This window comes from Gymnogyps californianus, chromosome 4 (assembly GCF_018139145.2).
Source record: "Gymnogyps californianus isolate 813 chromosome 4, ASM1813914v2, whole genome shotgun sequence".
Classification (NCBI taxonomy): Eukaryota; Metazoa; Chordata; class Aves; order Accipitriformes; family Cathartidae; genus Gymnogyps; species Gymnogyps californianus.
Genome location: NC_059474.1, coordinates 17,022,413 through 17,132,602, shown reverse-complemented (window position 1 = coordinate 17,132,602; position 110,190 = coordinate 17,022,413). Strand labels below are relative to the sequence as shown.

The 110,190-nt window shown below is 41.3% G+C and overlaps 4 protein-coding genes across 6 annotated transcripts; 2 read left to right on the top strand and 2 right to left on the bottom strand.

The window, feature by feature from the left end:
- The first annotated feature begins 2,520 nt into the window (after positions 1-2,520).
- FGFBP2 (fibroblast growth factor binding protein 2) lies at positions 2,521-3,144 on the top strand. The gene has a single exon (XM_050896566.1). It carries the CDS (start codon positions 2,521-2,523, stop codon positions 3,142-3,144), a length of 624 nt encoding a protein of 207 aa, XP_050752523.1.
- A 19,538-nt stretch (positions 3,145-22,682) lies between these two features.
- FGFBP1 (fibroblast growth factor binding protein 1) lies at positions 22,683-25,288 on the top strand. Its single transcript, XM_050896445.1, has 2 exons — positions 22,683-22,846; positions 24,166-25,288. Exons 1-2 carry the CDS (start codon positions 22,683-22,685, stop codon positions 24,905-24,907), a joined length of 906 nt encoding a protein of 301 aa, XP_050752402.1. The 3' UTR covers positions 24,908-25,288.
- A 23,502-nt stretch (positions 25,289-48,790) lies between these two features.
- LOC127016135 (ADP-ribosyl cyclase/cyclic ADP-ribose hydrolase 1-like) lies at positions 48,791-74,150 on the bottom strand. Its single transcript, XM_050896468.1, has 8 exons — positions 73,912-74,150; positions 57,571-57,700; positions 56,761-56,896; positions 55,875-55,957; positions 54,032-54,108; positions 53,222-53,314; positions 50,829-50,915; positions 48,791-48,872 (listed from the first exon to the last, which is right to left on the bottom strand). Exons 1-8 carry the CDS (start codon positions 74,148-74,150, stop codon positions 48,791-48,793), a joined length of 927 nt encoding a protein of 308 aa, XP_050752425.1.
- Positions 74,151-91,439: 17,289 nt separating this feature from the next.
- On the bottom strand, positions 91,440-109,783 carry BST1 (bone marrow stromal cell antigen 1). Of its 3 annotated transcripts, XM_050896248.1 has the most exons (10): positions 109,546-109,783; positions 107,930-108,059; positions 105,554-105,689; positions 104,988-105,070; positions 104,299-104,375; positions 101,199-101,291; positions 99,129-99,215; positions 98,555-98,614; positions 95,709-95,774; positions 94,714-94,766 (listed from the first exon to the last, which is right to left on the bottom strand). In XM_050896248.1, coding segments are annotated over exons 1-10 (903 nt in total). In that variant the 5' UTR covers positions 109,716-109,783; the 3' UTR covers positions 94,714-94,765. The 3 variants fall into 3 exon arrangements, with proteins under 3 accessions (XP_050752204.1, XP_050752205.1, XP_050752206.1); XM_050896247.1 differs by lacking the exon at positions 95,709-95,774 and having other exon boundaries at positions 91,440-94,766; XM_050896249.1 differs by lacking the exons at positions 94,714-94,766; positions 95,709-95,774 and adding an exon at positions 96,343-96,379.
- Between the last annotated feature and the right edge of the window lie 407 nt (positions 109,784-110,190).

Below are 110,190 nucleotides of genomic sequence, written 5' to 3'. Positions count from 1 at the left end.
GTAAAAATTTCTGCTATATTTGACTTTTATTGATGACTTAAGCTTAAGCAAGATAAGAGACCAAGAATTGGAGCAGGAAGGACTGAAAGAACATTGACTCTGGGTGAGGGAGCTTTTGACTTCCACAAAGGATGTGATTCATGCAAAGATGGTAGGATTCGAGCTAATGAGTTGTGGAGGATATCCACATACCCTGCGAGTGCTCAAGGTGTTACCGCTTGCCTCTGTTGTTGTTTCTGTAGCACTGACAGCAGAATTAAACATTTACCAGTTCTTCAGCTCCCATAGTTCACTGCTGGTATCCTAGCTTAACTTGTAAAAGGACAGTTGTTTTCCACTGATATAACAGTCCATGGGCTGTTTTGTCTGAAGCACAGGCAGACAGAGGCACACAAACGTCAGATGGGAGTGAGACAAACACTTGGCAGTAACATATTAACTGTAATACATAAATATACCAGAGCTCTGGAGTTGAAGCTTTGGTATTTCTCCTTATCCTTGCAGTCTGATTTGTTTTCATGATTACACTTTAAAAACTTTCAGAACAAGAGATCTGAAACTGGTATAAAGTAACTTTTAAGTAGTTCGAACTCTCTAACAATTACTAGAACAAGAGAGACGAATGCCTTTAGTTTCTAATCTAGGAACTGTCAGTGCTGTTGTGCATAACAGTGTAAAGAATACATTTGTTTGTCAAATATTAGGAGGTCTTTGAGTGCTTGCAGTAGGGATTTGAAATCCTTGAAGTGTGAGGTGGGCAACAAGATTCTTCTGTCTAGCTGGATAATGGGTGAGAAGACTCCCCAGAAAACAGCAGAAGGGTGAATTGTAAGTCTTAAGTAGGCTTGTACCATTGCTGTTTCTCCTAAGACTTGACTGGAGAGCCACACCACTGTGCTTTGAAAGAGGCAATCAGGAGGAACAAATAGCAAGAAGCTAGAAATGAGCCCTCTACTAAAAATATTATTAAAATAGCCTTAGAGAGGGGATGAAAAGAAAACAATGTTGTTCTCTCTGTCAAATGGTATTTAGTCATGGGGAACTTCATGACACGTTCAGTGGAAGAACAAGGTTCAGGCTACCCAGAATGGTTGTTCCAAGTGGCTCCATCTTCAAGCAGGCAGCTCTCAGACTAGCTGGGGTGCCACAGCAGCTAGGAACTCTATTGTCAAGAATTAGAGAAGCATTTTTTGCCATTTTATTTTTTTGTTCTGCTTCACTGTCTGTGTTAAATTAACTTTTTTGCCTTGGTTTTTTTCTTTAGCAATACCTATTGAGTGGCTAGATACACAAAATGGTGTTATCTTCCATTATGTATGGCCGTTCTTAAACACAGGGTTTCTAGCACCCCACAGTTTCTCAATCATACCTAAATAATACGATACCCCTTCCAGAAGCTGTTCAGGTCAGGCTGGGTGTAGCATACATGCCTTTGAAAGAAGGGCCTAGTGGGGTCTTACTAACCAGAAAAGTACTGTGCCTTGTAGTAGCATGGGAGGGATTTTTCCTCATGACCTCCTGAATGCCAAGGGAGTTACCGTGATTTTCCTCAGCTCTACTTTTAGTTACTGCAGCAGAAACTGCTAGTACAGGATTCTGCACTAAAATATTTCTATTCTCTTGCCTTTGTTTTATGGCATTTTTACATTCATTTATTATGAACAGGAAAATACCTATTAAAAAAGTGAAAGGTGATAAAGCACAAATATCTGACATGCTCTGGGGTCTATTCCCTGCTGCTGAGACCCATGACAAGCTAGTTCTGTTGTCCTGCTCTGTTGGCTGAAAATAACCCATGGTGTGACAATGATGATAAAACTTCCAAATGTTTGGTTTATGTTTAGGCCTGTAATACCTTATTTTGCTAAAGCTTTATTCGTTATCTTGCTTAAATATTGCAAGTCTAAAAATCTTTTATAGCTCAAAGAATGTGCAGTTGATTCTTCCATGTGTCCCCACTGCATGTCATGTGCTGACAAAATGTACTAAAGTTGCATCCTTACTGTGCAAATCCACAGAAAACCTGTTCCACAAATCGGCCTTTATTAGTAGGACAGATTTATAACCAACCAGATGTAGCTGCATAGATTGCTTTGGCACTTTTATCTTTTTTTACTTCAATATGGTCTTACAAGCTCTGGCATGAAGATAGCTATAAAGCAGCTGGAGAATGGAAAATATCTGTTAAAAATCAAATATGACACGTTCATCCTGGATAGGAATGTGCTTCTCGGTTATACAACTATCGTCCTGTATTTAACTGCATTTACAAGATTTGTCTTGTTACCTTCTTGGGAGTTCACAGGTTATTCGACACTCCCTTGGGCTATAAATTATGGGCACATGCCTACTGAAGTGTGTTTTATTATTTTTATAAAAAACCCCAAACCTTGCATCCCACATTTCACTGGAAAGAGGCTTCTTTGTGCACCAAGCCTTTAAATTGTGAGCAGCCACTTACTTATTGCTTTCACTTTTTCGGATCGTGTTGCTCAAGGATCTCAGTCAACTCCTCTCATCATGAAGAGTTTTGCTCTTTTCCTAGTAGTGATCTGTGGCATGGGAGGATTAGGACAGAAGCTGAAGCCAAAGAAAAGAAGCAATGGTGAAGAAATCAATTTTCGGACTAAAACCAAAGATGTTTGCACAATGAGCATGAATGGGGATGAGGAGATGAAACTTAGAATTGAATGCAAAAGCCAAGGCATGTCCTACTGGTGTGAATTCACTGGCAAGCCATCGGTCTGTCGTGCTTTCAGAAACAATCCAAAGATTTACTGGAATCAGATCGCCATGGAACTTAGAAAGCTCCCGCACGCTTGCAAATCCACACAAGTGTTGAAGACCACCATGTGCCAAAAGGCTCCCACAGAGGCTCTCATGAAGCAAATAGCTGCTGGTATGGAGCCAGAAGACCTAGCAAACCAGGACAAATCAGTCCAGAAAACTTCCACTTCTATGAGGGGAGCAGGGAAAAGCTCTGTTAAGAAAATAGGGAAACCTCCAATGCTACCTCTTATAAAACCAACCCAACGTGGTCAAGGGTCTGAAAATGAAACGGAAGCCATGAAACTGGCACGGGAACATTGCTGGGAATCCCTGCATGGTTTCTGCTCCTACATTATTGGCATCTTTAGAGGTTAAGGATTTGCTTCAGGTAAAACTCCCATCTTGAAGCATAGCGGAATATACCTAAGAGTAATCCTATTACAGTTTTGTTTTATTTTGATCTTCAGGGTCTCTCGGGGGTGTGGACAGGGAGGTTCTAGGCTTGCTCACTAAAATCTAACGTGGCAAAGCCTGTACTGGGGCTTCTGAGGAGCTGCACAGCTTAAACGCCCAGTGATGGCTACTAGTTCAGGACTCCCTGACAGCCTTCTGTGAGGTCTTTAGTATGTACTGAGGTGTGTGTCCTATCTGTTCTTAATCCTATGGTATTTCAGTTCTGTTTGAATTGGGCTTGTTTTCCGCCTTCTGTCACTCCTTCCCTCTTGTGCTGACTTTTGGATTTAAGCCAGTGAAGTAAGATAAATAACAAATGCATCAGATCCAATAACAAATGCATCAGCTGGAACAATTTAAAACTACACTCAGAAATTGAGAGGATAAAGCTTGTTCATCAAAACTGCTAGTTAATAATTCACCATTTTAATTTTAAAAATTAGTTCATAAACAACTTGCAGAAATGAGTGAAACCAAACAGACTGTCTTGGTTTGCCGGTCTGTTTCTGTAGCGGCGATAGGGGATCGCATGCAGGCACTTGTCTGGTAAGTCTCAGGTTTTCAGCCAGGATTTAAAAAGACAAAGCCTTTGCAGAAGTGATTGGTTTTGTACCCACTTCCATTTCGTCTCAGAAAGAAAGCCAGGAGCTGGTGTAAACTTTTGACAGAAATGGGAATATATGCAGCATGAGCCAGCAAGTGTTTAGGCTGCTAATGATCTTACTTGTGCTTAATACAGCAAAGTGACTAATTTTTTTTCTTTTTTTGTTTTGCAGAGCAAAATTTTTACAGCTGAAGAAGGGTCCTTGCTGTAGTTTAATAACTTAGACATAAGAATTTTGGTTTAAAAATGAGTCATCTCTATAAATCTTGTAGCTGTTCTCTCTTTGCACCCCTAAAATGAAAATTTAACAGCCCTGAAAAATGCATGAAACTGGAGTGACTGTGCTTAAAGCGTTAGGATGAACTAACTGTTCCTAGGTCTGTTACACACCAAGGTGTACTGCATTTATGTAACCAAGGCTCCACTTTAAGAGTGCTGACTTTAGACAGGTTTTTGTGTGTGCTGATTTGCTTCAATTTGTTAGAGGTGAAAGCTGTAAATGATGCTACAGTTAGTGCAAACAATAAAAATAAGATTTTTGAAAACATACTCTGTGTGCTTTCTTAAAATTTTAAATGGTGCTACTTGTATAAAGTCACGGTATTTGATGCTTGTTTCTTAAGAGATTGTTGGTAGAATGTGTACGAGAAGTTACAGGTCTGAGTCATTACTTTCCCACTGTGAACATGTTTTCATTAATACTAGTATTTTCAATGTTATTACGTTTATATTACAGTGATAAGTTTCAGCTAGCAGGGAAAAAAAGATTGGAGAAATAAGAGAGTAACGTAAGAATACATTTCTAAACATAGCAGATTAGAAGTGTTTATCTGTGATGCATCTGCAGAGTTCAGTGTTATTAGGATCTGTTAGTGGTAATATTAATGTTTGGGTTCAGTAAATATTCTGAAAGGTAACTCATATCTGTGCACTCGGGCACTTGCATAAATCTCATCAAAACACAAAGCAAGACCTAATAGCCTGTTGTCAGAGATTACAACACACATTTATATTCAGATTATTTTTTAACAGTGATCCCTTTTGTTCCCAAGTGAGCTTCGCAGCAGGGATATAACTGGAAAAACTTTGTACCACAGAAATAAGTAGTGCTCTGTATTTGCCATTAAACAGTTTCTGCGAGGCATTGTTACACTTAAGTACTTCTCCAGCTTTACTCACAGATTTGTAATTCTCACTTCATAATTCCAGATCGCAACTGTCCAATCACTAAACTTTGTGCCTTGTACCAAAAACACTTGAAATAATTTTCTGTCCACAGACCTCTTGAAATACATGGAAAGGAACAGCAAGTAATGAACATGGGATCAGTGCAGAAGGTTGTATGTACAAGGCAGAAATACAGCTTGAATGCTGATAAAATGCAAGCTCAAGCAAGTCTGCATTTTTGTCAGCCATAAATCTGATGTGGTTAATCTTCATTTGTAACTTCGATTACCCTTGCCAGGCTTTTGTGCTGTGAGTAAAAAATGTAGTAGTACACCTATTCACTTATTTCTGTCATAGAAATGAGTATAATTGTTTGATTTGCAAACATGCAAAATGCATCAAAATGATATTTGGGAACTATTTGGAAATGTTAAGGGGAGGTCGAGGGTTTTCTTGAGGTGTGTCTTTTAAAAATTTTAAAACTCCTCTTTTGTATGATGCAAAATCCACGCTGCAGAGTGAATATTTTGCAGTAGTATCCATTACAACAGTGATGACCTCAAAAATGAGACAATGCCTTGCATTGAGAGAAGTCTGGGAGAATCAGTCACCCACCATACTGACAGCAGGAGAAAAGAGGAGGTTTCATCAGTTCACCAGAAGAAAATTTTCCCCTTTATACCCTCATCTATGTATACGCACTGAGCACAGAAGGCAGCAAAGTTGTCTGACGCTTTGTAGAACTCTTGATGATACACTCAAAAATACATGGTCGTCATTGATTCTGCTTAGAGGACAAATGTCGCATATACTTGCTAGTGCACTGTTTCCTAGGGAACTCATATCTCGTTGCAGTAGAGCAGAGCTCTGCTGCACAGCGTTCCGTGCTTGGCACTGTGTTGTCTGGAATGACCACCTGAAGCTTCACTGTTGAAGTGGAAACTAGAAATCAAACAGTCTTGCACCAAAGGCCCCTCTTTCATGAAATGCTTTTTGTAAAATATCCAGGATCCAAAATACATAGTTAAGCACTAAATTTTACAAAAAGGTGAAGATTCTGGTACTAAGGTGACGCGTGGCTTGGATTGCATTTCTTTAGGCAACACTATGTACCCTCAGCAAGTCAGTTAACTATAATGATCTTGGTTTCAAAATGTTTAAAAATTGGATGTTAACTGAAATACCCCACCTTAGCATAACAGCGCTGCGATTGTATCAGCTACATTGCAATTTAATTGTGTTTAGCACTAGAAACATGCAGTCGTGACATTTCAGTTACCTTCTTGGTATGAAAGTGCTATTCATTAATGAAAGGATGAATTGAGAAATGTTTGTGGTGAGTTTAATGCAATCTTCAAGTACCTCATGAATGAATGAAACCTGCTGTTTCATTCATTTTAGGTTAACCTGTTAGTCCCCATATACTTAAGTATCTCAGGAAATCTGCTCGAGTAGAGATGGAATTTGTCTTTATTTTCTTGACAGAGGAACAGCAAGCAAAAATGTTTGTCTGGATTCCTGCAACCAGGGAGACCCCTGATATCCAGGCCCGCTGTTTCTGCTGCTAATTCAGTGCAATGTGAGGTAGTCCACCTGCCTCAAGATCCTCACATTTAGGTTCCCACGGAAGCATTATGAGTATTCGCTGCTTTGACAAGGTAAGCCTCCAAGAAAAGCAAAATGATGCGTTTGGAGAACATGTGTATAAAAGAATGTGTATTTAACACCCATAGTTAAGATCCAAGAAAGACTGGAGCGAGTCTAATGGAGAGCCACCAAGATGGTCAGGACTGGAGCACACTGCTGTGAGGAAAGGCCAAGGGAATGGGTCTTGTTCAGCCTGGAAAAGGCTTTAGGGGGGACCTAATAGCCACTCCCCAATACGTTTGAGGAGGCTATAGAGAATACGGAGCTAGGCTCTTCACTGACTTGTATGATAGGAGGAAAAGAGATCATGGTCACTAATTGATACAGGTGAGGTTCTGACTTGGTGTAAGGAAAAACATTCACTGTAAGGAGGATAAACAGAGGAGCAGGTTCCCCAGAGCGGCTCTGGAATCTCCATCTTTGGAGCTTTTCAAGACCAACTGGACAAAGTTTAAGTAACATAGTCGGAATTTACTGTGACCCTGCTTTGAGCAGGAGGGTGGACTACAAACCTCCCAAGGTGCCTTCTGGCCCGAATGATTCTATGATTTACAATGGAAACACGGAAGAAAGCTTAAAAGTTCTGGTTATTTCATAATGAACACCTCTGTTAGCATCCGTGTCTCAAAGTGCAAAAAATGCTCTTGGGTCAGCCGTTCTAACTATATCAAATTGAATGAGAGAGACGATTTTCTTAAGTATGTTCTGATCGCAGATCCTTTTATTAAGTCAAATGCATCATCTTGGGTAACTTCATGTTCAGTGCCTCTGTCTTTTAGTACATATTTTTATTTAGCCTGGTTTTGACAGCAGAGAAAATCAACAGGAAATTCAGGTGTTAAGGAACACAAAACATCAGGTCTGTTTGCCTTAAAATCAAGTGTCCGAAACTAAGAAAATCGCTGTTTGCAATATGTAGGTTATTTGTGTTAAAGTAGACCAAATCCACACCTCAATAATAATGTTGCTTAGTCTGCCTGTAAATCATGTCAACTATGCAGTAGTGCACTCTGGTGTTTTCTGAGAGAATTGTTAGGTATGTTGTCTGGTCATTCTTGCGTGGTTTGCAGTCTTACGTCTTGCATTCTTGATTTTTCAATAGATGTTGTAGTTGATATGGCATGGATTTTAGGGATGGCGATCTTCCACAAAAAGAAGATGACAAAGGAAAAACTAAAATTTCCCGAAGTTGCCCGTTGCAATTCCTGCTTCTTTAGGAGCTTTATGATTGTCGATTTCTCTTTTCTGTTTTTCTTGCTGTTACTTTTCCCAATCTCTGCTTTCTTCTCTGAGGAGGAGTCAGATGCAGCACAGGAGATTTCTTTTGGCTCTCTCTGCTTTTCCCCTTACAAACAAGAGAATTGCTCTCATCAGACTTCACAGATTATTTTACAATGACAAGGAGTGTGTGATACATATACAAAAACAGGAATAAGAAAACAAAGTGGAAGAGATGCAGTCAGTACGATGACAAGACATTGGTGTTATCTCATGGACACATCATATCAGACATACTGAGAATCTATTTGTTTCACATCTTGTATGCAAAGTTAACTGCATAAACATTAGGCAGGAGGCCAGGTGCTGAATTTCCAGAGTAGCTACATTACAGTATGTACAGAGCAAGAAAAAAATGAAGCCGATGTCTGATTTGGAGCGGAAGAAAGATCATGTTCCCCTCCCCGCCTCCCTCTCCTCAACAGGTTATAAAACTGTTTGCATAACCAGCTGCTTGCCATAGACATCCGTCCCGTGGTATGCTCCTGCTGCCTCCGGGCTTACAATGATTGTAGTCAGGAAAGGAAACAGAGGTGTCCTTTTAGGTCTGCTGGCTGCAGACATAAAAAACTGCATTATTCTGTTGCTACTGCTGCCGCCCATAAAAATTAATGTGCAAATGGTGAAACTGGTTGCCCCTTTATTTGTCCTACTGGTGTAACATGGTGTGTGAGGGGGCCCTCCCCACAAACGCGGCTGTAATAAAATTTAGAATTTTCCTAGGAACGGAAGAGGGCTAGAAACTTCCTGCCAAAGGAAATGGTGAGCAAAATTCAGGCTCTGACTTCTGACAGAGGGGCCTCGCCGTTTCCTCTGCCAAAACAGCCCGGCAGGCAGGCAAGCAGGAGTGCTGCCCACTGTTCTCCCCTCTCACCCCCCCTTCAAGGCAGGCGCAGGCCACATGGGTGCTGTCACCAAGGTACTGAGATGAACCCCCGTCTTCTACACACCAGAAATTTAACGTGGGAATCCATAAATTCGTGTTTGCAGCTGGGGAAGGTTATCTGATGCCCTCGTGATAATGCGGGAGGCCTGGTCAGTGTGGGAAGGTGACAGGAGGGAAGCATGGAGTAGGGTATCCACATCTGTGTGCAGAAAACATTAGCTGAGACTGTCATGCCTTGGATGGCACAAATGAAGTTGAAGGTCAAGTGTTTGAGCAGCACCTGTTTTTGTGTGGGGAAAAAGTTGCATGGCCTCCATGAGGGTCATCTCCTGAGTGAGCTGCCCATGGCCCAGGTGCGAGCAGGCTGTGCAGGCCCTGGGGGACTGCGTGCTGTTGTGTTGTGGGGCCATGTTGCAGTGTTGGGGTTGGGTTGTGGCTGTGGGGCCCTGAGCGGTGCTGAGGAGGGTGGTTTGCTGGCAGATGTAGGCATTTTGCCTGTTCTGCAGGGTCCATCTGGGAGCAGCGGTGCTCAGGGGAGGTGTGGCTGGCAGGACCCTGCCGGGGGCTGGAGGCCAGAGTGGGAGAGACACCAATGTCTTCTGAGTCGTGGTGGTGAACTTGGGCCATGCGGTGGTGGGTTTACCCCAAGGGTGGATGCCAGAGCAGGCTGTGGAGACGTGGTTCGTCAGGACAAGAACTCCGTCTTTACCCAAGACCTGCCTCAAATACTGCTGCTCCCATGACCCATCCCGCACCACTTTCTCTCATCAGAAAGATGTTCCAAGACCTGTTGTTAAAACCTGTCCGTAGAAATCCACATTGCGTCTGCCATGAAGGTAAGCTACGCCAGGATGACAGGAGATATTTTTCACAATATACCAGACAAGAAGAGGTAAGAGCCGTTGAGTAGCACCAACAAGGAACGTCATCTGTAGCCATCTGCTTCCCCTGACTTCTTGGGCCTGAAATCTTTTACATAGTTGGAATCAATTCAATAGCCTTTGGTTTTGCTTCATACTGATCGCATGGCGTCTGGACATCTTCTTGGCTCAGGGTGAGTCAACAACTGAAAGAAATCAGAAACACTGTTTTCTTTCAGCTTAGGGAACTATAAAACTTTTTATAGAACACTACATATTTCACCTCAGCAGCAACAGTGTCCTTTGGCAGGAACATACTTCATTTGAAGTACAATAGATCAATCACAGCGATTTGATGGAACAGGCAAACTTTTTTTTTCTTCCTCACTATTAATCTTTTTTTTGTGGAGGATTGTGTCATAAGTGTTTCTGACTTGGAAAGAACCCAGGATTCAAAATTAAAGATTACCTTAAATCCTTACCACCAGACAAATTATTCTTCTGGGTATGTCATGGCCCCTTTTAAACATCTGCGTATTAGTTGAACTCGAATAGCAAAGAGCAGTATATGACTACTTTGCAGCTTCAGCATAATTTACACGAGCAAAGAAAATATACTGTCAAGGACTTGAAAGCAGTGTAGAAAACTGACTGCCTTCAGCATCTGTGAGAAGAAAGGCACGTCAATATCCGAGAGAGAGGAAGAAATCCATTTGAAAAGGAAATCCTCAGGTAATTAATTTTCCATGTCATCATCATGTCTATGTTTTCTCCTGCATTATCTAAAAGTTATTCAAAAGAAAAATAATTGTTGCTATTTAAAGAGACATATAACAATTTAATTGCTAGCCTGCTTTCTACAACAGCTTTGTGTAAGTGCATCACTTGTTAGCCTGTAGAACTGGAAAGGAAAACTGAATAAAACAGAATACTGAACTCAGCCAGAAGTTAGTTTCTCAGTTGTAGAAATTGTTTAAAATTGTAATGCATTTTATTTCCACATTGCCTTCTATTTGTACATTTCAGGATGTTTACAAAAAAAAGAAATATAAAGGTAACTTTCTTGCATCTCTCTGACATAGACAAGTATCATTATCCACCTTTAAAAGGTTAGGAAACATGTAAGGGGGCCTCTGACAGCAGATGTTTTGGCAGAAGCTAGTATGTTAAACAGTACTATGTGTGTACAAACAAAAATTTAACACAGATTTTTGTAATTCTACTAGATGAGTACACACATGGGAACAAAGTCTATCCCTCACATGCCCCAGCTTTGGACCTTGAACATGCAACGAGGGCTCAAACAGAGCCAGCCTGTTGCACAGCTTTACTGTGGCTGTAATCAGTAGGTTATGCATATAGATACAATAATGAAATTCTGCACTGCAAACTCCATCTCTTTCTCAGATTTTGCTGCTTACAATTTTATCTGCTGGCATATCTCTTTGTCCGCATCTCATTAATTCTTCCAACCATAAATCTGTCATGCTGTAAAGTGCAGATTAATATATATAGTGTGCCCGGTGAATACAGACCTGCCTATGTGTGCCAGCACATAGTTTAATGTAAATCTCCCATCTGAATGCAACAGTGTTTCTCTGGTCTAGTTATGTTTATACTTAATTAAAACCATTACTCTTTGGTTCTTTCTGTCCATTACCTTAAATATAATGATTCAGAGAATGGGGAAAGAGCTGATAAGGAGAGGAACAAAAATAATATTTAAAACCTAGTCTGTGTTTTTATATAAGAAAAAGCTTTGTACAAACAGTAAGCAACTGGTCTGGGGTAGCTGGAGGAACAGAGTAGATATTGATGGGTTAACAGGAAAGGTCCCTTGAGAATGCCAAGATTTCATTGATTATTCCAAAACTAAAATTTACAAGTGTCTACACGGCAAGAAGACAGCAATGAAAAATGTTGCTTTTGCCCTTTGTAGTCATTCTATTTTACGCCATCCTTCAAATAAATTACGGTATTTTTTTCACCTTCAAAAATCTCTTTTTGTGCTTTCAGAGCAGAAACTGTCCAAATGTTATTATTTTTCTTCTTGATTTCAACCTAATGCTGGTGTGAAAGAAGCCTGTTTGGTGTACCCCATCTCACTCCCTACCATAGTGGTGGGGCACCCATCGAGCCCTTTTGTGCTGTAGACCGTAGTTATGCAGAACACTTCAGTCAGCAGCTTATCCTAGGTCAGAGCAGCTGTGGGCTTTTAGTGGTGCTGAAACGAGGGAGGACTAAGGTTTCTTTGCTGAGCTCAACTATACTTCAAAAAGCTATAAAATACTGCTCTCAAAAGGAATTGGCTAGCTCCATTTATTTTAAGATCTGAGGTCAAAACCTGACCAGAGCTAACAGAAAGAATTCCACAACCATCCCTACCTATTCTGAGGCCTGGCTTAAGGAAACACTTTATAAAAGCATCAGGAAAGGCTGCTTTACCATGTGTGAGATGCATTCTTGTACCAATCAGTAGTGCATGTGAATTCTACCATTGGACATTTATTAAAAGGGTGGTTTGCAGGCCAAATCTAGCAGCACCTAAAGTCTCTCTTCTTTCCATATTTTCTTCCATTTCCTATTCAACCTCAAACCTTCAATCAAAAGTGTTAAAAGATAACTTTTTGTAAGTTACAGGCATACATCGGATATCCTTGTGACAACTGAAAGCTATCTGAACAACCTTTGAGAACACTGGCCATTTCCAGTTCAGCTGTGAGAATGGGCAGGGGAGATACAGTCTCTCTTCATACCACCTTTGTTCCTCCTGGAGGGGTGCAAGGGGATGGTGAGTGCCAGCACCTACTCTCCAAAATTTCTGCGGAGTATATCAGGTGGTTCTCTTTTCTTATCTTTTCAGTTTGCCCCAAGCCTAATGCTTATTAGTGTTTAATGAAGTCATTTGGACTGTCATCATCAACATGCAGATAATATTCACTATCTATTAAATAATTGTTTTAAATATTGCATTAAATAATATAGGACTCAGTTTCTGAAGGCTGTGGACAGGCAGTGTGGGAAGTGGTTATGGGAAGGCTGTTCTTTACGAGATACAGCCTTCAGCCCTGCTCCCAACCAGCAGGTTAGTTAACCAGGATTTAGGTCCTCTTTTCCAACATACAGGAGAAAATCCCCAAATTTCCTGATAGCATGAAGTAGGACATAGATGTAAGATTCCTATACAGGCACACAGGAACAAATAGAATTAAACACGAGTAAAAAGTTAGTTTGTGTAATTCATGTGATAACAGAGAAAAAAGGGTAATTTAAACTAGAATTGGAATTGTAACACTGCAGCATTAGCAGTCGCATTCTGACGTATGGAATTACTGCACTGCTTTTCACTCGTTTTTAGAAAATGGGTTTCTGGCTGAAAAGGGTTGAATACCTCTAAAAAATGTCCTAAATATTTAGAATACTGCTAGTCCTCTGCAAATCCATTAAAAAAAGTACTAATACCTAGTGTTTAGGATTATTAATTTCTTGTTTGTTAATGATCTCCACATGGAGGAGCTGTAGAGTTAGAAATGGTCCAAGAAAAAACACTAAGTTTTGAAAGAACAATATAGTCAGAGACGACATATCTTCTCTTGGTTAACTGAGCAAATCCCAAATCTGTCATAAGTGTTGAGGGATACGTGTCCTTTCAGCTTTTGCTAACCATAACAAGTTGCACTAGAACTTGGAAAAATGGGTCAAGAAACCTTTTTCTTTGTTAGTGGCTTTTATTCACTATATGCCCAAACAGGCTGATCTCAGTAAAATGAAAATGGCAAATAAGATTTGGCCATTCCCTTTGTTCTTTCTCTGTGCCTTCAGAGTCTTATGTCAGATGTTGAAAATGCTGAGAGCTACCGGCCCACACAGTAGCTGTGAAACGCAGACCTTTATAGTCATTCTTCTGACTTGCTGAGCTTTCAGCAGGACTTTTCAGAGCCCCTTCCAGATGTGACCTCTTGAGCCTTACAGCCCAAGTGCATTTAAAGGATGTTTATACTATGTTTCAAGGGTAACCCAAAGATTATGGAGAAGAAACTTTATGGCTAATCCTGTCAGTGCATAGATCAGGCTACGGTGGCTGATATGACTTGTGGAGGCATAGCTTGTGTTAGCCCAAGATCACTTTTTCCATGTAGCTGAAATAGTTTCTTCAAATGCAGTAATCTAAATCAGCAAAGGAGTTGTCACAACTGTGATTGTACCTTCTTGTTGTCTTTGCTGTGATAACTGTCGCCATTTAGAGATATGGAGCCAAGGCGGTATCAGTGTAGCTTGGCCATCAGTATTTTTAGCACAGGGGAAGTTCTGCACATGGACTGAACTCTCTGTTGGTTTCTTTCCAACTGGAATCCACTGAAATAAAAGTTTCTGTTAGTTATTTGCAGGATTGAAGTCTCTGTGGTGGGTTGACCCCAGATAGCAATGAAGCACACACCAGCCACTCACTCCCCCTCCTCAGTGGGATGGAGGAGAGAATCGGAGAAGCAAAAGAGAGAAAAAAATGTGGCTTAAGATAAAGACAGCTTAATAAGTGAAGGGAAGAGGGCAAAAAAACCCACCAAGTGATGCGAAGACATTCACTCTACACCTCTCACAAGCAGGCTGATGCCCAGTCAGTCTCCAAGCAACAGCTACTCTAGAAAGACTACCCCTGGTTTTATTGCTGCGCGCAACGTCATATGGTATGGAATATCCCTTAGGTCCCTTTGGTCAGTTGGGGTCAGCTGTCCTGGCTGTGTCCCCTCCCAATCTCTTGCCCACCTCCAGCCTACTTGCTGGAAAGAGAGCAGAGTGAGAAACAGAGGCGGCCTTGATGCTGTTTAGCAATAGCTAAAACTTCAGTGTGTTATTAGCACTGTTCTAGTCACAAATTTAAAACACAGCACCATATGGGCTGCTATAAAAAACTAATTCCATCCCAGCCAGACCCAGCACAGCCTCCTACACCATAAAGTCCCTGGTTTTCCGTTCCTGGTTTCCTTTTCCTGGAAAAATGTCTTGGTTCCTGTTTCCATTTTCCCGCTATATTTTAAAAGTGTACTTGAAATGAATGTTTATTCCATAGCAAGTGCTAGAAACATCTTGCTGTGCTTGGAACCAGTGCTAAAACCCACAAAATTACCAGGCACTGATAAACTCATCAGAGTTTACACAATATACTTTCTTTGTCAGTGTAGATCCATCTATTCTTTCTCCACACACATATATGCACACCTTATTTCAACAAATATACAAAAAACCCCACTAATATTAATGAACTGTAATGGAAGGGAGAAAACTATTCAATATTTATTATATTATATATACATTTGTGTATATATGCACATGTATATTTATTGGTACAGCTTAATTTATTTACACAACAGCTTTAAGCTTTATGGAAAGGATCCTGAGAACAGACAAAGACCAAAGCTATCGCTGGTATCAAAAACAGACTTTTGAAAGTCCAGCTATTCTGACCAGGACTGCATTAGAGAAAAACTAGAAAGGAAATCTAAGTTGCTTTGATTTCTTAAAGTAAAAGGTAGAAAAGATAATTGCTGCATCTTCCTTGAAAAAAATACTGTTGATTATATCAGTTCAGATCAGATGTGGTTTACAGAGGCCCAGACACAACCTAAAAAAAGTGGTCAGCAGCTAGGAAGGAATGTCTTTCTAATATACCACATCTTGGCCTGTACATACTCTGTCTTCAACTCGAATCATGTTCTTCCTGTATCACTCTGCAACCACACCAAGGAAGAATTTCACCACTGATCTAGTCAATATTTGAAATGTTCCAAACCACACTATAACCCTCAGCTGATCTTGGTTCCCTTCACCTATGCAGGATCAATTAGTATTTTTGCTGCCTGTAAAGGAAGTAATTCAGTGGAAACCACTGTGTATACATCAGAAAAAAACTAAAACAAGTGCCTAAGTCATTTAAAATTCCCACTAAGAAAAAAAATCTTACCTTTATGAGAAGGTGGATTAGAACTAGAAGAGGGCTGAGTCTCATTTCTTACCCACATCTGCCTGTGGTAACTCTACCAGTATTGCCTTAATGCAAAGACTTTTTTCAGCTGTTCATCTGAATAAACGTATAGGGAAATTTTTACTGCAATGCTTTAATGAGAGATCAGGCATTCATGACAGGTGAAAGAACTTTTTGGTTGGAGCGTTAAGCTCAGTGCTTATGGTAAACAGCACTGCCCATAAGACAGTCCCTTGTGTTCTACCGATACGTGTCTGATGATTTCATGTAAGGTGTCAAATTCTTCCTTCTCATAGATATGCATGACTTGCCACTACCCTGAGTAGACTCCAGTCTAATGGCAGGCAGTAATTTACAATGGCATCTTTTTATTATTTTACTCATTTTGTCTTTCTGTAAGAGAGCAATCCTTTGTCTGATTGTATTTCTGAAGCTTTTCTGGTCAGACAGAGAGGCCTAAGCTATGAAAGTCTTAGCAGACTAAGATGGCAATTAGTCAATAGTTGTTTCCCCTGGCTGCCAAAACAACTTGAGCACGCCCTGAATATAGTGAATCCATGCTAATAAATCAAGCAGCCAGCCTGCTCAAATAAAACCACAGGACAATGAAATGATTGTGCTTGGAGAATCTTTAGCCGTGATTGAGACAGAGAAGTGATAACTTCCATTAGAGCTAAAATTAAATGAAAATATGTAAAATTCAGATTTTGAGGTTAAGTTCTTCCTGATATTGGAAAAATCAGTATGAAACACACATTTTGGTACAGTATCCCTCTATTTTACATGATTTTTCTTCCAAGATTTTTTTTTGTAATAAAATATAGCCTTTGTATTCTGTGAAAGCTAAATCCTAAAGACAAAGAAAAAACAGATTTTTTTTTTTTTTTTTTATCTATCAAATCTCATCTCTTCTTTGGTGACCCTGTAGCATTATCAGATGCAAATATGCAGGGACCAAACTCTTAGGATCTACTTAGACTGGGATATGTTTTCCACCAACTCTTGTATAGTAACAATCATCTTTATCATGGTATCAGCATTTAACATCCTGTATGGAAGAGAGTAATCATGTTTAGTTAGCAATTGCAATTATTTATACTTCTTTGTCTTTGAATTGTTTCAAAATCAAGGCAAACTTTCTTTAAGGTTGGTTCAACATACTTTCACAATAAAATTAAGGGAGAGGAGGCATCTCAAATTTTCCTAGCCTTGTTTGAATTCAGAAGGCCTCCTCCTGCCAAGGCGAAACACTCTGTAAACTCCATTTGGCATCAAAGTTTTTTGTTTCCTGTATACATGTGGTCCACAGAATTTTCCTCTGTATTATCTAATGAAACAAGAGGGATATCCTCGTCATTTCAGAAACACATTCCTAGTGGTCATGCTCCATCACTGGCTTGGATCTCCTTGGGTTAATTAAAACCATTATATTTTTCTGAAAACACCGCTGTCCTTGCCTACCGAGATAAAGCAGTACTCTGCAGGTCTGAAAGCAAACTCTCCCTTTTCTGACTGCATGTGAGAGTGTGTTCAATAAGCAGCTAGGTAATAGATTAACAGCTGCTGACTGCCAGGTGTGAGCTGGGAGACACGAGGGTTAGACCTCTGCTGAAGAGAATCTACACCTTGGCAGTAATGAATTTCAGGATATTTTAATCAAAATGTTGCCAACATAATGCAGCAAATAAATGAAGAATAGCACTGCAAGTAAAAACTACTGCATTCATAGATGAGGAAGGTAATCAGTAATACTAGGTCTACAAATGATGGATAAAATGATTAAGCTGTTAGTTTCACTCACAGATAACCACTGTATGAAGAAGCAGTGTTCACTTAATTTACCAGTGTTTCAGGAATTTAGTTCTTAATGGAAATGTCTGAGCATCTGCAAATGGGAACCTCAGCATGAGCTGGAGGTTGCTATAAAGTAACCTTACCATTTAGTCTTGTAAGGTGCTCTTCTTATTAGCTTATAATTAATATACAGCAGTCATAAGGTTTCCGTTGTTCTGTGATTAACTTAAAGTTAACACTTGTTTGAATTAGCTAGTTTTTGTTTCTTTCTTATTTGGGTTTCATGATACTGGTTTTCACTTGGATGCTGTTCTGCCAAATTCAGTTGTCAGTTTTGGCCAGTTTGTGAAATAATTGGACACTGTTAAAAACTCAATGAAGAGAGAGTCTGGTGCCTTTTTTCATATTTATTTAACTAATATGAATTTAACTCCAGGTCAGAAGTAACTGAAAATTATTGTTAACTGATGAGTTTTCTTCAACTTCCTTTCAAATAATTATGCCTCCATGTAAAATAATTAGTAAACAGATCTCCGTGCACTGAAACCATCACCACATTTTAAGTTAACTAGCCTCTTCCAGAGAAATGCCAGTAGGCTCTGGAATATTATTCTGAAGTATTGGGCACAGGCGGTGAGATACAGAAAAGCTAGCATGCCCATGTGACAACTTTTTTGTTGCTATTTAAAAGGGCTTCAGTGTTTAGGGCTGTCAGCTTACTGTCTTTTGTAGATACTAGATTTACAGAATTTAAAAGGAAATAAAGTTACAAGTTCCTTGCTTGAAGCTTGTTTACCCAGGGATGGAAGTGAGATGCCAGAGAACAACCCACCGCCACAGTAAAAAGGGTATTGCACTTGGAGGTAGGGGTATGACTGCCACATTTGTTAACATACTTAGTCTTTCAGCAGGTATTTTCAGCAAAATGGTGTACACCTACAGCCTATACACGATTATATTTCATTAGTAAACAGTACATGAACAGGCTAGTCTGTTTTAATTATAGTAAGAATTGCATATTAATAATGTGTGTACCTATACACTGCAAATGTCTGGTTTACATACATTGATGGTATTCATTTACTTGCAGGGAACACCTGGAATGCTAGTCATGTTAAAACAAACAAAAAACCACCCCACCCCCACCCCGAAAGTAACTGCAGCTTAACATCATCCATTTATTCAGGTCAGTAATTTTTAAAGGAACTCCAGATGTAGAGTGCTTAATGTCATTCTTTCTTCCGGTCTTGCAGCAAATATATATTCACTTCTAGTGTATATGTAAAAGTAGAAGGTGAGGTTTATAATACACATGCCTGATCCTGTTCTTTTAAGAAAGTTTGCAAACTCGCTCTAGAGAACTGCTGTGAGGTACAGCGTGCCAGGTGACACAGTTTTCCAGGAAGCCTGTGTGCAAACTGTTTAAGCTAAAAAGAATATTTTGACAGAGGGACTGATTCTACACATGTCCCTGGAGTCCCATTAAAATCAAGCCCTCCTTTTATATCCTTGGAACATTATCTGATGCAGTGAGTCACTCTCCATCATCAGGATTGCTTGGATGCTGCAGAACAGTACTCATGGACATTAATTTGAAATGTAAGCAGCTGTTCACTTCACTGATGCTGGATCTGGTTTAATTCACTCTGCCCGAACATTTGGCTGGAGAACAACATCCTGGTGTCTACACGTATAACTGACAAATAGCTGATATTCTTATATGGAGCCATATTTGTAGGTGGTCAAGGGAATACATTGATCATTTACTATTTGTAAATTAAATTAACTTTTTACTGTTTGTATATAAAATTAACTTTTTATTCTGTGGGGAAAAAACCTATAAATGAACAGGAGCTTCACAATGTCACATAGATGACACCACAAGCAAACTGCAGTTTGCAAATAATGCACCAATGCAACTAACAGTTTAAATTATTATAATTTCCTATATAAAATATATATTTGTGAATAATATATAAGCAGCAATAAGGACTAACTTAGAAAATACTGCACTTCTTCCATATCAATGAATTATGGTTAGGAATAAGGATAAAACCTCTTCCTGTCTTTGCTTGAACAGCAGAAAGACACCAGCTAGATTTACTTATAACAGTTCTAATGAAAATTAAAAAATGCTGACTGTCTCAAGTTTCAGTCAAAAGGCAGCAGGAATATGTCTGGATTAAGATTTTCAACGCAAAACTCACATTGGGATTTGGGCATCCATGTTTGTAATTCTCAGTGATTACTTTTATTTGCTAGCATTGCCAAATGTTTTCTGTGCCTTTCTATTTTAATAACTAAACACCTCCCCAAAAATTTGATCTTGCCAAATTAGCTGTTCAGTTTTGCCATATGTTGCATGGACCAAATTGTCTTTCGATTACTGGACTGCACTGTTTGTTCTGCGGCAAAACTGTGCCTACAGTTTACAAGCAAACAGCGTTTCAGCTCAGCAAAGGGCAAGACTAAAGTATATTTTAAAATGTGCATGACAGAAAGAAAAAAAAGACTTTCCTGGAAATCATATTATAAACAAGTATTTGCAGCAATTTTTTGTTGAAAATAAGTTGCTAATTAAGCACCTAAGAAAAGGAGGTCCTACTTTAATTTTGTGTACTTTCTTTTCAAGATGAAAGTTGAAGAAAATAAATGTTCCAATCACCTGATGAGGCAGGTCCCAGCAGGATTATTGGGGTACAGTATGAATATGCACTGTATGCCCAGGTAGGTAAAAGGCATCTATAAAACATCAGTTCATGTCTAATTAAAACAAAACAAAAAGATATTCTGGGGGCATAGCAATAAAGCTGCAGGGTATTCAGGCCAAACTCCATAGACTGAGACTATATTTTATGCACCTAAATAAGTAAATCTTGGTTTACTGGGATTTTGAAATCCTCTAACCAGGTTAGGCAAGAGGTCCAGCTGGGTCAAGATGGATCATCTCAAAGATGTAATCGCCCATATCAACAAGCACTCGGCTGCAGAATTCTCCACAGAAGTTTCTGCATGCTAAAGACAGGAAGAGCTAACGTGTGTCCAGTCTGCCACAACCTCAAGGAGGGAATATCAAACACCAGAAAGGCAAATCTTCTCTTCTGCAGCCTTTTCTCTCCCTGTCTCCCCCATTTTTATGAAGTAGAAAGACTACACTGATATGTCCCATCAACAATGGGGCAGCTAAACTGAGACTGACATTGAAACCTGTTTTGCTAGGCAAAGCTGTCAAAATAGTCAATTTTGGAAGTGATGAGTGGTGGAAGGCTTAAATATTTTCAATACATTGTGATTAGTTTCACCAGTAAATGGTATTCTGTAAACACCAACAAAAAAATCATTGCAACATCATCTACAAGAATATTCCCTTTCCAGGTAGAGAACATCTGGCATCTCCTAGTGAATATCTCTGAGAAAGTCTGTGGCAGAGCTGGGACAGGAACGTGTAGTTCCTTACTGTAAACCTTGTGCTTGGTCCCCTTGCCCATGGTTCCTTACACACTTTGTAACCTCTCTCTCTTCCCTATTTGTAGATGTTGTTCAGCCACAGTAGGGAGGTGTGTGTTGGTGGTTTGGTGGGGAGGTTTTTTGGTGATATGCCTGAACCAACCCCCTAATCTGTCACACAAAAATCAATTTATAGTACGCTTACGCAAGGCAACGGGGCACAATAAAGCCATACCTAAATTAGTGCCAGAACCTGAAGTAGCATAGCCACTTTGGCTTGATGCTATCCTCAAAGTAATTAGCCCTGATGAGAGGCTCATTAGCTAGGGCACATAGCCACTATAATGCAGCTGCACAGTTTTGAGGATCCCTGCTAAATACTAATACTCCAGATGATACTGTGCATACTATGTGGTGTTAGTTTAGGATTCCTGAGCAAGACAGTCCCTCCCTTACTTATGTCTCACATTGTCCTTGTTCTCTGATTCCCAGCCAACCTGACACACTGTTAAACATTTTCTGATCCTTGAGTCATCCTTACCCCTATTCATTAGCCCTTGTCAGTGCTAACCACAAATCTTTCACATTTAGTGGACTGTTGCGAATAGTTTCATACTACCTCATGCCAATCAAAGGTGCACAAGTCAGATCTGATGGCTGAACTCAATAGGAAAGCATCCAAGGTAGCTGAACATACATAGATTAGGAGATAGTCCCGGCACACAGATCAGACCCTTAGTATTTCAAGTAAATGAATCCCATTCCCCACATTTCTGTCCTGCGCTTATTGCAAGATTACACTTTTTCTTCCTTTTGTGGCTTCTGATTTTTTTACAGAAAGTTAACAGTCTCCTCATCACCAAACCAGTCCAGACACTGCCTTGCCTATAGCTTTGTCCCTTTGTCTCATTCCATTTATATCTGATGGGAAAGAGTCAAAGAGGAAGACCTGCCTGTATCTTACACCAATTTCTACTTTTATCTCTTCTTGCATCCCACCTTTTATTCTTGTAAGTATTTCCCAAGCGTATAAAACAAATGTCCCACTTACTTTTCTCCAGTAAAACCACCTGAAGCAACTGAGCTACAAAGGTACTAGCTGCTCTATCCGTTCTTTAAGGGACGCCTATTCCCAACTCTGAATGCATTTTTATATTTGTCTAATGCTTGTTCTTTCACTGTCATCATCTTTTTCAAGTTAATATGCCTTAGACGTGGTCCCATAACGAAATCTCATGATGTAACCCACTTCTTCACATACACAAAAGCTGGCAGAGAGGGAGGAGCATAGATCAGTGCTGTGCAATTGATCGCAGCTCTTAGACCCCATACAGTCACTAACTCTGAGGGAGCCTGAATTAGTTTCTGAGCTTTGTGCTTATCACCATCTCATCATAATGAATGCTGTCCTTAATACAGAATAATTACTTATTTTGAATTTTAAATGTTCTCCAACACATTTTTGTGACAGGAGGTAACGAAGTGTTTGAAAGGTAACTTTGAAATGCTTTGTGGAATGGTTTCACAAAGAATCACTGAACACTACTACCCAAATTCTGCCAAACACAGTCGTAGTGCAACGTGTTGAGGGCGTTGCAGGATACATCCCTCAATGGCTGGGAAAAGCTCTTTTAGAGAAGCTCATGATCTAATAAAGTTCTTATCATTGTTCATGAAGAGGGAAGGACTTGGCTAAAGTAACATCTAATTTACGCAAACACACCTTGTCACCCCACCTTTTGTGCTAAGAATGAGAACTGGCACTTTTCCAAGGAGGTGTGTCAGAGGTAAACGAACATGGCACTGAGTATCCTATTGTGTTGTAATAGTCTTGCTGGAGACCTGAAGGTGTGTCTCTGCCTTTATAAATACCATGCTGCTTTTACAACTAGCTCTGATTCTTTTGAAAGAGACGAGTTGCATCAGGAGTTGTGTTTGGGTATCTCCAAGCCCTCTGCAAGGTATGTCTTTTTTATCTTACTTTTGCACTGTTCCACTTGCAACAGAAGGTTACTGTCACATCATTATTCTTTTTAATGTTATTAGTTGCTGTATTTGTAACAGAACTGTAAATACTACATGATGTTCTCTAAAGAGGGTTTTATGGAGTAAAAATCTCTGTGTATAGTATAAGGCATGAAGCAAGTCAAGTAAGAACTACGCAAAAGTAGGACCTGCTCACATCTGCTGCTACCTATGTATTCTAGATTCGAAGTTTATATAACTAAAGATATTTGCAGATAGTCGAATGTTGAAATAGGTTCCTTATTAGCGTGCCTACACATGAATTTCTGCTTTCTAACACGGAAACTTAGCTACAGAAACAGCTATGATGGAAACATCTGAAAAATACGTTTAGGGATTTGATCAACTAAATGCCAGATTTAAACCTTCTACTGTTATGGTATGCTCTGATCCTGAAAGCTGCTTCATAAAGAGAAACACCTACAGAAATAAATGTGCTCTGTGCAGATGCAGGGATCAGTTTGATAATAACTTGATAACTAGCTACATTTCAAAACTGAAGTTGCATATTTATCCCTTGAATTTGGTAGTTTTAGACACAGCCCAGTACACTGCAGGTGTCTTCAAAAGCGAAAAGGTAGTTCTGTTTGTTTAGCAGTTAAGGTGGCAAAGAATGCATCAATAGTTACTTTTTGGTGTCTGGAAAGGCTACTAATATTTTTTTCAACAGTAAACTGAAATACTGGCACAACCAGTGAATTAAGACAATTTTCAGGATGCCTAAGAAGTAATTTTGCTCAACTTGAATTAAATGGTTTCCTTTCTGTCTGGCATATTTTTGAAGAATAGCCAGAGGTTGGAGTCAAAATCACTTATGTACCATTTACAAAATGGGAGATCATGGGAACAACAAGTGCTTTATATGTTGTAACTTAAGATATCCATCTGAGGTTGACAAATCCCAGGTTCAAATTCCTTCTCTGACTGCAGAAGAGATTTTAATTAAGGTACCTCAGACACTGGGCAGTAGCACGTCCTGGGAGTGACTCTCTTCTGTTCCACGTTGTATAGATAATTAAGTAATTGGATCAGAAGGACTTACTCCATAGCCATCTACGGTTCTCAAGGATAATACGTAGTCGTTCTAGAAACTAGGTATTATTTGCACGAAAGACAGAGGATTTTGCCAGTAACATCATTTTAATAGGTATCAAAGAACAGTGCAATACCATGTCTGAAATACTGCAACTGTTCAAATGGAGTCCAGCATTAAATGAAAATGTTTTTATTTTTTGTTTGTTTGTTTGTTTTGAAGGCAGATAGCAAGCAAAACAGAGACCATGTGGATCAAAAGCTTTGGACTTCTTTGTGTGTTGATTCTGGTCTCCCAGATGCTACTAGCCAACTGTGAAAGACAGAAGGAAAGAAAAAAGGGAAGACAAGGCATAGAAGACGGTGGAAAAAACCAAACTGAATCTAACCAAGAAAATGAAAAAGGGCGGAAGTCAAAAGGAGGAAAATCATCTCCTAAAGGCAAGTTTAAAACCAAAGAAAATGCTGAGTGCACCTGGGCAGTGACTGACATGAATGCTGCTACTGTGCACGTAGAGTGCAAGCATGGTGACAGCGAGTTCTGGTGCGAATTCTCTGGAGACCCTTCCACCTGTGCACAGTATGCAGCAAACCAGAAATCCTACTGGAAACAAGTCTCCCGATCCCTAAAGAAGCAGAAGCAGATCTGTCAAGACCCCAAAAGTGTCCTAAAATCTAAAGTATGTAGGAAAGGCCCACGAAGCGCTCATCTCAAGTTGACCCGCTCAAGCCTACTAACATCAGTGGGTCCTGCAAAAGGGAACACAATTCATCATGCAAAAGAAGTTGTTCAGACTCCAGCAGCTGCCTCTGTGACTGAAAAAAAGCTAGAACACAGTCCTCAAGACTGCGTTGAAGACATAGATTATATTGATCAGAAAAAGGTGGCTGAGGAATACTGTCCAGAAAGCTTGCTTTCTTTATGCAACTTTTTTATCACAATGGTCCAAGACAAAAAATGCTGAGGAAGTGTTTCTAAAGCTCTGTATCATGAAAGTCCAATCTCATCTAAGTTACTGCAAACTATTCCAGATTTTATTCTCATGTTATATAGTGTATATAAGAAAAAAAGGAATATATTTTTCTGCTTTTGTATATACACAACAGACTACACTTGATATAGTTGAAGATGTTATAGATTTTATTTGCATGTAGATTGCTGCAAAGGTGTTACCAATGGATGTTACATACTCTATACAGAAGTATATAAGTAGTCTCCTTGCCCCTCTTTGAGCTGTGCTAGCCAAAGTGATGAATTCAGTGCTATGCACTTCTTGGTTATGTACAATACTTTTGACCTAAAAGTTATTAAGAAAAATAAACCTCAAAATATATTCAAAATATTCTCTCTCTTTCTCTGTGTTGAACTAGATTTCTCTGTAAGTGTTAAGCCTTTGTCAAAGACTGATCTTTCACAGAATCTAGGCAAACTGTTGCTTGTAAAGCAGTTTTTAAAATACTTCTGCAGCTTTGCAGACTTCAGCTTCCTCAGCCAGTGCAAGCAACATTTTGATAGGGAACTACATTATCATTAGTTTGTTATCATCGTGATAATGAAGGGCAACAAGATTTTCAGATTTTTTCCATAATTTTGCAAAGCTTCAGTTTTCCAATCTCATCAAAGTATGTCAGAAAACTTTGCAGACTTCAATTCTCTCTTTTCTCCTATATTATGAAGCACATTGCACTCATTTTCTGGTGGGTAAACAGAGACACAGAGATAAAATGACTTATACAAGTTCGTACATCGGCCCAGGACTCGACCCCTTACTCAAGCAGCTAAAGCACTTGTGCTCAACACTGCCTGTATGTTCTTTTGAAATTCCATTGTCTGTTATCTTTATGTATGGACAACACTAATAAATACTTTTCATCAAACTTCATCTGTATTTAAAAAAAAAGAAATCCAAACTCTACAAAAATAGACATTTTAGAAAATGTGAAGCTAAATAATGACAACTGACCTTTGCTAATTTTTGAAACTCCAGCTGGAAGAAATGTAATATACAAGTTACACTCTTCCAGTGGCTCTGGGCTTGGAAGGATGTTCTTCTACCACAGTGGTCCACTTGGAGAAACTTGAACTTTCATGAAATACAATTTCCCTAAGCATTTCTAGCAAATTAAACTAATATTTCTGTTTCTTGAGAAAATATAGTCTGTTTCCTTCTGTAATTATCTCATTGCTAGAATATCTGAGAGAATATTCTCAAGATGGGTAGTTATGAGTAACTCACCTCCTGCCACTTCTCTCTTTTCCTTCATTCTCACATATACTCACTTCTTATTTAAATGAGCGTGTCTGGGGAGGGCATTTTAATGCTACTCTGTCTTGTTGCTACAGCAGTAAAGGCCTTTGCCATTATTTAATATCAGTTAGTATTTTCTTTGCAATGAAGAATTAACTTAGCAAAAACACTTAAATTTAGATGGAAGTCCTCAATAAGAGAGGAAAGTGCTGCTAAACACAGAGCTTTGGGGTTTTTTTGCGTGTTAGTAGGGGTCAAGTCTTACACAGGATTGAAATTATTTTGGCAGTCGGGAAGAGGGCATGGCATCAGCTCAGGCATTAGCTGCAGCATATTAAAGAGGACAGTATTCTGAAGGCTCTCATAAGTACTTCATATGATATTCATTTACATTTTTTTGCTACTTTTACAATATTGCAATCTCTATGTGACTAATATCTTGAATGTGGGATGCTATTATTAGTCAGGCGAACTGTGTTTGAGAAGGATTCAGCTGTATTTTACCAAGTCTGAATGGCAAAAAAGAAGCAGGTTCTTCTTACTGAAGTTCCAGCCTCTGCATGCCCTGTAGAAACACTGTGCAGGATAAATTCTGTTGAACTGATGCCCACAGCAAAGCAAAATTCCAGTAAAAAGGGGCATCAATACTAACCCCTGTGGAGGCTGGAAGACACAGCCATTCTGGTGCCAAGCAGGGTGGAAAACCAGCTCCCAGCTCCTTATTATTAGGGTAGATAAATAAATACTGAAAGTGCAGGTGAATTCCAGCTGCTAGACACCTTGTGTGTTGGCCTACACCACTTCACATTAGGAGATCGTTGAGATAAGAAAGTCAAAAGATGCAGAGGAAAGATTAGGAGCGCACATTTGGCTCAAGCAATCATATACTGTAGCAATTAATTATTAATATCTAATCTAGTATGCAGACGCCTGTATAATAGTCCCAGATCACAACCAGAGCACTGGGCAGGCCTGGGTTAAGAGGCTCAGTTGCTCCAGATGTTTTGGAAAATGTCCAATCCTAGCTACCCTCAGCTGCTGTTACCCTCATGAGTACTACGGCAAGCACTTTGTTGCCTGAAGCGTGATCCGCCCCGCTCTGAGCTGCCAGGAGGCACTGCTCTCCCTGTGGCTGCCAGCCAGCCAGGCACACCGAGCCAGTGACATATCCCAGAGCAAATTCCAGCTCGGGATTCCAGAGCTGTGAGTTACATCTCCGTGTGAAGGACTGTCAGCACCTGGACCCACGTGTGGGAGTTGCACGGTCCTCTCCGGGGAAGCATTACATTTCTGCTGCTTTATCTTCTTGTTTTCTTTCAGGACTGACTTTTATCTTCACGTGTGGCTCTTTGCAGGAGGAAAACATGCTCGATCTCAACAGTTCCTGGGTGCATTTCACCTGTGATGCACGCAGTTGTGCCAGTATCCTACAAAGACAATGTGGAGCATCAGGAGAAAAAGGAGTGCAGCCTTTTTCCTTGGAAGACGGGCTAATGTGAGAGTGCAGATCTCAAAACTGTCTCAACCAAAGGATGGGATTTTTAACATCCATGGGTATGTAGTTTTGGCTGTTCTTCAGAAGGGCACATTTCAGAATAGCAGGGTCTGAGGCACATATATCTGGAGTCTAACCTCATGAACAGCCTTTTCCATAATTGCACAGACCACAAGTCTACACCTAAGTGCATCTAAGTTCTCATTGCACTTACCATGCCTTGTGTTTCAGTCCTACATCTACAAAGCAATCACTTGACAGCAATTACATATGAGTCACTTTCTTCTGGGCATTTACAGAGCCAGTTAGGTCAGTATAACTTTGGTGCTTCTGGAGTCAAGCTGGTTAGGATAAATAAAACATTTCCTGGCATTCTTCATCTTAGGATCTGTGGTCATTATGAAAAAGTTCACAGCTGAGCTCTATTCTGTGCCTCTTTTCCCCAGGTGCACCAGTTGTCATTGTGTCAGAACTTCATGTTTGAATGACTTGGAATAATGGTGGTAGTGACTTCTAACACCTTGTATAGTAAGGCAAGTAGGAACACAATGAAGGAAAAAAATGAATGGATTTAAATTATGTCTGTGCAGCCCAAGTCCTCTGTCCTACCATCTTGAAAACATAAGGATCTCTGCTTTCTTAGCATCAACCTGAGTTATGGAAAATCAGCCCCATTTTACTCCTGGGGAAATGAGGTATAGGAAAATTGAATGACTTGACAGTCACGGGGAGAAAATCAGTGGCTGAATTAGGAACCAAACAGAGGTCTTCAGAGTTCCAGTGGTCCCCTTCTCATTCCTTGTGATTAGATCATTCTGCACAAGAATTACATGTATTCGTTCTTGAAAATATCCAGCTAAATTCTAGGTATTTTAAAATTATTAGGAATATCTTTGGGAAAAAGTAGCTTACTGACTAGGCAATATAGTTTGTTTCTCCAGACAACCCTGGGTATTATAGTTTGAATATTTACTGAAAGAAGGATAGGGCTTTTGAAGATAGGAAACTCATTCTAGCTTCAGAGAGAAAGAAGTTTCAGGGAGTTTCCCTGCTCTTGCAATATGGAATACTTATACATTTGGTAACTACTTTAGACTATGGATGATCTTTTTAGGTGGACCCAACCCCCACACACTCCCACAAATTCTCAAACTCTCATCAAACTTTGGAGAGTCAAAAAATGGATTTTTTTAAAAAAGGGGAGAGAAAAATTTGAAAATAAGAGTTTTTCCAAAATTATCTCTAATATATGACAGTCTTATCTAGAAAATTTTAGATATATCTTTATATTCACTAGGAAATGGGGAGACTTTGTTAATGCCCAGCAAATAGCTCTGGCAATGCAGTAGTACTTAAGAATCTGTAAAATTTCAGCTCCTTTAGCTTTAAAGTTTTTATTCTTTTGTTATTTTCTGCAGTGTATTTTCTACTCACTTTCACACACAATTTCATTTGAATGAGTGTCTGTTCCTATTGCAACCTTCTTTATTCATTTACCACTTTGGCGACAGTACAGATTACATATCTAATCTCCTATATTGCATGACTACTTGTAGGAGAATAGAGCTGAGTGACTCAACCTTCCTGCTTCCAGGAGTGCCCTACCCTCCTCTTCCCCTGAGGGGGCCAATGAGTACCTACCGCCTGATATCACCTCACCTGGATTTGACCAACCATAGCGGAGACGCAGTGTTCAGACAAGACGCATTTTACATGGCCATGCTCAAGCCATGGAGACATAGCTGAACCTAGATAATAACTTCCACTCCCTTTTCCACCTTTACCTTATTTTTTTTCTGAGGCTGCCCTGAGCAAGGCAGCTCAATACTTGTTGGTAGCTGCTGCACCTCACCCATGCATTTGCCTGGTTTTCATTCCATTTCAATATATTATATTGTTTGCTCCTCTAGGCTATTTCCAAGAGTGATACCACTTTGATTAGCACACTGGGAATTGATCAAATGGAAAAATCCAACTTCAAGGATGGAAAGTTCAGCAGGTTCCAGCCTGCAGAGGTTCCTTGCGATCTTGTCACTAGGGTGGTGGTACCATCCCATCCCTGGCTGGAGCATGCATGGCTCCTGCCTGTTAGCACCAGAAATGGTACAACAAATCCCATGGATTTCAAGACCGCTGTAGGTATTCCTGTGTTCTAACATCTTTGAGCTTCTTTCCGCTCCCTCCTTGAAAGAGCAGGGGAACTTTGAACCCCAGCTGCAGTCACTACCTCTCTTCAAAGAGCCAGAGAGGAGAAGGCAGAGTGCAAGAATCCTAGTAGGGTTAGAGTTATCAGGCACTGAACACCTAGAGGTTTCAAAAGGATATCCAGGTGCCTCACTTGCTCCTTCCATTGCCATTACTGCAGTGAGATAACACAGGGTCATACATAAAGAGAGGGGACTGGTCATGTCACAAAACTTTTTACCTGTTTGTAAAGCTACTGCTAGCAGAAAAGGAAGCATTAGGGCCCAGCTTGTCTCTTTAACGAGGATTCATGTAACAGGTTTCTCCAGAAACATGCTCCTATCCAGGTAAAGTGTGTGTTTTATTCAGCTACTAGAACTTCTTCCAAAGCTGCTTATTGATCCCACTAGTGTCCTGGTTTCGGCTGGGACAGAGTTAACTTTCTTTTTAGTAGCTGGTACAGTGCTGTGTTTTGGATTTAGTGTGAGAATACTGCTGATAACACTCTGATGTTTTAGTTGTTGCTAAGTAGCGCTTATCTTAAGCCAAGGACTTTTCAGCTTCCCATGCTCTGCCAGCAAGCAGGTGTGCAAGAAGCTGGGAGGGAGCACAGCCGGGGCAGCTGACCTGAACTAGCCAAAGGGGTATTCCATACCATGAAACGTCATGCCCAGTATATAAACTGGGGGGAGTTGGCCGGGAGGGGCGGATCGCGGCTCGGGAACTAACTGGGCATCGGTCAGCGGGTGGTGAGCAATTGCATTGTGCATCACTGGTTTTTTTCTTCCCCCCCCTTCCTTTTTTTGTTGCATTCCTTTTCATTACTATTATTATTATATTTCATTATTACTATTGTTAGTATTATATTTCACTTTAGTTATTAAACTGTTCTTATCTGAACCCACGAGTTTTACTTTTTTTTTTCCTTTCCTCCTCCTCACCCCACTGGGAGGGGGAGGGGGAAACGGCTGCGTGGTGCTGAGTTGCTGACTGGGGTTAAACCACGACAACTAGAAATAGCTGGTTTAAGACAAAGAAGGGACAATGAGTAGGTGGAAGAACTGTGAAGACTTCCCATCAAGTTGTTGCTACCTGGCTGCCTCAGTCACTGATCATACCAGGCCCCATGTAGAAACGATAGACTTAATTAACCTGAAGCTCCCAGTGGACCATGGAAGTCTCACACTGATTTCCAGGCAACAAACAGACACATCAAAGGGATGTTGTTATATAATGAGAGCCTGCAACATGTTCAAAACTGTCTGCAAGTGTGCACATATAAGCACTCTGTGATGCTTTGTGTATGCCAAAGAAAAGGAGAGTTGTTCCAGTCAGCCAGAACGTTTGATGTTAAGATGAATCTTAAAATCCAGGAATTACAATATTATCTGTAACAGGAATGTGTTCTATATACCCATAATATATGCACTAATTATATGTAATGAGTGTGCTCAGATAATAGAATCTTATTTAAATAATATGAGTTACCTTTACATCTGTTGCCTGAAGGTGATGTGGTTTCTAGAGTCACTCTAGAGGTGGTGTGATTCCCTGGAAAATCTTGGACTGCTTTTGGGCTACTCCACAGCAGCTGAATCCCTACAGATGTACATGCCATGGCAGCTCTGTTCCTACTCCTTGTTTCAAAGGGCTCTCCAGAGGCTGGCTGCAGTTCCTCCCTGCAGTGCAAGCTTCCAGGGAATTTTGTGTCTTGTCTCTTATGCCTGCAGGCATGAACATGGTCTTTGCTCTATATGTGTGGCAGCCTATAGTCCTCGGTGTCCTATAGGGAGGACTCCAGTTAAGTGTTGATCTCGGAGACTCTGTATTCCTCACTCATACGTGCAAAAGACACAGAAGTGAGCTAAAGAGGTCAGTCTGTGGACAGAGAAAAGTTGGGACATTAGGGATGCTGGTCTGTGTGTGATTTCAGATGAAATCTTGTCTCCAAAAAAATCCTCACGCAAAGCATTAGTGGTTGCATGTGCTGCTGCAGATGGGGTGTTTGGGTTAACAACACTCCACTCGGGTTAACAATCAGCTTGCTGATTGTACAGGGTCATTAGAGCTCCCAGGTCACTATCATTGGAAGAGTGAAGATGTTAGCTGATGATGTCCTGGCCAATGTCCAGCTAGGTAATTACACTCTGCTGCCCAAACTCTTCTCAGAATTTCAATCAGATGCAGCTTTCTTCACCATCTTAAACTGCTTTGTGCTCTGACTGCTAACATTTCAGTGTGGCTGATTTTACTTAGGCAAGGGGACTGGGAGAATATTTACTGAAGTCCCTGAAGTCTGAAGGAGGACCAGTTCTTAAGGCAATTTCCAACTGTAATTTAGAGAGAAGGTAAAAGAAAAATTAAAAGTGAGAGTGTAAAAACAAGAGCAGGAAAACTGCTGTTTTCAGAGAGGCAGAGTTAATATTAACAGTTAGAATCAAAGTCTTCGTATCCAGTGTTTTTATCTTGAACGTCCTTGTGCTTTATATTTCTTTTATACGACAACCCACAGAATCCTATGAAAATATATCTTAGCCCTCCCAGTATAAGTAAGGCTTAAAAACATAGACAAGTTCACATCAGCAGTTCAAAAGCCAAATGCCAAATACAAAGAGCCCCCTATTTATTACTGCCTTAAAAACTGCTTTCTAACCTAATCTCATAAGGGTGACCCATGACTTTTGAGTGCTTCTAATTGGTAAAATGGAGGGAGATGTTCCAGGCAATGAAATGGGAGCAGTATTAATAGAAATTACATTCGGAAAGTTGACTTGTTTTTTTCAAATGAAAAGGAGAGAAAATGTACACGCAAAAGAAATGCTAAGAAATGATCACATGAGATTCTGTAGGTGTGATGCTTAGTGATGAATAAAGATATAATTCACAGAAAACAGAGACTGGTAATTTATGTCTACTTTGATTTCAGTGTATTTTGTTCAGAGTATAGGGGAGGTTCATTAAAAAAAATTTTATCCCCATAATTAAAAGGCTTTGAAGAATAGTGTGTGTTGCTACATTTTACAGAGGAAAAAAGAGGAAAGACTTATTTTAACATACAATAATTTTACTACCAAAAGTAAAACGAAGACCTGTCGTGGTATTAAAAAGACTTCTCAGAACCTGAGTATGTAGTTTTTCCTCGTCCAGCTGGAGTATATTTCCAAGCAAAGTTCCAGTGGAGTTTCCCTTTTCAAAAGCTGGCAATGTTTAGCTGGATGCCTCTGCTATCTTATATATTGCTGTCATGGTTTAACCCCAGCCAGCAACTAAGCCCCACGCAGCCACTTCCCCCTCCCCGCTCCCGGTGGGTTGAAATAAGAACAGTTTCATAACTAAAGTAAAATAAAATACACTACTAACTAATAATAATAATAATAATATAATAATGATAATTGTAATGAAAAGGAATGCAACAAAAAAAAGAGAAATAAAACCACTGACCAATGCCCCAGCGGCGATCCGCCCCTCCTGGCCAACTCCCCCTAGTTTATATACTGGGCATGACATTCCATGGTATGGAATATCCCTTTGGCTAGTTCGGGTCAGCTGCCCCGGCTCTGCTCCCTCCCAGCTTCTTGCACACCTGCTTGCTGGCAGAGCATGGGAAACTGAAAAATCCTTGGCTTAAGATAAGCGCTACTTAGCAACAACTAAAACATCAGAGTGTTATCAACATCATTCTCACACTAAATCCAAAACACAGCACTGTACCAGCTACTAAGAAGAAATTTAACTCTATCCCAGCCAAAACCAGGACAATTTCTATCTTGACATTGTGAGCCTACCCTTTGTCTTCAGGTGGATATTCAAGTACCAACTTGTTTTACGGGCCTTTGTGGCAGTGACAGAACAGAAGAAGTACATAAACCAGGATCACTCCAGAAGCACATCACACAAATATATGTCTCCTTCCTCTCTAAGAAGAACAGATGAAGTATGAGTCAGGGGCATATGAAAAAAAAAATGAACCAGAATTGTATTAGAACAGGTTTAGTGAGGTTTGGCGAGTCATTACAAAATCCTGAACTGGCAGGTGCTTGTTGGCTTTTTGAGCCCTTCCCCTTAAAAACTGCAGGCACTGCAGGCATTCCTTTTTTTCCTGATTTTTTTTTTTTTCTTTGTACCTAGTATTGCAGCAATAAGGTTATCTTAATGCCTGAAATTAGGCTTTTATTAGGAGCTGATGATACCGGATCATGCCTGCATGGCTCATCTGAATTTGCCCCATGCTTGCTCCTGTAGACAGTTCTGGCAAGAGTATAGCTAACATTTCTATTAGTATATTGGCTTCAGTCTTTGGAAGCAGGGCAAGATTTACTTAGAGATGAAAACTAACTCACCTTCCTACAGAGCACCAGTCTTCATATCACCCTTCCTATCTTTTGCCAAATGAATGTTGAATTTGGCTTCTCCTTTGCATTTGAAAACATTATATTTGTATTCCTTGAAAGGCCCTGTGTTTTCCTCCTGAGGTCCACCCAATTACACAAGAACACTGTTTTCAGGGACATACGTCTATTCAATACTAATGGAGCTCCTCTGGACTTACATAAGTAATACTCAGAAGTAAATTTGGCTAACAGTCTATCATGAGGATTAATTTTATTCTTTGAAATAGCTACTGTAATTTACTATTGACCAGTAAGTCAGATGTGGCCAAATAATTAACTGCTTGCGAATAGAATTAATTGAACAACTGAAAACAAGACCAAAGGAGAAAGTAGCAAAGGCACAAACAATGTCTATCAACAGCTCTCTCTTTCCACACTCTTTTAGGCCATGTCTTTTAGGTTTCTTCATGAATACAAGACACAACTGCTGCATGAGTTGAGCAAACACTCCAGTCAATAGGACCCCACTGATACCTAGAGGTAATGTATGTGACCTGATGGATACGGAAGTTCTTCAGTTTCCAAGAATATGCAGCTCAAGTCTCTTCATGATGGCTGCCAGCATATTGAGCAGTACTTCTAGGCAATACATCTTCTACTTTGATAATGGGGTATCAAATAATGATTGTTTTTGAGCATACATTTCTCCCTTGTATTTGCCTGAAATATCTGGTTCAAGAGGATTGCTAGTCCATGCGGTACATAATATTGACTTCCTAATGTTGTCTTGTTAGATAGTTGTGTGACATAAGGAGTTGCTCTCAGCAATTCATCCAGACAGCTTGTGGAATTAATTGTGAATAGTATTTGTATAGTCGCTAGCTTTGTTCCGCTCAGATAAATAGCACACTGTTACTTTTCCTGGCAATAAATGTGTCAGGAAATTTTAGACAAAGGCAGAGGCTCTGTCTTTATGAATTCAAATAGCAAGATGAGCGGAGAAACAGAAAATGAGCATTGCTGCAGGAGCAATAGAAACTTCTCTATTGCTCAAGTTTGGACAATGGAACAGTTTGGGGGCTTGGCGGTGGCGAGAATGCAGACTCAGTAGAACTGACCAATATCCTCTTTTTTATGTCTTCTGATTATGGAACTACAACTTCTGAGAAAGTTGAAACCTCTTTGGGGTGTCATATAAGCAACAGATGAGATCAAAACCCTGGAAAGCAGATGAAGCCATCATGTATCTGTAAGTGTCCTTGGCAGTTCTAAAGATAATTGGCTTTCATGATTCATGTACAGCTGAAATAGGTTCTGCTACGTATCACAGGAAGATTTGCTTTCTTAGAACACACTAAACAAAAACTAGCCACGTTCCATACATCTGCAGAATGCTAGCCAGGTGCTGTAATTAAATCTTTTTTCTTTATTACTACCATTATTCAAAGTCAGCAGGAAGCAAAAGAAACAACAAAATACTGAAGACTTTCATTCATATGGAGAGAAATTCACCTCTGTGCAGGGAAACAAGAACAGGCCCAGCTCAATGAGTCCTTCAGACCTTCAGAATGAGCAACACGATCTAGTTGAAGCTGTCCCTGCTCGTTCCAGGGGGGTTGGACTAGATGACATTTAAAGGTCCCTTCCAATCCAAATGATGATTCTATGATTATAAACCTTTTTGCTTTTGCATTCTGCAGCTTTCTGTTCGGGAGGAGGTTGAAAGGCTGATCTGGGTAGTTTTCTTTAAGTCTGAAGTATTGAAATATTCACCACTGACACTAAGTCGGGTAGATGAGAACTCGTCCTCTGTGTAGACATGAAAACTCATGATTAGCAACATCCAGTAATCAACGTAGAAATTAATGTACGGAAGTATACAGGCAGAGAAAATAACAGTTTCATCTATTTGCTGCTGGCAACCTTTGACTCTCACAAGTGCAACAGTTTAGATGCATTTATGTGTGTATACAGGACTGCATGTACTTGAAGCTAGATTCAAGGGGAAGAAAAAATCACACAATTTAAAGATTTACAGTGTCACACATCTTGTTAAAATTATATGCCAGAAGTCTTTTATTCAGTAGATAGGTTTTTCTTGCTTTCATAGTTGCAGGGTTCAGAAGGTAGAATTTACATTTTTGGGGAACAGAGGGTGGAGCTGATTAATGAATGGTTACTTGCATATTACTGAGATTGTTTCTGTTTTACAAATAGGAGAATGGAGACAGAAAACTGAAATAACTAAGACTGTATGTTAGCGTACTGGTAGAATCTGTAAGCTAAATCTATTCCTAGTTCAAGTGCGTTCAAGTTTCTGGACTTACATTAAGTACTAATTTGGCTTCAGAATTTACTGATCGAGTGTTCATTTCTTTGGGTCACCACAGAATGGCACTTGGGAACACCATGACACCAAGTGTCCAGGAGCTAGCAATTTCACTGTAACTTCTGATTAGTCTGTCTGAATGTAACAGCGCTCTCCTTGTAAATCCTTGGTGACTTCCACCTGCACCTACACGCTCCAAGAGCACAAAATGTCAACACTTGCACCGGCTTCTCGGTTCCTCCAGAAACTGGAAGTGTTTATGTGGGTGTATGGCTGAACATAAGGAATACGAACAATCATGAAGTGGGAATCCAACCAGTTCCTAGATTCTGGAAGAACTGGTATGTAATGCAAAGCCAGTCTATAAACTTAACCCAACTCCCCTGTTAAAATTATCAGTGTAGTGGACAATCTATTCACTAAATCAACCAAATAGCTTTAATTTATAAGCAAAAGAAATCAACTTAAAATTCTGGGCATCTTAAAAACATTTTTATTAGATTATATAACCAGACACGTGAACAGAAATGTATGGAAAAAGGCTACTTAAAATTATATGCTCACATAAACCATATACATTATGTAAAATGGTTGTGTGCCTAAAAACATCCAAGTGTATTCATTCTGGCTGGTATTGTGACTGGAACATCCAGTTATCATGGAGTGTTATTCCCACTCTTGGGCTGATTGCTCCTGATTTTTGTTGATAATGGGAATTTCTTAAAGGTGCCGTTCCCTTGCAGCCCAGAGCTCACATTGATCATTGGTAGTGAGCAATAGTCTCATCCAGTGGCTGCTATTATGTCACAATATCCTTCCTAATTTAAGTACAGAAAGAAACAGACTTCACTGTTTGTAGTAACACTTGAAATGTTTGTTTTCCTTAGGCATGTTCCCACTAGTTTAAATGTTCTCGTTACTGCAACCATGATGAGTTACTGCTTGTCATAGTCACCTCAGATTTCATCTACCAATTGCAGGCGTGCAAGAGACTACAACATATCTGCTGTTTGTTAGAAGCGTCTTTGAGACTAGACAATCTTGTGGTCCTATTTTCTCTCCTTTATTTGGGGTGATAAGTGTTTCCAAATGCCTCTGGTCCTCAGAAGTCAATCAATAGGGTCTAAAACTTGACCTCTGAACTCTGAATGTCATAAGAAAAGATATTGTCATGGAATCTGGGAGTTTTGGATTTGATTCATCAGCTGATGAGTTAGAGGTAGCTGAATTACGCTTCAGAGCTCTGATGGAGGATGTGTAGTGCTCTTTCTACTGTGTGCCGTTTCTCCATACGGTACTAAATCACCAAACACACATACTGATGGTGCACAGGAAACAACAAATAATGGGCACAATCTGAGCAGTGCATTGCAGTGCAGACCATTCAGGGGCCTCAGCGGCTCCAGACTGGAGGTATAAAAGAAATCTCCTTTGAAAGTCGTTGTAGAAAAACAATTACCAGTGCTCCTCTTGTACCAAGTTAATTTATTGCACATTGGATATGCATCTGTCTGGCAACAAGCAGCACGTATGAACAATGCTTTCTTTGCTCTTTCTAGAAACCAGCTTGCTTCCCTGAGGTTTGAGGAGACCCCACACCGAGATACTAGTATGCAATGAAGTCTGTCTGATGAAGGCATCATTACCGGTGGACGGCCAGGTAAGATTCAGCTTGGAAAAAGAGCTCGAAAAACATCCTTTTTCAGACACAAGGAAATTCATGTGCCTCTTTTGTGGTCAGCATCTCAAAATCTATGAGCAATGGATGCAACAAATGAAACAAGCTGGCAATCCCAGCCACCATTGTGTGCAGACTTTTAAAATGTACATGCAGTGACTTCAATTTTCTGTACAATTCAAAAAGTTTCATGTCTTCTACATCCACATTTAAATCACTCAAATCTGTATGTTGCACTAAAGAAATAACTTCCTTGGCCCCACTGTTGCCTTAGACTTCTAGACTAAGCTGACAGCTGAGCAGGTCTGCAGTGTCCCTCCTGCCTTAGAGACAAAACACCATGTTCCAAGGAAGCTCCTATAGATGGAGGTGAGTCCCTTTCATATGCCTTGTAGCTGAAATTTACTCATGCTTGGGAAGACATGAATTCAGGTTAAATGCTGTTAGAATACCCCACAGTTATCACAAAGGTGTACATACAAAAAATTCAGCCTTTGCCCAAAATTTTGGAAAAATCAAAGAGCAGTGATAATACAACAATAAGATCAAGTAATGGTACCTGCTGCTGGACTTTTTGTTTAATGGCCATTCATATGGAGAGATGGATCAAATGTGGAATGAAATATTCAAACAGTAATGCCTAAGACTTCAGTTTAGTCAAAAGCCTACAATTATTCATTATTCATTCATTATATATCATCTGGTAATGAAGAAAGATGAAGCGCCTCAGGATATATGAGGGACGTGTTTGACTGCATGTAATGTACTAGCCAAATCTTTGCAGTGCTTAGTTACAAGCAGCAGTACAGAGTGCCCTGATGAGGAAAGCTGTTGGCATTTTGGATCAGCAGTGGCAAGACCTGGGACAGGAATAAGGTGGGAAATAACAAGCAGCAGCAGAGCAGCAGTAATGGTCATGGTGAGCGGTGTTGCAGAAGGCATGGGTTCAGCTCACCAGCAACCCTGCACAGTCATTCTCAACCACAAGGGCTATATGATGATGGTGAATACCTTGTTTGCTAGTAATAGAGCAGAACCCTGTTATAATAAATACTATGGAGATACGGGAAAAGAGAAATGTGTTGCAGCTTGATTTTCCCTTGGGGAAATAAACTGTAAGAGCAATGTGCATGGCCTTGCCTGAACTTCATCTCTTTTTTCATCAAGAAGTGTTCTGGATTTCTCTGAGGACTTCAGGCATTTACCTAGGATTCTGGACATCTAGTAGTTTAAACAGAGCCGAAGGAAAACAGCACATGCATAGTATGTTAATAAATTCTGGATGTACTGGTGTCGTTTCCCATGCCGTCTGCAACCAGAGTCAAGTACAGTAGTTTTATTAGAGGAAACAGAGGGAGCAGTGACAAGCCTGCAGCAGCTTCAGGAATCTGTGACACCAATGCTAATCTTATCTGTGTTACTTGCAGCTTAGACACATGCCTTTGATATGTGCTATTGTCCAAGGTCCGGTAGGTCACAGATTGAGCTTCTGTTATTCCTGTGCTATTTCCACGAAAGACTTACCCAAAATGCATAAAATAACCCCGTGGCTTACAAGCAGCATATTGTCCACAGAACCTGCTGGTGTTGATCCTGTCTGCAGAAAATTAAAAAGTTAAAGCTGAAGCTGACAGGTCAAAATCTGACATTACTCAGCCTTTACTTGCTTAGCACTATTGCCAGAAAGTTGCCGGAAAAGAGCCCTTACCTGAGGCTATCTTGTGAATTTTACAGGCACGAACATCCCAAGAAACAATGCTGTCTATAGGGAACAGTTTGTTCTGTTTCAGTTGGTAGCAAGAGCTGTGGTTTTGTTGAGGCCTGTGTGGAGATACTGTATCCATGACAGGGGAAATTATAATTACAATAATAGAAGTTCTTTATCTCTTTATTATGCTAGTCTGTCATCATAATTAGTAATACATGCATATTACCAATAAATCTGTATTATTTCATTCAAGCACTGAATTTGGATTTAAATTCCCTGCATCTGCTGAGCTTCACAAAAATGTGAGTGTTTGGAGGGCATTGCTGGGTGCTAAATGGGAAAGCAGTCAGAGAAGCTGGCTAACCCCCCTCTCCTCTGACTGCAGTTTCGGCTGCAGCGTGCATGGTGAAATCTTCCAGAGATTACATGCTTTTTTCCAAGCATTCACCTTTTCTAAGACTTACGTATTATTAGGGGTAACTAAAAATCTTGACAATCACACCAGGAGGAAAAATTCGTTGCTACCAATGATGCATCATATTTCTTCACTCCTCCTCCAGCTTTTTATTTCTGGGAAATGTTGGGTCTCTGGTGACAGAGCTCCTATCCAGCCCCTGAGGGATTTTTTCCTGTTTTCCCTTCCTCAGGTGTGAGATTCTCGAGCAGGTCCAGGGAATGGCTGATGCTCTCCTTTTCTGGGTAGTCTTCCACTGCCAGCACTGCTCTTCGAAATGGTGTCCATCACGAATTCTGGCACACCGTGGACCGGGCTGCTGTAGCACAGTCACTACATTAAGGGTGCTGCTCCATCCACGCAGGTGGGGGCTGGACTGTTTCCTGGTTAGACTCAGAACTGGGGACAAAGCAGCACAAAAGGCTGGGTTCTGTCTCAGTAATGATTAACTGGAATATCCCTGTCAATACTAAGCAGAGTTTTAACTGAATTCAGGTAATAATAATAACGACACTCTTATCTCTGGCTAGGGACGTTTTGCAACAGACTCTACCGTGGGTTTAGGGACCAGTAGGTGCCTAACAGCTCATGGGACAGCCCAGGCAATTTCTACTCTTGCTGCCATTAATATTTAGTACAACTCACCTACTGCTGAAAATAGTACAGGGGGAGATATATAAATAATTTCCTATCCATTTTTAATTTACTATTTCAAGCTTTATCTTGCCAAGTCTTGGCCAAAGTAACCTTTCCTGAGCTAATTGAATGTAATGTCAACGAAAAGAGTGGCAATTTTAGAAATGCAGACTGGTATATTTCTGCTGGTGATGAACAGCATCATATATTTGATGCTGCTGAGAGCTTCTTGGTTTTCAGGAAAGCTAATAAGTAAAGCTTGATACACATAATTTATATTTGCAGGTATATTGCTCTGTAGAAATTCTTTTTCTCAAGAAGGTCGGAGCATCAAAATGTCTGGATTAGAAATGAAAAATCAACTTGTTATAGTTCTGTTAAGCTAGAATGTTTGGGCTAATAATTAAAGGGGAAGGTTATTTTGTTAGATAAGAAAATATTCTGGTGTAAGCATGAAAAAAATCTTGCCTACCGTAATGTGTTAATTGATACCATGATGTTATGTTATGAAAAATAATGTGTGAAATAGATTAAATGAAAGACATACTTGAAAGAGAGGTTCCCTGAAACTTTCCTGCAACCGAGTATTCTGACCACAATGTCTACCCACTTCTGCCAGTTAGTTAGAGTAGCAACTGAGTTGGTTTTCAGCAGTAGAGAATATGCCTCTTGACTTTGTTCCAACAAACCTGCGAGTACTTTCTGTAATCATTTTACTCTGACTCATCAGTGATAAACACAATAAAAGCTGGGACTGAATTTCAGTCTAGCTATGTCAGTCTAATCCAATAGTCAACACACTGCAGGGGATATAAGAAGTCTCTTTGCCCTACAAGAATAGTAAAGAACGGGAGATGGTGAAGTAAAAAGTCACAGATTCTAGCAAATGTATCATCCTGAAATGTTTACAAAGCTTGATCTCTTTAATTCACCAAAAAAAGAGAGCCAGAAGTGTCTGGATTAAGAATTCCTTTCAGGAGGAGAAGCTACCCTTCCTCACAAAAGAAAAGATCTTTAGCACAGGATACAAGAAGAAGAGGTTGCTAGAACCTGAATATAGGCAAAGTATAAATTAATTTCCAATAATGGTGCTGTGTAATTACTGGAACAACCTACGATGGGAAGAATGGATGCTTCATCACCTCATGTTATCAGAGAGCATGAGGCTAGCGCCTCTCTGCAAAGGTTGCATTAGCCTAAAGCACAATTTGAGGACAGAGTAGAGGCATGATATAGGATGAAACTAAAAAGCTGTAGTATTCATAAGATCAGCTTAGATATTATGATAACCCTCATGATCTTAAAATTCTAAAATATCAGCTTATCGTTCCTCCCATTCAGGCAGGGAATCTGAAATCTGGAGATTGTTTGCCCAGTGTCACATAGCAAGTCCCTAGTAGCCCTAGAATTAAATCCCTATCTACATAATGCATTCAATACAGCTACAGTTCAAAGAAAAATGTAGTTGATTAATGAAAAAAAGATTCAAGCATCCCAGGACTTGCTTAAACTTATCAAGCCATATGTTATTTTACTTCTTCATGTGAAACAGCCCCACATATCACATATCAGAAGTGTCTGATATTACTCATGAAAGTTATAAGCCTCTGACAAAAACTTGTGGAAACTGTCACTGTCTTCCTGCTTCCTATTTTTAGTAATATTTTTAGTATAAGGAATGAGTTATTATCCATATTACTATTTTGTTTATTTCTATAATTTATTTCTGTCTAGACCACTTCTTAGTCTTTTCTTAATGTTTTCCTGCTGTAAACCAAACACGTAGCCACATACTGATGTTGAAAGTCTGACTTCAGGGGAAGCAAAGCTGGCTCCTTCTGGTCACCTAACATTGTATGTAGCATACTATAGCACAAAAATATGGCTCTGCATAGGGCCTCATTGTCAAGAAGTTTATTATCTATCCCAATGCAGCTCCAACTGACTGTTTAGCGAATTATACATCCCCTCTGTGTCTGACCCACAGAGAATGTAATTTTGCTAATGTTCTCAGACAGGAAACCTTTTGCTCAAGCTCCTGGTCAAGTTCAGACCTCAGCTGCAGAAGTCCCATGTCTAATTGCAATGCAGTGCTATTGATTTGATTAGTATTTCAAGTAGAGTAGGAATGGAAAAGGTTTTTCCCTGGAGTTTGTCCCGGTCCTGTGCAAACCATTGGTGTAACTCTCCTATATTGACTAATTTCTGAAATTTTCAATTTCAATAAGAGAAAAAACCATTTAAGCTACCCTTTAAGCTATTTAAGGTGTAAATATAATTTGCACCTGTTGCATTTTTACTCCATTAGGCAAAAGGAAAGAAATTGTAAGATTTTTGCCATGGTGGCATCAGGCAATTTTGGCTGTGCTTCTGTCACTAAATCGGCAAAAAAAAATTCTAAGGAAGAATGTAGACAAAGCATGTAGACAAAAAGAAAACCCTAAAGCAAGCAAATGTGGTCTCCATCTTGAAAATGGAGGCAGTCGACAGAAAACAACATATGAAATAGAGGCAACAGATTAATAACAACATTTTTTTTTCTCTAGCACAATACCAGATTTTCTAACTGACTGCATTTGATATGCTTGAAAGACTGCATTATCACACAGTCAGTTCCTGAAATGGTCAGCAAGTTTTAGAACTGTGGCTTTACATACTCAGGAAATGGATTGTGAAATTATGATTTTTAAATATTTTGCAAAAACCTTTCATCTGCTCCATGTGAGAGGATGTTTAGATGTCCTTTTCTGTTTAGGAATATTTCTCACACGGAAACATTTTATGTTTGGGATTCATTTTATGCAACTTTAACCACCTGGAAGCTAGTTTCATAAATTTGAGCTAATAATCTAGGCAACTTTCATAGTCAGTGGAGAGAGATAAGAAGCTTCTGCTGGAGTACACATCATCCCTACTGTCTTACCCCACCAGTGCAGAGCAGGATAACTGCTTTCAGGAGGTGCCTGGTTTGTCCCTTTGACTACAGAGAAAGTCTGTACAATCAGGTGACTAATCTTAAATAATATTAATCCTGTCTAAAATATTTAGTATGGATTTTAACCCTCTCTGCTCTACTCTCCCTCAATGGACACCCAAATCCCAGTAGTGAAATGAATCAGGGTTAAGGTAGCTGTATTGCTGTGAAATGTGCTGATGTGGAGCAGATGCTGCGGTATGTGCTTCTTGGGCTCCTCTGGTTTGCGCAAGCAGTACCCCACAAGAAAGGAGGAGGAGCGAGCAGGCAGCTGCCCTCTCCCACTGCACAAAGCAGTGATGAAAATAAACATACAGTTTGAAACAAAAAACTCCCATTGAGTCACATTTTTTTCAGCTAGATATAAGCTCTTTTTTCTCCAAGCAGGGGAAAAAATATTATCCCAGACCATTTGCCTGTCCTGGTTCATCAGGAGTTTCATGAAATGTTTCTGTTGGCAGAACAGAGGGATGATGATGCTGCAAGATAAAGGAGCGAACTGGAGAGGCTGCATGGGGACTGCTTAAGCCTGCACAGCCCTCTGTGGCTTAGTCAAATGCTGAATCCAGCCCTTCGGCTTCGAGGACAGGTAGATGTACACTCCATGGCCATACGTATGTAGGCAGTATAGTCGTTATGATCCAACTACATAGCTAGATCTTTTATGTATCTTTTTCTTCCTCTACTGCAGCTGCTGTTGTATTTACTGTGGTTTTGCTTCTGTCATTCAGCCTTACTATTTGTTTTTCATCTTTTCAACAGCCTTCATGTTTTACACACAAAGTGTTTTCTTTGGATTAGCCAGTGCATTACTCCTTTCAAACTATTTAATAGGAAGGATCAACCTCATAGCACATTTAATCGTTGCCTTAAGCCTGTAAATGACGCTGTTATTAAGAGAGAGTTTCTGAGATGCAGCCTGTTCGCAGGATTTCCTACTGAAGGCTTGCTGATCTCATTTGTCTGCTCTTTCTACTGAGCTCTTTTATGTAAGACAATGTCTGAGGGTGACTGTTTTGAGTATCAGGGAGTCTTCCCAGGTACACACAGGAAGGGCAGCCTAAATCAAGCAAGGGGAAACTTCTGCCTCTGACTGATAGACCCTGCAGTGCTGCAGCTACGTCGGGTCCCATCCAAAACCACTCCTCTATTGCCAGTGTCCGGGGGGACCTAGATCACTGCATTATACACTGCCAATACACATATAAACAAAATCAAAACCCCCTCACCAAAGACTTTTCCCCATAGATTATGTTACAGGCACTGCACTAAGAATTTTGGTCTCCAAAAAATGCAGCACAACAACTTAAAAAAGAAGCTTTAAAAAAAAAAGAATAGATGCTGATGGTAAGATTTATTGCCATTCACATGTTTAAACCTTTATTTCCAGATTTCAAATTTTTCTCTAGACTCATAAGGCTTGTTATTTTAAATGAAAGGTTATAGTCACAGTCATTAATTTCACCCATGTCCCTGCACATAAGCAACGGAGAGAGCTAGTGGTGCCTAACGGGTGACTGCAGGGAGATTCAGGAAGCTGAAGTGAAGTGTGGAGGCAGCTACCTGGGGTCAGCCAAGAAGAAACACGAGGCATACGGGCCTAAGTGGAATTCAGGCCGTTTGCATACCATCCTATTGAGCTTCCCGACCCTAGGAGAGGCTGATGTTTTAAATCAAACACAAGGCCAAGCGATGGCTAGCAAGGAGAACAAATCTTTCTGTATTTCATTTGTTTCCTAATCTCAAAAATAAGTTTAATAATTGCAGGCTCTTGTCAGGTTAAGTACATCAAAGACTGGGGGAGCAGCAATGCTGTGGTAACAGGGTCATAGAAGTAGCTTTCCCAGTGCTGTGTGGTTCTGGGAGTGCATAACGTTGTTACCACCTTATCACACAATAATTCAGATTCCTCTTGGGTTTCTGGGCAGTGCTTTTTGGCAGTGTTTGCTATGGGCCTGGGGCACAAGCTAGCCCATTTATCTTGAACAAGTTGTGACAGAGGTTAGCTTCATCACACTGAAAGCATATTTTCAAAACCCAACATGTTTCAAACTATATTAAGAAACATTTCTTCTATGTAGTCGAAAAACCGCATAGATTATTTTTCCTTTTATTCAGTTTTCTGTGAATTTGGGACACTTTGTATTGGTTTGGGAGGTTTTTTGGTGTATAAATTTTCAGCAGAGCAATAGGATTTGGAATTATACTTGTCCGGTAGGGCATGTCTGCATGGCATTTCAAATGTGTGATCATGGATAATAAAAATGCTTGTTGGAAATGAGCTCACTCATGTTCTGCCATGCATGTAATCTGAGCAGCACAGACTTGAGTGTGTGTTAGTGGACCAGATGTACACCTATAGTGCATCTGTACTAATAAATAAAGTGGCCAACATTAATGCTCCCTCCTTAAGGGAAAGCAGCAGGACACAGTAGACGACACCAAGCTCTGTGGGCCTTGGGAGTGGTACTGGGGAAAGGGGCTGAGGCGTATTCAGAGCGTGCGATAGCCACTGAACTTGGGCTGACTCTTCTCCCTTTGCAAGGGCTAATGAGGGGAAATGCAAATGAGCCATTAGTGTCCTGCACCCTCTTCCCAGTACATGCACCTGCAAATCCACAAAATTTGCAGCGGAATAACCAGTCAGAATGAAACCAGGCAATCGCAAGTTCAATTATTTCCCTAATTTAATTGTGTTTATTGCCAAGTTTCCCTGTAAAGGTGTGTCATTTTACATACCTTTAAAAGAAAGACTTTTTGCTGGGACAACGTTCATGCCAACCACCTGTGTTACAAAGCTATTATTTACTCCAACACAGTTGCCTGTATTAAGTGTGTACCTCAGCTTTCAAAAACACAGATTTGCTTCTTAGCATTTTTACTACATAACCACTGATAAGAACAGTCGTCTTTCTTAACTAATATGGCTGAGAACAACATACATGTCGGGATGTCTGTGTTCAAGATAAAGACACAGGATGTTTCCCTTCCAGCCACCTACAAAGACAATGACTTCCCTGTATAAGACGGAGAGTGAGGTAGCGAGAGTACAGTCCTGGGAGGATGCGCACTGTGACCTTTCTCTGCTTTCCTGGGTGGGTATATGTAGAGTTTCATACACTGAATGAATTTCTGAGTTATTTTTAGGAAGTGGCTTATTTTCATGTTCAGTCTGAGGTTAAGTAGAATGTGAAACGGAATTAACAATGTTTGCCATCAGCAATTTTATTATAGATCTCTATTTTACAGTCAACATTTTATATTACAACAGAAGAGATACAAAAGTGAGCATGAAGACGAACTCTTGACCTATAGTCAGAAATAACCTATTTGAAAGTATTGGTATGTGTCTGCATTGATGCATCTAAGTAGCTACATAACAGAGTGCAAATAAAAATACATTTCACTTAATGTAAACATTACAGGTGAGGTCTTGGGTGTGGTCCAGCTATGCTCAGTGCAGGCCTGTGCATTACGGAGAAAAGGTTTATCTAGAGATGCTCGAAATTGCACCAGCTTGTGTAGTTCCATAAGGATGCTTTGCACTCTGGGTAGTCACTAAAATATATGGCATTATAACCTTCTGCCTGTGGGATCATGGAAACCTCGGTCTGCCTAAAGAATCAGCAATTGCTGGTACGCTGGCACTGCAACACCTAGGAGTATATCTGTAGCAAAGCCTGCTCTGTTCTCTTAGTGTCAATGGCACTGCACAAAGGCACTACAGCCTTGGCCACAAGCTGACCTCAGATCTTCGTTTTGTTATAAACACTGCACTTGACTACGCATATGAGACCAGCAAAACAGAAATCAAAGGAAATCAATGAAACCTGCTGTTTCAGTGTACTACGGCATGTCCGTGCTTGTGAATGATACACCACAAGGCGTCACCTTTCACCTCAGAAATGGAGGTCAAGAGAGATTCCTTATTGTGGCAACCTTTTGATGTTTGTCTCTACTCCACTGGATGGCCAAACTATGGCCTGAGGGAGCTTCTATGAAAGCTGGAAGGCTTATACTTACTGCTATATTAAGAATAAAATGTAATCTGAACCGCAACGGTGTTTCCAATAGGATTTTAATGGGGCTGTCTGCGTCAATCTTGCTATTTTCTCTCCCCAGCTACACACTCGACACGTTCTTACAGATGCTGGCAACCCTCTGAGCAGTTTCTGGTCTTTTCTTGGCTCAGCTCAGCCATTTCCCCACCAGCCACTTACTGTGATGGCCATTAAAAGGTAAGAACTCCTCTGCCTCTTCCATCACTTGCTTTACCTGCTCAGAGGTGCCACAGTCCCTGGGAGAAACATGATTTATACCATGCGCTGCCACTGGGCAATGTTCCCCTCTGGGGGATGTTGCACTGGGATGCAGGGAGAGTGTAGCATGCTCTGGTCATTTCTCACCCAGCCTTCCAGCGGGGAGGAAGCTGAGCGCTGATCTGGGCAAGTTCTGCCTCTGCTGGAAAGTCTCTTTCTTCTCTGTGCACGCCCCAGGGAATCCCTGCTCTGAGCCTCTGGGCACAAGGGGAGCTGTACAGGAGGGAGCAAACCAGGGCAAAGCATCTGCCCTCAACCACTGAACATGCCCCCGGCCCCTCTGAAATAGTATGTTTGTGTGCGTGTGTGTACAGTAATCACACCTGAAGTATCATCTCCTGCTATTTGGCTGTTAGTATCACAGCAAGGATTTCTGGTTATGGACTCTGTACACACCACACGGCTATTTATCACTCCAAGCTATGTAGCCACATCTTTTCCAGCTTTACGCACAAACAACAAAAGTCTTCAGTAGTGCGGCGGACTCCGTTTCATGGAGTTGCTGTGGTGTTGGTGCAAAGTCTGCAGTCTGTGTGGTCAGGGTTGTGCACACACTGAAGGAGCTGAACCGGCCTGTGATAAGACACAAAAACAAACAAATATTTAGTAACCACTTTGCAAGTACAACAGAATAACTCCACAGTTACTAAATGTAACGTGAAAGTTAAAGTGCATGTTACATTTGTGCTTATCAAGTGGATGTCTTTTCTTAGGATATTTTTTTTTAGATCTTGCTGCAGAAAGATAACTTTAGTGTTTACAGGGCCTAGGGACAAAAGTAAGTGAGTACAAAATAAAGTAGGGTGTGAACTCACAGCATGTCAGCTACGCTGCGATAACAAAAATAATTATGAAAAAGAAGTAAGATCTCTTGCACAGACTACAGAGTTGCTGCCATGCTGGAAGTTCACCATCTTGCTTACCCAGTGGTAACCCGTACTGCTACAATGTAAACCTATTGCTAAGAATGTCAGATATGATTAGATTTTTTGCTAGAAGTCATGCAGTGAATCTATTTTTTGAGTTACTTCTGCAAGACACCGCTGACATGGACAAAAGCAAGAGAAAATGATCAGCATCAATTGCTACGTGGCATGAAAAGCCAGATCCTCAGCTGATTCGAACCCACATGGTTCTGTTTGCAGTGTCTTCAGGGGAGTGAAGCTAATTTATACAGTCTATCCTGAAGAGTTTTACTGCACATGTAAATTGCTTATTTTATTATTGCTTTGTATATAAAATAGTAAATTAATTGTCTGTGTTGCTCTACACAGTTGTTTATGTACGTGTTAGTTGAGCTCTGACAAAAAGCCCTTCTTCTTATTCTATCTTAAGAAGCGAGTTGTGAGCCACAGCAACAAGTGTGTCAACAACTCTTCATGATGTGTTACAGGTTTCTCCTTGCAGTGCGCCACAAGGGATCTAAGCCACTACATATTTCCCCTTCCTCCCTGGCCCATTAGTTTACTTCATCATAAGCTGAAATAATCTGTACCTACTTACAGGTCCTGGGAGTATGCGTTAAAGGCTGCATTTACCCAAAGATCAAGCAAGGACATGAGCACCATGATTTGGCAGATTTATGCACCACACCTGTGTTAATTTTTTCACAATGTGCAGAGGACCCATTAATCAGGTTCAGCAATACCTAAACAGGAATCTATTGCTCTGCCTTCAGGATTAAAGTCCTATCACCAGATAAGGCATTTGTCTCCTTTGCAGACCAATTTTTCCTTATTCAAAACTAATGTCACGAACTCACTAGTTTATAGAAATGTTTTACTTTGAAATGTTCCTACTCAAGTATGAGTTCTTCACTCTGAAAAGCTGTTTCAGATAATGATATCAGATATCAGATAAGATATGAGTAATATTGAACCTTTGCTGCTTTTCTAATGTCACTAAAGAACATTTTTGCTCTGTGTGAAGGTCTCTGAACCCACACAGTGGGATAAAGGGTCTCAGGCTTTTGTATCTCCTCAGCAGGCAGACAGAGATTTCAGGCAAGTCAGAACTTGGGCTGCTGTTTCCTGGACTCCTGTTTTTCTCTCCTGACAATGGTGAATTACAGTAATTAATAATGCTTATCATGTCTCATGCCTCACTCTCTGACAAAGCAGCTGGACAGAAAGTAAGCTCAAACTATAGTGAAGGAAGTAAGGACCATCCTTGACATACTGTGTTATCTGCACGCAGCAGGGAGAAAGCTGCCTATTTGGTTCTGATTATTGTAGGTAAAAGCCCAGTCAGATGAAAACCTGTTGAAGGAGGCTGGATTGCTCCTTCCCTGAAGGCAACTGAACATGCTCAATGGCAAGTGCAGGGCAGAGAGCAAGCCCCAGACCCAGCCAACACAAGGTCTGCAGTGCAAGTGGAAGCCTCTGAGAAGCACACAGCCACATCGAAGGGATGTGATGGCAGTAAGAGGGGAGTCTGCCCTAGCTTGCTGTAAACCTATATTAAGTCAAGAGGGAGATGCAATATTAGTTTTATGTTAGCAAGTTGCCACCAATAAGGGCAGGTAATTACCTGTAATTGTCTTCACAGGTGACCTTAAAGTTTTGCTCTTCTAAGATGCTTGTTAACCTCTTTATGGAATGACCTGAGCAGGATTCACTGGAGAGAAAAGTCTTTCGTTACTTGTGTTCCTTGCATGTACAAGAAGCTCAGCTAAATTCCACACTATGTCACTTTGCTTTATTTCAGGTAAGATTCCTTAAAAGCTTGTTTGCTAATGTGCTGTAAAGTCCATTGGGCTTGTGGAGTTTTGGCTACCATTTGGCTACCATTGGCTACCATTTGGCTACCATGGTAGAAACTATGTGATGTTCAGCTGTGCATCTTGCACAAGAACTTTGTGCAGGAAGATATCTGTGGGAAGTAACTCAGTTCCATTCACAGTTCAATGTGCTCTAGAACTGCTCCAGAGCTGCTGGTGGCCTCCATCCACAGGAGCACGATATAAGGCTCATTCAAATCTGTGGAAGGACAAAGGGATCAAGTCCTCTGTGTGATGAGAAAGAGCCAATCATGAAAACCAGCAGCTAAGTCCCAGGTAGGACGTAAGATAGGAGGAAGCAGATAGAAAACATGGGAGGAAGCAGGCTATGAGCACCTCCTATCTGTTTGACTCAGTCTGTGGCTGCTGCTACTCTGTTTTGACAAGGGGCTGTTTCAACCACTTTTCCATTGGTAGGAGCCCTAACTTGAGTATTTCTTTTCCATCCAGCTAATGGTTTCATGAAGCATGTAGCAATGTCATACCTTTGAGATCCTTATCTCTATGCTTAATTTGCTTGAAATGGCCCAAGGGGCCCCAAAGCTGTAGTGAGAGGATTCACAAATGTCATAGACACAGACAGAGACACTGCAAAAGACTTGTTACCTTGGGATAAAAACCATCTCCTGGCCCAGAGTATAGGACACACATCAGGGCAATAATACAATACTGGGGCAAATCCAGTTCCTAACATATGGCATTAGTGGAAAGCAGAGCCAGCTCTTCTTTGTTCACTAGACTTGCCAGATGTTATCAGTGATTCAACATGGAATACAAATCAGAAGATAAAAGGAATACATATTATTGGAGCTACCCTCCCTCTTTCTCCTTGGAAGTAAGCAGAAAATAAAAAGGACACTGCTGTGAACTTGGTACAGGAGGAGGATGTGTCGAGAAGGCTGGCAGGGCACCAGGTTGTTGAAGCTGTTGAGGAGGAACATGATGGCTTTTCTGATGTTGGGAAATCATGGGAGAAAGGATCAAGTGCCATGTCTGGGGGAACTAATGTACAGATTACTCAATGTCCTTTTCCTCAGCAAACCTCTATGCAATGGGCCACAAGAGTATGTCTGGCATGCTGACCACAGGATAGATGCACGCCTGTGAGCTGTGATAGGTCTGCCAGCTTGTGTGGCAAAGAGACACTTCTGGGTGTCTGGACTAGGGGAGGGGTTGCAACACTGGAGCTGGCACTGTGTCAGACAGTGAGGCTGTCTGAGCAAGGGTCTCTGCTGGGTCCACACTCATTCCTGAGTTGCACTGCATCATCACAGCCTGCTTCCTGACCCACAGCATCAAAGCTGCTGCCTCTGTCATGGGGAATCTTTAGGAACGGGAGAAACCATGGCAGTGCATTATAACAACATGAACCACAGAACCGGCTCTGAAGGTAGGGTTCAAAGGGACTGAGCATGCTCAGTGCTTGAAATGTGATAGATCTGCAAATTAATCCGATCAGGATGAAAAAGGTCACTCAGAAAGGCTCAGATGTGATTTGAGGTCACTGTTCTGGTATCAGTAATTCCATGGTAAGCATTTAAACTACAGATTTGTTATTAAAAATCACAGAATCATTTAGGTGGGAAGCACTGCTTGAGATCAGCTAGTCCAACCAATACCAGCTAGAGCAGGCTGCCCAGGACCCAGCTCGGTTTTGAGTATATGTCCACAGATGGAGACTCCACAACCTCTCTGGGAAACCTGTTCCAGCATTTGAAATTATTTTATCAAAAATGGTTCTGCTCAGCATAATTATACTATTCCTTTGGACAAACATATTTTCCAGCTGTTCACCCTTGCAAATGTAGCCTGCTCTGTGACTTCAGTGCTGCACCCATAATAAAGGTCTGTAAGGCTCAGTGGGATTGGAAGGAATTTGAATGTCATGGGACCTCTTCAAAGCAAGGAAAATGTCACTGTGTCTTAGCTATAACTGTTCAGCAGTACCTATGAAAAATGCTAAAGAAAACAACAGTACAAATGTTATTCTTTCCAGTAAAGTAAGCAGCTAGGAGAGTGAATGTAAAGCAGGTTTCGTGAGCAGGTTTAAGACAGTGTCACTGTTACACAGTCACTTGTCAGAACTGAGCTGCGGTGTCTGCCTTCTACACACTGCTTGTCGTTTCATACTGGCGTGACTTACCTTTGAGGTCCACCAATGTCATGCATAAGCCAAATGTGTACTGCAGAGACTTTATCTGGATTTAGGTTAAAGATCTCAATACTTCCAAAGATGCTGTAAGAATGGGACATGAAAAAGCAAAACATTCTTAGTTACCTGAGAAAGATGTACAGAGTATGTTCCCCAAATACTAGTGCGTATTAGTGCTGCTACTATTCTCAGTGAAAGAACATTAAGTTGCCAATGGATTTCCATAGACTGTTTAATTGCCTTATGGTAAAATATTTTCTCCCCATTCTTATTTCACTTTCAGGAGAACTTTTGAAACTGTCTGCAGACTGAAACAAGCTGAAGTTTTTCCATCTTTAGTGCCTTTTCTCCTGTTCAGTTTATTGGCTATTGATTTGGTTTGGTGCAAGAGAAATGAACACGGCTGTTCCCCTGACCAGCATATTCTTCATCTTTCAATATTATTGAAGACTGCACTTCCAGCCAGGTAACCCAAGGAAGCAGAGTCTGGAGAGGTAAAATCCAGTCAGCTCCACGAACAGTTAGAACTGTGTCATTCATGTGTAATGAATAAATAAACTGTAATAGTAAAGTTAGTGTAGTAAGAGCATACTGGATACTCCACCCACATACCCTCTGAAGGATTTCAATTACAGTCACTGTATAGAAGGAGTTAAGTGAATCAGCTCTACAACAGTCAGTGGTTTAGACCCCTATGTGAGTTTACCAAAACCCATTCTGCACTGGGACTCACTGGCAAAGACACGTTCACCAGCATGCAGGCCCCACAGAAACATGGATGGTAGCATGCTGAGTAAATACCTGCTGCTTCTGAAAGCTCCAGCTTCTACTGATCCATTGAGCATCACTTGAACCACACCACATGCTGCTTCTGCAAACTAAACAAAACAAATGGACATCATACTCTGACACTACATGCAGCGCCACATCAGACTCAGGGCTAGTAGAAATTATTGTAACTTCTTTGATGTCATCAGAACTGACTTACACAAGTAGAGGATCTGGCCAATATTTTTGCAGAACATGTCAGTGCAAAAAAAAAGCCTCTAAAGGCTATGGCAAAACTGTGATAAAGCTGCATTAGCCAGCTATGAATTGGCAGTCTGAGGTTGCATGGGATTGGTATAGCAACTTTGCTGTCACTGCTGTTTCCAGTTTTTACAGGGCTTTCCAGAGCCCCAGCAGCTACAGCTGTCTGATGGGGCTGTAGTAACTTGGAATAATCCTCAGACTGCTTTAACTCAGGCAGTGAGGATGAGCCAGAACAGAGGTACCACTAGTTTAAGGACATGCAAACCATCGTCTATTCGTTACCTTGTGACTCATGCTCTGTGTTCTTTTGTGGCTTGGGATTTTTCTCCCCAGTGGTTTTAGTAAAACTCATCACCGGGTTTTGTTTGATTTGATTTTTAAATTACTGGATCATGTAATCACTGCTTTTTTATTCTTTAAAGCTCATGTCCAAATATTTAAAGACTACTAAGATTAAAACATAGAGTACCCACTCTAGTTATGTAATCCATTGGTAAGACAAAGAATTTTTAAAAAGCTTAACACAGGTGACTGTACTTGTCAAATCTTCCAAGTCCTCTTACATCTAAACATTGTGGCTCAAACTCAGATCTCAAGAACTAAGAAGTTGCAGGGAAGTTTCATTATGTGTGACTTTCTAATGTAATAAGCATGAGTTTTAGTAGATATTAAATTTATTTGGACTAGAAAGCCTGCAGTCAAGCAAGCCTGATTCTGTATGGTGACTGTATGTATTTTGTATGTATTCAGACTCTGGAACTGAGGGGTTTAATGAGAACATAGAAACTGTTTTGAGCTTGGAAGAATTATGTACACTAGTTTACCCACAAAACAATTTTTTTTACGATGAGTAGACTTTTTCTTACATACATGAGAGCTGAAGCACACAGGAATGTTTGTTTTCCACCTGGCAGTTATCTACTAATAGTCATATCAAGGGTGAAGTCTTGAGAGACATGTAAAATTAAACTGATTCAGGAGAGCAGGTTTTTTTCCTGGCAATTTTTTTCTGTAAAGTGCTGATTCAACAAAGCCAGGCTAGCTGCTTAACTCGGACTAGCAGGGTCTCATTCACGTGATGGGAGTTAGCATGTGCATATGGGTGGGTACATCGTAGGAACCTTGCCAGATACCGTTGTGGGAGGACGTGCTCTTCAGGTTTATGCCGGGAAGGTGCAAGGGGATTCTCAGCTGCTTGGAAAATTTCTGTGCCAATTTGGGCACTGCTCTCAACATTAACATGCTAAAATGTATTTTATTTTAGCAATTTCAGTCCTGTGATTTAATTAAGGTGGTGATTATTATTTTTGTAAGCATTATTTGCAAACCTCCAGCTGTCTGCCAAGTGTTGTTCTATACACTGGCACACAAGTTTCTGTCCACAAATAAGAATGCCCAAACTACAGTGACATTAAATATTGTACATAAAATATGGGACCTTGGAAATACAAATTTCCAACACCATGACTTTTAGCACCTGAAGCTAAAGCTCATGTGAACTTTTACTATTCCATGTTTTAAGTCCAATCTGCAAACTCACATTTTTGGCAGTGTCAGGAACTTAGTGCCTTTCAACATTCTTGGATTCGGGGAGATTTATTCTAGATCTTACCATCTTGGATGCCATTTTCCAGAATACAGAGCTAGGGTTGCTCTCACATTCACTTCGTTTTGGACAAGATTCATAGTTGATTCCTGAGAAGAAATAAGTTTATAGAATAGCTAAGGTTAGAACGAACACTGTTGCAATGTTTATATGGCTTTGAGAGCTGAGTAACGATGGCAAAAAGATTTGCCCCCTACCAAAAGAAGACGGCTACATGAGGAAAGGGCTCTAAGAGGAAAAGGAATTTGCATGTGTTCAAAGGTCTTCCTGTTTGCTCACACACATTTCAGGGAGGCAGCTGCAGGCCCTGTATGCAAATAATTCTCAGAAAACTGAGAAGGGAAAACACGTAGTCCTAAATGTGAGAAACAGTTTGGCTCTTGACAAATACTGTCCCATTGCACTGAAAAATTAAACTTTGCCCAACATTTTCAGTAATTCCAGCCCCGTTTAGAGGTTGCTAGCCTTAAGCACCAACGCAGGTGTCATGCGGGCAGCAATAACCCCAGGACACCTACCTGCTGCCCCTGTCACTTTGACTGGCCTATGGCCAGGACCTTTTTGAATGGCATTCTTGTTTTGCAATTTGTCCCATAGAAGTCACAGGAAGGAAGCGAGTAATCTAGATAAAGAGGGCTAGACGTGACCATTAGTCCAAGCAGCAACTTGGTGTTTTAATAACAGCCAAAGCTGTGTTTTTTAAATTAGCCTGAGAACTAAGTATTATTTTCAGTCTTCCATAACATGGGACAGAAATACAGTTAAGGTTTTAAAGTAAATTACAATAAAAGAATATGTGAAAAGGATTGTGTTTAGGTCTAGATATACAAGAGAAAAGAATAATCTGGAATTCCAGTGTTCATATTTGTTTTGCAAAAATAGAACTTATTACCTGGGGCAGAGGGGTCTCCACACCATGAAACCCTATCAGCCATATAACCCAACAAGGTGTCCTCCAAGGTAAGGAAATTTTGATTGGATTTTGTGTAACGATGAGCCAGGTCACTTGTCTTGCTCCAAAACAGTGACTGTGAAATAAGGTACAATGTCTAATTAGTGATACTTACACTAGAGCTGGTCAGGAAATTTTCCTGGAGAAAACCAAAAAGTTTTCATGATAATGAAGGAGTTTTAGTTTTTATTGAAATGCTGCAAGTTCGCCTTAGTCGGTCAGTTCTTATTTCTGCAGCCAATGCTTCCATTTCCAAAATCTTTTTGGGTGGTTATTTTTTATGGAAATGGACGTGTTCAGCCTGTAAAGCACTTATTTGAAAGAAAAGTTTTGACTAGTTCTCATAGGATATATACCTAATTTGTTGTGTGCTTTTGAACTGCACATGGAAGAGCAGCTTTTTGGAAGCAGTGTCCCTCTAACGGCATGATAACATGCTCCTTACAGAGAGCCGTATGCTTAGGGAACAGGGACATGTCGATCACTTCACCAGGACGATCCCAGTACTGAGGTTTGAGGCAAGCCTTACACAGGGATGATTTCCAGTGATAGAGAATGAACAGGGTTACTGGGGTCCAAAGGTGATAACCACAGGACTACTGCAGTAAGCGCAAGAGCAAAATGTCATCCTCATCGACCTACAGACCCTCACAATCATTACGGACAAGATCCCATCACTCAGAGCACTGCACAGACATGCCATCCCACAACAACCCTACTTAAGCAGCCCACCATGCATTGTACTGTTACCTTGTTACAGGGTATAGGATGACTTGCTAATTCCATTAAAGGCTGATAATCTTCTGATGTAATATTACAGGGGTTCTTGTAAATGAACGCATGTTTTAATGATTCCCATATTTTTAGGCAATCCTTATCTCTGCCGAAAGATTAAAACATAGTTAATTAGTATTTATGAGTATTTATGGCTGTGAAAGGATCTCCTTCTGTTATGGTCTGTGCTGGTTTGGCTGGGATAGAGCTAATTTTCTTCATAGTAGCTAGTATGGGGTTATGTTTTGGATTTGTGCTGAAAACAATGTTGATATTACAGAGATGTTTTCATTATTGCTGAGCAGTGCTTACACAGAGTCAAGGCCTTTTCTGCTTCTCACACCACCCCACCAGCGAGGAGGCTGGGGGTGCCCAAGAAGCTGGGGGGGACACAGCCAGGACAGCTGACCCCAACTGACCAAAGGGATATTCCATACCATATGACGTCATGCTCAGCATATAAAGGTGGGGGAAGAAAAAGGAAGGGGGGGGACATTCAGAGTGATGGCATTTGTCTTCCCAAGTAACCATTAGGCGTGATGGAGCCCTGCTTTCCTGGAAATGGCTGAACACCTGCCTGCCGATGGGAAGTGGTGAATGAATTCCTTGTTTTGTTTTGCTTGCGCACACAGCTTTTGCTTTACCTATTAAACTGTCTTTATCTCAACCCACGAGTTTTCTCACTTTTACTCTTCTGATTCTCTCCCCCATCCCACCCGGAGTGAGTGAGTGGCTGTGTGGTGCTTAGTTGCCAACTAGGGTTAAACCACGATACGGTCAAAGATTATGGATCAGATTTTAAAAGAGTTCTAACTATGCTCAGGCACCAAAATACATTATCCATTACAAAAGCAGAGTATCTTCAGCAAATTAAGTATAAACTGAGGAATGAGCAGTTCTAAAACATCTTTCCCTCTGTCCTGCATTTTAAATTACTGATTATTGCAATATCTGAATGTCCTCTATGTTTTTGTCCCATAAAAAGAGCAATGCTGATATCACATAACCAGAAGACCAAATTTCTTGATTATTCATACCAAATCATGAGAAGCAAACGTGGCAGACTATAGCTTGTACATTTTAAAAGTATGGCTGAAGGATACTGTCTCCTCAGGTACAGTCAGCCAAAAATACGCCCATGTGTCTCCCTGCGGAATGTTCGACCCTACAGAAACAATGTCTATAATTTTCTCTAAAACAAAAGCAGGGGTCTGGCTGTTTTGGACTTTATATTATTTTCATTTATGCACTAATTTGCAGCTATTGACTTTGCTGGAGCCACAGCTGATTTGCACATGTATAACCAAGATCCAGATCAGGTGCTTGGTCTCCAGTGGTTTTTTTCAGTCTCCTTCTGATCCTCCACCGCATTACAGGTTCTGGCCCTTTTGCTCTCACTGGCATGAGTCAGAGGAACTCCACTAAATTTAAATGGGGGGAACTGCTTCATGCCACGACACAACCCTATTATCTCAGCCTACACTTGTTTCTTAAGATGCTGCTTCGTCAGCCTAGGAAATAAAGCACCTCTCTGCTGACAGAAGCACGGCTCCTTTCATACTACCAAGAGGAACTCTGTTGCACAGTGCGGGCAAGCAATCATATCTCTGTACTGAAGTAATGCCATGCTCCCTTCCTGAGGCTGCAGCACACAATAACATTTGGGACAGCTCAGGACATTTGCTTTCTTGTACTTAAGATAATGAATGAAAACTTTGCATTAAGATAATTCATAATTATTGTCTGTCTAGTATGTGTTTTCAAGGCTGTCCCCCATGGGTGCACTTCCCTTCCTCTTCACGCTCCTTTAGTTTCATGCCCACATGGAAAGCCTGCCCCTCTCATTACAGCAGTGACAGTAATGCAGTGATTCTGCATCCTTCTCTTCCCTATTTTTATGTAAATTTAAAGCGCAGACTGCATTATCCTGCTGTCTGCATGTCTGAATGGAGCTACTCTGACTGTCTTTGACTCATCCACTCTTTCTTCACTGTTCGAAATCATCTCCCAGTGTGTTCCCACTAAAAGCCGTTTGAAGAATGGACTTTGTCTTGTGTGAAGAAACGAATGCCTTCAGAGCACTATAAAAATAGCACTGATCACTTAGCATGTGACAGACACACAGCTGCAGGCTTTGTTACCAGTTGGTACTCAGGTAACATGTAGGATGTGGAATTTGTTTGGTCCTAAAAATAGCCCTAAAAGGATTAAGAAAAACAGTAGTAATTCATTGAAGATTTTCAAGTTAATCTTCCCTACAGTTGTGTGATCTCATTCCTACTACTGAACTTGATCACGATTTCTACTGAGTGCTCATTTGAGCATCAGAGGGGCAAACTGGAACACAGAGAGTTGAGCTGTTTGTATTACACGGGCCACGTCTAAACTGCGGGACCCAGAACCACTTGTCAGCTCCCGGCCGTTTCCTCACTGTCTGGACATGAACTCTCTTCCTTCCCTTCCTAAGCCTAACGGAAAATAAACATCACGCAAAGAGGAGGCCAGACTCTGTCTGTCTGCGTCCAGAAGAAAGCGACAGCACCCAACAGCACTACGTACTAGAGGGAGTGCCTCTATCGGACACACTACAGGGGCTTGGGCCAGTATCATACCGGGAAGGACCAGGCAATCCACGGCAAGATCTCCCTGGCTTTCCTTCCCTTCTGCCTTTATTTATGCAGTAACAAATCTAACTTAACATTATATGTGATATTGGTTATTGGCAGCTCATACCACCAAGGTGGTTACTACAGCAGGTTTCCATGCCCCAGCTTCTTCCAGTCCTCCTCTGTGAAGAGTCAATGGTGGATATGTCCTCATCTCTCGCTCTTGGGGCAGCCAAGTGCATGTCTGGGCTGCAGATATCCCACAGCCTGACCTTGCTAATTTAAAACAAGCTTGGGTGTTGCCACTGTACAGTGCTGTCTGAAATGCAGACAGAGCCTGGGGGCAGGGACAAGGCAGGTCAGCCTGGAGGGGCTCCGGCCGTATGGCCAACCGGGGCAGTTCTGGCTGCACGCCGAATTCCATTTCTTACCATGCCAATCTGTTACAGGGGCAGCCCCAGCTGTGTTAGGGACCACACCTCTTGTTTATATGAACCAAATTTACCTCCAGGTAAGTAAAGACTAATAACAGTGATGATTTTTTATTGTCTTTTATCCAGGAGCCTAAATGCACTTTCAGTTACAGTCACTGTAGAAATAAGAAGACAAACTGCAGATGCTCTAGGGAGCACAGTCATTGCTTTGCTGTTGCACTGTCATGTCAGGGAGTATTCACATGTTTTACTTAGCAGAATTTAATTTGGGTGTATTAAATTTTCTCCTGGAGGAGCCTGTCTTTGGCTGCAAACTGTGTAAGTAACCCACAGAGACCATCCTCACAACTTTGGTACTTCATTTAGGGGTTGGGAAGTTGTAAATACCTCTCCCTGCCACACAGGATTACAACATGACCACACTGAATCAGCCAAAAGAGAGGGCTCCTGCTGATTAAGGGGTGACATTACAGAATAGGGAGCTGTCCCTTTTGCTTTGCACAGTCAACGGTATCGTAAAGAGAATTTGTAGGGCTTGGCTGTAAGCACTGTTACATCTCACAGACATTTATATGGCTCACACTTTCCAATCTGTCAAATGATTTGTTCTCCTGGCAGGACTCTTTTTTTTTTTTAAGCTACTCCTGAAATCTGTTATATGTAACAGTGTTAACAGCCACAGGTGACAGCTGGTTACCTGGTCATTTATCCTTTCATATTGCAAAGTTTTTAAGCTTGGTCTCAGAAGACAAAATATTTTTCAAGGAATCATAAGAAAAACCTGGTTTTTTTATTTCCAAAGCAGAGAGGTAAGTGATAGACATAGTACAAAGCATTTCTGCTGCTGGAGTCAAGTCAGAGCCATGAGAAGCACGAAGCACCAACCATCCAGGTGATTCATGATCCTGCCGAGACAGCTTGCTGAGTTACAAATTCAAAGCATCAGTTTTCTAGCATTTCAAGACACCAAGCTCAGCAGTTGATGATGTACACGGATGTCACTCATATCTGAGACAAGAGTCTTTATCCATAGTCCTGGCAGAGCTGAGCAAAACTATATGTTTAATGTCCTAGAAGCGGTAGGTCTTAGCCTTCAAATGGGGGAAGCTCTTCTACAGCTGGTAATCGGTGTGGTACTTTTAGTTGTACCACACAGAAGAATGATAAGGCATGAAGATGGGCTTTTATAGAAACTAGGCAATTTCAGCATTGTTTTAGAAATCAAAATACAGATCTTCAATGTAAAAAAATACATACAAAAGCTAAACAATATTTCATTTTCACTGTCTTCACCTATCAACATGTATATTTTTACAACTGAATAAAAATAATTCATTGATTTGCCATTGGAAAGCTATTTCTCTGATATGAAATACAGGTTTTGCCTCACATCTCAAAGAGATTACCAGTCACATAGAACTGTGATTTTGGTTGATATATGAAAAAATAAGCAGTGAGAAGACTTTAGGACTTATTAATCCCAGCTCCAGGAAGATATGCCACTCTGTCCAGCCTCACTGTTGAGTTAGACACTATTAATAAAGTTTCACCTGTCCCTTTTTCTAGCACAGCAAGAAAATATTTGTCTTGTGTGCAGCATTTAACTCACACTAAGCAGCGGTAAGGGCAGAGACCTGCTGTAGCTCTAGGCCTCCTGAAATCAATATGAGAAGTTTTCTGGCACTTGGTATGCTAAAAATTCCAGCAAGAGCAGTTTCAGGTTGAAACAAGCACATGTGCCTTGCCGAAAAAATGCCTGAGAAAGAAACTGTCCTCTTAAGGCTGCTCCCAACTTCTCATTGGGAAGTCCTCAGTCACAGAATGGGTTCATTTTGATTTCTTTCTTGGTTTACAAAAGAAAGGAAGGGTGCGAAAGAGATCACCAGTCTACCAGTTAATTAAATTTATCTAATGCAGATACAAGAGTCCATGGTGAATACACTTATGTACCACACTGCTGCGGGGCTTGTGTGCTCTCCTTCTCTGGTTTTTGTTTGTATGGTTTGGGTTGCATATTAATTCTGCATTGTATCTTCAAATATCATATCTTTATGCATAATGGATTTCTTCCTTTGAGGCTAACTTTGTTTATGCTGAAATATTTAAGGCCTTTTATTCTACTACAGAATCTGAAATATTTAATCCAAATTCAGTGACATGTAAAATAAATATAATTTTGGGTTTAATTTTGTCAAACTTTTTTTATGAATAGAGTTTGGGAAATGCTGGTAAATGTGAAATAATAACTAACAGACTTAGAAGGAACATTGTGAAACCTGCTGTAAACTCAAGAACTGAACCTGCAACCCTTTCTCTGGAAGCAACGATTGCAGAACTGGCCTTATGACCTTTTGGAGACAGAGACTCCTGCACTCAGTATAGCACCAAATAAGGGCTGGGATACAAATAACCATTAAAACTACATTTCCTTATTAAATCTGAATGTTATATATGCTGCAAAGCATATCCTGCATTTGTCCTTACATTTGGGCAGAAGTTGCATTTTCCAATGAATTTGAGTATTTCTATCCATTTACCTTTTATATGAATATCACATTGATCTATCAAACGGAAGCTGGGGCCAAGAATATTTCCATTAGCAGCTATCCTAGCAGCCAAACTTTAATGTGCATATTAGAAAAATGGACAGCTTCTGCATCATTATCTCTTGCATATCAGTACACTGGTCTGGCTAACCTTGAAAGAATATCCTTTCACTTAAAGGAATGGGATGGCATTGAGCTGCCTGGGAAATCACTATTAATATAGATCTTTTTTTTCTTTACTGTGTAATTATTTTTTTTTCTTTAACTGGACATGACGGAGCAAATTCATCCCCAATTGAAATGGATTTAATTGGTATAATATCAAGGACAAGTTTCATCCCTGCTGATTTCAGTTACACCATGAACAATGTCTTGCTTTCAGTTCAGCCCTGGTCTGAAACCGGATGATAAAAACATCTTAAAAAGGGCAGTGCTTCCTTGGGCTGTGTGGCCTCTAGTTTTTTGCTCAAAAATTTGAGAGAGATGCTTCAAGTATGGGACTCATTTTAAATTTAGAAGTGAAAAATGACTTCCAGGCTTTGTTCTGGAGAACTCAATCAACTGTGCCCATATTGTTCAAATCACTCTACCAGGCAGAGGCACTTCCCTGGTGAGACATGGTCTCCCCTGCAGTCAATAGCAGCTTTTCCAAGGTCCCAAGTTTTCTTTCTAAAACATGACAATGTCTTCAGGCCACACTGAGATTTCAATTGTGGCTCTGTGGTGAGGCTCTGAAGTTGGAGCTGGAAACAGTCCCCTGAGCCCTTTATGTGACTGGCCTTTGCAGGAATGAAACCTCACCAGCAGTTGCAATTTGTATAAGAAAATCCTTCTCATTTGCTACCACCGTTAGCCAAAACAGTAATGCAGATATGCACCTAAGCACTCAGAAATCTGGGTCTTTAAAAATAGTCAGTGAGAAGTCTGTGGTTATAACAAAGCTCCTTAAAGGCATAAGACCAATTCACACTCTGCTGGGAGTCTAAGGCATCGTCTTCACCTGTAAAAGCCCAGACATTTCAGAAGGAGAATGCATATTAAAGGATCTAAATGGTGTAGCAATATTTCTGCATCTAATAGACCCATCTTTGCCTGTGTGTCAGTTTATCTGCCTCTTTTAGGTAAACTGTGATGGCTGTAGACAACAGTGCAATTTATACATCCATATTCAATTTGATTTTTCATGTGAGCTTATGAGTAGCTATGTCTTTATGTTGTCAAAAATTATGCAATGAACAATAACCTTTATGCCTGTGTTGACAGAAAGCCCTCTATAACCCAGAATCCTTTTGCTACCTTTTTTGCCCTAAATATTTCTGGTTTTAATTCTGCTGTCCCCTCGCTTTTTCCAGCCTTGCCATGTCTCACTGCTGCTTTGGAGTAGCTTTTTTGGAGCCTCTGCCAAGCCCAGCCCGGGCAGCTGTGGCTGGACTTCCCTGCAGTCAAGTCGAGCAGCGGGTGCGAGGAGCTAAACACAAGGAGAACACTGCCATCACGCGGGAGAAGGGACTTCTCAGGAGCAGCAGCTGAGGTCAACCCCAAAGGTGTGCGGTTCTTCATGCCGAGTGATGGCCCGAGCCATCTCCAGACCACAGACTCAGAAAATGGGTACGTGCATACAACGGATCAGCTTCGTTCCTATTATTCTAGCACCTAAAACCTCCCATCAGGTATCTTTGTGCTAAAAATCAGACAGATGTGAATTAAGAGAGGTCAGCCAATATGCTGTCATCGCTGAGGATTTGAGGAGACTACTGTCTGCTGCTTTTAGCATTAGGATAACAGAGAGGGGAAAAATTACGAAGGGAAAGGATGAAGGAAAAAAATCATGGAAGAGCTGTCAATCTCAATGTCTTCAATGAGCACTAGTCTCTCACTACCCACTTAGTTTAATTATTGCAAAGTGTCTGCCACTGTAACATTTATGGTAACTGATTTTTTTCAATATGAGAACGACATACTCGATTTTTTTGGCAGCTTGATTTTGTAAGTATTGCTCTCTGTTAATTAAATAGTTCAAAAGCCCGTAAAGAAAGCGTTGGAGGAACTGGCTGGGGATAGAGACAGAGATCCAAAACTCTGCCTCAGAGAAAGATGACTTCTGGAAAGGTTGCCTGTAGGCAGAGCAATTAAATTCCCCACGGCAGAGGTGGGGAGTCTGAAGGTCTGGAAAAAGAAGTACAAGGTGAGATTTCTGCTGGGTGCACCTCAGGGCTGTGTATGTTCATGTATGAGGAATGACCTGGAACAAATGATAGTTCCTCATCATGCTGGTCCTTCACCTTTGGCAGGAATGAGAAGGATTTAAGGGCAGGTGTACTTGTGGCTTTGGTTTATAGCTCCTAGAGTATTTTATGTGAGTTGGGAATTGTTGCTCCAGGCCAACAGTAATTTCGGGAAGGGTTAAGCCAAGAGGTGGCAGCTATAAGCCAGTGAAGAGTTCATCTACATAAGCAGATTTTTTTGCTGGCTGGATTTCAGCTTTCCTGGGTGAAACAACAAGCTGCTTAAGCAGGTGGTGTTTTCAGTGATGCTCTATAAGTGGGATGAAGCCTCTAGAAGGGCAGAAGTCTCACTTGGACTGCATTTTGACAGAGGGTCATAGTTGCTCTACAGTTTAAGCTTCCAAGTGAGGGCCATGTCATCAACAGGTATAGAGGGAACAAATTTAAGCTGGCATCTTACCCCTTGATTAGAAAGTGTATTTTTAGTATTGTTTTATTTTTAATATTAAACTCAGAAAAACATTTCTATAAGAATGAGCTAAATAAAAGTATGTTATAGCAGGGAAGCACTCAATGGCTTAATGCAGCTGCAGATTATTTTTTTCCCGTAACATGGATTTGCAGTACATTGGGGTTTTTTATAGAACTAAAACTGCTGGGATGTGGCATAAATGCAGTAAATCAGGAGAAGTCCCTGCTTCGAGGGTGACGTGTCAGCAGGACAAGGACAAGGGAACAGATCGGAGATTTAGTACAACTGTGAGTGAGCTCCTTGCTAACACCTTATTTTGGTGTCATTTGGGAAGATAGACTGCATCTTCAGCATCTGTTTTTACCCTTGGACACTAGAGGGAGATTTTCATTTGACCCTAGAGGGAAAAAGGATCCCTTCCTCCTATCGCTATGGATAAAGCAAAGTTATATTTCCCCACGGTGCTCTGAGGTGTTAAACAGTTCTTGAGTTTTAACCATACCTTAGCAATGACAGCTGAATGATACCACCGCTGAGCACAGCTGTTTTCACTGACATCTCTACAGATGTTACAGGAGAACTGAAGCAGGGAGAGGTGGGAGGGAACAGGATTCCCCCTTTCAGCAACAACAAGCTCTTAGATTGGCTCATCCAAACATTTAATAATTTCAGTCCTAGGGTGGTGCCATAATTTAGACAGCCACCAGCCATTGCTCTGTATAGCCAATTCTAGAAAATCAATAAACAAGAGAGAAGGCAAAGAACAGGCAGCTAACTGACTGTGCATGACTAAATAGCTGCAAAGTTGCAGTAGAAAACTAAGTTGAACAGTATTTCATCAAGAAGTACTTCTGATTAATGCGTAGAAAGCCAGTACAGACAGAATGATATTCTCTCTGGTATCTGGGATTAAAACCAAAGGAGACTTTCACTGCAAGGAGATTTTAATATGTGATGGTGGGGTAATCATGATGCAGTATGTGTAGGCTAAGCCAAATGTGAAAAATTATTTGAAATCCTACAGAATCTTGCAGTAAGCACCATTAAATATCTAACCACTGTTAAGTAAATGTAAGAAGTTTGAGTATATGAGAAATATATAGCCATTTAATAACAATTTTTATATGATTATAACTCAATATAGAAAACAGACAAATGAGTTGACATATGGCTGCCAAAGTGAGAGATAAATTCAGATCTCAACAGCATTTCTGTACCTCAGAAGTACATTGATGTCGGCCAAGGAGAAAAGACAATGCATCTTTTGACATCTCCCCCTTAAATTCGCAGGACACTCTCAGACTTTGGGTTGCTGTTGTCAGTGGAGTTACAGCCTGGGAGGGTAAATTTTCTGCACAGAACTGAGTACGAGCTTTGCACTGAATTGGATGGCCTTTCACAGTCTAGCATTGATGTTTACAGTCTAGCATTGATGTTTATACTCCAGAAGAGCAGAAATAAATATGTTGGTGATTAATTATCTCAAGAACAAATACATGATAGCTACCCACTGCCATATGAACTTGTCTCTTGCTAAAGAGAAAATTATTTCTTTCTAATGAACTGCATCTAGAAAGAGATGACAATAAAACCCAAATAGACCCTTATCTTATAGCACAGAATAGTTATGGAAACTAGCCTTAAACAGCACAAGGACTCATTTGAAGGCCCTACTTCTACATCCTAAAGTGCTAATAACTACCTATTTGTGCCTACTAAATGTTATATTCCAGTTCCCCGTTAAAGCTCAGTAGAGCATATTTCAGTGGAAGTGTACTTCTGAGTAAGACTCAAACAACTGTTAACGGTTATAATGATTATATCTTAGTTACCAAGAAATTACAGGAACGGTCAAAGTCACTCATATACAAGTTTGGGAAAAACAATTGTAAAAGAAGATATTGATACAAATATTGAAGGACAGAAGAAAGGAAAACCAGAACTATGCAGGTTTCCTATATCAAAGGCTAACACAGAAAAGGTATTAAAGTCAACACACTGGCACATGAAATAGGGAGGAAAATACTAAGAGCTGAAGCATTGTAACAACTGTTCTGACTTCAGCATTTTAATAAGCAGTGTGTTATTATGATGATACAGTGCCCATCTTAATACCAAGAGAAAAACCAAAAGCAGGAACAGATATCAACAGCATTGCCACTACAGATAAGCCAAAAAGTTTCTGCATCACTGTTTGTCCTAGTTACCCAGTTACCTAGCAACCCAACTCTTGCAAGTCTAAAAGCATTTTCTAAGAAATGGAAGAATAGGAAGACACCTCTGGAGATCGTCTAGTCCAATCCCCAGCTCAGAGCAGGTTACTCAGGGCCATGTCCAGTTGAATTTTGAATATCTCCGAGGACTGAGCCACCACAAATTCTCTGGGCAACCTGTTCCACTCTTTGATCACCCTCACAGTAACAAAAGGTGTTTTTTTCTTACGTTTACATGGAATTTCCTGTATGTTAATCAGTGCCCACTGCCTCTTGTCGGGCAACTGGATACCACCGAGAAAAGCCTGGCTACCTCTTCTTTACTTACCCCATCAGGTATTTATACACACTGATAAGATCCCCTTGAGACTTCTCTTCTCCAGGCTGAACAGCCCCAGCTCTCTCAGCCTCTCCCTGTATGTCAAACACTTCAATCACCTTTGTGGCCCTTCACTAGATGTTCTCCAAGTATGTCCATGACTCTCTTGTACTGGGGAGCTCAGAACTGGACCCAGCATTCCAGATGTGCCTCACCAGTGCTGAGTAGAGGGGAAGGATCACCTCCCTCCACCTGCTGCCAACACTCCTCCTTGTGCAGCCCAAGATACCATTGGCCTTTCCCACAAGGGCACATTGGTGACTCCTGTTCAGTTTGTTCACCAGGACCCCAAGACTTTTTCCGCAGATAGATAGTGCAAATTTGTTTGCACTGAAAACACTTCTTTGTTCTGGAACCACAAGAGATGGTGTAACAATTCTACTTTTTTTAGAAAGTGTATTTAAAAAAAAAAAAGAAAAGCTAAATCCTTTGCAGTTTGATGTATATTAAATTGAGAAGCTTTAGAATTCTGCGGTGCACTCTAATAGGGGTGCTAATGCGTTATGACTCAGTAATAACACCATACTCTTCAGAAGAGTGTGATTCAGTAAAAGTTTCTCTTATGTAAGGCATGTTTTCCTCATGAAAACACAAATCTCAGATAAGTTTGAGTATAATGTCACGGTTATACAAAACAAAGCTAAGGTTTTTGTGACACTGAATCAAATCATGGCTCTTGTTTAGTGCTATGCTTGATGTGAAAGTGTTAACAATCAGTGAACAAATACAAGGAAATTAAATTAAAAATGCCTAGCAAAGCATGAAGGCAAGATGCAAAAGTAAGCATACAACAACAAACCCCAGATTTCTTTCTGGAAGAAATTATGCTGCAAGTGCAATAGTATCTCACACAAAATCACGGTTCCATATGTTCTTTTTGACAAAACCTATCTCCATCTCCACAGGCTGCAAAGGAATGGAAAGACAAAATGCATTCATGATCATGAAGTCAGGGGAAAAAGCTCTCCTGCACACACACCAACTTTTACTAAATTTAATGGAACTATAGGCTGTTAAAATTTGTTATAGCAGGAATTTGCCACTAACTAGAGAACAACATCAGTTGGTCCAATTGTATTTAAGGGGGAAATCTATGTTGCATGTCCACACAACACGGCATGAAAAATTTATTGAAATTCTACGCTTTGCATATTCATCACCGGGTTTTTGCACTGCATAGTCAGACACAGTAGGATAACTGGGCCTGAGAGTCACATACATTATTGAAGTGGCTCCCTGTCTGTGTCCTTGGTGCTCTCTCACTGGTGGAGGTTAGACAAAAAATAAGCTGGCTTGACTTCAGCCATTTTTAAATAGTAGGTCCTTGCAAGCTTGGCTTAGCTTGGGTGAATCAGAGACCAAGAAGTGACTCCAGATCTGAGGGGGGAGTAGTCATTATCTGGGAATGAAAAATCTCTTGAGCTGCAAATGTAAGATGAGTTTATTTCTAGATCAGGAAAAAAAGCATTGTTTTTGGGGGACCAGTGACTATGATCTTTTAGATAATGTGTCTGCTCTCCTCCTTCCCCAGGTCACAAAGTGCTGATCGCGTCTGGCCTCAGCCTGCCAACTCAAACGTGGTGAAGAGGAAAACTAAACCAGTTAACTTCATATCAACAAGTTTCATGCTACATCTGTTACTACTTGTTCTCCCCCAGCAGGCATCAAGATGCAAAACCATCATAAACAGCATCCTCCAAGCGATGGGTCAGTTATCGGGTCGCCACAACTGGCCTTGACCAGCATTGCTCTTCTGAATGATCCGGCACTGACCTGGCCCTGCACGAGCCTGGTGCTGGTGAGCGTGCAGCTCTGTGCACTCCATCGCGCCTCCCTTCTCTGATTATACTAGGGATAAATTCTTGTAAACTTACATTTGTGTTGCACGAGACCTGGAGTATGAGAATTGCGAGTGTTTTGTTAGCCACAAGAGGGAGTCCGTATTACTGGAAAAGAGGAGACGAAGTAATTTGAGGTCAAATCCTTCCCTCAGACCAAAGTGTCTTTGGCCTTTATTCAGACAAAACTACAACACATACCAATGGCCATGGTTGATGAGTATGGGATTTTTGCAAGACTAGTGAATGCAGAACTTGCAGCTTTTGTTAATGTTGAAAAAAAGATAAGACTACTGAGCTGTGACAAACTATTGCTTTAGCTCTGTCTTCTGGCAGCAGCCAGTATTTTCCAGGGAAGCCAAAAAGAAGTACTGCTTTTTAATGTCAGTATCTAGGCGTGCAACTCTGTGTGCAGGGAACAAAACCCCTAAAGCCTGCTGCTATACCATCCACATTTTTTTCTAAAAAATGGGGCTAATACTGAAAATGCATTATTTAAGCATTTGGTATTCCCTGCCTCTTTCTCCTAAACTTTGGCACGATGACAGTTCTATGCAGGAAGACTAACTGAGGAAACTGTATGTGTACAAATGATAAGTCATCCAGCCAGCAGCAGAAATAAAACCGAGGATTGTATTGCATGCAGGCAGTTAAACAAAATTATTACCAGCAGGTGCTGTATACAGTGCCTGAGAACTGTTCTTTAGCGAGCAAGTTCAATACAGCACCTGAACGTTTTGATGATTTTGGAGAATAAGTGAATCGACAGGATAAAATGTGATTGTACGAGGTGCTTACAAAACTCGACTGCAGACAGCAGCAGTCTTTCCAGTGGCCTCATGGGGCTTGGGTTCAGCCCACAGATTGTATCAGAAAAGAGAAGAGCATGACCAGAGTGTGCTGTGTACAGTGTCCGGGGCTCCAGTAAGATGAGGGAGAGTGCAAGGAGGTATCCTCTAGGATTAAAGCAGCCGTTGATGGTGAAGGTGTACATTAGCATGTACGTGGCCTTGTCACATGATTCATAGCATGCAGTTGCAAAAGCAGAGCTAAACGGGGGATGTAGATTTGTGGCCCCTGTTAAATCCATCTGTGATATCTAGAAATGTTGTAAAGTCCATATTCATACGTCAATAATCCCCCTTTTTTCCAAAACCAGCCAGCTATTCCAATTGGAAATATGGCACTCCAAAATGTAGTACATAGTCACACTAACTACTGCAGTAGAACAGATTGCTATTTTAAAAAAAAAAGAAAATATTGTCAATGATAGAACTTAATGGCTCTGATATAAAAAAGTAAAAATATGAGGAAATGTCCATGAGTTTACTAAAAGCAGAGTTTTTTTTAAACAAATATGCATGTTGGTGCAAGATTAAAAGGGCAAGAACGGACTATGGACAAATTTATGAGGAAATTAGAAGATTTCTAATGAAGGCAGCGAGGTTCCCATGGTGGGAGTAGTGGCAACAAAAGTCCTAACGAGTATAGGACACAGCTTGCTCAGCTCATAAGCCTGCCCGAGTTTCTGCAGTTCCCTGTTCCTACTCCTTTTCTTTGATTAAGTGCACCAAAGATCTCACGCAACGCAAGATCCAAGGCCTACATTAATGATGAAAGAGCACAGGATGAAAGATATGGGGCTCTCTGATGTGTCCTGAAGGCACCACTTTATTATCAGAAAGTGCCAGTGACAGAAGCGGTTGGTTACACGACAAACTGCACCGAGCTCAGCAGGATCAGAAACAAGGAATCTCAGGTTGGATTCCCAGAAAAGCACCTACATTTAATTCTCTGTTCAGGAACCTCCTGAACATTTCAGGTGTATGTAAACTAGCATATTTTTCCTTTTTTAGTGCTCTCTGTCTCGGATAAAGTTGTCTCTTAAATAAAATAAAACAAAAAAGGGTCCTACTATAGAGAAGTCATTTCATCTGGAAGAAAGTGAGCTCACAGCCACGAAGCTATTAAACACTGTTGGATTAAGAATAGCACAAAATGTTATGCCTTGTAAAAACAACCTTTTTAGAAAGCTTATGATCATGGGTTTGTGATTTTTTAAAAAGTGTCCTTGAAAGAACTACTTAAACAATTTATTCCCAGGTCAGATTCAGACTGTGTTGTGAGTGAAAACATGCATGACATTGGCTGGAAACTTATTCACACGAAAGTGTTTTTTACGTTTTCAGCACCCCAATTTGAATGAAACAAGCAAAAGTAAAAAAGGCTATTAGGCTTCAAAATAATTTCAGATTTAAATATTGAGTGTATACTTCGTTAATAAATTAATGTGTGCTTTTAGAAACATGTACATGATTTTGCAAAAGCTTCAGGAGCTTTTTCATTTTATTTGTAAGAGAAACCCCCTTCCCTTCACTAAACCCACTTAGGTGTTTAATGTAAAGCATGCACTTAAATCTGTGCACGCTCAGGCCATGATTTTCCATGTGCCCATTTCCCTTCAAATGCTGCAAATCAGCTTTTTCATACAGCACCGGACATCTGAGGCCAAAAGAAGACCAAATGCAAGCGAACTATGTACAGCTTTGTTTTTATCAGCTCAGTGTCATGAAAACAAGAGGTGGCAATTGTCTTTTTGAAGACAAGACCACGATGGTTCTGTCACCTGGCCGAGGTGTGGGGCAGCCCCATGGCGCTCAGCCCAGGGTGGTGGAAATGTCTGCCAGAGGCTTACTGAGGACACAAAATTGAGTGGCTGGGGCCACAGAAGTGATGGCTGGGTCCCTGCTGAGAGACCCTGGCTGCCCTGGATCCCGTCCTGAGGGGCTGGGTGTCCCCAATACCCGCAGGGGGACCCGGGGCACTCCTTATTTCATACTCTGCCTTTCCCTGCGGCGAAGGGGATCAGAAAATCGGTTCTCAGCCCTAATACGCTACCGCAGACCTAGGCCCAGGGAATCCTCTTCTGCAGCAGAGGAGCGGTGAGCTGCTCAGGGTGTTAAACTACGTGCTGTGATGGGCTGAGCAGAGACCACCACTGGGTGAAGGTTTTGCCTGGGACTGCCGTGCTGGCACTGTGATCCATCTGTACTTCTCTGTGCAAGCTGTCTGTGCTCATCGCAAAGTCTTACCCACACACTAAAACCATCTGTTTTGGATAACCCCAAGATATTTTTCAACGCTTTTCTACCATCTTTGTCCATCTTATAAATCTGTGCTGAACCTTCTCCTTTTCCCCCCTCCTGTGTAGTTTCGGTTACGTGAATGCAGTGTCGCATGTTACAGGATTTTTGGCAGATTGGCTTTATAGCGAATTGCCTTCACCTCCACGTACTCAAACCTGTTAGAATCCAGCTTTTATTTTAGCTGGCTTTAAGGAAGTTGCAAAATGCATTTATGATTGAGTTTTGACCTAGGATTAGTATGACTTATATTGGCTCTGCAGGTAGTTTCCTTAAAAAGCCACCACTCGGGCACGGACAGTTGCTGTCCGAGTTTGTACATTTTGCTACAAAACAGGGGTCTTACTCCCCAGATTTCTCTCTGCCACTGCAAACCTAGTGGACGCTGCCGGGTGGAGGTGAGAGACAGCTCTCTTCTGTTCACTTCACACACCTGATGCACGACCGAGACCACTACTCACCCCAGCTCAGGGTACCGCGCCATGACGTAGTTGTAGCATCTTCCCAGGACGACTTCTTGCAGATTCTTAGTGGTCCCTCTGTCCTTCCACTTCAGCATTTTGGGACCGACCTCTTGCTTTCCGTGAGTCAGGACAGAGGCCAGCACGACGGCGAGGACGAGGGCGGCCAGCAGGACCACGATCCCCACCAGAAGGACGGTGCGCTGCCGCGTCCGGGCAGAGCCCTGCTGGAAAGGCATCCTGCGAGGACTCGGTGAAGAGCGGCAGCAACTGCTCTCCCAGCGCAAAGGGAAAATAGCTTTCCAGCGTGTCACCCTGCGCCTCCGCCCCCCCGCCCCGGGCTCGGCGCCGGCGGCTGGCCAGGAGGCCGGGCTGACCCCCGCCCCCCCCGGGGTCACCGGCCGGCCCCGGCCGCCCCCGCTGGGCGGCGGGGAGCCGCTCGGGGGCCGGCAGCGCGCTGCGGGGCTGCCGCGGCGGCAGAGCCGGGGAGAGCGCGGGGGGACGGCGCCGCTGGTCCAGCACAGGAGCCCGCTGCCCACCGCCCCGTTCCCAGCGGGCTCGGGCCAAGTCAGTCGTTTTTAAAGCCAAACAATGACTTTTCGGGGCTCGACACGGGAAGATGAGAGCCTGGCTACTGTTTGCCTTCTGTTTCTCACTTCGCCGTGACCTCCCCGAGTTAAACTTTGCAACGTTATCAGCAATAACTCACAAAAGCGAATCTCGGGGAATTACTCGTAAAACTCCCGAAGCCTTTGTTCAAATAAAGATGCCATTGCAGTGACATGCTCCAGCTAACGTGTGAGTAAAAGCTGAGTTCAAATGACCTCGGTCTGTTTTCTCTAAATTAATTTGTTTTTAAATGATAGGTGTTGAATCCAACCTTACCGAAGGCCATTATGAACTCCGCAGTAGTCGTAAAAATATAGTTCATCAACACACAATGGGGTATTTTATTTCTCTCCCTTGCGGATAGGCTTGGATTAGTTGTCACATCAATTTCTAAGACTAGTGTGTAAATTGTGGGTGTTTGAGGCTGTGTGAAATCATCTAACGAAGCATTAAGTGTTCTCTGCAAGAGGGAAGTTAGTTCCTTATTGTCCTCTCCAAATAGGGCGATTCTACTTCCTTAGTCAAAAGCCAACATAAAATAAGACTCAAATCTCAAAATCTAAACAAAAGAAGCAATGCAATGTCAGAATAATGTTATCTATAAATTATTAATAAATTGCTAATAATTACTTACCAGGCATCTGTATTTAACAGGTTGACTGCGAGAAAGGGCATTTGCGACACGTCTCAGTTAGGACTAGGCAGTTCTGAAAGACCTGAGAAATGCTGTGCTCTGATCAAAGCCTTCACTGGTAAGCAATATGTTAAGCGTATAATCTGAATTTTTCTGAACCTGTTTTCCGAGAAATGATGCAAAGTTTGGGAGGGTTTTAGTCAGAATTGAAGCCTCAGTTTTGGGGTGGCATACCAGGCTGTCAGCCCTGAAGTGGTCAGGCAGTTGGACTAGATGATCGTTGTAGGTCCCTTCCAGCTGAAATACTCCATTCTGTATCTCTTCCTAACAGTGTCATCTCTTCATAAGAGAGATAACAGTGTTCTCTCTTCATGACACTGCTTGTGTCCCCTCAGTGGTCCCCATCACAGGTTCTGCAAAAAGCGCAGGAAGCTCTGTAGGAGACAATTCAGTAAGAATTGGCTTATAAAGCAAGTTTTTCCCCAATAATCCTTTCAGTAAGCATGTGGGTTTTGCCTTGGCAGGTTCGGATGATTGTTCTTTATTTCTTCCTTGTTTTCATCATCCTGTAAATATGAATGCAAGGTATTCACAGCTGAACTTTGTGATCTTTTATTATACACACAAGAGATTATTGAATTTGGTTTATTTTTCCCTTAATGTTTGTTTGCATGTGTTTTCAACTTGCTGCTCTTTAGTTTCATTAACTAAGCGAATGCCGTGTTGGAAAAAAACTAGTTGTCCTAAGCAGTTTATGCAGTAAAACTACAATCTGTTCTTGCTTTGAATATTGAAGATACATATCCTCAGTAAGTTTAAGAGTCACTTTTAGAGTGGAACGATGGAATAGTTAATGAAAAAGTTTAAAACTTTTAAAAACCACTATTTTTCAGTAACCTGATGTGTGAAAACTTTTTTCTTCTGTTCAGATATGACATTCATTCATCAGGAATAAATAAATAAGGTGAGTGCAGACTCAGTGGCTCTGGAAGGTGTCCTCGCTGCTGATTTTGTAACACCTCGAACTACATAAGGAATGTCAAAGACAAGTAAATGTCAAGCCTCCCTTTCAGCAAGCCTTGGCAGTCTAATCAGGATGAATAAATAGGACAAGCAGAGTTGAGGGGGCAGCAGAAAAGCCAGTAAAAGCACATACCCCCAGTGGTTCAGCAGGTGGTAGTTTCTTCCCCAGTATGAATGTGAGCATGAACTCACTCCTTGCAAATGTTCTGGCCCAAGAGTATTTCCACGAGAGGCATTAAGTAAGATGCTAATGGTGCCTTAGTGAAGAAGGGATGAAACAGTATTCCCTGAACAGGACGGTGGGAGGGGAGCACAGAAGAGAAAGTGAAATGAGGAAGGACAAAGGGAGGTGAAGAGCAGTGTGTTGCATCCCCTTAGCTCTGTGGAGTGAGCTGGATTTCACTTCTTTCCTAAGCAGTTTTCCCAAGCAGACGACTTAAGCTGACTGACTTTACTCCACAGGAATTCAGTACCCTCAACAGGACCCTAAGGAAATGCAAATTTAGGATTTCCCCTGAGATTGCAGGGAAGCCTCAAGGATCTGTATCCTTCCTGAACTGGTTTGCTAGCGGTTATTTTTGCCTTCTATAAGGAAAATTACGTTTTTTAAAAGCACCGTGTCTCATAAACTGATAGCCAACTTTTGGAGTCCTCTGAGCTACGTGAATTTCCAAGACAGCAAATCTGAACTAATCCTGGTCTTATCAAGGTGTGTCCACTCTTCTGCCAGCATTTACACTAAATCTTTGGGCAGGGTGATCAGAAAGTGGGTGTAAAAGATCAGAAGATAGAAATACTTCAGGCACGTAATTGCCAGCCTCTGCTTTGCTACCATGTATTGCAGCAGGGGACTTCTGTAAGAATGGACCTGTATTATGTACAATTTATCAGCCTGCATACGTACTGCTAGGATTTGTAAGAGAAAAGCAGCTAGCTCCCACTGCTACCTGCAAGTAGCACGTCAAATGTAGATAGTTCTGGCACCCAAAACATGGCTGAGGACACAAAGAATCCTTCATGGCAGAAATTGCTGGTAAAAGATGGTGTGCAGCAGGTGGGACTGAACCTGTCCAAAACAACAGTGACCTGCAAACATAGGTAAGAAATATATGTTGTGCATCTTTTCAGTGCTTCTAGGGAACTCTGGAAATGTTTTTTTCCTCAGTGAGTAAAAAGTTTGTTAGAAATATTTTATGATTGTGTGGTTTGCCTGTGTCCAGGTCATTCCTCACTGGCCTCTATTTCTCTTCCAGGTGTGCTGTGTGGCCAGTGCTCTGGTAGAAATGGAAAAAACACCCCTGCCTTTAATGGAAGTGAACTCAACTCTACTAGCAGTGAATATGTCTGTATGATAGAAAAAAAGGCTGCTTCAAACGCTACACAGTTTAGGAGTCATGAAGAGTCATTTTAACATAATGTCTAGATTACAACGATACCACAGTATTCACAGTGCCACTAATCACTCCCAGACTTGTGGACACCTGCAATTACTGGCTCAGTAATTGCTCAGGTCACTACTGGCTCAAGTCACTTCTCAGTAGAACTTAGGAGTGAAAGAATTTGAACTGAAAAGAGCAGAAGCTATTATAATAATTAAAGAAATTATGTCTTTCCTGGCTTTTGTTGGAATAGCAGTGACTCTCGTCTTCTCATCGCTTCCCAATTTCACAGGGTAAATGCTGTCATAACATTTAGAGAAGGTTTGAGATGAACACTGAAAATAAAATGATAAATGGGCTGGGATAAGGAAACCAGCTAGTACAAAGTGACAGCTGTGAAGAGCTATATGTCATCCAACCACACACACCAACTCCTGCGAAAAATGCATTTGTAACTCAGTGTCTGGGCATCCCGTTCAGCTCTCCTTTCCTTCAACTCCTCTGTCTGCAACAACGTGAGCTTTCCTGGAGAGCTGTGCTCTGGGCCAAGTGCATGAGCACTTGCAGGATATAGGGCAGTTATTTAACCTGTAAATTGCTCTGTGTTTTCCTGGTGGCAGCCCCCACTGCACCTACCCTAGAGCTATAGGCAGACAAAGAGACCGGCAGACAGACAACAGTGCCTTAACTCTGAGCCTGCACTGGTGGTCATCTAAAGCACATGAAAAACGTCCCATTTGTGTCTTCTGCAAAGCCATATCCACTGCTGGGAACACAGACTGTGGTATGCTCCTGTTTACCAGATGAGCTGTCTGGAGATGGTCTGAACACCAGCATTCCCTTCCCAACCCCAAATCTTTTTTTCTCAGCTGGTTGCTGTTACCCAGTTGTCTTCTTCAGCATGGTGGTATTGTCTTGCTCACTTTGTTGTTACTTGACACAAATTTCTACTCTGATTGCATTTTCTTCTGTAAATTCTTTAAGATTACTTCTGATGACAAAATGCTTCACTATATGTTAAAGTCTGAGTATCAGATATTAGGGAGGGTTAATCTCCTCAGAACAGGACAGTGTGGCTTCCCTTCATGGAGGTAAGAAGAACGTCAGTTCTACAGCCCAGTCCATTCAGTTTTGGTTGAAATTGGCTAATTAATGCACAAGTTTTTGGGAGGGAAAAGGCTGACAGATGGAGGAATGGATAAGCAAACCAAGCAATTGTATAGGCCTTTCATTTGTAAACCAGGCTCAAAATAAATTATCTTCCCACTTGTAAGGGTGCAAACGACTCTGCAACAGCAATGATGCAAAGTGCTGTGTTGTGGTAAATAACTGACATCACTTACTGCAGGTGCAATATAAAATCTAGCTGATGAACTAGGTAATTGGCTTTCAGTCCTTTGTCAGCTAATCGGATACTGCAATGTTTCATTATCTTTTTTTAATTTTTTTTAAAATATCTTCAGCTTTTTCTCAATTCTTTGAAAGGATATGGCGTGCTTTTCTCTCTCTGCCTCGTTGCACACAGAAGCTGTTTGAAAGTTCATAAGCCTTTTCTGTTTTTCCTGTGTGGTTTGTATTAGAGCGCAGGGCTCTACTGACATACAGCAACAACGCTGCCCTGCGTCAAATCGTGTGGCAAGTGTAGAGATGGACTTTGCTTCCTCTGAGCAACTAAAGCTGCGGTTTTGGTGCATTTGTCTTAAAACTTTGGACTATTCCATTTGAATAGTCTGTCTCCTCTGAATGGTGATTTAGTTTGTACCTGACCTATGTCTAAGTAGTTCCCTGAAGCAATCACTAATGTAGATGTAAAACTGACTGCTGAGTTTAAAAATGCATGTATCTGCATTTTCACCATTTTATTTTAGACACTTGCAGCTTTTCAAATCTATAAGATTTCAGTCCTGAACTCTTCTTCTAATTATCCTGAAAAATCGTAGAGAAATTAGTTGTGCAGCAGTCCTCAAAAGTAAAAATGCTCTGTGTGGGTATGTATGTGTGTGCGTGCATGTTGATTCATTGCTACCAAATTTTGTGTGAGGAGGTGCCCCTGAACTAATTTGTTGGAAAAATCGGTTATGTCTTAATTGCTACCTGCCTCTGAGTCACTAATGGACACTTCTGAACTTGTTAATACACCCATGTTTAAGCACCCAGGACTTTTCAGTCCAAATGGAAACACCATTAGATCTCAGGCATCCTTATATTTAAGAATTATAGGATAGAAAGTGATGTGAAATTGCTTTCTCAAGCCCAGATACCTATATTCCTCATAAAAGTGACTTTGCACTCTGTGGGTGGTCTGAATATGGCCACTTTAATCTTATTTTTGCTGTAAGTAAGGATATCATGATCAGTATTACCCTTCCCTAGGAAAGAGGAGAGGTATGCAGAGGGACCATTGCCATTACCTGCTGCTGTACACGTTATCACTTGGGTAGGAGACGTACCGTGTCCCATCACTGTTATCACTGTATCTAGCTGTGGATGCATGCACATTGCTCCATGCTGATGGCATGTTTTGGGGTTAACCCCCTTACAGCATGTAGGTTTGAAACTGCAAAGTCATCCGGGCTGCTTCAAACACTGGTCCTCCTCTGAGTGCTGCAGGCAAGAGCAGGCCCACCTGACTGCAGGGCAACAGGCTCAAGCTGCCGGACCGGAGCGCAGGAAATTATCCTGTAAAATGGCACCCGTGAGTCATTATTTGCAGTTTGCCCACTACAGGCTGCTGGGGCTTTCCATCTCTTTCATCTGTATCACTTGTAAGCAGCCTGTTTTTCCATGTGGAAGTTATTCATTTTGTTTCATGTGCTGTTGAGGGGTTTAGGTGGGGAAACGAGAGTGCTAGATCAGCCCGTGCTGACAAGCGCGATGCCTGCCTCCTCTCAATAGCGCATTCTGCTCTCTCGACCAGAATGTACTATTTTTTTCCTATGCGTTCTCACACATGAGGAGAGTGTGGGAGGACCAAATGTCACCACTGCGCCTTGTCGTTTTGTCGGTGACCTTTTTATTACCCTACATGGACTCCTGGCTATATGTGGTGTGGCTGCTCCTCGTCTGTCGTGGTTTAGGCCCAGCCGGCAACAAAGCACTACGCATCCGCTCACTCACTCCTCCCCCCCGGCGGGATGGGGAAGAGAAAATACAACGAAAGGCTCCTGAGTCGAGACAAGGACAGGGAGGGATCACTCACCACTTATGGTCACGGGCAAAACAGACTCGACTTGGGGAAAAAGAAATCAATTTAATTTGTTACCAATCAAATCAGAGTACAATAATGAGAAATAGAACCCTATCTTAAAAACACACCTTCCTCCCACCCCTCCCTTCTTCCTGGACTCAGCTTCACTCCCGATTCCTCTACCTCCTCCCCCCTCCAGCGGCACAGGGGGACGGGAATGGGGGTTGCGGTCAGTTCATCACACGTTGTCTCTGCCGCTCCTTCCTGCTGGGGGGGAGGACTCCTCACACTCTTCCCCTGCTCCAGTGTGGGGTCCCTCTCACGGGGGTCAGTCCTCCACAAGCTTCTCCAGCGCAAGTCCTTTCCACGGGCTGCAGTCATCCACAAACTGCTCCAGCATGGGCTTTCCCATGGAGTCATGGCCTTTTCCGGGCCCAGCCACCTGCTCCGGCATGGGGTCCTCCACGGGCTGCAGGGGAATCTCTGCTCCACTGTTAACCTCCCTGGGCTGCAGGGGGACAGCCTGCCGTCTCACCATGGGCTCCAGGGTGCACCTCCTCCCTTTCCTGCTTCACTGACCTCAGTGTCTGCATGGTTGTTTCTCTCTCATCCTCTCTCTTCTGCAGGTTTTTCAGCAGTCTTTTTCCCCTCCTTAAATATGCTATCCCAGAGGCACTACCACTGTCGCTAATTGGCTCGGCCTTGGCCAGCAGCGGATCCGAGTTGGAGCCGAGGAAGCTTCTAGCAGCTTCTCACAGGAGCCACCCCTGTAGCCCTTTCCCCATGTCCTGGTTTCAGCTAGGACAGAGTTAATTTTCTTCCTAGTAGCTGGTATAGTGCTGTGTTTTGGATTTAGTAGGAAAAGAATGTTGATAACACACTGATGTTTTTAGTTGTTGCTAAGTAGTGTTTATACTAAGTCAAGGATTTTTCAGCTTCTCATGCCCAGCCAGCAAGAAGGCTGGAGGGGCACAAGAAGTTGGGAGGGGACACAGCCAGGACAGCTGATCCAAACTGGCCAAAGAGCTATTCCATACCATATGACATCATGCCCAGTATATAAACTGGGGGAGCTGGCTGGGAGGGGGGATCGCAGCTTGGGAAGTAACTGGGCATCGGTCAATGAGTGGTGAGCAATTGCATTGTGCACCACTTGCTTTGTATAGTTTAATTCTTTTAGTATTACTATTGTCATATTATTATTATCATTATCATTGTTTTTCATTCCTTTCTGTCCTATTAAACTGTCTTTATCTCAACTCACGAGGTTTTTTCTCCTGATTCTCTCCCCCATCCCAGGGGTGGGGGGGGAGTGAGCGAGTGGCTGCGTGGTGCTTAGCTGCCGGCTGGGGTTAAACCACGACACCCCGCTGCACAAACCCAACACACCATCTCAAGAGTTGTGCGGGAAGTTGAGGGTATAAGGAAAGAAACAAAAACCAATACAGATAAAATCTAACAAGTATGATAGTGTTTCTGCTTTTTGTGTAAATAATGTGCGTATGAAGGGCTTAATGCTGGACTGCATCCCGAGGCTGATGCACCGGTTTTGAACTGTAGAGCGAGAAAGACCCAGCACAGCAGCACATGACAAAGTGACACCTAAAATGAGAAGTCTTCATTCAAGACAAAACTTTCCTGTACTTGCACAGGCCCATGCCAGTCATTTCTCCCTCCCCCATCCCTTTTCCCTCCTGTTTCTCAAATACGATACTTGTGCACTGCTGAAGGGGAGGGTGGAGTATGTCTTAAGGCCACCAGCACAAAGCTGTTTCATTCCTCTGTGAGTCACTGGATGGTCTGGTCCATCTGTCTATCACCTGTCAGATCTGCAATTGGGAATAAGCTTAGATGGGCATGGGACAGTGCCCAGCAGACCTGCTTGGGTTGCTCAGGGAGATCCCCCCTCCACGCTCCCAGCTGCTCTTGCCATCTTCCGCAGCTCTCTGCCTCAGCCCCACTTGTACAGTTTGTCTTTGTCCATGCAAAATCGACCTCCCAGGACAGATCAGTCCAATGCGCTGGTGCTGGGCACCAGCACTGACTGGGTTGTCTTTCAGTGACCTGGTACAGTAGAGGAGTGGTGCTTTGCTGTGTTTTATTGGGGATGAATTGATCTAGTAGTAGTTTTCTCCAAACCCATGGTGTCAGTGACCCACTTCTAGATGTCAATCAGCAGGATGGGGAGTTTTATGATCAGAACAGACAATTAGTCAGAAATTACTGCTTAGGAAATGTTGAAAAATGGCCTTATGAAGCAAAACCAGATACAGAACTGTAGATGCACTCAGTTCGGTGTGACAGAAACATTTGTGACTGAATGACTGTGTCTTTTCCAGAGACTTGGTAGGTGTGACCCCAGGGGACACTGAACATCAAAGGAGCCCAAGAGAGCAAGCTGGTTCAAGGACAATCTCCTCAAAGCACAAGAGTGGTCTATCCCGATGGGCAGGGAGTCGAAGCTGTGGCAGGAGGCCAGCTTGGCCAAATCAGGAATTCCTGACCGAGCTTAAATGTTGGAAGAAAGTGTAGGGGGAGAGCGGAAGCAGGGATGGACTGTCTGGGAGGAATGTAGAAGCATTGCCCAGACTGTTAAGTTACGTGATAAAGCTCATCTGCACGCCCACAAAGGAGCTCAGAGAGACAATGGCAGGATGGGGAAACCAAATAATACCCTGCCTGGCTCCCCCCAGGCCCATCACAGGGGATGTCGGCCCATCACAGGGGATGTCTGCCCATCAAAGGCCCATCTGCACAAGCCCAGAGGAGCACAGGGGCACAAAGGCAGGCAAGAATTCAAATTAAGGACTCCTGAGGAGCCACCACCTTGTCCGTGTCCATCCAGGGCTGTCCCAGCAGAGCCTTAGCCCCAACATCCAGACGTGACACCCATCACCATGAGCACTGAGAGCAGCTCTTGGATCACCTTTTGGACTAAGGGGCTTGCTGCCTAGGGGTGGGATATATTGTGGGATGCAGGGGAAAAGCAGTTCATGATCACACGGGACTTAGGATGTTTAGGAGGGGAAGCAAAGGTGGGACAAGAGAGGGTGTTTAGGTAATTTGGGAGGAACAAGAGCGGTAGAATAGAGGGGTAAAGGAATAAAAAGGGTAACTGCACATAAATAGTTGGCTGGTCAGTTCACTCGGCTGGCATGCCCTGTGCCTGACCAAGGCAGTCTGTCCTGTCTTCTTCAACTCTTTTCGAGCTCTTCCCTGGGTGACGGCTCTCCATTATGTGTGTGCACGGGTGTGTACAGGGGTGTGAGTGCAGCAACGGGTCAGATCATGGGTTGGAGGGCCCGTGTGTCCCTGGCACCAGTGGCTGGAGTGAGTGCGGGTGTGTGAGTGACTGTGTGAGTGCTAGTGGAGATCCAGCTGGATGAGCTCGTGAGCAGGTGACATGACTTTGGAGCAAGGGGGTGAGTGGGTCTCTAAGGGCCAGCTCTGGCTGTGAGAGCATCTGGGTGTCTCTAAAGTCAAGAGCATGGGGTGGGAGTCAGCTCTGGGACCAGGGGAGTCCTGGCCGGCTGTGTGTGTGACAGACATGCAGGGAAGGAATTACGAAAGCCAAACCTGAACCGAAGTTAAAACTGGTGAGGTGTGGAAGGGCATCAAGAATGGCTTCCACAGGCACATCCACAGCAGGATGAACACCAAGGAAAAGATGGAGCCGCTGCTCAATGGGGCAGGTGACCTAGTCTCAAAGGACAGTGAAAAAGCAGAGCTGACTCAAAGCCTTGACTTACTCTTCACTTGCAAGGTCTGTTCTCAGGCCTCCTAGGGTCTTTGTGCCTACAGTGCCCAGGTAGGAGTTTTGGGGAGAAAATTACTACCCATAGTAGAGAAAGATTGAGTTATGGACCATTTAAGCACACTTGTTGAATATAAGTCCCTGTGTCCAGATGAGATTCATCTGAGGGTAGTGAGGACAAGCTGGCTTACATCACTGCAAAGCTACTCTTGTCTTTGAGAGGTCCCTTCCAACCTATATGATTCTCTGAAGCTACAATTTTGTGATAATGATTTGTAGAATGCAGACAGATCTCCATGCTTTCTAAGGAATAACTAGTGGAACTAAAGAACTTTATCAGACAGGTCTCCAAAGATATTGGGATTCAGGGAATTGAAGACAGATGGAAATCTAGCAAATCTTTCCTTGAAGACAATAGCTGAAATCAGTTATGTATAAGAGCAATTCTCCAGGTAGCTTTAGGCTGACTGTGAATGGAACATGCTGTGGAATATTATTTGTGCTGCCTAAATTAGAATTTTAAATGTCCTCGATAAAACATGTTAGCCATCAGGTTTTAAAATAAACGCACCCAGTATGATTGACTGCTAAAATTCTATGGACAGCTAAAGATGTTATAAAAATAAAGCTGTCTTTCCAGTTATGCATTAGTGTTATGAAATAAAAAAGGGGACAGTACTATGTATGACAGGCCCTTCCAGAAAGAAAACATTTAGTAATTGCCATTCTTGGAAAACTCACAGTATCGTTGAACAATGTAGGTTGGAAGGGACCTCTGCAGGTTAGCTGGTCCCACCACTTGCTTAAATCATGGCGAACTTCAAGGTTAGATTAGGTTGCTCAGGATGTTCTCCAGTGGAGTTCTGAAAACTTCCATGGATGGAGAATCCAGAACCTCTCTGGGCAGCCACTCTCATGGTGATTTTTTTTTTTTTTAATGTTTAATCAGAATTTCACTTGCTGCACTTTTTGACCATTGCCCCTAGTCTTTTCACTGTGCATCCCTGAAAAAGAGTGTGGCTCCATCTTCTCTACAATGCCCTCCAGATAGCAGAAGAAACTATTCTTTCTGGATGTCCTGGTTTCAGCTGGGATAGAGTTAATTTTCTTCTTAGTAGCTGGTACAGTGCTGTGTTTTGGATTTAGTGTGAGAATAATGTTGATAACACGCTGATGTTTTAGTTGTTGCTAAGTAGCGCTTATCTTAAGCCAAGGATTTTTCAGTTTCCCACGCTCTGCCAGCAAGCAGGTGTGCAAGAAGCTGGGAGGGAGCACAGCCAGGGCAGCTGACCTGAACTAGCCAAAGGGATATTCCATACCATAGGACATCATGCTCAGTATATAAACAGGGGGGAGTTGGCCAGGAGGGGCGGATCACTGCTCGCGCATCGGTCAGCGGGTGGTGAGCAATTGCATTGTGCATCACTTGTCTTTTCTTGGGTGTTATTTCCTTTTTTTGTTGCATTCCTTTTCATTACAATTATTATTATTATTCTTAGTTAGTAGTGTATTTTATTTTACTTCAGTTATTAAACTGTTCCTATCTCAACTCACGAGTTTTACTTTTTTTTTCCCCTCCTCCTCCCACCCCACTGGTAGGGGGAAGGGGGAAGCGGCTGCGTGGTGCTTAGTTGATGGCTGGGGTTAAACCATGACACTGGATAACTTTCTGGATCTTCTTTTGGAAGATTTGTTGCTATAGCATACAGAAGTGTCTCATGGAGAGTCGTGATGTTCAGGCTTTTACAACAAGGTTTCTGACACCCATCCACCAGTCATTTCAAAAAGATTTTAAGAAATGCTTCCTCTTAGATGAATATTTTTGGAAGAAATAGATGAGATTAAGGGAAGCTGTGGTAAAGAGTTACAGCATGGCTATGTCAGGATCAATTCCTATTTTTTTTGTTTCAAATGATTTCCATTAGGGATTTGGTAAAGCAGAAGCAGTTATGGACTCTTCAGTTCCCTTGAGTCCTAGAATATAATCTCTGTCTCACTCTATTCTGTCCTTCCAAATGTCCTGTCTTTCAAATGGGAGATCACAACTGGAGAAATAAAGAAAGCAAAGTGTCTTTTCCTCTCATCAAACATTGTTCTTTAGTATGGAGGAGAAATCTTTTATCAGTAAGTGCTAAATTTTCCTGATCAGTAAATTAGCTTTCCAAACCTTTCTGATTGCCTGGATAGGTAACATTTGTTTGTTTTTGTGTGGATAATTATTCCTGTTTGCCTATTTTCCTGAGAAGTTCTTCTTTAAGTAATGATTCTTCTTTAAGTAATGATTTAAGGGATGCTTTGAAAGGCTTTTTTAGTTGTATATATGTTACGTTTTCTAAAAACCTTTCCGATGAGGACACTGCTACTGAACACCGCATAGAAAACTAGCTCAAATCTTTCACGTGTTATTTTTTCACAGCAGGCTATGGAGATAGCATAAGGGATGAGAGCTTTTCAGGGCCCACAACAGAGCTTAATATCCCTAAATTAGTAGCCTGCTTTTTCCATTACTGTTGTGCTCTGCTGAAATGGCACTGGAACAACTAGATTTTAAGCTGCTTGTTTCTAGGACATGATTTATGGACAGTCAGATTATTTCAGTAGGATCAAGTATCTGGTGAGATACACTGACAAGAATATAGACGTACCCTGAGCTTTCTCAGAAGTTGTGACATCTGTTCTTCAGCTCAGATGTTTCAAACTGTACTGCAGTTTTGACTGCCTTACAAATTAATAACATTATGATGGGATGTGCATTTAAAGCTCATGTCCAGGGAAGGGGTGTTTGGCAACAGCTATTACTTAATCATTCTCCACACAGACATGCAGAGTCTAGTTCCTTTCCCCTTGTCTGATTAGCACTTGCTTCTCCACTTGTTGCTGTGCGAGCTCGCTTGTAGCCAGCTGGAGCCATGGCAGCACGGACTGTGCTGTTCAGCGTGAAACAGGGTAACAGACACTAATGACTGATTTTGTCTTTATTGCAAACAAAGATCCCAAAGGGTCCAAAACGTTCTCCCTCTTTGGACCAAGCTTCTTCCTCCCATTTCTGTGCTTGTTTCCCTGGCCGGCTCTCTTGAGTGTCAGACCATCTGCTCCTTTCCCTTCGCTTGGAGAGCCTGGCGCTTGTACAGGTGCTTCCTAAGCTTTGCTCCTGCCTGAAGAATTTCCTGCTGTCACCAGTGCTGCTTTTTGCTTTTTGCAGTTCCCAATTTCTTTCGCAGCCAAAGTGGTGGGTTTGTAGAAAACACAGGCATAGCTGGGGTTTGCGCATTGATTTTCTCACGGAGCAAGGCAATGTGCCAAGAGATCCCCCGCATACAAACACACTGCTGGTGGGGAAGGAGGTGGAGTGGGGACACAAGCTGTGAAGTAGCTCCAGAACAGCTTGAGGAAACAGGTTGCTTCATTCTTCTGTATCACCTTCACCTTTTTTTGATACGCCTATTTAGACATGTCAGAAAATGATGTCCTAGACAAATTTAAAAAAAAAAAAACAAAACACATTCAAGGGTATAGTGTTTAAAGCACTGATCTGCAGAGTGGGGGACCCACATTTAATGAATCATGCATTCAACATGAATCAGGCTATGAAGAAAATATTTTTTTACTCAAGACATGTTTAATTTATACAAAATGGAACAGCTGCAATAGAAGAACTAGCAAGAAAGTGAGAGCTATACCAAAGCTATAACCTAGCAGTGAGGGATCTTACTGTGATGTCTGATGAGGCTGCTGTCCTTTTTCGGTGCAAAACATTTTTCAAGGTTTAGTTTTAGTACAGAGGAAAAGCAAATGCAGTAACCTCACTGACTTCCATGAAATTGAGTGCTTGTTTTCTGGCCAGTACCAATTATTATGCTGCTCACACATTCTGAAGGGAAATACCCAGCAGTCTCCCATCCCACTGAGGCAGCCCAGGAAACAAAGTTGATATAGAAGTACGCTCTGCAAGCACAGGAGTGTGTAAATTGCAAAAATTCTCCTGAAAGAACTACCGGGGGTAGATCTGCCACTTGGAAAGGATCCATGTGATGGTTCAAGGGTCAAAAACCAAGAAACTTGAAAAAGAAGATCTTTCCTGCTTGCAAGCTATGTAAAATATGCTTTTGTATACACACATATAAATATTTGTCCACGATTTAATGCTGTGCCTTCCAAGTTTATTGGTTATTCTTACTGTCCTTAAATTCTTTTTGCATGATACATTACAAATACTTTGCTTGTCATTGCTCCTTTTTCATATTATTCCAGCAGCTCTTGTGGTGGGTTGACCCCGGCTGGATGCCAGGTGCCCACCAAAGCTGCTCTATCACTCCCCCTCCTCAACTGGACAGGGGAGAGAAAATATAACGAAAGGCTCATGGGTCGAGATAAGGACAGGGAGATCACTCAGCAATTACCGTCACAGGCAAAACAGACTCGACTTAGGGAAAAAATTAATTTAATTTATTACTAGTCAAATCAGAGCAGGATAATGAGAAATAAAAGCAAATCTTAAAACACCTTCCCCCCACCCCTCCCTTCTTCCCAGGCTTAACTTTACTCCTTATTTTCTCTACCTCCTCCCCCCCGAGCGGCGCAGGGGGACGGGGAATGGGAGTTTCGGTCAGTTCATCACACGTTGTCTCTGCCGCTCCTTCCTGCTCAGGGGGAGGACTCCTCCCACGGGAGACAGTCCTCCATGAACTTCTCCAACATGAGTCCTTCCCACGGGCTGCAGTTCTTCACAAACTGCTCCAGCATGGGTCCCATCCACAGGATGCAGTCCTTCAGGAGCAGACTGCTCCAGCGTGGGTCCCCCGCGGGGTCACAAGTCCTGCCAGCAAACCTGCTTCAGCGTGGGCTCCTCTCTCCATGGGTCCACAGGTCCTGCCAGAAGCCTGCTCCAGTGCCGGCTTCCCACGGGGTCACAGCCTCCTTCGGGCATCCACCTGCTCCAGCGTGGGGTCCTCCACGGGCTGCAGGTGGATATCTGCTCCACCGTGGACCTCCATGGGCTGCAGGGGGACAGCCTGCCTCACCATGGTCTTCCCCACGGCTGGAGGGGAATCTCTGCTCTGGCACCTGGAGCACCTCCTCCCCCTCCTTCTTCCCTGACCTTGGTGTCTGCAGAGTTGTTTCTCTCACATCTTCTCACTCCTCTCTCTTGCTGCAACTGCAACTCCCCTGTAACTTCTTTTCCCCTTCTTAAATATGTTATCCCAGAGGCACTACCACTGTTGCTGATGGGCTTGGCCTTGGCCAGTGGCAGGTCCATCTTGGAGCCGGCTGGCATTAACTTTATCGGACATAGGGGAAGCTTCTGGCAGCTTCTCACAGAAGCCACCCCTGTAGCCCCCCCTGCTACCAAAACCTTGCCATGCAAACCCAATACACCTCTTTTTTTATTTAACCCCATGCTAATGGGCAGTGGTGACAGAAGATTCAGGGTGAAAGCCCAGAGCATTCATTCTGCTTTGTGGAAATACCAACACTGGATTTTCTGGCATCTTTCATTAAAACAAAAGGAAAAGTAAGAATAAAGCATGACACAGACCAGCATGTCCTACAGTTGGGATCTGAGATTGCAAGATTTTGACTGAATACTTACTTCTGCTCATTTGCTGCTTTGCTTGCTGCTCTTCAAAATGGTATAGTGTGACCTAGGAGCTTTTCCACACCTGTACCCTGACTTAGCATATCATAAATGCCTGTCATTTTCTTAGCACTACTCTCTTAACTTTACCTGTTGCAAATGGGAAAAAAAGAGTTCTCCTGCAGTTTGGTGATCCAGTGCTTGCCAAACTCTTGACATATCATCCTAGTTTATGCCTGCAATACCTAACTTCCTTGTTAATTATTTATCCAAGCACTCATTAGCACCTGATATCAGACTGTATCAGGTGTAATCACTAAGAGATGCCCAGGCAAACACAGTTACTGGATTAAAAAATACTATTTCTTTGTTAATTATTGTAACTAATGGTATAACTCGAGTTACTCCAGACATATAATTCTGGAGGATCCCCTCTGTCTGCACTTCGGGAACTTACAACACTTATTGCTTACATAGCACAGAGGTATTTCTAGTCAAACGGTCACAAGCAAAAGACTAGTTACCTTACTTCACCGCCTGCTACTGAAAGGAAATGTGTATTATAATTTCCTTCTTCATTTTCCTTCTATAAAACTTCCAACATCATAATTTTTTGCTCACATATTCTGCTAAAATACGAAGTAACTTATCTGAACTGAGATCAGGTTCACCTTTGCTGCGGCTGCAGGAGAGAGAAGGTAGGCAAAGAGGGGCTGCCCAGGCAGGGTGGATACTCTGGCACGGTGTGAGGGTACGTATGTGCCGTGCTCCCAGGCTCCAGTTTCCTGCACCCCTCTCCCTGCCAGCCTGCACTTGAGCTGCGCTGTTGCAGTAAGAGAACGGGGGTCTTCTCTGACCTTGCCTTCATAATTCGCAGGGAACTGTAGGAAATCAGACACCTGCAACTTATAAACAAAATCTGGCAGATGATTATATTCTTCACCTCTTAAATAAAATGGCAAGTAAATTTAGACTGGGCAGAAGCTGGAATTAGGAAAAACCTGAAAATCAGAAAAACACTTGTGAAGTGCTTGAGCCACCCTAACATTTGGCTAAATTAAGATACTGTGCCTCCCCATACTGAGCTATTTTAAACCAAACTTCTTGGCTCTGCTAAAAGCACCCTTTTTCCACTTCACACTCTCTATTGTTGAAGCAGAATACATCAGAATTATTTCAAGCTAATCCAATTGAAAACTATCAAAAGAGTTAGCTTTCTTTGAACAATAAGGATTATGCAACTTCTTGAGGTTTCAGTTCAAGTTTCACTACATTTAAGACCGCTGATTGGAAACAGTCATGTCAGCCGAATATCACATCGAGGCCAGTATGACAAAAATAAACACCAGCAGTATAAAAAGGGCAGAGAGGTAAACAAGTTGTCCTTGCTTTATTCTCATAACTTCTTACTCCAGAGCACTCAAGAGTTTGCATTTAAAAGTAGACAGAGCAGGTATGAGCAGATGTATACATGTGCATGCACATACATGCTGAAAAAAGGAATTACTCTGAATTAGAGTTCAGCTTTTGTCATACGACTGGAACGCATGCAGCAGAAAAAAAAAGTAGGTTAGCAGAAGGGGAGATTATATTTATTTCTATATAGGAATGAAGAGCGTGACATAACTGAGTTCTTAAGTGGTCCACAAAACGGGCAAAGACAGGAAATACTACCTTAGTATCGATAGCTTCCACAGGTCTGTCTGCAGAAATGCAGAGCACCTTGTAATGCTCCTTTACATGATGCTTGCATTTGCCATAAGTAGTTGGATATTAACAGATCTACACAGGATTGTGGCATCCAACTGGATTCAAAATGAAGTGACATACATAATGTTTTCATATGAAACATTTTCCCCCTTGAATTCAGGTCTGGAGACAGCTGTTTTTGCAGTACTGCTAGTACAAGTATGAACAACTGAAACATTTTGAATCTGTATTTGAAGCATCCTGCTGAACATTACGAGGCTTGCATGAGTTTACAGAGAAGGGCAGATGCCTTTTGGACATTAGGATTTCTCCAAATTTGGCACAGCTCTTACATGAGACATTGCTAATCAGAGCATTTACCGAGTGTGCAAGACAGAGCACAGGCATACCTAGCTGATTCTCACCACATAAGTGTAAAATATATGTGTAAATAGCACTGTTCATACACTTTGTAGATGTAGAAATAAAAAAGAGAGATATAAGGGATTCTCTTGCTCACAACTTTTTCTTCATGTCTCTCCCTCCCTCTGGGAGTAACAAATGACTTTATTGTTTCTCGCTTTGCTGACACTTCTTCTGCCCCTCTGCTTCCGAGATGCCAGTCACACTGTTCTTTTGCACAGACTAAAACCATTACATTAAACTCAGAACAAACGATCCACACTCAGCTTGAAATTTGCTGCCTTCAAGATCTCAGGAAGCCTATGTATCTAAAACTTTGCCTTCTTTTTTTTCCCAGCTATATTAGTTGGTTAGCTAAAAATCTTTACAGACCTTCCCAAGCTTTTCCAGCAAGTTTGAGACATTTTATTCAAAAGATATTGGAAACAAAATTGCTGTCTTTGCTACCGAGTTGAAGTAATGGGAAAAGAGGCAAGAACATTAGAAATAAGAAAACACTGCAAGAGGTTTCTAAGCGTGTTGTTCTTCATATAAGGTTAAGCAGTAAATAACCTCAAATTATTTGAATCGTTATCTCTCCTACTTTGTATTTTACTGTTTTTTCAAAACAGAATTATTTAGCACTTCCAGAGGCTGGAAAGCAAAAGTTGGCCAGCTGGGATGCTTCACTTGTGGGTGGAAGTTGCCTAATAGGCATATGGCTTGTTAATGGTATTAAGCTATTGTCTGAACCCCGCACACACTATAATATACAGGTCAGTGGGTAGGACAACGCTAAACCAAACGATGGCTTGGACACCTATCTGTGAGCCTCATATGCACTTTCTCTACAGCCTGCGGTCCAAAATGTGTCATGATGTGATCTGCTGTGGACAAATAGAAGACTGATCAAAATTGCTTGGGTTTAGTTATCATCTGAGCTGTGTCTGTGTTACAAACAGATACCTCTCATTATTCTGGCTGCTGCTGTTAAGGACAGCATCAAACAAGCAATAAAAATGAGGAGGATGTTGAAGGAACTAATCAAAGGACTAATGTTTCAGCATAGGTAGGGAACAATTTTGAGGTGTAATACAGCCCGGATTTTCAAAGGTCTGTAACTTCTGATTTCAGTACTTTTGCAAGTGTCTGAAACAGACACAAAAATCCTTCAAGCTGGAGCCTAAACCCAGCTGTGACACAGGCAAACGCAACTATGTGTGTAATATAAAGGCATCTGCATTAAAACCAAATTAAAGATTATTACAGGAATGGAAGCCAGACAAATAAGCAACAACAACATATTTTAGATATTTTATCTTTCAGACATACAACATGATATAGTTGTACCAGGGACTGAAAGGATGTAAATCTACTATGGAGTCCTAAATCAGATGCACTGAGATAACAGGAACATCCTATCCCAGTTTCCTGACAATCAGCTAATACAAACACAAATGAATACTACAGAAGCTAACAGAGAATGTGCAATAAAATTCTAATTGAAGTTATTTTCTAGAATAACAGCTATTTTTTCCCAAAGATTTATGTGTCATCTTGGTAGCTGGATGTCTTGGTGGTTTAGAGGAGCATCTAGCTGGAACACTTAGAAATTCACAGAAGTAACTCAAGACACCTTCAAGATAGCATGTGCGCTCTCTTCAATATATTCTGAAGCATGCTAATGAGTTCACTGCAAGCAGGCAGATGTCTGACTTGGCAGGTTCTCGTCTGAATTTGATATGCCATAAATCACATCATGGTGATCAACCATCACATCATGGTGGAAAACCTATGGAACTTTCTAGACCTAGTATTCCTGACTACTGGCTATCCAGTGGCCAGGAAACAGCCAGCTAAGGAACAGCTGTGTGGATGACGAAGCAATCGGTATTATGTGGTAAAATACTGTATGCAAGTATGTAAGCCAGAATCTCACTGTATGATAGTTTCAGGTAAGTTTGGCCCAAGTACTGGACCACTTATGAAAATATGTTTAATTTTTCCACTGTCTCACCTATTGTATCTTGTACCAAGTGAGCAATCTGAGCTCTCTCCCATCTGAATTCATATTTCTCCTTCCCAAAACACGATAATCAGACACTTGGTTTCCAAGGCCAAATGCTAGGATTGTTTTTATGAACAAGTAAGCTGTGTGGGAGCTGTATGACAGGCATAGTTTCACTTTTCTTTCTGAAATATGTGCACAGGAAGTACTATTCTCAGTTTAATTCTGGAGAATAAGGATAAGAGGAAATAGCAAATTTCTTCTATTCCAGAAAAGCAAATGAAGGGTGAGGCTTTCTAGCAGCAGCAGCAGAATAATTTTTGATACTAAAAGTAGTTGGTATCTAGATAGAAGAATGCAGGGTTTTAATATGCAGGTTTGCCAGTCCCAGAAGTAGGGTGAAATCGCAGTTAGAAATTAGTTGCAGCCAAATTTATAGCCAGCTAAGGCAAACAGAGGATATGGATTCAGTTGATTAACTTAGTACACTAAAGCAAATCTGAACAAAAAGCCTGCAAAAGAAACAAACATGAGCTTGTTCCAGCTGCCTCCTCTGTCTGAAGATATAGGTCCTCTTTGTGCTGCTGGTGCAGATCTGAAGAAAAGAAAACAAACAGGATGTTCACAGCACAGAGCTGAGCTAGGATTCTTTTAAATATCAGGGGTTTGTTGCCAAGGATGAAGTTTGCAGTTCAAGTGCTAAGCCAGAAGTTTCTTTATAAGAGCTCGCCACCAGATTCCCTTTGGCTGTCATGATTTTATAAACAGGATATCTGTGCAAAACCCTGGGAACACTCCTTTCTACCTTAATATCTCAGCCTCTTTGTCTCTCCGCATCCATTTACTGTCTCTGGCCTTATGCTTGAGATTGTATAGAGCTCTTCTAGACAGCAGTGGTCCTAGAGGTCTATATTTTTACAGCACTTGATACAACAGTATCCAGATCCATTTCTAAGTCTCCCTGACATTGCAATAATGCAAGTAATAAATACCACTACTAATAGGTTGCATCTGGCTTCCTTTCTGCTTATGTTTGTAAGCCATCTATGCCATCTAGTGGGTATTTTTTTACTTACAAGCTTTCTTCAAACATCAGGGTGTCAACTTAACAAGCCAAAGTTCAAATTTTAACTCAGCAGGAACGTAGTTTAAGTCTGGAGAGGAGTTAAAGGGCACTACCACTACCCAAGAAGCCCCAAGTACGTTACAGCACCTTCTAGGCCATCCCTCTGCTGCCCTAACACAGCCCTCTCCTTTGGTATGCCAATGTAACAGGAGTTGCGGTGACAAAAAAAGTCACTTGCACAACTCTGATGTTTTTGGGCTCAGGACATTATTCTCCGGAGGCTGAGAAGGCAGCTATCAGTCTTGTAACAGCAAATAGCCGTTGTGAAAGGGGATGCAACAGAGCCTGCATGCCCAGTCTCACTATTTATTATGGAAGTATGAACACTGAGTGTACACTGAGCACACACACTCTGCAAAGGAAACCTTTTCCTAGCAGATACATGCTCTTAATAGTGATACCACTACTGACCAAACTGTTCCCATGTCAGTTAATGGACCATCAGAGAGCGGGGATCCATCCACAGAGAAAACAGATCTAGAAGATAATAATCAAATAATTTTTATACATCTGCTTAAGGGTCTTTCTGAAAGGGCAGCTAATTTCAATGGAGATATTATTTATTGCAGAGAAGTAAGTGATTTGGGGAAGCGTGTAAGTATTCATTGGCTTGAAGTATTTCAGCTACTTAAATTTCAGGGAGAGGCAGTGATAGCATTCAGATTGGGAAGCTCGGTCTTGATTAGGGGTAGCATAGAAATGAAGTGAATCAAGCCTACTACATTGCCATGCATACAGGAGGGACTAGAAGGCTCAGGATGGAAAGAAGCAAGGAAACTTTTCCTAAGGAGGATAGTAACATCTGAGTTGCTCAGTAGTTACCCCAGGAGAGTATGAGACTGGTGCTTAGAATACGCTAGTGATTATGTTAATTTAAGTACCGACATCGATGGAAAGGAAGGGGTGGCTACTCTCCTGGTTACATACTGCAAGCGCTATGTGGTAATACTGGAAAACTGGTATGCTTATCCCTTAGGTGAAAGGAAAAAGACATTAACGGTTTCCAAAAGCCTTCTCATCCAGGCTTCCTCAGCTGAGGAATGTACTCACATCACAAAACTTTGAGGGAAATGGTTTAAAACCTGGGAGAAGAGAAAAATCTTCTGTTAAGGGTTCACAATATTACATTATTTAAAGTCCTGTAAAGTGCTTTTTCCTCCAGTTTGTTAATATCGTCACCACGTTCACAGCTGTGATTTCACATGGGACAACTGTATTTTCCTTTGACACATGAACAAAAGCCTTACCATTCACTGGCAGAACAAGGTGTCCTGGTTTTGACTGGGATAGAGTTAATTTTCTTCCTAGTAGCTGGTATAGTGCTGTGTTTGGATTTAATGTGACAATAATGTTGATAAGGTGCTGATGTGTGAGAATACTGTTGATAACACACTGATGTTTTAGTTGTTGCTAAGTAGCGCTTATCTTAAGCCAAGGACTTTTCAGTTTCCCATGCTCTGCCAGCAAGCAGGTGTGCAAGAAGCTGGGAGGGAGCACAGCCAGGGCAGCTGACCCAAACTAGCCAAAGGGATATTCCATACCATAGAATGTCATGCCCAGTATATAAAGAGGGGGGAGTTGGCCAGGAGGAGTGGATCGCTGCTCAGGCATCAGTCAGTGGGTGGTGAGCAACTGCGTTGTGCATCATTTGTCTTTTCTTGGGTGGTATTTCTTTTTTTTTTTTTGTTATATTCCTTTTCATTACATTATTATTATTATATTATTATTATTATTCTTAGTTAGTAGTGTATTTTATTTTACTTCAGTTATTAAACTGTTCTTATCTCAACCCATGAGTTTTATCTTTTTTTTTTTCCTCCTCCCCATCCCACTGAGAGGGGGGAGGGGGAAGCAGCTGCGTGGTGCTTAGTTGCTGGCTGGGGTTAAACCACAACACAAGGAAACATCATGCAAGTGGTATCCAGTAAGAAACAAATGCCTTAACAGGACTGGAAGCCTGTTCTATGATCTACTACCTAGGAGTCTGGAGCTATCAGTGATATCTAAAATGCCACCGTGTTCATCACACATTTATAGGTTGGTGCCGGGGTATAATTTGAATGTAAGAATAAATGTTGTTGCATGACAAGATGAGCAAAAGCTTTCAGTGACCAGCAGGAACAGAGAATACTCACTTTCTCTGTAACGGTGAATTAAAAACTGAACATATGCTACCGAAAGTGATACAGACCTCCTTTTCTGTACTGCATGAAGCACTGCTGCTACACAACCAGAGGCAGGCAACCAGAGTTGCACCTCTGCTGTCATAACCAGGGACAGCAAATCAGGTTTTTCATAGCAGAAGTTACCACTGCAGTAATACATAGGTATTAACATACAAAAGATTTGCAGGTGCTTGAATTAGGGCAGAAAGGACAGTAGGAGATAGGATGTGGCCAAATGTATGGATTATGCATAAAAATAATATAACTAGAGAACAACTTTTATGCATCTATGTATCCTGCAAGTTTCCAAACTGTGAGGAAGTTTTCATATTCAGATGTTCAAGGACCTTATGTGTACCTATACATGCAACACCATATAGATGAAGAAACTTAGCCACAATTGAAAACAGTCATCTTTACTGTAAATTCACTGAAATACATAATAAATTAATTTAATCCTCTTTGTATAATAAAGAAAAATATGGATAGGAAGGGAAACTATTAAAACCTAGTATGGGAGTGATGCTTGCTAATTAAGAAAGTTGTATCTTGGATGTAACCTGCATTCTCTGCAGATAACCTACTGGCCCAAGGTAAATACATTAAAATATAGAAATTGGGTTTCCACACAAAATGGAAGATTAAAAAAAAAAACTTCCTCAAAATTTGGAACTGAAAGTTCCAGTAGCTGAAGAAATATCCTTTAGATCTGTTGCCATTTGACCTACAATTTCATTATTCAAGGAAGAATATTAATGAAAGCAATTTCAAATTTGTAATAGATTTTGCATCAGAACATCGATATTTACAAACTTCATTCATACCATCAGTGATATACAGTGTGATTGTGTGATCGATGAGAACTGATTAACACCTAATTTTGAATAGCAAGTGCTCACAGACAGTTGTGCACAATTTGTAGATAGAAACTGCTTACTCAATACACAGTAAGTAATAAATTCAAGAATACTGTATATTGCATATGGGTGATATATAATAGATGATAGAGGTGGAATCTGTTGAAGTGTTGACTTCTGCATTATTTATTTGGTTGTAATGACACTGAGGATGGATTGAATTTCTTTTACTTACGATGAAAGGGTACACTTAGAATCATCAGGATAATCCAGGCAGAGTAAGAACATTACAGACCTGTGAAGATATCATTTTATTTAGCATCTTTCAGGCAGAAAACTGAGGAAAACAAATGAAAAAACAAAACAAACTCAACAGTATTATCATGTCTAAAGTCTCCCTTCAATTATATTTATCTTACAATCTACTGTGAATAACGAGAGCTGTGAATACTACTGTGAAAAACTAGTAATTCTGCAGACATTCAACAGTGTTTTTAACTGTTTAGATTTTCAATCCAAATAAAGATTTTACAGTGAAGTGGAATACATGAGGCCATCTTCTGTGTCTGACATTGGGTAAGTACAATGTTCCACTTAATTATACAATTATACAATACAGTGTAGTGTTTTGCTCAATTCATGGCCAAAAAATGCTAAGTCTGAAAAACGTGACATCACCCCTCCAACATATCAGTCTCTTACTGAAGGCACAATATTAATGGCACTTAAGTATTGGAAGGTAAGAAACCATTTAAAATAGATGAGATGCGTCTGGAAATACACCCTATTAATGAAGGATTTTCACTTACTTGTAATTGTCAGTGCAGGTGACATCATAACCAAGGGTTTTCAGCCTGTTTTCTAATATCTTTACAGTATGAGTTCCACAGGAATCTCTGTGAGAAATTATTTTAATATTATTGCAAGTCTTTTATTATCTAATTTCCTTTGACTGAACTTGATGGAATTAGTAAAGTAAATCCCCATTACTTTGCCTCTTCTACATTCCTTAACACCTACAGAAAACTGGTGTACATTGCTATTTATAATGCTTCATTTGCTTACAGTTCTTCAACATTTTATACTCAGTTTGCAGAGACCGGAAGATTGGCTTCAGCCAGTGTAGCATTTGCAGATTCTATTAACCAATATTCCCACCTTTAATATTTCACTAGACAAACAGAAAAAGAGCTAAATAATTTTGTAAAATAATAAGTGTTTCATTTGGAATATTCTTTGGCAGCTATTTAGGTGATGCTAAAGTTGATGCTAGCTGTCTTTACAGAATAAGTTGGTTATAATAAATTAGAATTATTCTTGTTGTTAGAAGCTTGTCCTCTCTCTTGAATACAGAACAACAGAAAAATACAAGGCGAGAGAAAAAAACAGAAACAATTCTAAACGCAGCTTCTGTGTGTAGCACTGATTTTTTAATTTGTGGTCCAATTAGCAAAAGAAAGTTTAGCGTAGTACAGAACCTACTGAGACCTCTAAAACTTGCACCAACATCAAGTATTAAGGCCAGTGCTACCTACCCATTGGTCAGTAAATACTCATGACTCTAAAGAAATCACATGGGGTCCAACAAAATCATTGTAAAAAGCAATTAATAAAAATACACAAATATTCCCATGCATCCATTAACTGAAAGATAAATTAACATTCAGTGCTTGTCTTAATTTTTCTTCATAATAAGGGCAACTTTTGCAAAGGTGAGCTGTATGGGGTTTTTTTTCAAAAGGGTATGATTCTTTGATTTAAAGAGAAAGGCTGAGAAATGCTAATCTGAACTATGCTTCATACACTCCACAGCACTATGGTAAAATACGTGGTCTGGGTTGGCCATGCCAAAATTGAATGAAAGAGAAAAGACGAGACGTGAAAGGGGAATGACACAAAATGAATGGATACAACTAAAAAGCATTGATTAGCAAGAACAGCAGCCTCACGCTCCTAAGAATGCACATGACACCTGGGATTCAGCCACCAGTGGTGGATATGGTGACATCTGAGTCCATTTCTCTGGTCGTCTTCAGCCAGAGCAGTTTTAAGACCAATGAAGTGCCACCATGTTATATTAAACTGAAGAGACCCTGCAGATGGGTGGGGTAAAACTGACTTCCTCTGTTCCTCTACCCCCGATTCATCTATGTACATTTATAGGGACCTCCACAAAAGCTATAATGAATAGACTATTTAATTCTTCCTTTAATCAATCCCAAACCAGGCCTAACTTCTGGCCTAATGATTTCAATTTTTTAACTCTAGAGTCCATTTTCCATTACATTTCTGTTGAAAATTGTCACTTGGTCTTTGGCTATTTACCAACAGGCTATCCTGTTTGGACTGATCTGTTTTGTTTTGTTTTGTTTGTTTGTTTAAATTAAATTAACAGCAAAATTAGACCTTTTTAAAGCCTACATTTTATTATTGGATTGATTTCAAGTGTTGAGAGAAAACGAGTCCCCTGGTGGTATTTCTCTGCTTCTACTAATTTTCAAACAGTTAAGATTGGTGAAAATGAAAAGAATGCATATGGCAAGGCAAAAGAAATATTTAACGTCAGCATTTAATCTGAAATTCAGACTGACTCTTTTCTTAGTAAAACTGTACGTGCTATATTTTCACTCAAGGTCTGAGATCCACACACACACCTAACCAAGAGTGGACTCCAGACCTAATATTAGAATTTATTTATATTTTGTCTGATTCCGGTATTTCTATACTCTTTGGGAATGGCAGGGTGTGCCTTCTGTGTTAGTGAAAGCATCTAAAATATTTTAATTGCTGTGCAAATATAATCAAACAGCAAGCTAAGATGAAATCTTAAAGACAAGTCCAAAAAGGAGAAATTAATTTTTTTGGAAGACGTAACTTACATATCTGGTCCTTCAATATTATCCACAACCCAGATGACAATTTGTGAGATTTTGTCTTTCTGGAGATTAGGTATTTCATAATCTGCAAAAAAACTGATTCAAGAAACAAATGTTTAGAACTATAAGAAACATGAAAAAGAAATACTCTTTCTTCCCTTTGCGTTAATGAAGGCTCTGATGCTGCTGTAGGATATGGGCTTGCTCAATTTTACATTTATATCTTGTGATTACAATTAGACTCAACACAGAGTAGAAAAAATCTGATTCACATTCTGAATGTCCTCAAAGGTCAAAGGCATTTAATCAGAAGTTTTGTTTTCATATTCTTCATCTTAGAGGGGCTCAGCTGAAAAAAAGTTACAACTTAGAGGTGAACCAGAATGAGGTGAACTTTAAAAAATGCAAAAACAAAACAAAAAGCATTTGATACTTAGTAAAAAACGAAAAAGGTCATTCTTGTAGTTATGCTTTTAGACACAATACAACTTTGCTTTAAATAAAAAAATAAAAACAGCCACAAGACAATGTTTTTAGGTACAAAATCACAGCAACAGTAACATGAGGTATTTGTCTAGGATATATAAGACCATAAAGGAGAAACTTCTAGACATGTCCATCCCTAGCCTAGGGAATCTTCCACTTTATTGCTTTGTGTAAATTGACTTTGATAGGTATTTAAATAACAATTAAAACAAGATAATAAAATGGCAACTAAATCATAGAATGATAGAATCATAGAATGGTTTGGGTTGGAAGGGATCTTAAAGATCCTCTAGTTCCAAGCCCCCTGCCATGGGCAGGGACACCTTCCACTAGACCAGGTTGCTCAAAGCCCCATCCAGCCTGGCCTTGAACACTTCCAGGGAGGGGGCATCCACAACCTCTCTGGGCAACCGCTTCCAGTGCCTCACCACCCTCACAGTAAAGAATTTCTTTCTAATATCTAATCTAAAGATGCCAAATCTAAAGGATTATTTTAATGGCTATAAATTGAATTTTTTGTGAGATGCAGGCATTTCAAAGCCACTTTGAAAGTGGAAAGATTTCTAACCCTTCCAGCAAGATGTACTGTAATGATTTCCAATGTTTTAATTGCTTTTTTTTTATTTTCTCAGAAAGCTTATAAGGGCTTTGTCTGCACTGAATGCTTGGTCCAAGACTGAGCCTAGGTGTGTGCTCTAATTTGCCTATCATGGGTCTTCTTAAATGTCTATTTCTGGGCTACAGTGTCTCTTAGCCACTTTAAATGCTCTGAGACCCCCCAGACTAGAAAGGACTGTTATTTGTCACCTCCTGGATGAGACCACCAGTGGCAATGTGACCACCACTCTGTCCTCCTGGTGCATGCAGGCAAACTACTGGTGCTCTGGTGTGGAAGCACAAGACACATGGTGGTTGTCAGTGTCTGTTGGCAGCCAGCTGAGACCTGTTCATGAAGTTAGCAAGTTTAAATTAACTTGCAGTGGAACGTGAGGAGGCAGATTCCAACAGTTGCCCTCTCTGGTCAAGTCTGGTACGGCGGTGGCTAACCAGAGACCAGTAGCAGCAACAGCAGGTTTGCCTGTCTGTCAAAGGTGTCCAAGCCTGTCTTAAACACATAGTGAAAATATAACCAAAAATAAAGATTCCAATTATTTTTAACTCATTTGCTCATTCATGCATACGTTATTGCCAGCAAAAATGCAGCTTCCTCCAAAATACAAAGGCATCTTTAACTAGAGGAGTCAGAAACTGTGGAGGAACAATGTACAATTGACTTCAGTAAACCAATTTTTGAACCAACTAATATTATTAAAGAAGACTGCCAACTACATTCATACTGTGTGAATGAGGAAAGTTATTTTGCAGTGAAGTGAGAAATAAATCTTAACTGAAATGGTAACAGGTGACTTAATGATGATTTAAGTGTACAAACTGTAACGCAGGATAAACTTTGGAAGTGGCTTTGAAATGCTTGAAAACAGACCAGAGAGATGTTTAGGAAGATAGGTAGATCTTTCAGATTACCTTCTGCTATTAATTATTCAACTCTAAGCCTCTTTCAAACGAGATCTCTTAAACAAATTCAGTGATAAATGGACCAGAAGATACACAGCAAAGAAAACAGATGGAATAAAACTGGCTTTGTTTTTTTCTTGGCAGGTTGTGTTCCAGTGGTGGAGATTTCACTGGTCATGATACCTCCAGACAGGCAACCCAGGGAGTAAGAGGTTTCTGAAATAAGGAATTTGTAAATCAACAGAAATAAGGAATCTGTTTCTGAAATAAGGAATCAATTTTAGTCCTCAGCAAGCACGCAGGAGGAGGATCTGTTCTATGGGGTTTTAAAAGATGTTTTTTTGATCTGCCTTGGACAGGACAGTTGCTGAGGTAAGGAAAGATGTATTTTTCATCAAAGGCAGGCAGTCACTATAGCCACATATTCAGTAAAAGTTCTTAAGGGTGTACTTTTACAACATATTTTAAATATAAGCTTAGATGAACTTCTGCATAGTGGTACACTTGTAAATCAGGGAAAATACATCTGTTCTTAATATATGAGGGAATAAGGAGAAGAGGAAGTTAATCCTTGCTATTATCCTTCTCAACAAGCTTTTTTGCTTTCTTAGACCATAACGGATCTCAAACTACCTCTTCCCTTGGTCATGGAGAAATAGCAGGACAAAGCACTTTTTCCCTATAGAACTTACCAAGCTTGCTTCTAGGCCTGACAGAGGCTAGACTCCTTGCAACGTTGTCCTCTCCTTGGAGGGACATCTCCAAGGAACAGAAATTTTGTAATGCTCATCTTTTTGAAGACATACACATTTTGCCATAGTATGTTGCCTGACTTGAAGGCTGCTTTCAAAGACCATTCATCCTCCTTGCCACAGCAGTTTGTAAAATGCAGGAGTCAAAAGGATTGTTTCCATCCGTTTCATGTTAATTCCTACAGCTGGGGACAATTAACAGTTGTCCCCACAACTCAGCAGGCTTTGATGCAACAGGCACTTTCAGCTACACTTCCCATGTTTTGTGCAGCAGAAGACCCAAACAAACTGGTTGACCCCTTTTTTGCAGGCATCAGACCTTGTACGCATAAATAAGTCAGTTTTCTTACCCTGGGTCTGGATAAGCTCCTCCGACTGCAGAACCATTCAACAAGACGTGTATCACCCCAGAACTGTGCTGCGCATACTGCAATACATAACAATTTTTTTCAGAACTCATCTTACAGATTTGTCATATGACTTGGTATTGTATTGCAAGCAACTATGACCAAGGAAAGAATTTTACCAAGAAGAATATCAGAATTGTGAAAATAATACCAAACTAGCACCCTAGCAGGTCACTGCAGTAGAGAGGACAAGAACTAAATAGCCAGTGCATTAATTCAATGCATCTTCTCAAACTATTTTCTCACACCTATAAATAGTTTCTTCAGCATAGGAAGAAAGCATTTTGGTGCTCTGTGTTGGGTTTGATCTGTGAATAAAGGGTTTCCACCAAGGCTGCTGAATGTCACTTAGGACCTGTATTCAGCAGACAACTAGTGTGCTTATTGTGCTTAGTATATGCTTAATATATATTAACAAAGCTAACACAGAATTTTAACACATTATCTAGCTAACGTGAAAGTTAGGTTCCTCTTGCTAAAACACTGTACGCAGTCTAAAACAGTGTATTTGTATCAGAGGAAATAATCTAGCACAGTTACAGACTTAAATCTGTTTTGATCCGGCGACGTTTTCCTGAACCATCCAGGACACAGGCACTAATGTACGAAGTCAGCACTAATGCACTATTTACAGTGATTGAGGCCATCCTCCAGAAAGATTCCACCGCGTTGTTTTCACATTCCTCCGTGGTAGGGCAGGATTCATAGTCCAGTCCTGTAGGAAGGCATGTGATTCATGCTATTAGGGAGATGATAATGATCGTAAATAGTGACCTTAGAAAACAGGTAAATATATTTGCACATTACTTACTGAACATACAAGATGGTCTGACATAACACTGAAAGCTGACAGTTGTATTTTTTTCTATCATTTTCCATCCTTTGCAGTTTACACAAACAGTGACATTCTGTGGATTCAGTAATTTGGCTGAAACAGCTCTAACTCTATACCTGGGATGTAGAGAGCTCCACATTCAGAGGACTGAGGAGGTTTATCTCCTGTGCAACAGTTTAGATTTCACTGTGTGCTCCCCTGACTGCAACGTTAAATATTCACACAAAACAGAAGAGAATGAGACAGTGAAGCTATCCCTGATTTTTCATGGGGTAAGAGCAAAATTAGCTCCTCCAGAACACAGCAGTCAGTCTCCATTACGGTTTTACAGACAGATGTTTAATATAGCACTCATCATCTTACCAGAGCTGTTTGCCTGCCCACACCAGTTTAGAAAATCTCCAAAGAAGCCAAACAGAGTATCACCCAGAGACATGTAGCGACGGCCTTTGCCAGCAAAGCTATTGACTAGCAGCTGATTATTTTCCCAGAAGAGAGACTATATAAACAAAGGAAAAAAAAAAATAGACAAGAAATGAACCATCACTTGGGCATGGACACAATGAGATTATGGGGTGCTGAAAACAGTTTAAAACATGTTTTGGTATTTCTTTCAAAATCAAGCTAATAACCAGAAATGTTAGCTACCTCTTTAGAGGATGTATTGGGTTTGCATGGCAAGATTTTGGTAGCGGGGAGGCTACAGGGGTGGCTTCTGTAAGAAGCTGCCAGAAGCTTCCCCTCTGTCCGATAAAGTCAATGCCAGCCGGCTCCAAGACGGACCCGCTGCTGGCCAAGGCCGAGCCAATCAGCAACAGTGGTAGCGCCTCTGGGATAACATATTTAAGAAAGGGAAAAGCAGTTACAGGGGAGTTGCAGTTGCAGCCAGAGAGAGGAGTGAGAAGATGTGAGAGAAACAGCTCTGCAGACACCAAGGTCAGTGAAGAAGGAGGGGGAGGAGGTGCTCCAGGCGCCGGAGCAGAGAGAGAGATTCCCCTGCAGCCTGTGGTGAAGACCATGGTGAGGCAGGCTGTCCCCCTGCAGCCCATGGAGGTCACAGAGGAGCAGATATCCACCTGCAGCCCGTGGAGGACCCCACGCCGGAGCAGGTGGATGCCCGAAGGAGGCTGTGACCCCGTCGGAAGCCCGCGCTGGAGCAGGCTCCTGGCAGGACCTGTGGACCCGTGGAGAGAGGAGCCCACGCTGAAGCAGGTTTGCTGGCAGGACTTGTGACCCCGTGGGGGACCCACGCTGGAGCAGTCTGTTCCTGAAGGACTGCACCCTGTGGATGGGACCCATGCTGGAGCAGTTTGTGAAGAACTGTAGCCCGTGGGAAGGACTCATGTTGGAGAAGTTCGTGAAGGACTGTCTCCCGTTGGAGGGACCCCACGCTGGAGCAGGGGAAGAGTGTGAGTCCTCCTCCCCCTGAGCAGGAAGGAGCGGCAGAAACAACGTGTGATGAACTGACCCAAACCCCCATTCCCCGTCCCCCTGCGCCGCTCGGGGGGGAGGAGGTAGAGAAAATAAGGAGTAAAGTTAAGCCTGGGAAGAAGGGAGGGGTGGGGGGAAGGTGTTTTAAGATTTGCTTTTATTTCTCATTATCCTGCTCTGATTTGACTAGTAATAAATTAAATTAATTCTTCCCCAAGTCGAGTCTGTTTTGCCTGTGAAGGTAATTGGTGAGTGATCTCCCTGTCCTTATCTCGACCCACGAGCCTTTCGTTTTATTTTCTCCCCCTGTCCAGTCGAGGAGGGGGAGTGATAGAGCGGCTTTGGTGGGCACCTGGCATCCAGCCGAGGTCAACCCACCACAGAGGAACAAAGTTTTTTTTTCACAGTGGTGTAAATTCTGATCACTAGAGGCTTGAGGGGCATTCATATCCTGATGGGAACGGATATAGACCTATACAAAATATAGTTAGGCCTAGCTTTGCCTTCCTCAGCAGACAGATTTAGGAAAAGGGAGAAAAAAGGGAAGACAGGTATTTATAAGCCAGATCTTACCAGAATTCTCTCACACTGCTATGTTGGCTTATGGCGTGAAAAAATCATACGTCTAGCTGTTATTTCTGTGTTTGCAAAACTCTTTCATGAATTAAGCTACGTTGACAGGAGTATTTGTTGGTTTAGCTTGTATCATTTAGAAATAAGGAAAAATTGTGCTAGAGGAAAAACTGCTTTAAAGCACAACCTTTTAGAGAAGGCCAAAGCGTACATTCTGATGGGATACGATGGCATGAAGAGCCATGGTTTTTGCACTTTCACAGTTCTCTGCAATTGCCAGAACATCAAACCCTTACTGTTTTCTAGCATATAACAGCGTCCTATCTCATTTCTGCTTATGCTTGTTTAACGTGTCAATGTTTAACATGTCATTACCCTGAGACTTGGCTGTGAGAGGTGGAAGCAAAAGATGATAGCAGGCAGAGTATGCAGGCAGAGCACCTAACTTGAGGAAAAGTAGGAGTAGAAGTCAGGGACTATGACAGAGCTCCCGGCACAGCAGGAAAAATGCGGGATCTTTGTAGTACGAAAATAGAGAAGTTGCTGCATAAAATAAATGCAGCCAAACACATTGAAAAATGCCATCAAGCCTGAGCCTAGTTTGTAAACTACAGACAGGCCAAAAATAATGAATCATGAGTCAGCCACAGAATGACTCTTGGTCGATTTTGAACTGTGTCATGGAAAATCTGCTAGATGTCACAGGACTGTTAATGTAACATTAATAATCATTACCTTGTTAGGTGGAATTGTATGCAATGACAGGTTGATAAATAATTCATAGTCCTTAGGTAGAATGCTGCAAGGATCCTTGTTAATAAATGCATTTTTAAATGCTTCCCATATCTCTGAACAATTCTTCTCACTGTAATCATTGAAACAAACAAATAGCAGAATTGTTTTTTCAAAACAGAGCAAGAAAGTTCCCAAATGCACAATTGCATTGTGCATCACTGTTTTCTTTCCTTTTTTTTTTGGAGATAATATAATACTAACAATAATAATAATGAAATATAATAATAATAATAATAATAATTGTAATGAAAAGGAATATAACAAAAAAAACAAAGCAGGGGGGGAAGGAAAAAAACCCAGTGATGCACAATACAATTGCTCACCACCTGCTGACAGATGCCCGAGCAGCAATCCACCCCTCCCGGCCAACTCCCCCCTGTTTATATAGTGAGCATGACGTCCTATGGTATGGAATATCCCTTTGGCTAGCTCAGGTCAGCTGTCCTGGCTGTGTTTCCTCCCGGCTTCTTGTGCACCTGCTTGCTGGCAGAGCATGGGGAACTGAAAATCCTTAACTTAAGCACTACTTAGCAGCAACTAAAACATCAGTGTGCTATCATCAACATTATTCTCACACTAAATCCAAAACACAGCACTATACCAGCTACTAAGAAGAAAATTAACTCTATCCCAGCCAAAACCAGGACAATGGGGAACTTGAACCAAAATGCTTCTGATAAGTTAAGAATGTTATTAGGAAGAAACATGTTGTTTTGCCTTTGTTAAAAGCCACGAACCTGTTTTCAGTCCTGTATCTTCCTCTTTTGCAGCAAGAACTGAAAATGGGAGGTTGGCGGAAGGAGGTGATATTTGCTGATATTATGCAACATAATCTAACCCCGTTTAAGACCATGATTCAATGCTGCAGGAACCCAGCCAGGCCCCCTCTGCAAATACCTCTTCAAACTATCAGGAAAAATTGTAGTGGCAGAATAAAGGGCTGAACACCAGGAGACTGTCCTTCTTAGTTTTCTTCTTTTTACCGAAGCCCAAACAATGTTAAGGAAGACAGAAAAGCCGGTCACGTTAGCAAAGTGTGTGACTTACCGCCAGTTCTGTGTAATTAACACAGACAATGAAAGCTCATGGATAATCATACTTCAGCAGTTGACTACTACTTGATTTTTCAGGTGGATGAGCTAAGCAGTCTCTTTCAGTACCACAGGATAGCTATAAAGCATGGTGCTTTCCTTCTTACGTGACCTGACATACAAGGCATGAAAAGTAAAGCTGGTCTTCCCAGGAGCACTGTCAGATCTGGTACTTCAGAAATACCATTCCCACCATTTCTGTGCAGTGTTCTCCTTACAGAACACCATCGCACTAGGGGGGGAGAAATGTGAAATAAAAAGTTGAAGGATTAAAAATCTTGCCTTAATTACACTACTTTTATTAATATGATATCCATCAAAGTTCATTTTTTGTTTCCAGACAGCTACAAGCATGTTGGCTTCAACAGGATCACTTTCATGGCTAGGAGCAAAACATCAGGCTTCTGATTAATAACCATTTTGTACAGAACATAAAAAACTAATCCAGAAACAAGCAAAACTTACCCAACAGCAGGATTCACAGTTCTAATATAGTCATAGCATCTTCCAATGACAATACTTTCCAGGTTTTGCGTTGTACCTTCACCTTTCCATTTCTTTCCCTGCACTTCTGAGAAGCTGTTCATAAATAGAACAGAGACAAGTAAGAGAGACAAAAAAAGGCTCTTCATCATGAATTCTTGACAACCCAAGTTCTTTAATAAAAAGGAAAAAAAAAAGAGAGTTAAATGATACAATTTAAATGGAAACCTAGAGGCTTAACGTTTAATATTTTCAATACTGCCTACAGCTCTGTACACAAAAGATTAAGTTAGACGGAAATCTGAACCTTGCTGAGGACTGCAATCTAACTGTTTCCTGGAACGATTGCAGCACAGGGATACATCACTTCCTCATGTCTAACTGTTCCCTACTTCAGAAAAACGGGACTTTTAAGGTCATGATATTGCCACCTGGTGATAACTGGGAAGAATTACAATATATTTCAGTAAAGGGAGAAAAAAACCCTTACCACTTCAGTATTTACGATGCCTTAGGTTTGCTTAATATTCATTGCCATGCTACATCTTCCTAAAACATGACAAGTGCTTGCAAGCAACGTTTTAAACCAGTTTATTTTCGTTTTAAAAGGGCTATACTTTTTGCACA

What these genes read in the sequence shown, in the direction of transcription:
- FGFBP2 (XM_050896566.1), top strand. Translation starts at nt 2,521, where the DNA reads ATGAAGAGTTTTGCTCTTTTCCTAGTAGTGATCTGTGGCATGGGAGGA.
- BST1 (XM_050896247.1), bottom strand. Translation starts at nt 109,715, where the DNA reads ATGATGAAGAGCCTTTTTTTGTCTCTCTTACTTGTCTCTGTTCTATTT. An exon ending in ACTGTGAATCCTGCTGTTGG is followed by an intron (nt 108,060 to 109,545) that starts GTAAGTTTTGCT and finishes CAATGATTACAG; the next exon opens with TGAGAAGAATTGTTCAGAGA. An exon ending in TGGGCAGGCAAACAGCTCTG is followed by an intron (nt 105,071 to 105,553) that starts GTAAGATGATGA and finishes GCCTTCCTACAG; the next exon opens with GACTGGACTATGAATCCTGC.
- FGFBP1 (XM_050896445.1), top strand. Translation starts at nt 22,683, where the DNA reads ATGGCACTGAGTATCCTATTGTGTTGTAATAGTCTTGCTGGAGACCTG. An exon ending in ATCTCCAAGCCCTCTGCAAG is followed by an intron (nt 22,847 to 24,165) that starts GTATGTCTTTTT and finishes TTTGTTTTGAAG; the next exon opens with GCAGATAGCAAGCAAAACAG.
- LOC127016135 (XM_050896468.1), bottom strand. Translation starts at nt 74,150, where the DNA reads ATGCCTTTCCAGCAGGGCTCTGCCCGGACGCGGCAGCGCACCGTCCTT. An exon ending in GGAGCTTTCAGAAGCAGCAG is followed by an intron (nt 53,315 to 54,031) that starts GTATTTACTCAG and finishes CCATTCTTACAG; the next exon opens with CATCTTTGGAAGTATTGAGA. An exon ending in ACCTGTGAAGACAATTACAG is followed by an intron (nt 48,873 to 50,828) that starts GTAATTACCTGC and finishes GTCTTATCACAG; the next exon opens with GCCGGTTCAGCTCCTTCAGT.